The sequence below is a fragment of the Babylonia areolata genome, chromosome 11 (assembly GCF_041734735.1).
Source record: "Babylonia areolata isolate BAREFJ2019XMU chromosome 11, ASM4173473v1, whole genome shotgun sequence".
NCBI lineage: Eukaryota > Metazoa > Mollusca > Gastropoda > Neogastropoda > Buccinidae > Babylonia > Babylonia areolata.
In genome coordinates, this window is record NC_134886.1 from 11,031,070 (window position 1) to 11,175,248 (window position 144,179).

Below are 144,179 nucleotides of genomic sequence, written 5' to 3' on the forward strand. Positions count from 1 at the left end.
GAATCTTGAATCTCTCTCTCTTTCTCTCTCATATGTTCTGGTGATTTTCATTCCCCCCCCCCCCTCCTCATATATGTCCCCCAAAAAGCATCAGTTTCATCATCAATAGTCGAATACATATTGTCTTGATATGTGTGATATGAACAAATGCTTAAGTCAATAAACCATTTGTCTTGTCTTGCCTTCTCTCTGTCTGTATTCATGGGTTTGATCCATTTCATATCATCATATCATGTAAAACAAGAGAGGCAAGGCCTTCAAGACTCACTTGTGATGCACTCTTAAAGAAATAATGAATTCAAATATATATATATATATATATATATATATATATATATATATATATATATATATATATATATACTCTGAAGTGAATTTGTTAAAATGTGTTCTGTATTTGTTGTTATAATCATATAAAGCTTCGCGTTACAAAAAAAAAGAAGCTTAAAAGCAGATTTGAGCCTAGCATGTTTGGGCCATGAATAAGTGGTCTTATAGGTATACACAGTGCTAAGGGGGGTCTGCTAATGATGTTCAAGAATCATTATTCAAGCATGTTCTTTTAGCGTAATAAATTGACAACGGTAATCGAAGTAATAACGCCGTTTAAATATGTTATTTTCGTATATCTCGGGCGGTAAAGGAGATGTTCCCATCGCCTCAAACAAACGACAAAATGTGGCCGTTTTCTCTAGATCTGCGGAGATCCGTGTTTAATTTATGTTTTATGTTCATTCTAGTTGATTCAGTATTTACTTTAAAACATTCATATGCGGTAAACACATCAATGATTATTCAAGAATTTCTTTTAATTTAGCAGTAAAGTAGACGTTGCCATCGTGTCAGGCACACCACAAAATGTTTTGTCAAGATCTGCACAGACCAGTCTAGACAAAGATGACCGAAACTCATTGAAACGGTTGATTCATATTTTCTTTTATTTTCATTCTAGTTAATTCAGTGTCCACTTTAGAATATTCATATACAGAAAACGTGTCAATGGTGTAGTTTGTGTAGCTATGTTTTCTGTCCAGAATTAATATTTCCTTTCTTTTAATTGCGAACAAGCGAGGTCATGCCATTTTACCAAGCATAGCCAACGTTCCGGCAACTAGGAAACGGTAATGCGCTGTTTTCGGAAACCGGAACGAGCCTCAACAAAATAAACATTTAATGATCCGGAAATACGGCTCAATTAGGGAGACTTACAAGTATCATTGGTATGACTTTGAAGACTTTTTTTTCTACTGTGTATGAACCAAAGTTGGTATTTGCAGACAAAGTATTTCCAGAGAAACTGGCAATGTTTAAGTTTACCACACACACACACACACACACACACACACACACACAGAGAGAGAGAGAGAGAGAGAGAGAGATAACCGAACACTGGGTTATACACAAGTGAGTAAAAAACAACAACAAAGACAAAGTTTTTTTTTGCTTATTCTGCTTCCCTTTTTAAGAAAAATCAGTCCATTCATTCACAGATACTCATTCCCCTCCTCCTCCTCCTCCCTCCTCCTCCCCCTCTTCTTCATCTTTGGCGTTCTCCCACCAATCAATACTGGCTTACGATTTTGGAAGATTTATTTTTAATCTCCGTACAACGCAAAATTTCCTGCCGAGCACTTTTCTCTGTTTCTTTTTCGGTTTTTCAGCGGCGTTCCTGATCCCCTATTTGTTGCTGATGGCGGCGTGTGGAGTGCCCATATTCTTTCTGGAGATGTCCGTCTGTCAGTTCTCCAACCTGGGGCCTGGCAGGGTTTGGATCGTCTGCCCGCTCTTCAGAGGTTGGTCAGAGTTGGTCTTTTCTTTGGTGTTCCTGTTGGATTGGAGTCTCTGTCTGCATGTGTCTGTATGTCTGTCTTTCCGTCTCCTGGTCTCCCTCTGTACGTCTACCTTCCATGGCACTGTCACTGTCATTGATGCACATGTATACGCATGATAATTCTACTTGATATCCGTAGGCTGTAAACATAATGATGGCGATGATGATGATATGGATACTTATATAGCACCTATCCTCAGTCAGAGACCAAGCTCTAAGCGCTCAACAAACACGCTGTCATTTATCAACAGGCTGCCTACCTGGGTAGAGCCGACTGAGAGCTGCCTTCGGGCGCTCACCATTCGTTCCCTGTGTCATTCAGTAAGATCTCAGTCACGTACACGCAGTCACATGAAAATAAAGCGTAAAATTTGGATAATGGGAAGGAGTTACATAATAAATTTGTAGTAGTTTCATAAGTAGTACGCAGTTACATGGTAAAATGTATAAGTAGTATAAGTATAGTAAGTGTTGCACAGTAGGTCAAGTGTATCACCATGACAATCACCAACATCATCACCATGACCCCCATCATCACCATCACCACCATAACCATCACCATCATCATGATCCCTATTATCACTTTCATTACCATCATCATCATGACCATCACCATCATCACCATGACCATCACCATGATCCCTATTATCACTTTCATTACCATCATCATGACCATCACCATCACCACCATAACCATCACCATTATCATGATCCCTATTATCACTTTAATTACCATCATCATGACCATCACCATCATCACCATGACCATCACCACCATCATCACCACCATCATTTCCTCACACGTCCCTCCACAGGAATCGGTTACGGCATGGTGGTGATCACGGCAGTGGTGTCCCTGTACTACGCGGCCATTGTGGCCTGGGCCCTGTACTATCTGGCCATGTCGTTCTCCAACCCTCTGCCTTGGACGTCCTGTGACAACGGCTGGAACACCAACTCCTGCTTCCCGACAGGCTTCCTGCAGCAGGCGAAGGACCAGGACCCTGACCACAACCACACCTCTGGCCTGACTCCGGTCCTTCCGGTGTTTGACGTGGCCAATATGACGTCAGTCAACATCACGGCGACGGTGAATAGTATGGAGTCTTCTGTGGTGCAGTTTTGGAGGCAAGGTTTCTTGTAGGACTGGACATGTGTGTTGTGACGCTCGACGTGAGTGACGTGTGAAGTTTGGAGGAAAGGTCTCTTGTAGGACGTGACGTGAGTGTTATGAAGTTTGGAGGAAAGGTCTCTTGTAGGATTGGACATGTGTGTTGTGACGCTCGACGTGAGTGACGTGTGAAGTTTTGCAAGAAGTTTGACGAAAGTGTTGTAAGGTCTGGATGTGAGTGTGCAGATTTGATAAAAATGTTGGAGATTGGACATTTTTGACTCACCTGTGTAAACAAAGTGAGTCTATGTTTTAACCCGGTGTTCGGTTGTCTGTGTGTGTGTGTGTGTGTGTGTGTGTGTGTGTGTGTGTGTGTCCGTGGTAAACTTTAACATTGACATTTTCTCTGCAAATACTTTGTCAGTTGACACCAAATTAGGCATAAAAATGGGAAAAATTCAGTTCTTTCCAGTCATCTTGTTTAAAACAATATTGCACCTCTGGGATGGGCACAAAAAAATAAAAAATGAAGCCTAATTATATGCAAACTGTATTTACTTTTATATTTATATTTTTTGTATTCTCTAAACTTGACACTTTGACCTGATATTCTGACCCAACAACAAGAGCAGTCATTATTATCATTTTTTGTTCAAACAGGAACTTCTTTTGCTAAGCATGGAAGTTTTATTTATTTTGCAAACATTTTGGTGCAGATAGTAAAGAAGGGAAATTACTCTGTAATTAATGCTAGGGGATTAATTTGCTTTAAACTGATCTTTCTCATCTTAAACATTACATTTTGTAATTATACTCAATACATAAAAAGCTTGGATTTTTTTTTTTTTTTTTTTTTTTTTTTTTTTTTTTTTTTTTTTTTGTGTATCGCAAGTGAGTCTTGAAGGCCTTGCCTCTCTTGTTTGGTTTGTTTTGTTTTGTATTTCTTTTTATCACAACAGATTTCTCTGTGTGAAATTCGGGCTGCTCTCCCCAGGGAGAGCGCGTCGCTACACTACAGCGCCACCCATTTTTTGCATTTTTTCCTGCGTGCAGTCTTTATTTGTTTTTCCTATTGAAGTGGATTTTTCTACAGAATTTTGCCAGGAACAACCGTTTTGTTGCCGTGGGTTCTTTTACGTGCGCTAAGTGCATGCTGCACACGGGACATCGGTTTATCGTTTCATCAGAATGACTAGCGTCCAGACCACCACTCAAGGTCTAGTGGAGGGGGAGAAAATATCGACGGCTCGCTCAGATTTTCTCGCTTCCTATGCGGACGCGTTACCTCTGGGCCATCACTCCACGTACGTATTGATCTAAAATTTGCCATAAAAGTCACTTGCAGCGCATGTTTCACGTAAGGGTTGTAGGTTTGAAAATGCAGTATAGTCTTGTTTAGTTTGCTCTCTCTCTCTCTCTCTCTCTCTCTCTCTCTCTCTCTCTCTCTCTCTTGCTCTCCTTCCTCCTAGTTTTCTGTTTTCATAAAGCAGACTTGTGTTTTGCCCGACAGTCCCAGCTATCTGTTTCTGTCTTTTCTCTTAAAGAATATGTAAATGTTAGTGTTAGTTTCAGTTTCAGTTTCAGTAGCTCAAGGAGGCGTCACTGCGTTCGGACAAATCCATATACGCTACACCACATCTGCCAAGCAGATGCCTGACCAGCAGCGTAACCCAACGCGCTTAGTCAGGCCTTGGTAGTAATAATAACATGTATAAGCGCATAAACTTGATGAAGTCAACTATAAGCGTACAAAAAAAAGAATAAATAAATAAAATAATAACAATAATAATAAATAATAATAATAATAATAAAAAATAAAATAAAAAATTGATAAATAAATAAGACAACAATGATGATAAATAAGCAGATAAATGTAAAACATGCAGACACACATTCACACATACACACACATATGCATAACATAACACACACACACACACACACACACACACACACACACTGCAGTGTTAGTGTTAGTGTTAGTGTGTGCGTGTGTGTGTGTGTGTGTGTGTGTGTGTGCGTGCGTTCGTGCGTGCGTGTGCATATATGGACACGATGGGTTGTCAGATACTTTGCAGTGCAGGTAAGGTAAATGAAATTGAAGTCGTATATATTTCTTCTAGCATTCTCTGTAGATAATAAACAAAATAAAAATTCAGCCAATTACAGAATACATTCTGTGCGTTTTGTAGCTGTTTGTAAGCAATATCAATTTCCCAGTAATTTGAAAGACTAACACCTTGAACCGCGCGATCAGACCTACAGATATGCCTACCACTTTATAGGATATGCCTGAACATATTTCATGTTGTACATATGACACGTGGTTATATTTTCTCTGGCTGTGTCAAGCGCTAAAACCACAAACGTCACCCCTAGCCCCACCCCAACAACACATTGTCTGAATGTATGGGGAGTACGATGGAACAAAGGGTGATTAAGTTTTCCCATTTTGGGGGAGGGGTGGGGTACATTATCCCATTCATCTTTCATGTAAGCTTTAAGATGTGCGTATTCTTCAATTATCACACATGTGTCATAGGTGTATCTTTTAAAGCTATTTTTGTCATGGAAATCCAGTCCATTAGAAAATCACACACCATCTCCCCCACTACCCCAACACACACACACACACACACACACACACACACACACACACACACACACACACACCTCGTCATCTAACAAACATGTCCAACTCGTTAATATATGGAACTAGGAAATTTAAGAAGAAAAAAATCGATTGACAATGATACACATTTCCCAGTTTTAGAACCTTGCTTAATATGAACTGAATATTTCAGCTAACATTCCGTAAATTGCAGAAGTTGGAAACCATTTTTGCAGCAACTCACTTTTTTGACTCACTTGTTTAAACAATGTGAATGTGTTATATCCCGGTGTTCGGTTGTCTGTGGGTGTGGGTGTGTGTGTGTGTGTGTGTGTGTATGTCTGCATGTATATCTGTGTGTCCATGGTAAACTTTAACATTGCCATTTTTTCTGGAAATATGTTGTCTGTCGATACCAAATCTGGCTTAAAAATAGTAGGTAAAAAATCTTCACAGTCATACCAATAATAGGTTGTAAGTCTCCCGAATTAAGCCGTGTATCTGGTTCATTAACGATTTATTTCGCTGAGGCTATTCCCGGATTCCGAAAACACCATTTTACCGCTTCCCAGTTGCCGGATTGTGGTCAATGCTTGGTAAGAAGACAGCATGACCTTGTTTTTCTTGTTCGCAATTAAAAGGAAAGAAACACAAAATCTGGACAGAACACAAAAAGTGACACTGATTACACCATCGACGTGTTTACTGCGTACGAATATTCTAATGTCGACACTGAATTAATTCAAATGAACATGAAAGAAAAATTGAATTGACCATTTCACTGAGATTTGGTCAGACTTGTCTGGGCTGGTCTGTGCAGATCTTGTTTTTCTTTTTCGCAATCAAAAGAACAGAAATGCAAACTCTGGGCAGAACACATACAGTGACACATACTACATCATCGACGTGTTTACTGCATATGAATGATTTAAAGTGTATACTAAATTAAACAGAATGAACATAAAAGATAAATTGAATTGACCGTGTCATAGTTTCCTGGCGAGTGTAACTAAACTTGTCGAACATCTATGTAGATCCAGAGAAACCGGTTAAATGTTGCAGTGTGCTTGAGGCGATGGCAACGTCTCCTTTACCGTGGACTTAAAAGAATTCTTAAACGCCTGAGATATACAAAAATAACATGATTTAAACAGCGTTATCACTTCGAATACGGCAATCGATTTATCACGCTTAAAAAGCATGCTTAGATATTGATTTTTGAACGTCATTGGTAGATCCGCAATAGTGCTGTGATCAAGAAAATTTCTTTCCACCCGAAATTGCTGGGTATGAATCTGCTCACAGACTTTTTTTTATGCACCCGAAGCTTTATGATAACAAATACAGAACAAATCATAACTATTAATTTTTCTTTAAATTTATTTATTTATTTATCTGTCTATCTATTTATCTTAAGTGTATCACAAGTTAGTCTTGACGGCCTTGCATCTCTTCTACTTCTTGTTGGCTGATATTTTTGACATAGCATACTTTGGATGTTCCATAAAAAAACACAATAAACCTGAAATCCAATGAATTAATCTTTCCGATTCGTAATTCACATGACATGACATTTTGCCTTCCCAGTTCAGTCTGCAACTCGCCATTACAACATTTTAAAAAAAACTAATCAAAAGATATGTCTGAAAGGGAAGCATACGATTGTTGTCCTGTGGAACAGAAATCATTTGATGTTGTGACTGTTGACCAGGAATCACGTGCTGCAGGACAGGGGCCACAGTATCGGTGACCTGGGGGACCTGCGATGGCAGCTTGTGCTGTGTCTGTTGGCCACTTGGGCCGTTGTCTTCTTCACTCTTTTCAAGGACATCAAGACCTCCGGAAAGGTCAGCAGTGAAATCATTTATAATAGAATCACTCTGAAGTTGATCGGATCACACCTGAACAGAGCAGAGCAGTTTCAGACCAAACGTAGCCAATCCATCCGAACACAGTCCACAGCAATTCAAAACAACTCAAACCGTTCCAGATTCAGTTTCTCAAGGAGGTGTCACTGCGATCAGAAATCTGCCATGCAGATGCCTGAAAGCAGCATAATCCAACACGCTAGTCAGGCCTTGAGTGCATGCTTATATCTTTGTATACTTATCAGAGTGGATTTCTTCTACAGAATTTTGCCAGAGAACAACACATGTTGCCATGGGTTCCTTAAAGTGCGCCAGGTGTGTGCTGCATATGGGACCTATGTTTGTCGTCTCATTCGAATAACTAGACACTCAGTCTTATTTTCCAAACTTGGGAGAAAGGGTAACACCGGACCGGGGGTTCCAACCCAGACCCTCACAAACACTGCACTGCAGAGAGAAAAGAACCACTATTTCTTCTTTCATTGTTGACAACAACATTGATTTATTGTTTATTGTGGAGACGTGGCTCAAGCCCCGTGGAGACGAAGCAGTATGTGCTGATATTGCCCCCAGTGGTTATGTCATCAGGTCACTCTCTCGTGCCTCTGGTGGGGTTTTTTGAGAAAGAGTAGTCCTGAATGTTTTATGTAACTTGTAATATTTTTCTTTCGTGTAAAGCGCCCTGAGCTATTAGAGATAAAGGGCTCTGTATAAATGTACATTATTATTATTATCATTATTATTAATACAACTTTTCAACCCAAAAAAGGTGAACAAAATCACACAAACTAAACCGAACGAAATCAACACTTGAATTACACGACATCCAGAAGTAAAACGAGTTGTAATCAAAGACAATCACGTGAAAAATAATAAAAATCGATTCAAACGAGACCAGTTCACATTCAGGTAAACCCGAACAAATCAGTCAGAGCTATTGAGCAGTCGATGTGACACGTCATATCTGAAGAAGTGGAGAAGGCTGTGAGAGTGTGTGTGTAGATCCAAAAGACAGGTGTGACACAGGTGATGTACGTGGCGGCAGTCCTGCCCTACGTGGTGCTGCTGGCCCTGCTGATCAGAGGGTCCCTGCTTCCTGGTGCTGTGGATGGAGTGATCTTCTACCTGGTCCCCAAGTGGCACCGTCTGCTGGACTGGCAGGTAAAGTGGATACGGATGCTGCTGCTGCTCTGTGTGTGCGCGCGCGCGCGTGTGTGTGTGTGTGTCTGTGTGTGTGTCTGTGAAAGACTGTCGAATCAGTGGCTGAATGGTCTGCGTGTAAGTATTGTTTGATCAATGGAAGGACTGACAGTTGACTTGCTGGATAGCTACAATGTGAATACTCAGCCAACAAATGATTCGGTTTTGCTTTTGTCTTCGGATGGACGGTTTGGGGAATCAACTACATTGCTTAGAACTAGTAAAATACCTTCAATGCTTTGGTAAGATGACAGGTACATTTGCAAAAAGACGTTAGAGAAGAGGATATTGGTAAAGAAGAACGAAGAAGAGTGGGTGGAGGAGAAGACAATGACGAAAATGAATATACACACGATGAAGATAATGACAAAAGTTACAATGTTGACGACGACAGACACAGTGCTGATGATAACATCCCCATGCAGGTATGGCTGGCGGCATCCTCCCAAGTCTTCTTTTCCATGGGCATTGGTATCGGAGGCACCGCCACCTTATCAAGCTTCAACCGCTTCCACAACAATGTGTACAAGTCAGTGACTATGGGTTTGGCCTATAAATGACCAAAACATTACTCAAACTTTCATTACAAACAGCAGAAAATGGGTCATTAATCTCCAATCTAAGTAATTGTTGTTTGCGAGACATTTAAATGTGATGCAGCTGGAATACCACCAGATCGTTGACAGACAGCACCTAGGGTCCATAAAATGATCTATAGAATTTATTATGCAAGACTGTAACTCCATTTTTAATCTCAGAAGAATGTCACTATGTGTGGGCAAATATAGTGATCTCTACCCCTGGCACCAGGTGGAGAGACTTCACTTACCTATGGTTGGCACCAGGTGGAGAGACTTCACTTACCTATGGTGTTCCTATCTTGTTTTGTTTTGTTGTTGTTGTTGTTATTGTTGTTTGTTTCGTTTGGGTTTTTTTTTTTGTTGTTGTTGTTTTTGTGTTTTTTTTTGTTTTGTTTTACTGCCCCATCATCTGCACCGTATCAGTGACATTTCTCCCACGTCGCTCATTTAAATTCCCCCATACACGGCCACACCCGGGTTCGTCCGTCACAGTTCCAGCGTCGGCAGTTTACAGGTCGTTAGGTCGCCAGGAGGCCACACACCAGAGTAGACCATGCACTGCTGCTGAGTCACTTCGGTGGTGTTCAGCGGTGCCTATGGGGTTTTTTTTGGGTTTTTTTTCACAACTGTTTGACTTTCAAACAGACTGTCCAAAGAGGGAGGGAAAGTAGAACCAATAAAAAGTATAATTAGGAATCATAACACACAATAACCAGTTCTTCTACTCAGCTGAGACAGCGTCATGAAGCTGTCTAGTTTGTTAAAACAATGCAAGCTCGATGCTCAGCTAAGTAAGCTATGCAGTTTCCCGTCACTTCAATCACTTTGATGCATCAGTCACATCCTCAGTTCTGAGATAAAACACCAAACCTAGGAATGCTGCCACCAGCATTGGAAAACTGCACCAGAGAACACGAACGCAAGTAAATATTAATCTGAAAGCCTGCTTCAACTTAATCGCCGTCAAGGGAACTGATCGGTGTGTTTTGAGCCAGCCACGTTTAAATACTTCCCCAGCCTGTTCAGTGTGTAGAGTGGTTTTGTCATTGGGTGTATATCACATGACACGTATCAGGCTCTTGTGGTCAGCACGTTCCTGTATGGCAGCGAGGCGTGGACTGACAAGGGAAAAAGATCAACTCCTTCCATACATGTTGCCTCACACGGTTCATTGTTAAATCATTAAAAGTCAGCTTTCGAACCGAGGCTCGCTCTGGAAAGAATTATATTTATGTTTAATTCTAGGGCAAGGAGAGAGCCGGGTCTAATTGAAGTCCAGCACTAGGTGTTTGTTTCAATACAATGACCTTTCGTTCCAGGGATGCCCTGATACTGCCTTTGCTGGACGCTGTGACGTCAGTGTTCGCTGGATTCGTCATCTTTGTCTATGTGGGCTACATGGCTCACGTACAGAACACCACGGTGGATAAGGTGGTGACTGAAGGTATTTTATTTTAATGTACCGTAACGTACTGAGAGAAAAGTTCAGTTTAGTTACTCCAGGAGGCGTCACTGCGTTCGGACAATCCATATTCACTAAACTACATCTGCAAGCCAGATGCCTGACAGCAGCACAACCCAACGCGCTTGTCAGGCCTTGAGTGCATGCTCAGAGTGGATTTATTTTTACATAGTTTTGCCACCTAACAGAGCATCTGCAGGTCTGTACACAGTTTTGGCTCCCCACGTTTTAGGAAGCACTGTTCTGTCCCAATACAGAGTCCGTGACGGTCTGGGTTCAAATCCCTCTCTCGCCCTTTCTCCCAGACAGAAAAATCAAACTGACCGTCAAATCATTGGGATGAGAACCGAGGTCCCGCATGCAGCATGCACTTAGCGCACTGAAAAAGAACTCATGGCAACAAGAGTGTTGTCCTCTGGCAAAATTCTGAGGAATAAATCCACTCTGATAGGTACACAAATATATGCCTGACTGAGCGCCACAACAACTGGCCATTGTCTGTAATTCACAATAATTATTAGTATTCAGTTAACCGTACAATATAAATGAAACTAACAGTATTATACTAAGCTCATCAACTTCCAGATTGTGCACAGTACTAACCTGCACATTTTCCTTAGCACACAATACACAACAAGTCCTGAAATAGACCTACTCATGCCAAGCACATAGGAATTAACCCATATTCAAAAATATCATCATACATAATTTCACAGAGCGTACCCATTTCAAAGCACATCCCCTGAATAGCAAGGAATAATCATAATATCTTAAATTACATCCACCGACAGTCACACACACATACGAGACACAGTATTTCAACGCTGCATCCACTGACACAGTCACAAATCATTTATTATTACCCGATAGTAATAGTTATTAAAGTGTTCAAAGCCACCAGGCTTTCCCGTGAAAGTATTCTCTGCAAAATATCTTAACACATGACAGGCCACTGAACGTGCAGAAGTTTAAGTCTGAGACAACAGGACAACTGCACTGAGCTTTTAGGTGCACACATACTGATGCTGATTATTTCTGGCTGTCCAAACTGCCTTCTGCAGATCCACAATAGTCTATGAACTGACTAGAAGGTATCAGTTTAACGCTATCAATTTCCCTGTTTTTAACATGACATTAATTTCTTCTTCTTCTCCTAACTCTGACAATAAGAATTTAGATTTGCTTTTGCTACACTGCTTCAACAAACTCTGAAACAGCAGGTCGTGGCTTTAAACAAACCGTTAATGAGGCAAGCCGACTCTCCACCCTCGCTCAGAACAGAGGAGTTAACCTGACTTCTGAAACTTGGTCAGCACTAACTCATTAGCCTTGCCGAAGTTGACACCCAATAACCACTACCAGAAAGAAAGAAAAAGAAAAGAAGAAGAAAGAATCTCCCCGTCCAACGTTCGCGCCATACAGGAATCGGCTTGCAACTTGTAAACATGAGGGGACTTAACTCTGATTAGCTTAGCAGACGATAGCTCGCCGCAAACGGGCAGCTACATACGCTCTATTCACTCCACTGACAGAACCGTATATGCTCGACCAGAAGTACAAACCACCAGAAGACGACAACTTTCATGTGTATATCGGTCTCTTTTTAAAGTGACATGGTATATATAACAAAAGCCAACATATTTTTTCATCACAAATTAGCAGTCAATTGAAACATGTTTAATTACTCGAGATAAATGATATATCAATTGGCTGATTGATGCATTGCAACAGGTTTATCTTTTGTGTGAATGCAACACAAAAGTGTCTGTTTACTTTAAACTATCTAATGCATTTATGTATTTATTTAGTTATCAGTTTGTTTATGTTGGTTGTGGGTTTTATTCCAGGAACGGGTCTGGCCTTCATTGCTTACCCTGAAGCCCTGGCCACGATGCCTCTTCCACAGTTTTGGGCCGTGCTGTTCTTCCTCGTTCTCTTCACTGTGGGGCTGGACACTCATGTGAGTGAGGTCACTGTGGGGCTGGACACTCATGTGAGTGAGGTCACTGTGGGGCTGGACACTCATGTGAGTGAGGTCACTGTGGGGCTGGACACTCATGTGAGTGAGGTCACTGTGGGGCTGGACACTCATGTGAGTGAGGTCAATGTGAAGTCACTTCCCTTTTGGAGAATTTCTATGAAATGAGGCAGGGAGAAGGAATTAAAAAAGACATTGATCTTTGCAAATAGGCTGATTGTAAAGAGTAAACTTTGTGATAACATTGTGTGTGTGTGTGTGTGTGTGTGTGTGTGTGTGTGTGTGTGTGTGTGTGTGTGTGTTTGCACGTGCATGTCTAGGTCGATGACTGCGCAAAATGGACAAATGGATCGGCTAATAAGATAGATATACTGACAAATCTACCTGCGAACAAATAGAGAAACAAAGGAAGAAAGTAAATAAGTACAGAGAGAAAAGCAAGTATGTAGGGAAGTGAGCCAAGCATACAAAACAGAAAGAAAGAGAGAGAAAAGAAAGAAGTGGGTGTGATTAGTGACTGTTTTGTTTGTTCCCAGTTTGTCCATGTACAGACGCTCAGTAGCGCTATCGTGGACACCTGGCCTCGTCGTTTTGGTCACAGGAAGCGCTGGGTCACGCTTGCTGTGTGCATTGTGGGATTTGTGCTGGGATTTCCGTTTGTTACCCAGGTATTTGGATACTTTTCCTGTTTGTCAGTGTTTTTTTCTACTGTTGTTGTCTGTTGTTTTTGTTTGTTTGTTTGTTTGTTTGTTTGTTTGTTTGTTTTTCTCTTTATTGTACCCCCTTATTTTCATGCCTTCGCCATTATCTGCGCCGTATCAGCAGCATTTCTCCCTCACCGCTTTTCTCCAAAGCCTCACAATATCCCCAGACAGCCCCACTCCTCTTCATTGGACTTTACTTCAATGTCATTCTTAGCTAGTTTTGAATCCCTTGGATCATTAGAGGCTTGTCCACATGGACACCTCCCCTTACCCGCCCTTAGTTGGAAACTGCCCCCTCTCTACAGGTTCAATTAAGCTGTTACAAACGGAGTGGGTTGTTCTGTCCCAGCCTTCACTGCCTCCCACCGCCACCTCTGACCTCCTGTACATCAGAAATTAACGGAAGCAGATATGGGGGAGTCTTACTGTGTTGTCTGTGTTGAATATCCCCCCTACAACTGCACGTGAGAGAAGACAGCAGGTCTGGGCTGTCTTGTACTGTCCCCTTCCCTCCACATCACAACGTGGTGGAAGTAAACGGAGGGGCAGCTACTGACCCCTCTCCCTCCCAGCTACTGTGTGGAAAAAAGAGGAGGTTGACCTTCTGGGCTAACTTCGGACCACAATGTGGCGGATATAAGGAAAGGGTGTGTTTCTAAGGGGCTGCGTCCGTCAGGGCTATAGCTGCCTGGATTCTCACTGCCACTTTTGCCCTTTCCTACTACCCCGAGGTTAATCTGGATTAGCCTGAATTTAAAGGGGATTGGGAAACAAAAACGAACAACACCCAAACAGCAAAAATCAAAGACAAGAAATAACATGGAACGTGTATTTCAGAGCGGAAAAGCGAGTGTAGTAACGGGTTCGATTCCAGCTAGCTCAGCATCACACACACACCTCTCCACAGAAGATGTTAGGCCTTTACTTCTACGTAAAGGGCGGGGGTCGATATGGATTATCATCCCAGGGTTGTTCGAGGCTTGCCTAAAATACCTACTTCTCAATTTTCTCTAAGTTGATGTCAGCTAAGTATGGGGAATGTCTCAATTTTACCTGGGCAAAACGTTACTCCCGAGGGTTCAATTTGAACCAGCCCAGAATGGTCTCCATATCCTCCGGGCACGGGACGTGGGTGTGTGTGTAAAATCCAACTTCGAGAGGGTCAGTTCTAGTGGGCCAGTTACACACATATGGGTCATACCAGGCTAATCTGGGGAGACCCCAATCTGGAAGCGCCAGGTTTGACTCCAGAGTAGGAAAAAACATGCCTGCCACACCTTGAACGTCTGCCGCAGTCTCAGCACTAGCAGTCCACAGAGAACTGCCGTTCATCGTCATCACACACCGGAAGTAAACCTGCACTGCGGCTGTGTCGTTTGGGTGTTCAGTGGTGATTGTTCTGATTAAACATACACAGGACATCTACTGGTGCCCCTTCCTGACGACAATAATTCCCTAGTTGCGGAGCCAGACTGACTGAACGTCCCCACTAGTGTGGAGACCGACACCACGTCCTTCCTGCGACAGTCCTCCACTAATCTGCCGATGCTGAAGACCAAAACAGGAACTCGGCGTAAACAGTGAAGTGAAGGAGGTCCGAGAATGGGGTTTCCATGAGAGCAGGGCTTGAAATATAGAATATGTAACCATTTTTTTCCATGCTGCTGATGAATGAAGTTTATTGTTGACAAAGATGACATGATCCGTTCATTTGTTAATCCACTGGATTACCATGCCCAGTGCACTTGTATGATGACGGTAATGATCCTAACGATGAAAATGCTGATGCTGATGACATTGATGAGGATTATGCAATGACATGGCAGTATGTGCCGAAACTATTCTGAGATAAGTGATACGGCTAGTGGTCTCTGGCAGACTTTAAAAAAAAAAAAAAAACGACGACAATGGTAATGATGACAATGAAGAATGTAAGACTGACGATGATGGATGTTGATGACGACGACGACGATGGAGATGATGATGACAACGACGGTGATGATGATGATGGTGATGATGACGATCATGGTGATGATGATGACAGGGCGGTCAGTACGTGCTGAAGCTGTGTGACTGGTACATCGTCGCTTTCTCTGTACTGCTGTTAGCTGTGACAGAGACTCTGGTACTGTCGTGGATCTATGGCAAGTCACTTTCCTCTTCTTCTTCGTCATTCTTTACCATCTGTCTGTGTCATTCTTTTTCATCCTTCATTCTTCGCCATGCTTCGTCATTCTTTATTCCTTTTCCTCATCCTTCTAATATCACCATCTTAGATGAACAGACTATAAATAAATAATATTTTCCTCATCCTTTGCGTTTTCACCGTAGCATCCTTCAGCTACGAAAGCAGGATGCCGATGGTGACCCATCTTTATTCCGTCAAAACTATTGTCGTCGTCATCATCTTTTTAGTAGTAGTACTAGTACTAGTACTAGTACTAGTACTAGTAGTGTTATTTTGTGTTTATCTCTTTTGTCGCCATAAGCGACTTTAGTCGAGATCGAGGTTCATCTTAAACCGAAGGTCTTTCACATTGTAACAAAGCTTAATAGCAGTAGCCAACTTTCCCACACATTAGAACAATGACTACCCTTCACCCCCTGACCACGTTTGAAGTGACCAAGTCCACTGTTTTGTTTTGACACAAAACAAAGCGTGAACCAGAGAGTGTAAATGAGTGTAAGATATTTGGCGCAGGGGACTGTTTTTCACACAGAAACTTGGCGGTGAAAGAGTTAATATCAATTGTCATTAAATAGTTCTGTATTCTGCCTATTTCGATATTTTGTGGGCATTGTTGTGTCTAATATTGTAGATGATCATGGAAAAAATGACAAGGAAAAGGGGCGGGGGGGAGGAAGGAGGGTGGGGTTGAAGTGGTTTTTACCTTTTGTTGTCATTACTGTATCTTCAGTGTAATTGCCTCCTTCCTCTTTTACTTCTTCTTGTGATTTACATCGTCATTATTGTTCTTGTTGTCCTTATATTATGTTTACTGTTTTCTGCTTATGTTGCTGTTTCAGCACCAGAAAATGATCATACAAAAGTTGTATTTTATTTCTTTTTAACTTTATTTTAATTTCCAATTTTCATTACACATATACAATTGACATAAGTGCATCATCAATTGAAAATTGCATCATCAATTCACACAAAAGCATTTTTAGGTTTTAACATTATACTTTACAATTTGAGTATTTTTTATGTTAATGAATGTGTTTTATATGTTTTCAATCAAAGAGAAATATTGTAACCATTTTATCTTGAAGCTGTATGTTTGACATGTGACCATTGCACTATATTCGTCACGTTTGTATCTTGAGATAATATATTTTTGAAATGAGTGAATATTTGGGAGGCATTTATCTAATTTACATTTATACATATATACATATTTCCCAGGAGGATTAGCAAATCAGGAACTCTGTAATTATATAAGTATGGAAACCAAAATGTATTATATGCTCATTGAACTTTAATTTGTACAATTGTACATTTTGTTTTTAGTTTACGTTTAGCCAAAAATTAGGTAAATTAGTCTGGACAGAATTAGATATACTGCAACACGTTCTATAGGTGTAATATTTCTTTTTATTCATATTTTAAACAGAGAATTCATTCCAGACAGTTTCTCTGCATGATTATTATTTTTCACATTCTTTACAGTTCTTTCGTAGGCTCATAGTATCTTATTTTGTCTGGATCACATCTAATGTTTAAATGCTACATTAAAAAATCAATCTACTTCCTAGCCACATAGCTCGTGTTTTTGTACATTCAGTGAAAGCCCTGAAAACGTGCCAAATACTTCTGCTCTATGAATGATATTTCAAAGGATATAAAATCTCCTATATTCATCAACTGCGCATCATCATTATTTTGAACGGAATGCCGTTAGGAACTTTAAACTTTCATGTTCGTCAAAGTTAACCATATGGTTATCATCATCATTGTCGTTGTTGTCAACTTATTCTTTTTCTTGTCGCTGTTGTTGTTGTTCTTCTTCTTCTTTCTCATGTTCTTGATTTGTTGTTCTTGGTCTTGTTCTTGTTCTCATTGTCATTGTTCTCATTACCATTATAGGGACAGAGAGACTGTATAGGGACATCACCATGATGATTGGGTTCAGACCCAGCTCAGTCTGGCATGTCTTCTGGAGATTTATCTCCCCTGGAATCACCCTGGTGAGTACGTCATACCGCTGACAGGGATAAACCCGTCTGTCGGTGTGTTGTTTGTGTTGTCATTATTGTTTGTGTTGTTGTTTCCTTTCCTCTGTTACCTTGAATACCTTGGTTCATTGCCTTTTTATTTTCTATTTGATCTATTTAGTGATCTATATATATAAGCTATTATCATTCTTCGCTTCTCTCGCACTCTCCGTCTCCTTTTTTATGTCTGATTGTCCGTCTGTCAGTCAGTCTGCCTACCTGCCTAGGCCTGTCTGTGTGCCACCCCCCCCCCCCCCACCCCCCCACCTCCCCCACGCCCCCTCCCCCTTCATCTAAAACATTATCATTTAAAATGTGACTCAAGATACAGAAAGGCGAATGTGTTTTTCACCCAGTATAAAATTGATACAATCAACATTCACCCAAGTGGTCGTTTTATCGGTAATAGTAGCGAAACAGCGTCTTCCTCTTATGCATATTGAAAAACCGCACCTGTTTACATCGATAGTTACTGGTAACATATTACTGAAAAGAGGCGAAGGAAGCCACTGAATTTTATTCACAGAATAATTTGTAAACAGGCCTCATCACTTACAGTAAATGTCTACGGACGACTATTTGAATCAACAAATCTTCGGTCCATAATTTTTCTGTTAAACATAAATAGCACTGTGTGTGTGCATTTTAAAATGTTTCCAATAAAATGAAAACAACTTCCTCAACTTCCGCCATTATTTGGAGAGAAAAGCATTCGTAGATTTTTAACATGAACGTTCTTCTTCACTGATGCCGATAACGAGCAGCCTTTTAGGGGGTGTAGGGATGGGGTGGATGGCTCTCTGATTGGGAAGGCAGAAGCTGATCGGTCTTTCTGTCTGCACTTTTTAAAGTAGGAGACCTTGTCCAATCCGTCGATCATGGGATCAGTATTTTACCGAAAACGGCACTTGTCCAGACTGATCATGGTTCGAAAATGCATTTGGCAATATTGTATGATTTATCGAAGCCGAAAAGCCGTTATGAAGCCAGGAATGGTTTGTTTGTTTTTAATGTGTAGAATAGAATAGAATAGAATATGTCTTTATTACCAGGTGTACCGGGGTTACAAGAAATATTGGGGGGGCGGGGGGGGGATAGTACATAAACAGATACGAACATAAATCGAACATCATTCACAAACACAGATACAGTAGAAATAAGATACATATAAGTGCATATCAATATAAAAACTTGTGCATACTCACGCGTGCACGCTCTGCACACACACACACACACACACACACACACACACACACACACACACACACACACGTTTGAACAGAAGCTGCATATTACATGTGGGTTAGGCTGATGACTAGATATTCAGGTAGATGGTTGTTGATTGCACAATTCTTTCTATTCATCACACTGGATTTGTTCGAGAGACAGGACATTGACTGCTTTGGGGAAAAAGCTTTTGGCGAAGCGATTGGTTTTCGTCCTGTACCGTCGACCAGAGGGGAGCATCTTGAAAATCCCAAAAGCTGGATGCGATTCGTCCTGGCTGATTGATGTTGCTTTTTTGAGTAGCCGCTTATAGTGTATGTCTTCTAGAGAAGGTACATCAGCCCCGGTAATCTTGGTGGCAGTTTTTACGATTCTGTTAAGGGCTGCAACTTCTGCCTTGGAAATGTTTCCGTACCAAACAGTAATAGCAAAGGTTAGCACACTTTCAATGACTGCTCGGTAGAAATCAACTATGATTTCTTTTTTAATTCCGAACTTTTTGAGGCGCCGAAGAAAGTACAGGCGCTGTTGTGCTTTCTTAACATTTTTTTCCGTAGTTTTCTCCCATTTCAAATCGTTGGAAATGATCAGTCCGAGAAATTTAAAGTTGTTGGTGATCTCTACTTGCTTGTCTTCGATGACAAGTGGTAAGGGGTCAGATCTGGTCTTCCTGAAATCCAGAATTAATTCTTTGGTTTTTGGACAGTTCTATTATGATCATCGCAACACAATGTAATGCCGATCGATGTGATGTGCCTTGAATAGAAAAGTTCCGTTTTCAGCACATTCTTTTCGGTTCGACAAACACTCGTTTCTGATAGTGATGTGTCACCCGCTGAATTGTCGCCTCCACTGATTTGTCGCCGGCGACAATTTGGCGGGCAGCAATTCGGCGGAGGCGACAATTCAGCGGTTAACAGAGGAAAAGTGCTATTTGAATCGTTATGTATGTATTGGTAATCCCCCACACCTCCTTTCCGCCACACCCTCCACCCCAAGTGTTTTGGTTTTGTTGTTTTATAGAGCAGGAATCCGTAAAGGCTTTGACTCTTGTTAGTTGTTTTTATTATGTTCTGCTGTTTCCTTTATGTGTAACCCTCCGTACACGAACAGACAAAGCGGGGACGAACTACAGATGGGAATCGCCTCACAGAAGACCAGGATATTTTTTTTTATAAAGAGGTGGATATAATACTGCTCAGATAGAATAGAATAGAACAGAATATGACTTTATTACCAAGTGTACCGGGGTCACAACACACAAACTCTCTCTCTCTTTCTCTCTCTCTCTCTCTCTCTCTCTCTCTTTCTCACACACACACACACACACAACAAACACACACACACACACACACACACACACACACACACACACATCCAATAGACAGGTCCAACTATAGAGCCATAGGGAATCCAGACAAACTGTGTGTCCCTCCAGCCACAAACACTGATAACTACACCATCCAGTGGAAGGAGTAGTGAAAAAGGTGAAGGCAGTGGGAGTGGAAAGTATCCCAGTGGAACTGTTCCAAACACACAAGGGAAAAAGGAAACTTACAACTGTGCAAGAAATGTCACACATTTAGCTTAATCTCCCATCCAAGCAAAACCATGATGAAAATCGTGAGGAACAGGCAAGCTCCAGAGAAGGGTGCAGTACTAAGGAGCAGATTTTTTTAATCTCCGACTACTGTATGAGAAGTATTTCCAACACCAGCAAGACCTCTACCACATCTTCGTGGATTTCAAGGTGTTTGACATGCTGCCTTGTGGTCGACCATGAGACTGTACAACATAAACGCCAACCTGATCAGAAGCATGGAGCACCACAACAAGGCAACCAGCGCAGTCTGCTTCAGTGACAGTTTACGTGACTGGTTAAAGACGACAGTCGGAGTCAGACAAGGCTGTCTGCTATCACCTACCTTCTTTGATATCTACCTTGAGAAAATCATGAGCGATGCATTCAAAGAACACGAAGGAACAGTCAGCATCGAAGGCAGAACAATCACTAACTTTGTTATGCCGACGACATCGACGACATAGCATGGACATCTAGAGAAGAGGAGTCATCCAAATTGGTGGAACGCCTGGACAAGACCTCTGCAGCTTACAGCATGGAACTCAGTGCAGAGAAGGCCAAGCTGATGTCAAACGGCATCAGTAATGAGAGAGTCAACGGTGAGAAACTGGAAACAGTTCATAGTTTCGAGTACCTGGGAACAACAGTCACAGACCAGGAATCAAAGCCTGAAATTGTTCAGGACTGTACAAACAACAACAGCACTGAAAACTAAACACCATTTTGATGAGAACATCGCACTCAGCTCAAAGACTGATGCTCTCCTTGTTAATCTCAACATTCCTGTATGCCTGTGTGTCATGTAAATCTGACAGCATATAGGCCACAGAGATCAGATATTTCCGAAATCTCCACGACATCTCCAACAGATATCATATCACCAATGAAGAAGCGAGAAACGGTTTTCCGGCACACCATCGGATCCTATGAGTATCTGCTAACTGCAGTGAGGAAACGAAACTGTATGTGCTATGGGCAGGATTAGCCAAGACAATCCTTAAAAGCGCAGTGCAAGGGAAGAGGAGAAGTGGACAGAAAAAGAGATGGGAAGACAACATCCTCAAATGGACAGGCCTTAGACTGAGCGACGCCCTGAGAGAGAAGAGGAACAGAAATAAATGGACAGAACTGGTTGGCATATCATCTGTCGTGCCCCTACCGTCTTGAGACTACGGGGAGAAGGAGATGATGATGATGATGATGATGATGATGATGATGAAAATACAAGGGGTGAAAGGGCATTCAATGTTGATACTTAAATTCAAAGAATTTTCCAGGCGATGTGGATCCTGGGCATTGCTGCGCTGAAGCCCATTGAGGGCTACCCGGGGTGGACGTTGGGTGTGGGGTGGGTGATCGGTGTCACACCCATCCTCCCCATACCCGTCATGGCTGTTGTACTACTGGTCTCTTCCTCTGGTACATCGAAGGAGGTGAGTGCTCTGTGTGTGTGTGTGTGTGTGTGTGTGTGTGTGTGTGTGTGTGTGTGAGAGAGAGAGAGAGAGAGAGAGAGAGAGAGAGAGAGAACGAACGAACGAAATTGTTTTAATGAACTTTGGCCATGGACCACAATTCAAAACCAGGGGACTGGGGGGGTTCGTTCGAGAGAGAGAGAGAGAGAGAGAGAGAGAGAGACCATTTGCACGTTTGGGTGTGTGCGCGTGTATAGGTGCTTACGGTATGGGTTCACGGAGCGTGGCTCATTTTCTTTCATATGTTTATATCAGTCTTTCTAGTTATCTTCCCTTCACTATATTTTAATGCATCTACGCCCTTTTATCTTTTTTTTATCATTTTAAATAATCTTTCTTTTTTTCTTTTTTTTTCATGAAGGCGAGATAATTGTATTGGGTAATGCGAAGGTCAGGCATCTGCACGTTTCTTTTCCAGTGATGTGGTGTAGCGTACATGGATCTATCCGCACGCTCTGACGCCTCCCCGAATTTGAAACTGACACTAATGCAGAAAGAAAGAACCCCAAAGTAGATTACCGGAATGGATTTTTTTGTGCAACGATTTATCGAAGCCGGAAAGCCATGTTAAAGACAGGGGAAGTTTGAAACCTTGAAAAGGACAGAAATATATTATGTTGGAGAACGCGTCCGATCGGCTGATCATAAGTTTAACGGAAGAAATGGACTCGAGTAATTATCGGGTATATTACGTCCGAAAACGCTTTCAGTGATTTTGATGAGATTTATTGAAGCTGGAAAGTCGTTATGAAGACAGGGAAGATTTGAATCTTTGACAGATCCGTATTATGATCGTAAAATAATGAAATGCCGACCGATGTGGACTGCTTTCGCTGGACAGAAATTTCGGGTTCCAGCGCACAACGTTCGGTTTGGCGAGGATCAGAATGTGAGCAAAAGGCCTTTTTTTTCACGTGAGTTCCGTAAACTACCGCGTAAGCGCCCACAAAATTCACCCTAAAGTTTTGGATGGGGTTTTACTGTGTGGATACTTTACCCTTTATCACTTACTCTCACCATAATGCACTGGTTGGGCGTTTTCTAGACGCATAAGAAGTTTCAAGTTACATTGGTGATGTCAACAGGAAATTGTTCAAATGTGTAATGTGTTTCTGTGCGTAGCCTTCTCAATTGTGTGTGTGTGTGTGTGTGTGTGTGTGTGTGTGTGTGTGTGTGTGTTTCAGTCTTCTTCATCTATTCATTCTTTCTTCTCTTTCTGTCTGCTACCCATTTACTCCTCACCCCCCCCCCCCCCCACCCCCCACCCCCTATCTCTCTTTCAAATATACTGAATTATCGTTAGTTTATGTTAATTTTCTTCTTTTTTTCAGACTTGCAGGTGGGTATTTTACTCGATGCACATTTTAACCCAAATGTTGTGAAGGCCTTCTCTAGATACTGGGCATTTGTGAGGTAGTTTACAGTACTGGTATCCCCCTCCACCTCGGCACCTGTGTTTTCGATTTCGTTTTAGTAGGTCGAAATCAGCAGGAACGGTGACGCATGCATTCCTTTTTTTTTTCTTTTTTTTTTTTTTTTTTTTTTTTATTGTTGTTGTTTTGGGGGGGTTTTGTGCTTATTTTCTTTTCTTTTCTTTTTTTTTTTTTTTGGTGGTGGGGGGCGGGGGGGGGGGGGGGGGTTGCGTGTAAATCTCCATTAATGTTATTATCATTATCATCATTCTTCTTTTTCTTCTGAATGTTATTGTTGTTATTTATCATCGTAAACATCGCCATCACCATCATCATTTTATTTTCCTTTGTCTTCATCTTCATCATATTTTTTTATGACTGAATCTTCATTTTCATTGATTTGATGATGGTGATGGCGAGGGTGGTGGTGGCGATGATGAAGATGATGATGATGATGTGTAGGAAGATTGATCTTATCATTTTAGCGATTCCTGGCCTCCCTACGACCCTCTGCTGAATGGAAGCCCGCCAGACCTCAAGATGGCGACCAGGACGAAGACCAGTGTCTCAGAGAGACCGGGAATTTCATCGCCACAGGAAAGCTGACCGACGACCTTCCCAATGGAAATGACATCGATGAAAACATTTGAGAGTTCAAAACGATGATGATGAAATGATGAAAACAATTATGATTATGCTAGCTGAACACAAAATATAACATTACCCAAGGAGTATTTTCGTTTCTTCATGAAAATACTGTAAAACACCCACACTTTGTTTTTCTTTTTTGTGCTGATCATCTTTTTCTCGTGTGCATACATGATACGCGCGCGTGTGTGTTTGTGTGGCTGTGTCTTCGTATGTATGTGTGACTTTATACGTGCCTTGATTTGGTTTATGCACGTCGGCGTCCAATAACAACAGAAAATCGATTTTTAAACATGACGTCAGAATGAATGTGTAATAATGTAGTATTCTCCTCTCGTACTCTCTTGCACCATTTTCCTTTCGATCGTGTAAGAGTATGGTTCACTTTGGGGGAGATGGCAATTGAGGAGGATTACCCACCCATTCCCCCCCTCTCTCTCTCTCCCTCTCTCTCTCTTATATCCTAGGTGGTCTGTCTCTATTTCTGTTTATTTTGCTTTGAATATAAATATAATCAGTTCATTATGACGTTACTGATGTTGATATGATTGTAGGCATTGCAGTTATCAAGAGTGGTGATGGTAGTGTGGAAGTGGCGGTGATGGTTGTATTCATATTTGAATCTTATTGGCTGTATCCATTCATAGCAAAACAGATATACTTTGGAACTCATGGTGAACTTTTTTTTTAAATGTCGTGAAGAAAGGCAGAGTGAAGCATCCAAAAAACGAAAGGAGAGAGAAAAGATGTAAAGGAAAACAAAGAGAAAAGGAAAAGAATAAAGAAAAGAAAAAAATGGGGCCCCATCTCTTTTTAAGAGAAAAGTGGAAAGAAAAAATAGAGAGAAAAGGAGGGGAAAAAACAATGGTATGGATTCCCTGAAGAGATGACTTCTTGTGTTACCGTGACAACAATATGAACCTAAAGATGGACTTTTGAGGTGATAATAAAAACAAAGTGACATAGGCTAGTAGGAGAAAGAGATCATGTGAATGATTTATTACGTCGTAAAAAAAATATATCAAGCTCTGACATCGCTGTGTGACACTTCCCTTGCACACAAACTACTTTTTATACAAGTTTATCATTTGCATCATACTTTCTCCATATATTTGTCTGTCTAATTGTTGTACGATTTTCTAACCCTTTTTCTCATGGATTTTCGGGAAATAAATGGGCGTGTAACAGTTCCCTTGCACACAAACTACTTTGTATACAAGCTTATCATTTGCATCATACTTTCGCTTTCGCAATATGATTTTTGTTGAACTGTTGTGCGATTTTTAAACTCTTTTCCTGATGGTCTTTTGGGATTTCAATGGGTAGATCGCAGTGCTGAAATGTGTAACAGAGTAACTGATATTCGCATCCTATTTTCATTACAAGAAAATTGTGCTTTACTGGAGAAAACGTCCTGGAACCATGTCAGCAAACTCTAAATAGTGACTAATTCTTTTAGAGGCAATGCTATTGTCGCTCGCGTAACATTCACCAAATGTTCTATTCCTGAGCAGAAGGGATTCCCAGTAACAGGAACCTTTGACCTCAAAAACACAAACTCCGACTGCTGTGAAAATAATGATAGCGTCTAAGGTTTTTGGCAATGGAATTGCAACAATGCAGAATATTCCTTGAATATACAAAGGTGAATCCATTTTACTTTCATAAAATTACCAGTTCTGCAGTTCCATCTCTGTTTCGATCGGAAAAAACGTATTGTTCTGGTCTGTTTATGTTCGGGATCGTTCAGTTCCAGGAGCGTCTTTGGCTCTGTGTAATTTTGCCATTCAAGTTATGAAATTTGTTTGTTGTTTCTTTTCCTGTTAAACAAAATGTAGGGAGGGAACAGAAAGGAGTGAAAAGGCGATTAAAAGGGGTAGGAAGGAGGTAGATTTGTTTCTTAAGTGACGATTGTGGATAGACACCAAAATAAATTCACACATACACACACAACAACAACAACAACAAGGAAACAACACACACACACACACGCGCGCGCGCGCACGCACACACACAAATGCGTTCTTTTGATTGCCAGAGAGAATGACTGACGTATTTGGAAGAAAAAAGTTCCACTTATAAATGTTATTATTCCTGAGATGCATGAAATGGAGAATGGATGTTGTGGATGTTTGCAGAAGGGAAACTGTCTAGATATTCCATCAGTTTTGTCCATTCAAGTCCCTCTTGTTAGCCCTTCATCTCGTTTACATACGCAAGAGGCGCCACCAGCCTGTGGGTGGAGACTTCTTCAGAGAAAGGGTGTATCCAGGAAAGGAATACAGAAGTGCAGTCAGAAACTTTCAGCTGTTGTTTGGAGATACTGGACGTATTCACTGGCACCCTGGCGTACTCTCTGACTGACAGATTGTGTGCCGCAGAGGTGACAATATTAAAAGTCCAAGTGTGAGGTTTGTCTCTACCCTGGTCTCGTCCATGACCACGCAGACACGAAACGAAAGTGACAAATCCTGTGCTACTCTTGAGCAACGCCTTGACTGTCGTGCACGTCTAGAACCGGAACTCAGTGTGGCAAACCTCTGCCACATGCAGGCAGTGAGTGACAAATCACTGTGACCACGTGACACAACAGAAAGTTTCAGTTTTCAGTTTCAAGACGGTGTCGAGGCGTGCGGATCGATCCATGTACGCTACAGCACATCTGCTGTATCAAAAAATGGAGTAGATGCCCGACCTTCGCATAAACCAAATGTGTTGGTGAGGCCTGAACTCATCCTATTCCACAGCGACATGCCTGCTACAACTCCCCTGCACCAGCACTATATCCAGTATATGAAACCACTACAGTAAAAAGTAGGGCTGTTTACGAAAACAGCAAAAATCGATGGGAAATTGTTGATTTTATCAGTTAAACAAAGCTTCGTTTTTATACTTCCTCCCGGAATCCGTAATCGGTTCACTTTAGAATACCAGCTGTACCAAGCAAGAATAAACGAAATTAGAAAAGTGTACTGGTGTGAGAATACTCGAACCTAGTCCACAGGGGAAGTAATCATGGTACGAGTTCACTCGTTCCTGGAGTAGAATGAGAATGAAAAGAGAAATCACCGGTGACAGTGTGAATTGAAGGGACCCCAATGACAATTATCACAGAGTGTGTTCTGGTCCACTCGTTGGCCACCCTCTTCTTCTCGTACCAGGTCGCAATATGTTGGGTTTGTTTTTATTTCGCAACACAATACTCGAACCTTAGCCCTCAAAATGAAATGAGTTGTCTTTTGGATTGCTTCTATAGACCCGTGCAACTTGTAAGGCAGTGGGTGCCATATCATAGGGTTCTTGTGAATGTACCTTCTAAGCTTCGTTTGTATTCCTTGTATGATTTCAAGCTCTGGATTGCTACCAGGAGACTGCTCTTGCTTGCATGACATAAAAATATATGAAGGTGTTGGAAACTATCACAAATCTGATGTGTATATGCGCATGATTACTTTGGATTATGTTTGAGGGTGTTTGGTGTGTTGTGAGATGAGTGAGAAATCTGGTTGATAACTGCTTTCCTGTTGCGAACAAGACAGCAACACCAAGACATACCCCATGTGCACAGACATCTCTTTCAATCATTTCTAACTATGTCAATGAACAACTGCCCACCCCCTTCCGCTCTCTGAAAATAAAGACATTTTCTCGCATGAAAACTGCAGCCAAATGTTAGTTAAGCAGTAAAACGCCAGTGGTGAACGATGTATTAAATGGGTATATAAATTGGTTCATCTGTCTCTGCATCTCAGTGACATTTTTCTTGTATTGGTAAATAAGAAATAACGTAATATCCTAATAGAAGTGTGTATGAGATGTAGTACAAATCGGCATATTGTCAAATATCTCCAGCATATTGTATTACATCTCCAGCAGTCAAAAAAGATCATTGGTCATTGTTTTGGATTGCATACTGATGTGGACACAAATATCCTGATAGATCCTTCACCATGGAATTGAAGCAATTGTCTTCATCCTGGTTCTCTTTACAATTAACAACCACAGCTACATTGTATGTAATGGGTTTTTTTATGTAAAAGTACTTATTGATTTATTCATGGTTACAATCAGCCTTACAAATTAGCATCCATTCAGTAGGGGGCTTAGTAGGTGGTGTCCTCAGTGCGTTTAATCAGAACAGGCACTACTGAACACTAACGTAGCGACTCGACAGCAGTGCACAGTCTCCTGTGGTGTGTAGCTTCTGGCGACCTCGCCCCATGGTTCCCCGCCAATACTGGAACTGCGGCAGATGAATCCGGGTGTGGCCGTGCATGGGGGACTCAGAATGAGCAGTGTGGAAGTAGTGCCACTAAAACGGACGGGGCAGCGGGGGAAAAAAAAAAGAAGAGAGAAAGAGAGAGAGAATTAATAAGAGTTGTGCCTATTCTCGGCTAAGAGGTCCAGTCTTGCGAAACCAGCCACGCGCAGTCTTTCAGTTCGCTTCTCGGGAACAGAGGCTGCCTTCTATCTCACATACTGTTCAACATATTCCTGGAACGCATCATGACTGATGCATTTGAAGGTCATGTCAGTACAGTCAACGTTGGAGGAAAACCATCACGAACCTTCGCTTTGCCTGTAACATCGATGAATTGGCAGGCAGTTAGCAAGAATGTCTTTTCACTCTAAGTGATATTAGATATGTGTACGCGCGCGCGCGTGTGTTTGTGTGTGTGTGTGTGTGTGTGTGTGTGTGTGTTTATACATATCAATAGCTTTCATGGTAATGTTTCTCAATCTGGTACAGAGAAAGACAGGCACTCAAAGAGATTGTGTATCCATTATCTTAGCGGACAGGATGTGTGAGCACACACATACACACACACGTGCGCGCGCGTGCGCGGACAGCACTCACTTCCCTCAATGTACCAGAGGAAGAGACCAGCTGTACAACAGCCATGACGGGTATTACGAAAAGGGGTGTGACAGCTATCAACCACCCCATCCCCAGCGTCCACCCTGGGTAGTCCTCAATGGGCTTCCATTCAGAGATGCCAAGGGTCCACATAACCTGGTGAAAGCAAGGTTTGAAATCCAAGAATCAATATTGGATGCCGTTTCACCGCTTGACGTGAAAATTACAAACAAATGAAACAGCAAAGCAAAATCAAGACAAGTAAACAACACACAAAAACAAAAAACAACATCAACAAAACAAACAAATCCCTGTGAGCGGTATGATATACTGACCAGGAGGACTCCAGGGGAGATAAATCTCCAGAAGACAAGCCAGACAGGGCTGAGTCTGAATCCAATCATCATGGTGATGTCCTTATACAGTCTGTCTGTCCCTGTAATGGTAATAAGAACAATGACAATGAGAACAAGAAGAAGCATGGTGACTTTCATTTACAAGTCGGTATAGCCGGACCTGCCTGTCAAGCCACGATCACCATTATCGTCATCGTCGTTATCATTTTGATCATCATCGTCGTCTTCATCACAATAATAATCATCCTCTCTGTAACCATCATCAACATCTTTGTCGTCATCGTCGTCGACGTTATCACCATCATCACCAATCTTAGCGTCATCATTGTCGCCATCATCACCATTATCGTGTTTTTCTTAAGCCTATCAGAGGCTACTGGCGTTCTCACACATGTCAGACAGTTTCGGTGCAAACTGCACTGTCAGAGTAGAATCCTCGTCGATGTCATCATCAGCACTGTCTTCGTTATGAACATCACCATCGTCATACAAGTGCACCCGACGTTGTACGTTCAGCTCCACTGCATAAACAAATGAACGAACCATCTCATCATCGTCAGCTTCAATCTTCATCCACCTTCACTATGGAAAAGATGGCTACAGTTTTTGTGGGCTTTCATGTCCTGCTCTAATGGAGACCTCAGTTTCGAATCCACCACCCCTACCCACATCCCACTCCATGCATAAGTTAAATTCCTGCCTTGGTCTTCAGTATTGGTAGATTCGTGGAGGACTGTCGCAGGAAGGGCGTGGTGTCGGTCTCCACACTGGAGGGGACGTTCAGTCAGTCTGGCTCCGCAACTAGGGAATTATTGTTGTCAGGAAGGGGCACCAGTAGATGTCCTGTGTATGTTTAATCAGAACAATCACCACTGAACACCCAAACGACACAGCCGCAGTGCAGGTTCACTTCCGGTGTGTGATAATGTCAGAACGGTAGATCTCTGTGGAGTGCTGGTGCTGAGACTGCGGTAGACGATTTAGGTGTGGCAGCCATGTTTTTTCTGTTCTGGAGTCAAACCTGGCGCTTCGGGCCGGGTTTACACTGGGGTCTTCCCATATTTGTCTGGATTGACTCTCCAGGTGTAAACTTGACCTACTCTGAACTGACCCTCCCCAAGTTGGATTTTACTTCCCCACATCCCCCGTGTTTATTATGGGTGAGCTAAAAAATCACCCCCACATGGTCCAGTTGGAAGTGACACCTCTCCCCAACTTAGCTGACACTCACTTCCGTAAAAGTGAGAAGTGGGTATTACAGGCGAGCCTCGAATGACCCTGGGATAATAATCCAGATCGACGCCGCCCTTTACGTAGTAGTAGATGTATAACATCTTCTGGTGGGGAGGTGTGTGTGTGATGCTGAGCTAGCTAGCATCGGCCCTCTCATCACATTTGCCTTCCCCTCTGAAATACATGTTTCATATCTTTGGTTTTTGCTTTATGGAGGCATTTTCTTTCCCTATCCCGTTTTTCGCTCAGGTGCGTCTAGATTAATCTCGGGATGGTATGAAGGGGTGAAAGTGGCAGTGAGAATCCAGGCAGCTATACCCCTAGCGGCGAAGGTCTGTAGCCCCCTAGAAACACCTCACCACCATGTAGTCTGAAGGGAGGTCAATAATTACAAGTTAGCCCAGAAGGTCAACCTCCTCTTTTTTCCACACAGTAGCTGGAGGAGGAGGGGTCAGTAGCTGCCCCTCCGTTTACTTCCACCACGTTGTGATGTGGAGGGAAGGGGACAGTACAAGACAGCCCAGACCTGCTGTCTTCTCTCACGTGCAGTTGTAGGGGGGATATTCAACACAGACAACACAGTAAGACTCCCCCATATCTGCTTCTATTAATTTCTAATGGACACGGGTCGGAGGAGTGGGGTGCGGGGGACAGTGAAGGCTGGGCCAGAACGATTCCCTTCCGTTTGTAACAGCTTGATTGAACCTGTAGACAGGGGGCAGTTTCCATCTAAGGGCGGGTAAGTGGAGGTGTCCATGTGGACAAGCCACTAATAACTCCGGGTATCAGTTAAGGCTAGCCAAGAATGACACCGAGGGGAATAGGCGGGTGTTATTTTGAGGCTTTCACACCAGGACTGGCTGTGTATGGAGGACCGGAGAAGAGCGGTGCGGCAGAAATGTTACTAATATATTGGAGGTGATGGCGTAGCAATATAAAAAAAAAAAAGGGGGGGGGAGCTTCGGAAAATCATAAAATAAACCTGAAAGAAAGAAAACAACCGTAAAACAAGCACACTGACAAACAGGAAAAGTATCCAAATACCTGGGTAACAAACGGAAATCCCAGCACAAATCCCACAATGCACACAGAAGTGACCCAGCGCTTCTTGTGACCAAGACGACGAGGCCAGGCGTCCACGATAGCGCTACTGAGCGTCTGTACATGGACAAACTGGGAACAAACAAAACCATTACCAGTCACACTCACCTCTCTCTCTCTCTCTCTCTCTCTCTCTCTGAAAAAGCCCACACATTCCCTCTGAAAAAAATATTAAACGTTGCACCTAGAACGCCAAATGACATGGTTTGTGGTGAAACTGGAAGAGTACCATGTACCACTAAATATAGACGCAAAAACAAATGCCATCTGACACTGGCTGCGCCTTTCAAGAATGACAGCTGAAAAGTTGCCTAAGAAAGCCTAACTTATGCTTGTAAATCAAGACAGTAACCATAACAAATGCTGGGCATCAGATCTTCGCAACTTACTTGCCATGTATGGATTTGGTTATGTATGGCTAAACGAAGGTGTACAAAATGTAACCTGGTTTTTACGTGCCTTCAAAGAGCGATTAATTGACTGTTGGAAACAAGCATGGTGTAGTAGGATCCAGAAACACGAGCGATATTCTATATATAGAACATTTTAATTTTAATTTTCATTGGAACCGTATTTCGAGTGCATTAAGAATAGGGCATTAAGGGACATCTACATCAGATTCAGATTAGGCATTACTAATATAAGAATTCATAAATTTCGCTTTTCTACAAACCTTCCTGTGGATTTACGTTGCCCTTTATGTAAACGACATATTGATGAGAATTTCACTTTCTGTTTAGCTGTCATTCAAATGAAGCAATAAGATCAAAATACCTTCCTCTGAAATTTGCGCAAGATCCAAATAAACAACAGCTGACGATTCTTAACGACCATACATATATAACACATATTGCTCGATACATTTATCACAGTTTGAAATTTCGATCGACCAGTAAGTGATTTAGCGTTTATTATCTGTTTATTTCCGTATCTCCTGGGCTGATGGCCACATGTTCCAAGATGTGTAAACAGAAAACCAGTTTGTCCATGTCCACATCCATTTTGTGAACGTCTCAGTGTGTGCGCGTATGTGTGTATCGGAGAGTGAGGAATAACATTTTACATATGTTTTGGTGCTTTTAATTTCCCCTTTCCCCTGATATGAGCAAGGCTTAAGTCAATAAACTATTTGCCTTGTCTTGTCCTCTCTCTCTCTCTCTCTCCCTCTCTCTTTCTCTCTGTTCGTATGATTGGGTGCTTGCTTCCCTGCCTGTTTGCTTCTCTCTCATTTTTCTTACTTTTTTCCTTTCTTTCTTTGTTTCTCTGATTCTTTCTTTTCTCTTTTTTTTTCTTTTCTGGATTCATCAGTTTGTCTATCTGCATACTACCCAGTCCATTTTTGTGCCTAATATATTCATTCACACACACACATACACACCAAGCTGTCACCACGTTTACTCTTTGCAGATGGCCTATTTCCAAAGACTGGTGTCTATTGTAATTTCCTGACCTCACTCACGTGACTATCCAGACCCACAGTGACCTTACTCACGTGAGTGTCCAACGTCACAGTGACCTCACTCACGTGACTGTCCAGCCCCACAGTGACCTTACATGAGTGTCCAGCCCCACAGTGACCTTACATGAGTGTCCAGCCCCACAGTGACTTCACTGACGTGAGTGTCCAGCCCCACAGTGACCTCACTGACGTGACTGTCCAGCGCCACAGTGACCTCACTCACATGAGTGTCCAGCCCCACAGTGACCTCACTGACGTGAGTGTCCAACCTCACAGTGACCTCACTCACGTGAGTGTCCAGCCCCACAGTGACCTCACTCACGTGAGTGTCCAGCCCCACAGTGACCTCACTGACGTGACTGTCCAGCCCCACAGTGACCTCACTCACATGTGTCCAGCCCCACAGTGACCTCACTGACGTGAGTGTCCAGCCCCACAGTGACCTCACTCACATGAGTGTCCAGCCCCACAGTGACCTCACTCACATGAGTGTCCAGCCCCACAGTGACCTCACTCACATGAGTGTCCAGCCCCACAGTGAAGAGAACGAGGAAGAACAGCACGGCCCAAAACTGTGGAAGAGGCATCGTGGCCAGGGCTTCAGGGTAAGCAATGAAGGCCAGACCCGTTCCTGGAAAAAGGCAAAGAAACAATAAATTCTACAAATAGATATCTAAGATCTAAGTATTTTAGTGAATACCTTCTGTGTTGCACACAAAACGTTGATGAATTAACTGTAATCAATCAATCAACCATTGAATAAATCATCACTAAATTGTAATAAACAAATACTGTTTTTGTTTGTTTGGGGTTTTTTTATCTCTTAAAAAAAATTTCCAGTTGGTGTTATCGTTTGTTTGTTTGTTGTTTTTTTTCCTATTTTTCTAGTGGAGAAGGGTGAGTGGTGGTGGTTGTCACTTGAAATTAAATTTTCGAGTTCGTTTGCTTTACAAAAATCAGACGAGATGCTAGGGAAATATCTCTCGTTCATTTCCTGTGGCATTTTGTGAGATTTGTATACACGTCATAATGCTTTCACCTGCCTTTTCTTATCAACTGAAAAATATGTGATAAAAGAAACAGAACGGTCAGCAAAAAATACAACATGACAATACAATATATGCCTCTGTCTTCGTCTGTCTCTGTCTTTCTCAGTACAACACAACACAACACTCTACACTACACTACGCTACACTACACTACCTTGAGTCACCACCTCGTCCACCGTTGAGTTCTGCACGTGAGCCATGTAGCCCAGAGAGATAAAGATGACGAAATCAGCGAACACTGACGTCATAGCATCATGCACTGGCAGTATGAGGGCATTTCTGGGGCGAAAAGCCATTGTATTGAACCAAATACCTAATGCCAGTGTTCATTTACACCTGGTTCTTTCCTAAACCTAGACTTAAACCCAGACCTAGTACTTTCCAGACCCTCGGTTCGAAACCTGACTTTCCATAACATAACCAGGTAACATAATGGAAGGAGTTGATATTCTTCTCTTGTCTGTCCACGCCTCACTGCCATACAGGAGTGTTGTGAGTGTCACACTAAACCACTCTACACATCAGACAGGCTGGTTATTCCAAATGTAAAAAAAAAATGTAACAAACTTATACAAAGTGTTTTGTAATTATAATTCACACAACTTTAAAGCGATAAACAGTTTATCATAATTGTCTGCAGTGTTTCTGGAATTCCATTGTTCTGCTGTTTCCGATGAACACGTATTGGCTCCCCAAATTCAGCGCATCACAGCCGACAACTGACGCGGTGAAACAAGAAATAGAAACTGATGTCGCAGGACCCCACAGCCAGTGAAAGGGAACAGACAGCTTTGAAGCAGAAAGGGAAGAAAGATGTTCTCTAAAAAAAACGAACTTCTCCAGTCCGGCTACGTACCTGGCTATCCGCAGGATGTCCAGACGGAGAGTTCAAAAACAGAGGACATGAAGAATTAGATATATTTGATAGCAAAAGTGTTCCAACCAAAATAAATCACCAGAGTCTAGATACAAGACACAGAAGACTCTGATCATGTTCCAACAGGCAGTATGTACTACCTTCCATGGGTCCTGTATATTAGGTGGACACTATTGATAGTTACACACTCCTGTAAATTAAATCTTTCTGTCCTCTGCAGAACAAAATCTACTTATGAAACTGACAGCAATGTCACAGTCCCTCTTATCACTGCTAAGAATTGATTTAATATCGCGGCAATGAGTACCTGCCAGTTTTGCCATACATTATAGTGTTTGATGAATGTAATGGGACACCAAGAAAGCGCTTCAGTGCAAAAGTATGTACTTTTTCCATTTGATTATTTGTCATGAGTCCCCATACTTCCGCTCCATAGTTCAAGACTGGTTCAATTTGTGTGTCGAAAAGTTTCCAGAAAAGCTGTCAGTGCATCACTGCAGTCGACCGTATTCTCCTGAGTGATTTTATAATTTGGATTACACTTTTTTTCCCCTTTTCTATTTGCTTCATCCCACGCAGACGTCAAACTCAATTTAGTTGTGAATAACATTCCTAAATATTCACATGAATTGGTTACTTTTATTTCTCGATCACCATAGCACCATTTTTCATGCCCATGAGTCGAAAGATGACCTCCTTTGCGGAAGACTATGATATTGGTCTTATCGAGATCTACTGTTAATTATAGTCTGCCTGTTTCTCAAGTTGCTTAAGAGCATTTAATTGATTTTGTAACCCGATGGGTGTGTCAGACAAGAGAACAACATCGTCAGCAAATAGCATTAGGAACAATTCTGTTGCGCCAGGTCGGTATCACCGTGGGCTGATTTGTATTCCACTGCCACTGATGTCTACCCTTCTTTGCCGGACGGATAACTTTACTGCCAATTCATTGATGAAAAAGGAAAACATATGTGGGCTTAGCATACAGCCATGTTTAACCCCTCCTTGACATTGAAAAAAGTCGGAAAAAATACCTTTGTCGCGAACACACACAACTGAGTACAGAATCCGGTAGATGCTTTTTGGCCATGTACCCCGCTTTTTCTTAGTGTACTCCACAGAATGTTTCTGTTCACAGGATCAAATGCTTTTTTTTATGTCAACGAATGCTGCGTATAGTTTAGTCTTGCGTAAAAGATGAGTTTAGACTAGAGCGTATAAAGTGAATATATTGTCAACAGTGCTATCTGTTCTAAAGCCCGCCTGTTCCTCTATTTTTTCTTCTGTTTCTGCCAATTTTCTTAATCTGCGATTTAAAATGTGTGTATATACTTTACTAATTGCACTCATCAAGGCTACTCCCCTGTAATTGTGCGGGTTGTTTGTGTCTCCCTTTTATGTTTTGGCACAATGAAGGATTTTGCCCAGTCCGACGGAAATGTCCTCTTTCAAACAATTTGTTGCATACGCAGTAAAGAGACAGTGACAGCGATTGAGCTATGCATTTGTTTTTGTAGCTAAATCGCTTAGAATGTTAGATGTGTGAGTTAGTTTTGGAATGATTGTAGAGAAAATTATTTGTGTCTATGGAACGTGATAGTTGATATCATTTGAACGATACTTTTATACTTCATGGTTAGTATACGGAACTGACGCAACCTAACTGGCCATGTTTCGTCAGATCCGAAGAAGACGATGAATGTCAAATTCAATCGCTGACCTGTTGCAGACTGTGTTAAAATGCTTCGAAATCTAATGAATGGACATTTCGGGTATGTATCGGATGCGTGTTGGAAGGTGATTTACGTATAAGAATGACTGTTTTCATAGGGATGAACGCAGAAATCGTACACAGCAGAGCTGTCATGTGCGATGTCTGAATGTCCCTGTCTGGATTAGTAATGAATTGAAAGTACAATTTTGCTTTTGCCGAGAATCTGTAAAACCAGTCTCTGAAAATATAACATTGTAGTACTGTGTTTGCCACTATGTCACTATGTATTGCGGGTGTGTGGTGAGGCGTGGGTTTAAATCTATTTAATGATTGAATGAAGGAATGAATCCAGTGATCCTAAATAAAAAATAAAAATAAATGCAATTGGTATGATCACTATGCATTAAAAGAAAGTGTGTACGCAAATTTTAAAACAAAAGTGTGTTAAACCTCTCTCTCTCTCTCTCTCTCTCTCTCTCTCTCTCTCTCACTTTGTACTTTGTTGTCCTGTGTTAAGTGATCTCAGAAATCAGCTGATACCTTCAAAATTTCATAGGCAACCCTCCTTGTTCAGACTGTATTTGCTTATGTCAGCCACTAAGGAACACGTTAATAAACAGCTAGCAATTTACTTATATAAAGCCTCAAAGATTAGAAATACAATATGCAGTTGAGTGTGTGCTAGTTTTCAGCTTTTTTGTTATTATGTGTGAATAAGACTAAATGCAGATAATGACTGTTTTTCTCATTTTCAGGTTACAACTGTGTTATGTTACATATCTGAATATATTACCTCTGTAATGTTTGTTTACATCACCCCTTCATGAGGGGCCATGGCCTATACTGAATAAAACATCCTTATCCGTATCTCTCTCTCTCTCTCTCTCTCTCCCTCTCTCTGCAAATGCACATGGTGAAATTCGAAGTGCAGGGGCATTACCAGTACCAGCAGTAGTGTTGTATCACACACGATCAGTGCAAACTATAGTGATATATGATTAATTTACTGTGTCTTGAACTGGAACTGGAATCAAGACGTTAGAGGCCTGTAAAGGCCTGTTCGTTGTTCATTTAGATACAGTATACCAGCATGCATGGCCTAATGATAGCATACTGGATCATAAATACTTGGAGAGTTGGCCTAATGAGTGTCTAACCTAGTCTTGAAAGATTACATGGTTGGGGCTGTCACAACACTGTCTGGCAAACCGTTCCATTTATTAACGACTCGCTCAGTAAAGAAGGAACTGCGCACTTTCAGTCTACAGTGTGATTTGTTTAGCATTAAACTATTACCTCATCTGTCCCTACTTTCACTTTCACTGCATTGACGGCCACAATCATCATTTTGATTTTTACGCCGTTTTTGTTGGGTTGCGATGAAAGAAAAACAAACTACAGAAAGCGACAGACCTATTAGTGAGGATGAAAACCCAGTCTTACTCTAAGTGGGTTCTCCGGCAGGCTACTATCACTTCACTTTTTGCCCTTCCGAGCTAGCCAGTCCCTTGCTGATCTAAGACAGCAGGGCCCCAAAAATAAATTTTAAAAAACCAAAAGTATTGGGGTAAGAGAGGGGGTGGGGAGGAGGAGGGGGGCGGGGGGTAATTAACTACTGACTGGGGGGCACCCTAGACTCAAAGGTGTCCAAGGTGTCTGCTGCTATAGCTGTTTCAGGCAGGTTGTTCCAGTCATGTATCGTTCTGGGGGAGAAGGAATATTGCCTGTATTGGGTTTTACACCGGATCTGGTTGAGCTGGCGAGAATGTTTCCTTCTTTGTCTGAGTGGGGCTGGCACGATGCAGCTTTTTTCGACGATCACCTCTCCGTCCATTATTTTTCGTAGCATGGCAAGCCTAGCTACCTTCCATCTGTGCTGCAGAGTCGGCCATTGCAGTCTGTCGATCATCGCGGTGACACTAGATGTGTTGTGGTACCAGTTGACCACAAACCGTGCTGCTCGTCTCTGGACAGCTTTGATCTTGCTGATGTTGTCTTGGGTATGCGGGTCCCATACGGTGCACGTGTACTCCAAGATTGGTCTGACGAAAGTCTTATATGCTGTTTCTTTGAGGCACACTGCTGGGATCTTCAGGTTTCTTCTGAAGAAGCCGAGGGTCTTATTGGCTTTTGCACAAATGGTGTTGATGCGCAGGTCCCAGCTGAGATCACTTGTGATGGTAACGCCTAGGTATTTTGAGGTAGAGACAGTTTCTAGGATATGGTTGTGGAGGGTATAGTCGGATTTTGCAGGACAGGATGATTTTGTAACTGGGAGTACATTTTCCAGGATGGAAAGCCATGTCCCATCTGTGCTCCCATGCTTCTAGCTTCTTGAGGTCTTCCTGAAGTAAATTTTGGTCAGTTTTGGAGGCCTTTAAACGGTAGACAGCTGTGTCATCAGCAAACATACGTGTCAGTGAGGAGAGTTCTTCTGGCAAGTCATTGATGTACGCCAAAAGTAGCGCCAGCCCTAAAACAGAGTCTTGTGGGACCCCAAACTTCACGCTGACCCAGCTGGAAGCTGCGCCCTCCACTACCACCGATTGCTGCCGGTCTTTCAAGAAAGCTCCTATCCATTTGTTGATCTTTCCTTGGACGCTATAATGTTTCAGTTTGTGGAGGAGGCTGTGGTTTACTTTATCGAAGGCCTTCGCAAAGTCCATAATGATGACGTCCGCCTGATTTCCTTTCTCTGCAGTACCAAACAGTTCTTCTGTAAAATTGAGTAGTTGTGTCTCACAGGACCGAAGCTTGCGAAAGCTGTGTTGTTCTTGACATAAGATTTCGTTGGATTCTAGGTGAGACATGAGAGCACTGACGGTGACATGTTCCAGAATTTTGCAGGGGATAGAGGTCAGAGAGACCTCACTGCAAGTGAGAGACCTCACTGCAGGTGATTGTTTGGGATTTGTGGTCTTGTAGATTCCATGTAATTTATGTATTTTTTATAGCAGTCAATCATATCTCCCCGCTGCCTCCTGTGTTCTAGACTGGGTAGCTTTAACAAGTTTAAGGAAAGTGAGTCTTACATGGTAAGGCTTGTTCTTCAAATGACCAATCAGTTTCGTTGCCCATCGCTGGATGTCTTCCACCTCTCTGCACAATGTTTTTGACTGTGTCTTCCAGACCAAATGTCCTTATTCCAAAATGGGTCTGACCAGGGATTTGAACAATTGAACAAACAGGTCTTCAGTAGTTGAAAGAACGCCTGATTATACCAAGCATCTTGTTAGCCTTTGCAGCAACTTTTGCCACATGCGTCTTGAAATTCAGCTTGTTGTCAATGTACACTCCTGGGTCTTTCACCACATCACTCTCAGCAAGTGCCAGGTTGTATTCCTCCCCACTGTTAGTTTTCCCTTTCATGTAGTAAATTGCTTCTGATTTGCAGTTTCCTAACTTCATTGCACTGCATTTTTCTGGATGGAAGTGGAGGAACCAATCTCTAGACCACTGCTGTAGGTTGTCCAGGTCATCTTGGAGGACTTTTGAAGCACCTACTTGGTCACTTTGTGTGAACGACTTCTTGTTGTCAGCAAACAATTTCACATTGCTCTTCACTCTACTTGGAAGGTCATCAATGTACAAGAGGAAAAGCAGGGGTCCTAAAACACTGCCTTGTGGGATACCGCTTGTGATGTCTGCATGCTGTGATGTTGTATCAACAACAGTAGTAGTGTTGATGCTGGTTACAGTGATAGATTAGTGCAGATTTCTTCACACACATTCACACACACTTAACCCATTCAGTACCAGGGAATTTTGTTAAGTGCTCTCCCCATGCCATATTATTTTCAGGAATCTGGTGTAATAAAATGTTAAAATGCTAGGACAAAAAGTGTATGAGGTACAGAAACAAAATAAATGTTTTTATGATGGAAAATGAATATGGATTCTGAATCTGAGCTTCCCCCCCCCCCCCATTATTTTGATTGTAGATAACTAGTCAGGTATTTCAAAGTGATGGTGATAATTTTGGTGCATCGAAAATGTCTGTTTCCACCTCCATAGAATAACATCCAAATAAAAAAACAACAACAAAATACAACTTGAAATAGCATGCTTGTTTTCAGAGTATACCTGTAGAACTAGAAGAAAATAAAACAGGTTATAATTATGTTTATTACAACAGTCACAATGCTTGTGTTGTAGACATGTAAATGACTTAGCAAGTGACTACCCAATAATGACAAGGGTTTTATCAAAATTTAAAAAAAAAAATTTTAAAAATCAACAATGTTCGCAGAAACTGAACAGTCAAGCTTTTTTTTTTTTAATACCAAAGAGGTTCTCCCTAAGTCCCTTTAGAGGAAGAAACTCTATGATTCTTACATCCACATATAAAATATTTTGAATGTGAGGATTTAAAATTTTGCAGAAAAGTCATTGAAGATTTCTTGTTACTGTTAAAACAAAATCTGACAGTATGCTTTACGGTCTTGAATAAATTCTCTTTCAAAATCGCACTGTGTGAACAAATGTTGAATCAAAGAACACACATGCACACATATTGACATAGTCAGTCACTCCATCTGTTCATGCAAACTTGTACGAATTGTAAACATAAATCCATGATCTTTTCATAAAGTTATTCAGTTATTGATTATGTTGTTAGCAGGCACATAGTATGATTAATCAATGCACTTGGCTTCTCAATAAAACAAAAAATTGAGAGCAAAAAGTATTTAGGTAATAATCATTTATATGAGATAAATAAACAAAAACATTAAGTGAAAAAGAAAAGGCATAAAGAAGACCTGTGATTATAATTTATATTGGGTGAATAGTTTTTATATATCTGTTGTGACAGTATTGACGATAATGAATGATAATGATGATTGTACTCCACTACTTAATGTCAATACTGATGATTTTTTATGCATTGCCGACATGGAAGATATCAAATAATGACTCATCCAATCTTCCAACAGCTCCTATTGTGTGACCTGTCTGCGCCAATCCAAGCAGGGACACTGGCGACAGCACCAGTCTGACGGAGAGCGCCACTTGTCACTGGTGGCCAGACCAAACAGTCAGCACCACTCCACACTAATCACCAGGCAACATGAACTCACACAGTTACAGCTCAAGCGTCTGCATATTGCAAACATGCAGCAGTCTCGAGCGTACACCATTTTTCGAATTACAAGTCCTAAAACGGCAAGATCACAGTTCCTGAGACATGTTGCCAATTCTGGAGGAAGCTACAGGCAGATGTCTGGCACGGTGCGACTGTTTTCTGGGCTGCGGCGTTTCTTGAAAGTTCGGTACTTGATTCTGACGGGAGCTGTTGGGGGTGGCGTAGCTGCCAACCAGGTAATTTATGTGTGAGTGAATTTATGTGAGTGTGTACCATGTATGTGTGTGGTGTTGTGGTTGTATGGAAATGTTTACAAAATGTGCAAACCAGCTTTTCCACATCTTTTTCATTTTAGATATCTTAAACATGTATTTGGAATGCAGAAACATATGTCTCTAGTAAATATCAAGTGCAGTTGTAAATACTTTTGATTCAGGCTTTACATGTTTGGTATCTACTATCTGTCTATATTTTTTCTATATTTTTTCTTCTGTTCAGTGTTGTTTCACAAACACATTATTGACAATTCTGAACCAAATTATAAGGTCCTAGGTGAAAATTTCAAGAGATAAATATGTTCCATGAGATTGATAGCTTCATGTGGACTTCCAGTTCACATTATTGACAATTCTGAACCAAATTATAAGGTCCTAGGTGAAAATTTCAAGAGATAAATATGTTCCATGAGATTGATAGCTTCCTGTGGACTTCCAGCAGTGGGACTGCCAAAAATCAAGCCTAGTTAAGGTTGTGCATCACAGAGGTTAAGAATGAGCAAAATGTATGGCACAAATGCCATTGGAACAGTGCTAAAGAGGGGGCAACAAAAGCAACCATTAAAAACTTTTTTTTAAGAATTGATTTTCATGTTCAGTGACAATGCAGAACAGGTTGGGGTTTTTTGTTGTTGTTTTTTCCCCAGTTATACGAGCGTTGATACAGACATTATAACTAATTTCCACTTTCAGTTTTACAGGTTGATAAAAACTTGCACCTTTCCTCCCATTGATTGAGGCTACCTCATGACAGAAAATATCATTGTGGAATAGACTTACTTGTAAATCTACTAAATGGGAAGAACATATATGGTTGTGTGCAGAAACTGGAAGAGCTGAAGCAATACCTGCCAGACATGGAGTGGTTGAAGGACTACATACCAGAGTCTGATACCCTGCAGCAGGCTTCAGAGTCGCTTCGCCGAATGGTGTCCAGCATTCATGACAAGTTCCCAGAGAAGGTGACTGCCTTTGATGGCATAATAAGATTAGACTTCGGTATTGGTGGTGGTTTGTTGCCATTGAGTGATGTGATAAGGATTTCTTTTGGTGGTTTCACTTATCTTTTTTTGATGTTGGTGGGTTTTTTTGGGTTTTTTGTGGGGTTGTTTTTTTGGGTTTTTTTATGTGTGTTGTTTTTGTTTTGTTTTGTGGGGGAGGGGTCTGGGTGGTTGGTATAGGGTGAAAATTGTTGGTGGATGGTGGAAGAGATGGTGGCGGTATTGTAAATTTGGGGTTTGGGGGTGTTTTTTTTACCTTGCACTTCCCAACAGTGTCGCACCATCATGTTTTTGTGTGCCATCTATTACATTTCTTTTTCTGTGAAAGTGTTTTTTTTTGTATTAATAAACAAAACAAAAAATAAACAAACAAACAAAAGAACAAAAACACCAATGCTCCATTTGGCTGTTGAACAACTTTTGCGTTAAAAAAACAAAAACAAAAAACAAGTCCTGCTTTTGTGGACTGGCCAGCTGACTTGTGTACATTTATAATAAAGACATTTTTTGGACAAGCTTCCTTTCTTTTTTCTTTTCTTTCTTTTTCCCATCAAAACCTTTATCATACTATGTATATTATTTATATATATGGCGAGAGAGTCATATTTATGGCATGTCCAAAGTATTTGTTGAATGTTCTGGTCCTGCATTATAAAAAGAATATCTGTCTTTTACAGTAATTTTCTTCTTTTTTTAACATTGCGTTCGTTGCAATAATTCTGTGAATTATCTGAATTTAGAACTACGTTAGTTTTACTTCTTGTATTTTAGAATTTTTATTGAGATGGACAGTCAGCTTTTGCCCTTGACAACGCTTTCTTGCTGTGGGTTCTCTTACATGCACTAAATGCATGCTGCACATGGAACCTCCATTTATCATCTCATCCAACAGACAAACACCCAGACCATTACTCAAGGTCAAGTGGAGGGGGGGATGAAAATCATGGTCCCCATGATCCATTTGATAATAGAAACTCGGACACTTGCTTCCGAATTGGGTGTTGTACAAATCCACTGTTCCACAGTGTGTGTTTGTGTGTGTGTGTGAATTTTGTTCCAGCAGTGATTTTTTTTTTTTTATTTACTTCCTTCTTTATTTGGAGGGAGATTACAACTTCAAGACAGGAAGAATAGGGAAAATGGGAGTAATCTTGTGCATGTCCTGACAAATTTCTGTGACAGTTTGCCTGTCCTTGTGATAATGATACACAAGTATACTTTTACAACAACTGCTGGTCTGTTATTGGAGGCTCGCTGTTTCAGAATCCTGTGTGTCATGTGTGCAGGGATGGCTGAAGAGAGGGGTGGAAGACTTCAACCTTTGGCTGGATGCCTCAGGGACCAGTCTGTCCGCTGCCTTGTCCAGGGGTAAGTCCTCCCCGCTTGTTCTTCTGGAGCAGTGGAAGTATACCACTGGGGGCTTTCTTTTCTTCTCTGTGTACAGAAGAATAAAAGAAGACTTTTTTAAGGGAGAAGCAAGAGTTATAGAATATAGGGAAAGGTGGCTGAAAGTGAAACAGATTTATGACACCTTTACTTTTTCTCAGCAAGATGAGGAGAATGTAAAGTATGGATTACTAGGTTATATAAGACTGGGCAAAGTAATGTATGACAGGGGAAAGGGAGAAAGTGTGAAACAAAGTGGTGCAAATAACAGATAAGAGACAAAGAAAATGATGTAAAGTTAGGGGAAGAGAGTGAAGCAAAGCTAGACAAGGGAGGGAGGTGGTGTTTGATGGCCATGGTAGCGCCACCATTGGAAAGTGCTGCCTTTTGAAATACAGACAGTAGCTCTGCAGAGGGAACACATGCACTTTGATCTATATAAATTTATCATTTACAGATATAATGTATTCCTTGGGATATACAGATATCAAAGTAAAGATGTAGTAAATGTATAGGCTGAGAAAAAGCACTGCTTTGGATGCAGTCGTTTCATTGTTTGATGAGGCTTCAGTACAGGTGAACCATGCTTTTGGAGGGTATGATTATGGTAATCTTCTTGTTTGTTCTGAATGCAGCCCTGGGATGACCTTAATTGCTGGTTTGATTATGAATCATTTTAATGAATGAATTGGAATGAGATCTGTGTCAAAGTAAATGGGGAGTAGGAACAAAGCCAGCACATGCAATTCAAAGAGGTTGGTTGAGGGTGGGATAGTTTGGGTGATGTGTATTGTGTTTCTGAATAACACTGTATAATTTTTGTTACATTATTTCTGTCAGGACTTGTGTTCATGAATAAGATCACAGTAATGAAAATATTTAAATTTTAGTAAGCACACTTTTGCAGAGTATACTATAACACTTGTGCCAAAGATGTTTATGAAGTGTAGATGATGAGAAAACTGTTGATGCAGAAAAGAGTGAAAAACCCTTGTGGTATGCTTCTGACTGTCTTTGTACTACTGTGTGGTTGAAAGATTGAATCTTTATCTTTGCTGTTGTCATCTGGTGTATATTTAATAACTGTTTATTTTACAGAAATCACTTTCCTTACCATTGTTGTTACTGTGAGTCTGTGATACCTTTGTCAGCATCAGAAATTGGTTCCTTTGTGTTTGTTTGTTATGCTTTTTCCTTGAAGTAATAACTTAGAAGTGAACTGAAAAAGAAAAAATCAGTAATAAAAGTTTAGTTCCAGTGTCATGCTGTCAGTAGTGGCCAGCTCTGAATTTAGATCCTAGGGACATCTTTGATTAGCATATAATTACCTATGTGCTTGGAGCAGGCTTCACTGGCTGAGGTGAACTCTAATTAACATATTCTGATATTGACCTTTTCCTCCATTTTAGTAATCATGACCTTATTATCTGGAACAATATATAAACTGCACGTTGTTATTTGTGGCATTTAGGAAGAATTGTTAAAAATGTAAAGAAAATAAAGAAGCTGTAAATTGGGAGATATTGGGACAGGCTCATAAATCTTTGGACGGGAAGTATTTTTGCCAGGAAGTGGGAATGGATTTGTTTGTTGTTTTTTTTTGTTTTTGTTTTTGTTTTAAGTAAAATGAAATAAGAGAACACCCATATTATAAGACAGAGGGAAAAGCCATTGGATATTTACAGTTTGAGAGACAGTGAGAGCAGTAAGCATGAAGCATGGTCTGCAGAGCCTGAATGGCAGTAATAGTCATTATGTTGCATTCACAATAGTATAACAGCATGTATATATGTCTTGTATATTTCCCTGTTCTTATTACCTGTTGAACATTGCGCATCAATGTACGCGGCAGTTGAGTGGTTGGTGTTGGATGACCTTGTCATTGGTCTGAAAAGTCTGTGAATCAAATCCTTGTAACTTCCTAAGGATTTAGGGTGGAAATTTTTCCTGTCTCCCAGGTTAACATTTATGTAAACCTTCCCATGCCTTCAGGTGAACTCCTTACAAGTATGTAAACATGCAGAAGATCAAATATATGTGATAAAGATCCTGTAATATATCATTTCATGTCAGTGTACCATGGAAACAATGAAGACACCCAGCATGCACCTACTGCTGACAACAGACTGTGGCTGCCTAAATGGCAGTGTACTTTTGTATTTGGAGAAACTGATATTTATTTCAGAACAAAATAATTTGAGCCATGCTTACAACCCAGTTAACAAAGTATAATGCTTGCAGGCATCAAGAGCTCCGGAAACTAAAGGCAAAAGGGTTAAAGATCAACTGTTGTGTGGCAAAATATAGCACACACAGCAAAAATGAGTGTTGATGCTGGTTAACGTTTTATATCATGACAATCAGATCTGGCAGCTTGAAATGCAGTGAGATTATGATTAGCACTTGTTTTGGCCTGTTTTTTTCAATGGCTTGCCAACAGCCACTTTTAAGGCCAAAACGTTCAGTTTAGGATGACGATGACATGTGAATCTTCATCTTGATCTGCTTCCCCTTAGGACTGGGTGATGCGATGCTCATTTACCAGGCGGCCAGTAAACCCGTGACAGGTTGGTACATGGTTTCCATTCACCTTCTTTGTGCAGAGTTGTGTTTGCCAACCGCCAGCTTTTCCTGGTATGGTCCTTGTTGGTGTTTTGATTCTTGAGCATTTTCTTGTTGACATTTAACTTGGAATGTTGTTGCATTGTTTTGATTTTGTTATGTTGATTTTTGTTTTGTTCTTGGTGTCAGGCATGGGTCTGTTATTTGAAATCAAGAATAAGCAAATGTTATGACCAGTTGGCCTTGAACATATGCTCTTCAGCAACATTGTCAGCATAGGGTGCTCACTTAAAAATGTACATATAGATACACACGTGAGCGTGCACACACACACACACACACACACACACACACACACACACACACTTCAATACATGCACACACACACATGCATACACGCACACACCTATGCATGCAAACACACACACACACACGCACGCACGCACGCACGCACGCATGCATGCATGCATGCATGCATGCATGCATACACACACCCATGCATGCAAACAATCACACACATGCATGCACATGCATATGCACATGCTTATGCACACATTTTCATGCATGTGCATCAACATACAATACAAACATTGGCTTGCATAACTTGTTACATATCCCGACATGCCCATAGTTGTCAACATCAATATCTTTACAAACATGTAATGATGTAGTCATTATATGCTTCAGCACACATGTATATACATGTAGACACATAGACACTGGCATGTGTACATCTCCCTCAACAGGCGTGCACACACATGCAAGCACGCACACACATCTCTCTCTAAATCAACAGAATTATCTCTTGACTCACTATGAAGTGAGTTTAGTAGTCTGCTAATCTTATTCCTATAACAGCAAATACCACTTCTCCATGTCATTTATTTTTCCTTTTTGGACACTTGTGTATACGTTTGATAGAATTTCTCTTGTGTACCATGCCTGGCTGTTTGGACAGTTTTATTCCTCCTTGTGCATGGTTTTATGCTTACAATTTCATGTTGGTGTTTGCTCATTTTGTGTTACAGTGCGCGAGAGATCTAGTACAGAAGGAAAGAGTGTGCAAGGTACATTCTCTTTCAGTTTGATTCTGAAGAATATTAACTTTTGTCTCAAAATGTTAAGAAAACTAATCCATCCCATGTTTAATACTTATTAGGTTGATTTAATTGGTATATTACAGGATGATGAATTGTGTATTATAGTTTCATACGTACTTTCTGTAGCTGATTTTCATCTGAACAGAGATCATTTCTCATACAGTGGCATATATTTAAGTGACACACTGTGCATGGAGTAGTCTTTAGCATTCCTGTTTGTTACAATGATAAACTATTTGTAGAAGATGATGATTATGATGATGGTATCTAATAGTAATTATGACAGTACCAATGATGTTTTTATGTTGATGACTATGATAAAATATTTTTCACTCCATTCCTCTTGCACAGTATAGAAGTGTGAGCACAGACACACAGTACACATACACACACACACACACACACACACACACACACACACACACACACACACACACACACACATATTGACATTGACACATGCACATAGACACCACACAAACATTTACACATAAGCATACACAGACATACATGCATGCGTGCGCATGCATGCACACGTGCACACACACATGCGCACGAGTACAGACACACACTTGGACACATGCACATATTTACCACACATCCACACACATAGACCCACATGTATGCACACCCACCCACAAACCACATGAGCATGCATGCAAACGCGCGCGCACGCGCGCGCACACACACACACACACACACACACACACACACACACACTGATTATTCCTTCCAGCACACATATGAAAGAAACAAACACAAACAGCACTCAAGCAGCCAGCAAATTAATATGGACAGAAGAGAAAAATTGTGTAAATATGATATTCAGGCGGCTTGGTTTAAAGAGCTGCTTTAAAGGATGCAGTTGACTGGATTCAACAAATTTCACGTTAGTTAATTCTAGGCAGAAAGAGTTGCAAAAAAGAACACCCATGGGTTTTTTTTAGTTCAGTGTTTCTGAATTAGAGATAGAGGGCAACTGTCATTATGGGAGTATACAGGATGAGAAGAATAGAGGGAGAACAAAGAACAATTTAGAGAGAGTAACAGAGCATGGAAAGCTTTTGTTTAGTGCATACTTTTACAGCCTCATAAAGATTTTTGAAGATGGGTTGAACATGATCATGTTTACAACTACAAGCTTTGAATACCATTCTTGTTGCAGCGTTGTTGTTGGTGTTTTGGTCTTTTTTCTTTTTTCTTTTTTTTTTATGTACAGTTTTTTACGGATTGTCAAGGTTCAAAGATTGGAATAGTCAGACAGAAATAAGTAACAACAGCATTATTTGGAAAACTCAAATGCCCAGTCAAAGTATCAGTATGTGAGTTTATGATCTTTATGCTGAATCATATATATTTACTTGTGCATGCCAGCTTATACAAACATACATGAAGACACAGACTCCAGATACATACATACAGTTGAGTGGTAGGGAGGGGTAGGGGGCTGAGGAACTGTATTTCAATCCTGGAAGTCACATGGACAGTGTTTGACCCCTTCAGATGCAGACATGACCCTTGGTTTCACTGCCCCGGAGGTGGGTATGGCCACAGAGAAAGCTGATGAGGAAAGACTGGACAAGAAAAAAGTAAGTAGGCTCTGGGTTTGACCATCAGCAAAACAGTGGATTGTTTTGCTATCCCCTTGTCTCTGTCCGTCTGGTCTCAGTCCATGTTCTGTTACCATCTTCCACGATCTTTCTGTCCCTATGTATTGTGTCTTACTGTGTTTCTGTCCCTCTCTGTCTTTCTCGCTCTTTCTCTCTGTCCCTCTCTCTTTCCCTTTTGCTAGGGCTGTTCCCGTTTGTTTGCTTCCTTCCCTCTGTCACATGTCTTTTTGGTTCGTTTTTTTCCTATTTTGTTCATGCAAGAGCATGTGGCCTTTGTCCATTGCATTTCAAAGGTCAGCACCACCAGAGATCTAATGGAAGGGGAGAGGAGGGGAGAGGTGAACAATTATTTTTTCCTCAATGGGTGCTCTGTCCATGAAGCCATCATGCCATTTGCAACACCAGGAGATGTTCAGTTATCTGATCTGCTCTATGACTTTTGGTCTTTAAGTTTTCATAATTTATGCTAGGGATAGTTTATAAACATCTTCGTTCTTGTTATTTGGTCATTATGTACAAGTAGGTCAGTCTTACATCAGTGAGAGGGTTATGGTTTGTGTGTGAGTGTGTATGTTATGAGTGGGTGTTGGGTTGTTTGTGTGTTTGTGTAATATGTCAGTAGGAAAGAGGAGGGAGAGATATGTGAGACTTGGTGCTATGGGGGAGGGTTTGTCTCTGGTGTGTGTGTGTGTGTTGGAGAGGGTCGAGAGGTGGGATGTTGAAAAGTACTTCTTGGTCTCGAGTATTGCCTACCTTTTGTATGCCAGTGTATGTGTGTTTATGTAAGTGTGTGTGTGTTTGCAAGTGGGGTGGTGATATTTTGACTTGTGTGTGTTGGACAGCCTGATGAAGCCCTCGTATAGGGTAAAAGTTTCAGAAATGAAAATAAAATTAACTCTGTGGGAACTAAATAGATAGACAGATAAATATCACTTTATGTGTGTGTGTGTGGTTATATTATATCATTTTATATGTTGTTTGTGTGTGTGTCTTAAGCCGGCAGAGGACAAAAAGAGACTGGAACAAGTGCAAGACGAAATGATGCAGATACAGGTGGGTGAGAACTGGGGGACACATACATCTGTGTCTGCCTCTAATCTTGGTTGTAACCAGTCTGTCCTGTCAGTCTGTCTTTCTGTCATTGATCTGGTCTCTGGTCTCAAGTGTGTGTGTGTGTGTGTGCATGTGGTGAATTTGAGAATGTGTGTTTGTTGTGGGTTTGAGTGTACGAATGTGTGTTGTAGTTTTGAGTGCATGTGTGTGTGGTGAGTTTCAATGTGTGTTTGTTGTGGGTTTGTCCGGTAAGTTTGAGTGTGGGTATGTGTGTGGTTGGTTTGAGTGTATGTGTGTGAGGGGGTTAAGGGGGAATGCGTGTGTATAAATATGTGTTTGTGTGTGTATCTTTCTTTGGGGGGTATTTGTGTATGAAGATAGGTGTGTGTGTGTGTGTGGATTATATGTGTGTGATGTTTGTGTTTGTATATTTGTGTTCTTGGAACTGGAAGGTATATGTATGCATGTAAATATATGGGATGTGTGTTGTGGAGGTATGTATGTATATATCAGACCTGCCTAGTACTACGATTCGTCCGTAGTTTCTACGATTCAAGCCCCCTGACTACGGCACTACGGCCGAGTAAAGAAAAACTACGATTTTGCTGACCGCGAAACCACACACACACACACAGAGCAAATGCTAAGAAGCCCCACACACATTCGTCTCTGAAGAATTCGTCACTGAAGATGAACTTTCATAGCATTTGACGTCAGCGCTTCCCACCCTCCCTCCCTCCCCCACCCTCCCTCCCTCCCCCACCACCACCCAGTGTTGCTGAGATTACGTCACTGCATTGCCACCCTCCCTCCCTCCCCCACCACCACCCAGTGTTGCTGAGATTACGTCACTGCATTGCCACCCTCCCTCCCTCCCCCACCACCACCCAGTGTTGCTGAGATTACGTCACTGCATTGCCACCCTCCCTCCCTTCCCCACCACCACCCAGTGTTGCTGAGATTACGTCACTGCATTGCCACCCTCCCTCCCTTCCCCACCACCACCCAGTGTTGCTGAGATTACGTCACTTCATTGGAGATACGTCGATCCATTTACCCGCTTTACCAAACGCGCGTGCGGCCTGTCAGTTGGACGTCGGTACATTTCACGATCTCCGCGGCCGTTGTTTCTGATTCACACGCACACGCACGCACACACACGCATGCGTGCACGTGCACACACACACACACACACACACACACACCATGCATACACAGATCAACACACAGACAAACGCACACTGGCAGTTGTGCAAACACATTTACCATGCTTATATACACTACACAGACGCGCGCACATACACATATAGGCACGTACACACACACACACACACACACACACACACAAATGCGCCTTCGCACACATGCGCGCGCATACACAGACAAACGCACACTGGCAGATGTGCAAACACATTTTACCATGCTTACATACACTACACAGACATGTGCTCACATACACATACACGCGCGCGCGCACACACACGCACACACACACACACACACACACACACACACACCACGCATAATAATGATAATAATGGATACTTAATAGCACGCTATCCAGAAATCTGCTCTAGGTGCTTTACAAAAACACTTTTGTTAACATAATACATCATATCTATGTTACATACACCAAAATGTGACCACACACACACACACACACACACACACACACACACGCTGCATACATACATTTTAACATACATGTGTATCTAACAGCTACCCTAACACATACGCACACATAGGGAGGCACAAACTTACATAAACACACGCACACACAATACACATTCATATACATGCATGTAGTTATGTACACATGCATATGTATACACACATAGTCAAGCATAGCTAACGCAAAGGAAGTGGATCTGCCACAATTGAACTTATTGCTGAGGGAAAAGGTGAGTTTTGAGACGAGATTTAAAATATGCGAGGGAATCACAATGACGGAGGTAATCAGGGAGCTTGTTCCACGTCTTTGGCGATTGAAAAGAAAACGATCTGTGTCCGTAGGTCTTACTTCTGACGTGAGGTATCCTGAGAAGTCGAGTATCAGAGGAAGAACGGAGCTGGCTAGATGGGGTATAGACATGGATGAGTTCAGAAAGATACCTGGGGCCAGATCCGTTGACTGCAGAAAAGGTCAGAGTATAGCTTATAGTCTATTCGATCAGAAACAGGCAACCAGTGGAGAGACTGAAGGAGAGGAGAAACAAGGTCAAATTTAGAAGCTCTGCAAATGAGTCTGGCAGCGTTATTCTGAATTCGTTGGAGTCTGTCTAACAGATATTTGGGAAGGCCGGCCAAAAGAGAGTTGCAGTAATCCAATCTTGAGAGAACCAGAGAGCATACAAATGTCTTGGTTGCATCGGTTGAGAGATAGTGGTGGATAGAGCTGATTCTACGCAGTTCCAAATAGGCAACTTTACAGATATTCGAAATGTGCTGTTGGAAGGAAAGAGACTGGTCTAGGATTACACCAAGACTGCTAACAGAGGGAGAAAGTGAAACAGGTGTGCTATTGATCAGAACAGAGTCAGGAAAGGAAGGATGTTGACGAAACTTCTTTGGACAGGTTATCATCAATTCAGTCTTTTGATTGCAGCTTGTTGAGAGTCATCCAGTCCTTTAGGCCAGCAATGCACTCCTGTGTTAGAGTCACCAGTGCATCAAATTCAGCTATGGAAGCCGACTGATAAAGTTGTGTGTCATCAGCAAAGCTCTCATGCGACATCGTATGATGACTGATGACATCCGCCACAGGAGCCGCATACAGCACTGAGATCGACACACAGACAAACGCACACTGGGAGATGTGCAAACACAATATACCATGCTCACATACACTGCACAGACGTGCGCATACATACACGCGCGTGTACACACACACACACACACACACATACACACACACACACACAGCTGAATTGGAAAAAACCCAAAAAAACACACACACACATACACTCTTTCAGTCTCACAAACACACACACACACACACACACACACACACACAGAGCTGAATTGGAAAAACACACACACAAACATACACTCTCACTCTCTCAAACACACACACGCACACACACACACACACACACACACACACGTGTGTGCGTGAGCTCAGAGATGCTCTCTCTCTCTCTCTGGGTGTGTGTGTGTGTGTTTAAGGACATAACAGATAACCAGCTTTGCTCTCCTAATGCAGTCCCCAAGATCCCCTCGCCTGTTATGGTAAATTTCACAATTTTGGAATCTTATCTCTGCATACAGATAAAAACTAAAAGAGAGAGGAAGGGAAAGCTGTGTCATGAATAAAATAAATGATGGTAACTGTAAGTCAGCCATTTTATGTTGGTGATTTTGTCGCATGCTCCTTTTTGTCTTTGGAGATTGGTATCTCTGTATGTGATTACTGAAAGCTTCATTTGTGTTTTGCAATTAGCCCTAATTCATGTCTTGGTTAGTACAAAGAAGATGTAATGAAGAGTGTATTAAAGTGGAAATGCCGCCATGTCCATACTGTTGAAAACTACCATAAAACTACTGAAAACTGGGGTTCTGCTACTGAGAGGTAGTTGGTGGCCTAGGCAGGTCTGATATATATGTGTGTTTGGGGGTATGTTTTTGTATGTGTAGATGTATGTGTATGTGAGTGTTAAGGGGTGGTCTGTTTGTGTGTGTGTAGATGTATGTGTGTGTGTGTTTGAGGAGCTAGTGTGTGTGCACATGTATCCTGTAGGTGTGAGTGTGTTTGTGTGTGTATTTATCCATGTAAGGGTGAACATGCTTGTAACCATGCCATGGGAACTGCATTCATGAATGTTTTTTTCTAGTGATTTTCTTCTTCTCTATATAAACCCTCTCTAAATTTCCTTGTGCTGAAATTTGTTACTGTTGGAATGATCCTGATGTTGTGCAGATGCGGTATCAGAAGGAGATAGAGAGACTGGAGAAGGACAACAGGGAGCTGCGTAAACAGCTGATCCTACGGGAACAGCGCACCGGCAAACGGCGAGTCATGAAGGTGGGTGGTGTGTGGCCATCATGAAGGTTTGTGGAATGTGGTCATGATGAAGGTTTGTGGAGTGTGGTCATGATGAAGGTTTGTGGTGTGTGGTCATGAAGGTTTGTGGTGTTTGTGGCCGTCATGAGGGTTTGTAGTGTGTGGCTGTCATGAAGGTTGGTGGTGTGTGGCCATTATAAGAGTTTGTGGTGTGTGGCTGTCATGAAGGTTGGTGGTGTGTGGCCATCATGAAGTTTGGTGATCTGTGGCCAGAGGTTGGTGTGGCCAGTGTGTAAGATACACAGATAGACCTTGTATCTGCCATTTCACTGTACTTGGGTCAGAATTAACAAGTGACTTTAACCCATTCAACTCTAGGGAGATGGTTAGCCTCAGCAGGCTTCCATGCCATTCTGATGAAGAAAAAATGCTGAAAATATACTGTTTTTCCTCTAAATTACCATGGATACGTAGAAATACTGTAGAAGATAGTTCCCTTCCATTGCAGTTTATACATATGTAGGATGGTGAAAACCATTTTAATGAGACAAATTTTGACAGCAGAGCAGTGTTAGGGTGCAGGGCTCAAAGAAGTGTTTGCACCTGGTTAAAAATCTGTTTGTTTTTTTGTGTTATGGTGAAATGTTCCAAATAATAGCTGAGTTTAAACAGAATTTGAAACAAATCATGATTGACAGTGATGGCTGATATCCTGCTGAGCAACAGCATTGATCAGAGAGAAAGTCTCAGTGTGCAATGATTGCATTTGATTACCAACAGCCAGTGATTATATGATTTCACAGTTGCCGACAGTCAATGACAGCATGATATCCCAGTTGCCTAAAAAAAAAATTTTTTGAATCACCACGCTTAATTTCTCTAAGTGAGATATTAAAGTTACTCTGATTCTAATTCAGCCAGTGATACAATGATTTCCCAGTTGCCTGATGTGGTATGCAGACAGACTGACAGTGACTGTGAATGTGCAGAAATCACTGATCGACATGTACTCTGAAGTGCTGGATGAGCTGGCTCACTTTGATTCCAGTTACAACACTCAGGACAATTTGCCCCGGGTAAGTTCTTCTTCTTCTTCTTCTTCTTTCTGTTACACGACCAACATCGACTTGCCGATGACTCTGTCGTGGTTCATGCATGCTGGGTATTTTCGTGTCTCTATAACCCACTGATCACTGACATGGGTTACAGGATCTTTAACGTGCGTATTTGATCTTCTGTGTGCGTATACACACGAAGGGGGTTCAGGCACTAGCAGGTCTGCACATAATTATGTTGACCTGGGAGATTGGAAAAATCTCCACCCTTTACCCACCAGGCGCCGTTACCGTGATTCGAACCCGGGACCCTCAGATTGAAAGTCCAACGCTTCAACCACTCGGCTATTGTGCCCAGTTCAATGTGGCACAAGTCTGCTGTTGGTGAAGTTGGTATTTGTGACTGTCTTGTCTGAATTAACTGAGGAAAAAAATAGTCCACCAGCAGAGGTTGTTGTTCTTCAACATCATCATCATCACAGGGTTGTACATCCACATGGACAACAATAGCACAAGTGTCCCGACTCTCCCAAACATTTTTCCTCTTCACAATGAGGTGATTGGGACACTTAAGCCAGTCAGTCAGTATATGTTTCTGGGTCAAGTCTCAAGTTGTTAATATCAGTATGTTGCAATTAAAAATTCTACTTTATTTGAAGATTCTTCTTTATCAGCTTTAATTAATATCAAAATCATAAAAGTAACGAGTATGAAAATGAAGTTTTGAATTCTGAAAGAAAGACTTTGAACTCTTAAAAAAGATGAAGAGTAAAAATGAAACTTACTGAACATTTCTGTCCAAGTCATTTTCCCCTCTCTCTCCCCATCTACTTCTTTAGGTCATTATGTCAAAAGCTGATATGGAAAAAAAAAAAACAAGTAATTTCTTACTGATTCTGTTTATGGCCCATCATTTCCATTGACAAGCAATCTGTCAAGACTTGACAATGAACTTGAAAGGCTTCATTTACAGTTTACCAACACTGATGTTTGTTATCACAGCCACAAGTAGTAAGGGATTTGGTCATGGTTGTTTCTTACTTGAAACTGTTGGACTTGAAGATTCACAATGTTACGTCCTCTGGTGCTTTCCTGTCCAGCACATTCACAAAAGACAACACCTCCTGGTTAATTAAACACTAAGAAATAGTCTGAAACTGCCTTGAGGTTGTATGTGTACTAATGTTGGCCTTGTCCCAATTGAACAGGTAATGTGAGAACGATCAGTTAGTCATCAGTGTCATTCACATGATATCCAAGCTTACGAAAAAAAAACTTTTCAGACAGTGACCTCACCAGTGAAAAAGTAATGAACATTTGTCCTCTTCAGCAATAATATGACAGACATCTTAACACTTGATCAATTTTTGTCCGACGCTGATGTACACACTTGTCACCAATCTTAACACTTGATCAATTTTTGTCCGACGCTGATGTACACACTTGTCACCATCTTCCTTTTCTTCTTCTTTATCATGAACTCCTTTCATCTTTTTCTCTTTGTCATTATCATCTTTTTTCTTTTCCATCATTGTCTTTTTCTTCTTGTCCATCTTTTTTTTCTTTTTTTTCTTTTTTTTTATCATCTTTACGTTGTTGTTCTTCTTGTATGGCACAGAATCTTGTTGATGATGTACTCATCCATTGTGTATGGCAGGTGGTGGTGATCGGTGACCAGAGCTCTGGAAAAACCAGCGTCCTGGAAATGATTGCACAAGCTCGCATCTTCCCAAGGTAGGTTTTTATCCCTAAAAAGATAATGATCCTGAATCATTAACTTCTTTCAAAGAGAGAGAAAGAAGAGGTTTTTGGTTGTCATTGTTTTTTCATCAATTGAGATGGCAGCTTGGGGGAAGGGTAGTGGTGAGGGATTCACAAACATTTAGTGCTTGGTTTGTGAAAGTATACTTCTGGAGATATGGAAAAAGAAAAGAGAAAAAAATGGAAGAAAGATATTTTGACAGACTTTGTCACGTTGGGTTGATGTTTAATTGTTACCATTCAATCTTTTTTTCTTCTTTTTTTTCTCAGGGGCTCAGGGGAGATGATGACCCGTTCACCTGTCATGGTGACACTGAGTGAAGGCCCTTACCACGTGGCATCCTTCAGAGACAGCAGCCGGGAGTTTGACCTCACCAAAGACTCTGACGTAAGTATCAGCACTGTCTAGAAAATATTTGGATCTCAGCTTTTGATAAAAACCTCAAGAAAGAAAGCTGAAGCACAACTTTTATCTCATTCAGGGTCTGATGGGAGTAGCAAGAGTTTTATTTTTAAAATACTTGCAAAATTCAGTGTCAGGGAGATATGTTACAGAGTTTGACCTTAGTCTAACAGTTTACTGACAGAAGACTGGAGTTCAAAAGGGAGTGTAAGTACCGCATGGGATGGGTCATTGGCTTCTCGTGTCAGTGAAAACTACATTTTAAAAAAAACATTAAAAAAACATAGAAAAATGTCCATACATCTGATGAAAGTTTTTTTTTATTCTGGTTTTTGCTTCATGAAACCAAGAGGGGTTTTTTTTCACATTTTTGTTTCCCATTTGCAGATTTACTTTTTACTGTTAAATTTGTGCCATTTGAAAGGACTGGTGAGATGAGATGGGGTTAGTGGCCAGTGAGACATTCTATATGAAAACAAGGAAGATTTCTTCTTCCACCCCCACCCCCACCCCCTGCCCCCTCAAGTTAGTGGACTCATGAAGATATTTATTTTCTTTTTGCTATAGCAGATACTGTGTTCCATGTGTGTTTTGCAGTTGGCAGCTTTGAGGAGAGAGGTTGAGTTACGCATGAAGGCCAGCGTGCGTAAGGGGCAGACAGTCAGCCAGGAGGTTAGCTGCGCGCGCGCGCGCGTGTGTGTGTGTGCGTGTGAATGTGTTTTTCTGTGCATGCATGTATGTTCATGTTCAAGTATATATTTGTGCAAGTGTGCAGGAGTTTGTGCATAACAATTACTATTTTCCATAGATCAATGATTATATGAATAAAATCATGGTCACTCCCAGGAGAAAAGCATGAATTACTATTGTGTGTGAGCTGTGGACCAGAAAAGGCAGGAATGATTGAAGAACTGGTTTTGAAGCCCCAGTGTCAGTGAGACCCTTTGTATTGCAGTGTATCTCCATGTCGGTGAAGGGTCCGGGTCTACAGAGAATGGTGCTTGTGGATCTTCCAGGAATTATATCTGTGAGTATGTCTGTTCCTTGATGTCTGGTGTTGGGTTGTCAAAATGTATCTCCTTGTACAGCTTTGAATTGTGAAAATGGTTGTCTGTTAATACAGTGTTGATTGGTGAGGATGATTGGTCCAGTAGTGTTTGATTTATAGTAATACAATGTTGGGTAATGAGTAAGAAAACATATCCTTTTATAACATGGAAGGGAAGGTGGGAGAGGGAAAGATATGATCCTGTAAGAGCAAATGGGAGCAATGTAAATCTAAAGCATTTGTGTCAAGTGTATTTTTCTGTTGACATGCGTATTTCAATGCATTAATAGGCTGTGTTGTTTCCAGCACTGCAGATATTATCGTTACTGGATTATCAGTTTCCTTGACCTGTTGTGGAGGCAGATAACTCACTGAGTTAAAAAGAGAGAATGTTGAATCAGAGATATTTCATGGATTTTTTTTTAATTCATATTCCTACTCACTGTGACAGTTGTTAAATTTGACAGAGACAGTCACACATGTGTATGTAAGTGACATCTTTTCTCATAACAGTGAAAACTGAATGTGTTGTGGTGTGATTCAGACGGTGACCAATGTGATGGCCCCGGACACCAAGGATGCCATCAAGGACATATGTTCCACCTATATGGAAAACCCCAATGCCATCATTCTTTGTATTCAGGGTGAGTCCATGCTCTGTGTTGTCTTTATCAGCGTGGAGGTGTTGTGATGCACAGTGTCTGTTGAAGATGCTTCACACCTCTTTCTTCTATTCTTCACCTTTTTTTTGTAAAGATGTTGTTTTCATTATTCTTTGTATACAAGATGGTTTAATATTTTGTGACAGTGTCAAGTTGTCACATTTCACTTTGTTTGCAGGTTGCACTTTAAGATTGATTTGTTTGTTTGTAAAAAATTGAGTGTGTGTAACTCTGTTTTTGTTGCCTGTATGTATGGCTGTGTGTGTGCCCATGGAAAACTTTTAACAGAATATTTTTATCTGCTGGAAATATTTTGTCAGTCAGCTTCAAATTTGGCTTTAAAATATAACTTTTTTCTTTTCTTTTTTTTTTTTTTTGTGCTAAACTTTTGCATTTTTACTTTACAAAATGACACATTGATATCTGTATTTTCTCATTTTTAGCTAAAATGGTAATTCTGCTTAGTCTGGAACATACATTGATATGCACATCTGCCAAGAGCAGCAGAATTGTGCCATTTAATGGGACAGTCTGAATGTACAATTGGTAATAATTTAATTTTAACAGATTCACTCATCCAAATCATTGTACAGGATTGATATTTACAGTTTTCAGACCTGAATATGTGTGTGTGTCCTAAATTTTCAGACCTGAATATGTGTGTGTGTCCTAAATTTTCAGACCTGAATATGTGTGTGTGTCCTAAATTTTCAGACCTGAATATGTGTGTGTGTCCTAACACTTAGTTTGGGAGAGCACTTTTGTGAATTCTTTATCCCTGGTTGTATTGGTATTGTTTGTTATTTGCTTGGTTCCTTTTGTTGTTGTTTTGCTTCAGTTTGTTTTGTAGTAGTTGTAGTTTTGTTTGTATTTGTTTGTTTGTACATTCATGTTGGTGTGCATATATTACTGTTGTTGTCTGGTTTGTTTTAGTGTGTACATTGATATGAGTGTACATATGTTGTTGTTGTAGTTTGGTTTGTTTTAGTGTGTACTTTGATGTGGGTATGCATATGTTGTTGTGGTGTGGTTTGTAGTGTGTACAATGATGTGGGTGTGTGTACAGATGGGTGGCTGGACGCTGTAGTGTGGTTTGTTTCAATGTGTACAATGATGTGGGTGTGTGTACAGATGGGTGGCTGGACGCTGTATTGTGGTTTGTTTCAATGTGTACAATGATGTGGGTGTGTGTACAGATGGGTGGCTGGACGCTGTATTGTGGTTTGTTTCAATGTGTACAATGATGTGGGTGTGTGTACAGATGGGTGGCTGGACGCTGTATTGTGGTTTGTTTCAATGTGTACAATGATGTGGGTGTGTGTACAGATGGGTGGCTGGACCCTGTATTGTGGTTTGTTTCAATGTGTACAATGATGTGGGTGTGTGTACAGATGGGTGGCTGGACGCTGTATTGTGGTTTGTTTCGGTGTGTACAATGATGTGGGTGTGTGTACAGATGGGTGGCTGGATGCTGTATTGTGGTTTGTTTCAATGTGTACAATGATGTGGGTGTGTGTACAGATGGGTGGCTGGACCCTGTATTGTGGTTTGTTTCAATGTGTACAATGATGTGGGTGTGTGTACAGATGGGTGGCTGGATGCTGTATTGTGGTTTGTTTCAGTGTGTACAGTGATGCGGGTGTGTGTACAGATGGGTCGCTGGACTCTGTATTGTGGTTTGTTTTCAGTGATGCGGGTGTGTGTACAGATGGGTCGCTGGACTCTGTATTGTGGTTTGTTTCAGTGTGTACAATGATGTGGGTGTGTGTACAGATGGGTGGCTGGATGCTGTATTGTGGTTTGTTTCAGTGTGTACAGTGATGCGGGTGTGTGTACAGATGGGTCGCTGGACTCTGTAGTGTGGTTTGTATCAGTGTCTATATTGATGTTGGTGTGTGTACAGATGGGTGGCTGGATGCTGTAGTGTGGTTTGTTTCAATGTGTACAATATTTGGGTGTGTGTACAGATGGGTCACTGGACGCTGAGCGGAGCAATGTGACAGACCTGGTCAGTCAGATGGACCCCAGCGGCAAACGCACCATCTTTGTGCTGACGAAGGTGGACATGGCAGAGAACAGTCTCTACAATCCGGACAGGGTGAGCAGCTCTATGGTCGTGGACAGTACAGCATCCCTTACCTCCCTCTACCTTCCATCCTGGGTCCCTGAACTTGTTCAGTTAAAGTCATGGTCTGTGGAGAATTGAAACATTTCATTATACCAGTGAAAGAAGCAACATCTGTGATTGGTATGGAGCTTTGTAGGTTATGTCCTGTGTAAGTTAAATCAGTGCAGAAACAACGGAGTACCTCCCAAGAAACTCCATGGTTGGTCTTCTGTGGTATGTGGCCTTATGTTTTGGTTGATAGCCCCATGTGGTCACTTGGTGCTGGGACTGCAACAGTCAAGTGTGGGTGTGGCTATGTATTAGCCAATCAGGATGAGGCATGGTGAGGTAATGCCACTGAAACAGTGCCTAAGACGGTACATGAAAGGGCCTGTAATCACCAACATCCTCCCAGTCCTAATTCTGGACATCTGGGAAAAGTCAGGAGACTAAGAAAGAACAGAAAAAAAGTTTTTATTACCATGTATATTTAGCTACAGAAGAAATGATGGAAAATTGAGGACACAACACCTGAAGGGTGTGAGAGAGGCAGTGCAGTGCTGAGCCACCTGAAGCTGTACAATCCCAGTCAGATCCAGCTCTTTGCTTTCTAGTCTGCTTATCTGGCTGCACATCAGTCAGTCAAAAGTTGAGTATTCTCTGTGTTGATTATTTAAACAGACTGCCTTCATTCAACCTTGTTCTGTTGTTCACAAGACCTGATGTTGCCATTTGTTGACTTATTCCAACTGTTTCTCGCAGTATTGCAGAAAAATACAGCTGCCCTAGACCGGAAACAGACTCTTGAAATGGCTTCAAAGTATGTTCAGGCAATAACATGTCACCAGAAAGCATCTGGTTTGTGAGAAAGTTTCAGTTTCTTGCACTGTTTTGAAGATCCCATATAACATACACCTCAGAAATTTGACACATTTAAGGTGGGAACTGGCAGTCAGTATTAGCTTCAGAAATTTGAAATCTTTAAGGTTGGAGTAGTACTGTTGTTAATCCTGTAATTTTAGTTGATCAGTCAGTTGATTCTTTTTTTTTTTCTCTCTCTCTTTTTTTTTTTTACATTGGAGGTTGGAGGAGACTTTTACAAACAGATTTTTTCTTTTCAAAACTCATTCATGTGTGGTTAAAAATGAACAGGAATAGTTCAGTGTAAATTACCTGCTACTGTTGTTCCCTCAGATTAAACAGATTCTGGAGGGCCAGCTGTTTCCCATGAAGGCTCTGGGCTACTTCGCTGTGGTGACAGGCCGAGGTCAGTGGTCCATGTTGTCTGTGTTTTGCTTTCTGTTGTTATGGATGTTGGGGAATGCCGGGGATATATTATTACCCCTGCATTCAGAAAATTCCTTGTAAGAAATTCCATTTTTTCTATTGCTCTTTGTTTCTGCCTTTTTCCCCTTTCGCTATCATTTGATTCTTCAGCCTTCCCAGTCCATTCCCTCTTATTTTTTCCAGCAAACCTTGACACTTTTTTCTTTCTTGCCTGCAGTCTATGTTGTACTGTCTGTGCTGTTTTGCTCTGGTGATTGGGAAATTATATGTGCTGGGATGGGCACTAGCTGTCCATTCTACAATGTTATTTGCCGTATGGCTTTTTGTGTAGTTTAAATGGCTTTGAAGCATTTTTAACCTTTCTTTTTTTTTTAGTCTTTAAAAATTTTGTTTGAGGATGATAAATTAAGCGAAAGGGCTGACATCAGCACAGCTTAGTCCTAACAGACTCATGGAGCTTAATGGTTAGATAATATGTCATGAAGTTTGTTGGGGCTTCTTTTAGGGGGTGGGGGGAGGGGGGGTTGTTTCTTTCTTTTTCCCGGATATGACAAGGGTTTTGTCTTAGTAATGACTGAATTTTGGTATTTAATGGGGCAGTCCTGATAGGCCCAATGCAGTCTGCTAGACATTAAACAATGTCGTGTCTAGTATGGACGTTACATTGATGCTAACATCTGCCAGGAGCAGCAAAGTTCTGCTAAGTGATGGGACATCAGTCTGAATATACTGTGTAAAACAGTTTTCATTCATATAAAATAGATTTTAAAATATGATTTGAGGCATGGAAGAGCTGTTGTGTTTTACACTCATTGTAAAGTGGTGCTTTCATTATCAGCATGTGGATTGCATTGATAGTGATAACATATAATTGGAAGGAAGTGATGGAGATGGCTGAATTTTATTTAGAGAAACATTTATGCATATGCTTCCTCACTTTCTGCATAATGTCCATGAACAACCATCTGAATCGACAATCTTCTTGATTGGAGGTCCAGAATTTGCCACTTGACTCGCATGATGTGTGTGGTTGAATGCCTTTATGTGTTTTTTTTTTATATACAGAGGCCATATTCTGGAATTATTTTGAAACTGATAGTTTTCAGAGCTGAGCATTCGTTTCAATGGATTGCAACAATGTGTAGCATTTTCTTCTTTTTTTTCAAGTGTCATTGAGGCATCGAAGAGAAATGATTAAGACAGTAAATAGCTTCTTAATGAAGTAAATGAAGTGTGTGTGTGTGTGTGTGTGTGTGTTATCTAGGAAACACCAATGACAGCATTTCCAGCATCAAAGAATACGAGGACCAGTTCTTCAGAAAGTCACGGCTCTTCAAGTCAGTATACATGGAATGTGTGGACAGTGTGTTGGAATATCATTAGGAGAGTGTACTAGAATAACTTTTTTTCTTTATTTGTTTCTATTTTTTTTACATGCAAATGATGCTGTCTTTCATTTGTTTTTCTGTAAAAAGTAAATAATAATGGATACTTATATAGCACACTATCCAGAAATCTGCTCTAGGTGCTTTACAAAAGCGCTTTTGATAACATAAAACATTATATCTATGTTACATACACACACCAAAATGTGACCACACACACACACACGCACGCACGCACGCACGCACACTGCATACATACATTTTAACATACATGTGTATCTAACAGCTACCCTAACACATACGCACACATAGGCAGGCACAAACTTACATAAACACACGCACACACAATACACATTCATATACATGCATGTAATTATGTACACATACATATGTATACACACATAGTCAAGCACACCTAAGGAAAAGGAAGTGGACCTGCCACAATTGAATTTATTGCTGAGGGAAAAGGTGAGTTTTGAGACGAGATTTAAAAGATGCGAGGGAATCAGTATGACGGAGGTTATCAGGGAGCTTGTTCCACGTCTTTGGCGATTGAAAAGAAAACGATCTGTGTCCATAGGTCTTACTTCTGACGTGAGGTATCCTGAGAAGTCGAGTGTCAGAGGAAGAACGGAGCTGGCGAGACGGGGTATAGATATGGATGAGTTCAGAAAGATACTTGGGGCCAGATACCGTTGACTGCAGAAAAGGTCAGAGTGGATAGCTTATAGTCTATTCGATCAGAAACAGGCAACCAGTGGATGTATAACAACTAGATGGCTTTTTCTGTTTTCACAAATATTGTCAGTTATGGTTAACTTGGGAAGTGAGGATGATGCTGCATTGTGCCATGATCAGCAAACATCAGTGGTGGACATGCATGTGGCTTCAGAGCCCAGAGTCTGAAGCTGGCTGTTGGTGGTCTTGAGCAGCTGCAAGGCTCTGGCAGCGGTCTCCCTCAAATGTCCTCAATGCATTTCTTATCGGGGTACGCCAGCAACTTCTGTCAGAGACAGCAGTCTCAAGCTGGCAAGGCTGACTGTTTTCCCATTGGCTTTGAGGTTATCTTTGTACCTTTTCTTTGGACATCGCTGATTATGACTGTCATGCACCAGCTCACCATGGAAGAGCTGTAGTGGAATTCTGGAGCCTTTCCATGTGGATGAAATGGCTAGACCATCAAAGGATCTTGGCTGAGACAAAGGAAAATGACAAAAGTGAAGGACCCTAAAGTAAAGAAATAAAGTGTGTGTGTGTGTGTGTAAAATAAAAAGATTAAAGCCTAAGAAGCATGCTGTCTGATACCTGTGCACAGAGATGTTTTGTTGGAGGAATAAATCAGTTTAATACATGCACACACACTCGCACTCACACTCACTTACTCAGAGCCAAAGAAACATGAACTGTGACACATATTCACAGGGACGCCATGTCAAAAGAATGAATCAGTTAGATGTAACAACAACAACCTATGATGTTTGTTGACAGGGACGGGGTATTGAAACCTAGTCAGATGACAACCCAGAATCTGAGCATGGCGGTGTCAGAGACGTTCTGGAAAATGGTCCGGGAGTCTGTGGAGCAACAGGCAGATGCCTTCAAAGGTCAGGGGTCCACTGTCTGTCCAGGTGGGGGTTGTGAGAGCCAGGGAAAGACAGACGGAGAGAGCATGTGTGTGTGTCATTGTGAAAATGTCTGTGTTCTGTTGGCTAGTGTGTGATATAATTATTTAAACTGATCTCATTCATCTGACACATTATATTTGTTTCTGTATTTCTTTTGAAGACATTTTACTGACACATGTATGATCAAAGTTAGTGTAATAATGATTATGATAATGGTACTAAAAATAATGATAACAGCAACAATAGAAGAAGAAGAAAGAAAGAAAAAGTGACCAAAGCATTCAAATTTTTGCAGCAGATAGGCTGACACAGACATACTTTGTACACAATTATTGAAAAAAATTTAATGAACTAAATTTTTTTTTAGCTGAATCTTCAAGACATTTGCTGTTTTTTTCCATTTGAGGTGTTGGGGGGATAGGGATTTGGTTTTTAGATTTAAGATGAAAAGAGGAACATCGGGGTTATTTCATTTGATTTCAGCAACAAGATTTAACCTGGAAACAGAATGGAAGAACACTTTTCCTCACATCCGTGAACTGGACAGGGTGAGTTACATATTGGTGCCTCATCTTTTATAGACATAGGTTGCTTTGTTTTGGAGTTGTTAACATTTGAAACTCAGAGATTCAGGCACGCTTATCTGCATTTTTAGACTGCTAAGTGTAACAGAATAATATGTCATCAGCCACCACACATGCCTTGACTTCTAATGTTTAGCCTGATCAGCATTTTTGGCAAATAATTGAATCCTATATGCTGGGGAATTTTCACAAAAAACAGGTAGATGCAGAAAAGAAATATTCCGAATTACTTTATGAATTGACACAGGAAAAAGTTTATATTTTCTGAAAGGAAAATGATTGGACAATAGGGAAAAAATGTTTTGTTATTCTCAAATGAATATGTGATCCACAAGAATTTTTCGAAAATAAACATTACACGTACACATACACACAAACAAATTACACACACACACACACACACACACACATACACACACACACACACACACACACACACACAGCAACCCCAGCAAAATGTCTGGATCAGAATCATAAGCCCAGTTGCAAACCCACTGATCCGAAAATAGGCACACCACCACGCCCATCCCACTGCCCCTCTCCTTCCCTCTCGACCTCTTCATTCACTCTGCACACAGTAATCTGATACCTCGCCCACCCATACTATCTCTGGCAGGCCTGACTGTCACACACAGTATGTTTCATTCTCAAATCAGTATTTGCTTTCTGCTATTAAAGTCAAACTCAGTTCTGCTCTCTGGGTAAAGAGTAGGTTGATATTCCTCACCTTCCTCCTCCAGAGAATTGTCAGATTGCAGTTTATCTTCTTCATCTTCAGACGTTCATTCAGATTTCTATTGAGCAGCAGCTAAATCCTGTGTCATGGCTTTTTTTTTTTTTCTTCTTCTTCTTTTTCTTTTTTTCTCCACGATCAGATGGGACAGGGCTGCTTACCCATATTGGTAATGAATTGTTGACATTCTCCAGTCAGCCAATAAAATCTGTTGAAAAGCCACATACCAGGGAGACATACAGCATTTCAGAGTTAAGGACAAAAAAAATGATTTAAGTAAAAATGAAGATGAAGTTTTGATGTTTCTTTGTGCTTGTTGCCTTGAGAAAGATGGTGAATGGTTTGAATTGTAATGTAAAAACATTCACTGGACTTGTGAATGATTCAGTTTTCTGTTTCTGGGACATTGGGGCATAGTTCATGTTTGTGTACATATTGTGTGTGGGCTCTTGCGGATGTGTTTTTCATTGTCATGATCTGTGTTTATATGAATGTGTGTGTGTGTGTGTGTATTAAATCATGCTTTCCAATGTTTTCCTTATACATGTGATCATGTGTAGGTGTTGACTTCAGCTGGCTAAAAAAAAAAAAGTTTGGAAAAAGAGTGGAAATAAAGGGGTCAAAACCTTTGATCTCATTGCCCCTGTGGAGTGTGGAGGATGCAGTAGCACAATGGACACATTGAATCACAACTTCAGTTCAGTCACATCAAAGGAAACAAGCATGAAAACATGCCAGGGGGAAAAAAGATTAAAAAAACAACAACAAACAAACAAATATACAAAAGCCTGTGAGAATATTTGCAACAGGCTGTACATGAGGAAAGATTCTGGGGTTTTCTCGGAGAGTGAGGAGGGTCTTGCTTTTGTTTTTCTGTGTTTTTGTTTTTGTGTCTTTGTTTGTTTTAGGTTGAGTTTTTTCTCTTTTTTTTTCTTTTTTAAAATTTTCTTTTGTTAGTTTTATTGTTGCTTTTCACATTGTGTGTATTTATGCTTTTTCTTTTAGGAAGAGCTGTTTGAAAAAGCCAGGGGAGAGATCCTGGATGAGATTATAAACCTTAGTCAAGTCACCCCCAAACAATGGTAAGTCTTTCTTGTGTGTGCTTGTGTGTGTGTGTGTGTGTGTGTCTGTACAGTGTATATGATTATATGTGTGTTATGTTTGTGTGTTGGCACATGCACTTATGTGCACTTGTATATACATTGTGTATATGTTAATGTGCACTTTTATGCATATTCATGTGCTTACATGTGATGTATTTCTGATAGTGTTGTGGGTGCATGTAAGCTGGTGTCTATCCAGCTGCACAGATGCCGGTCTGTTTACCTATATGCACCTGAATATACGTCCGTCAGAATGTGTGTTGGGCATCTTGTCAGCAATGTGTGCTAGTCAGCATGTGTTGTCACTCAGAAAAGACGGCCAAGATTAGTGTTCCTGTTTCACTCAGTATCAGCATTTGATCAGAATGATGTTGGTGGCCTCTGATCACTATCAGTACCAGTAACTCAAGGAGGCGTCACTGCATTTGGACAAATCCATATACGCTACACCACATCTGCTGAGCAGATGCCTGTCCAGCAGCGTAACCCAATGCTCTTAGTCAGTATGTATATATATATATATATATATATATATATATATATATATATATATATATATGTTTGTATTTGTATTTCTTTTCATCACAACAGATTTCTCTGTGTGAAATTTGGGCTACTCTCCCCAGGGAGAGCGTGTCGCTGTACTACAGCGCCACCCATGTATATATAAGAAAAAAAGTATAATTAAAAGTAGTAATACTAAGAAATGAATAGATATATGGCCTCTGATTGATCATGTAATGAGTTATTGGGGGAAGGGATGGGTGAATTTTGGAGAAAGCTGGGTGACAAATTTGTTCCATGGTGTCAGACACAGTGGAGCGCTGAGTGGTGTGGGCATTGTGTGTGTGTGCAGGGAGGAAGCCTTCAACAAGAAGCTGTGGGAAAGGAGTGCCACTCACATCATTGAGAACATCTACCTCCCTGCTGCCCAGGCTGAGAACTCCGGGTCAGTTCAAAAATGTGGGCTGGGCATGGGTCATGGCCATTCAGTTGAGTTTTACAATATATCAGCTTTTGCCCCAAAGGTCAACGTTTTTTTTATATGTGAATGTTTACGTGGTGGGGTGTGGTAGAGAGGGGTGTGTTATGGTGACTTGTTTGAAAGGGGGGGAAGGAGATCAAAGCGTGGAAGGGGAAATGGCTTTGTTGTTGCTTCAGTATTTTCATTTGTAATAACCCAGCATGTCAATCAATTCGGGAAGATTCATTTTCTGATATGTTTTGTATTTTGTGTGATTTTTTCCCTAACCCTTACAAATGGTTCATCTGTGGGGAAAAGAAGAAAAAAAAACTCTCGTCCTAAACAAGAAGACTTTGTGATTACCCTTTTTTATAAAAACAAAAACAAAAAGCAACAACAAATCTTACTTGATATAGACAATTTATATGCAGTGTTTAGAAATCTGGTGTTAAGAAGAATTCAGACTGGCTTATTAAATATAAAAGATAGCAGAAATGCAGGTCACCTCTGGTTAATAATCTTACAGCAACTCTTGTATTGACAAAAGTTTATGCACTACTGGATCATGGATAGCAGAGAGGATTGAAATTCAGGTCTGCACATTTATTTCTGTTAGATAGTTCAGAGTTGGCTCTGGCAATCAGCTGGGCTGCAGATGATTGATGATGATTGTTGTGATGATTTAACTGTGTAGGATAGATTGATTGATGATGATTGTCATGATGATTGAACTGTGTTGGCAGGACTTTCAACACCACGGTGGACATTAGACTGAAGCAATGGGCAGATGTACAGCTGCCCAAAAAGTGTGTGGAGGTCAGTTGTCTTGCTTTCTTTGCTTTCACAGTCTCACAGATATGTTTCAGAAAAATGGGGTGAAAAAACAATACAACAAAAAGCAGCAAACAAACTTGGAATACAATAGTTGGAGTAATAACACTGATCAGGATGAACACCATACCCATGCTCGCTGTCTGCTTACTAAATTCACTTTCTTCTTCGTCATCATCCACCTTTTCAGTGTCCGACCTTTCAGTTTGTAGCATTTCAAGTACTTTGGCAACACTAAAACGTTGCCGTCACTGCCTTGTTCGATCCAAAACATTTTGAGAAGAACCCACTTTGCTAACAGGCTGGCACATGAGCAGACAACCGGTCTGTGATTTTGTGTACAAGACAGGCCACACATGACAGGCTGGCCAGTCATACTATTCGGTTGTGGAGTGACCCAGAATTGCATGCTCTGCTTGGCTAATCACAAAATCATGTGTACAGCACATGATGGATTTTTATTTTTTTGAAAATGCTATTCCATTCTGTCGTCCGAAACTGAATACATTTTATGTAGGAATGCTCACGCATTCCGTCATCCGGAGAGAGTTAAAGTTGTGTCCCATTGTAGGACAGGTTTGAATGCAGTTCTTTGCTGATTGATATTTATCGTTTCTGAACTGAGTAAGACCTGGTTATAAAAAAAAAAAAGAGTTGATTTTGCACACTGTGGCTGCACACAGGTGGGCTGGGACACCCTGCACGAGGAGTTCTCCAAACTGTTGCTAGGCAACAGCAACAGCAGCAGCAAGCGCAGCAAGGGGGTGGAGGACGACATCTTCAACAAGCTGAAGATGAACGTTATTGAGACCTGCAAAACCAAGCACCAGTGGGAGAGCAAGGCAGAGGACAGCCTGGTGAGTCAGTCAGGAGTCAGCATGGAGAGTTGTTTTAGCCTTCGGGAGACAGAAGGGAAATTTCAGTTCTAACGGGTACAACAAAAAAAGTGGCCAGCAATTGGCAGTTTTTATTGTGAAAGTCCACCAATAGTCTGGTTGAGAAGAAGTATAGCTTTGGGAACAGACTATGAAGATGTATAGTTTTGAGGACAGACTATAAAGATGTATAGTTTTGAGGACAGACTATGAAGATGTATAGTTAGGACAGACTTTGATGTTGACTAGTTTTGGGGACAGACTATGACGATGAATAGTTCTGAGGACAGACTATGACAATGAATAGTTTTGGGGACAGACTATGAAAATGTATAATCTTGTTGGTGGACTATGAAGATGTATAGACTTGGAACAGACTAAGAAGATGTAAAGTCTTGGGGATGGACTTGACTATGAATATGTTTAGTTTTGTGGGTGGACTGTGAAGATGTTTAGTCTTGTGGGTGGACTAAGATGTATAGACTTGGAACAGACAAAGAAGATGTATAGTCTTGGGGATGGACTAGGAAGATGTGCACTCTTGTGGGTGGAATATGAAGATGTGTGGTCTTTGGGATGGACAAGGAAGATGTGTGGTCTTTGGGATGGACTAGATAGATGTGTAGTCCTTCACAGTCCATCCTGTGTGAAGGACAGTCCCACTGTGAGGACACCAGATGATCTTTCAGCATACATTTTACCCCCACCTGGGAATTCCCTCTTTTCTATTGCTCTGTTTGTTTCTGCTTTTTCACTTTTCTTTCTTTCATCTGCTGGTCCATTCACCTGTATAACCAATGATAAGGATTGAATGTGTTGCTGAATATAACAATTAACAAGCATTGGTCTGATTATAAATATAACCAGTAAGGAGTGAATATCACTAACGCTGAATAAAGCAATAAGTAGTGTGCAGAGTGCGATTAGGAAGATGGTGTGACCAAACTGTTCCAGTGTTGTCTCTTGAAATAAATTGACCACTGACATGACTGCTGATCCTGGGTACAGGCAGAATGTGTGGTGTGAATGACTGGGTCTGTGTGGTTTCAGCGGGTGATACAGTTGAACATTCTGGAGGACCGCTCTGTGTCGGACAAAGTGCAGTGGGATGCCGCCATCAGGTTCATGGAAGAGACACTGCGAGAGAAACTCCAGCAAAGTCAGTAGTCCTGGACTCCTGGTGGGGTGTGTGAGGGAGAGATAGAAAAAGGCTTGTAGATTTTAATCAGGATCATTCCTGGTGCAAGTTTGGATTAAATTGAAAGTAATATGAAGCATTCGTGTCGGTGAAATTATAGGATATTCTACTCTTTTTTTGTTTTGTTCTTATCAAGATTACACTTAGTTTATATATTGAACAACTAAAAGTGATATGAAACACTGTGAAACGTATGTCAGTTTTAAGCAATTGTGTCTGGTCTAACTGTCGTGTGTGTGTGTGGTGTGCATGCGTGTGTGTGTGTGTGTGCATGTTTGTGTGTGTGTGTGTGTGCATACGTGTGTGTGTGTGTGTGTGCATGTTTGTGTGTGTGTGTGTGCGTGTGTGTGTGTGTGCATGTTTGTGTGTGTGTGTGTGTGCATGCGTGTGTGTGTGTGTGTGCATGTTTGTGTGTGTGTGCGTGTGTGTGTGTGTGAGCAGCGGAGCAGCAGTTGAGGCAGATGACAGGTCCAAGCACATGGGACCAGTGGGTCCAGTGGAAGTCCAGCAATGATGACCACAAGAACCGGAAAGCAGTCAGGATGGAGCTGGAAAGAGTCCTCAGCTCTGTACCTGTAAGTCCGCCACACATCTTGTCCCGTGGTGCCTCTGTCTGCTGGTTATCAGGCCTTCCATTAATGCAGAATGTTCCCCATGCACTCAGATGTCAACCACATGATTTGATCTTGTGCAAGAATTTTCTTGTGAGGTGATTCAGTTGGATTACCTTACATTTGTTTTGATCTGGTTATGGACCAGAAAATATATGGATTTAGTTTGTCTTTATTACTGATTGGGTCCATGACAGGTCTACATGAGTCTCTGACTTTGGTTGCTATTCTGTTATTTCATTTGAGACAGGTGTGCAGTCTTGGAATTTGAAATACATGTATGACAGTTGCACTAGCTGGCTAGAGCATTGGACCCAGTATTGGAGTCTGTTGGGTTAAGGATGAATATTGGATGTTTTTTTTATTTCCTAAGTCAGCATATTTGGAGGCCTACTACTGAGCATATTTGCTACATAGTGCATTAATCCCTTTCATGTGTATACACTTGCAGAAGATCAAAGGAGAAAGATCTTGTAATCCATGTGAGCATTCAGTGGTATTTGGAAACGCAAAGATACTTAGCATGCACTTTTCCAAAAACATTTTTACTGCCTGCATAGTGGGGTGAAAACCGACAGAAGCCCTCCAGGAAGAAAATATGAGTGGTATGGGAGTTCCATCCCACAAAAACAGAAGATGAGATGTGTATGTTGTGCTTTTCTGCAAGTCACAGTGCACTATTCAGGACAAATGGGGATTTTTGACTGATGTTCTGGACAGCAAGTGTAAGAAACATTGCATAGTGAATCTAGTATTCAGAACAAGTGTGTTGTCTAGAAGACAAGTGTGTAAGCAGTCTTAGTGGCACATATGTCGTGTGATGTTCAAGACAGGTGAATGCGTCGAGTCAGAAGTGCTCTCTGTATCATTCAGGGCCACAAGCTCCATCTGGCAGCAGATGAGTTGACCGCTGTGCGGAAGAACCTGCAGACCCAGGGATATGAGGTGGACGCTGAATATGTAAGTGGTCTATTGGAGTTCTTGGCAGTGGTTCTTTGGGAAACTTGCCTTGCTTTGCATTGTGTTGTAGTGATTTTGTGTGATTATCAAAGAGTTGATGGAATAAACTCTTTCTTAAAGTTTCCTGAAAGCAACACTGGTCAGGAGACAGACTGGTGCAAGGGCCTTGGTTTCTAACAGTGAAAAACGTGAAGCTGATAGAGACATTCAGAGTTTTTCAGTTTTGCTCTAACTCTATTAACATGGATTTGAGCTCTAAAGAAATAATCATTTTATTGACAGGAACTGACTGTGAATGGTGAATCAGGACATGGATGCATATAGTGTCACCTGGTTACTGTATGAAGCAACATTTAAAACCACTGAGGGGTAAACATGTTTCATGCTGTTTTAAAATTTGGTTTGACTTCTGAAAACTGGAGTGGGAGTGGTTGGTTGTCACTAAAATTTCTTTCATAGTATTGATGCCATTGTTATGTGGCTGGTATGTGCTGTAATGTTTTAAGAATTTATTTCACTTATGTTTTATTGTTTTGTAGACATGGTGGTTTGTAGAGGTTATTTCACTTGTGTTTTATTGCTTTGTAGACTTGGTGGTTTGTATGAACTCTGTTGTGTGTGTGTGTGTGTGTGTGTGTGTACATACACATGTGGGGTATATTAGGAAAGAATTCTGAAGAAGAAAATGGATAGGCAACATTGATTTTTAATCAGACATTGCATTTTTATTTTAGTCAAACATGTTAATCAGAATGTTTCCTTGGATTTTGGAATATATCCTTTGACTTGACTGGAACACATGCTTTATCACAAAATACACAAGCTCAAACAACAGTGTAGATGAATGACAAAAAAAAATGGGGTAATTTTTTTTTTCAGTAGATAAGTTGAAAGTTTTTGAAATCATCAGTTTCTTTCAGTCATGGTTTGCTAGTTCCAAAGTTACTGACGAGTTTCACCAGACGGATTGTAATCAACTCCACCTAATACACAAGCGATGCTGCTTCTAGTTTTTTAATTCATCTTATATACAGAAGTACCATGTAGAAAATTACAGTAGTATAGACAGTCCAGTGCCACAGTCACCTGCTTGGAAGTCAGGTTATGCATAATACTCTTTTGAAATGGTTGGGGGAAAAGTTAATCTGTTTTGAGTGCATGTACATGCATACACATACACTTATAGACAAGACTGCCCCTTTTTTATGTTTAAAGTCATTCTTTTGGCTGTTGGCTTGTTGATATCCTCATAGATTTAAGAATTATGACACTGTGTTAACCAATAAAAGTTGTTATAATTTTTGTCATTGCTTGATGTGGTGGTTGTCCTTTGTGGTCCAGATCCGAGAGACATGGTACTACGTGTTCCGGCAGAATTTCTTCAGACGAGCCTTACAGCAGGCGCAGCAATGCAAGAAAGGGTTCTACTATTACCAGCGGGGCTTTCAGGACACTGGGGTAAGACTGGGCCCAAAAGCTGCTCCATTCACACAGCCTTTCTTGTTTTTCTCCATTTTGGGTGTAGAGGTGAAAGAAAATTATGTGCATACTGTTTGTGGAGTGGTGGCCTAGTGGGAGACTGCCTGACATTGAGGTGAAGGGCCCAGGATCGATTCCAGCAAGGACCATGACTTTGTTCTCCCCTTGTGTGGTCTGGGTGCAAGACTTTTGGATGAGGATATAGATGGAAGCTCTGTTTATAATATGCACCTAGCACAGTGTAAGATAACCCATTGCAGCAAGAGAGTTTTCTGTGTTTAGAAAAACCCACATATATATACACATATGCCTACAGAAAAAAGTATGAGGGCAGGATTACCCTTATGTGTTCTCTGCAAGAAGAGCAGCCTGGTTTCCACTCTTAGAAATTTGCTGTGACTGAAGTGTAACGCAATATAGTTGAATCACAACTTTGGCTAGTCATGTTCAGACTAAACTTTTTTTTTTTTTTAATCTCCAGAAATAGGGGGGAAAAACATAAGACAGTTAGTCATTGTATCGTTTAAGGTTCCCCCACCCTCCCTCTTCAGTCTTAGTTTAAGATGCTGTGAATTCAGTCAACACGTGGTGATCTGAATCACTGGCGTAAACTATCACCAAGAACCTGAGTCCAATGGCATTTGAAGCTTCAGCTCAGCATGGTGTGTGTCCATCGAGATCGATGATGACCATCGTCGTCATCCAGCTGGGGGATGGGGGGAGGGTGGTGGTGGGGGGGGGGGATGCTCATGAATCTATCTGTGAATGCGCAGATGGCTGAATAGTCCAATCTGCGCACGAAATGTTCGCTGACAGTTGGGGCAGACAAAGACAGGCATATCATTGTCAGGGAGCTTGTTTGCCCGTGACTTTCTGGCCTGCCTCTTCTGAACAGCTGCAGCAGTCCTGTTGGCCTAACACAACTTGGCACCTTTGTGCACAGCAGTGCACCATTTGTCACGGTCCGCTGCAGATTCCTCCCAGGAGTCAGGGTTGATATCAAACGCTTTCAGAGAGACTTTCAGAGTATCTCTGAAGCGCTTCTTCTGACCTCCTTGTGATCTCTTCCCTTGTTGCAGCTCACCATAGAAGAGCCTTTTGGGCAGCCGATGGTCTGGCATGCGCGCCATGTGTCCAGCCCAGCGAAGCTGGGACTGCATCAGGATGGTGAAGATGCTGGGAAGGGTGGCTTTTGCAAGCACCTCCGTGTCTGGGGTCCTGTCTTGCCACTTGATGTTCAGTAGCTTCCTTAGGCATGTTGTGTGGAAGTGGTTCAGCTTCTTGGCATGTCGTTGGTACACTGTCCAAGTTTCGCAGGCGTACAGTAGTGTGGGGACAACTACTGCTCTGTACACCTTTAGTTTGGTCTCAAGACCAATGCCTCTTCTGTTCCAGACATTTGCATAGAGTCTACCAAAAGTTGCGCTTGCTCTTGCAATCCTGACGTTCACTTCATCGTCGATGGTCGCATTTTGTGACAGTGTGCTGCCAAGGTATGTGAACCGCTCCACCACACTGAGTCTCTGAACGTTGACTGTGATGTTGGGCTCAACGTAGGGTTTCCCTGGGGCTGGCTGATGGAGAACTTCAGTTTTCCTCGTGCTGATGGTAAGGCCGAAGTTCCTGCTGGCAGTGGCAAATCTGTCCACGCTGAGTTGCATGTCAGCTTCAGATCCAGTGTTGAGGGCACAATCATCAGCAAACAAAAAGTCTCTGATGATGTCTGTCATGACCTTCGTTTTTGCTTGAAGCCTTCTGAGGTTAAACAGCTTGCCATCTGTTCGGTACTTTAGGCCAATTCCAACATCGCCATCTCTGAAGGCATCAGTAAGCATTGCAAAGAACATGAGGCTGAACAGTGTTGGAGCCAGGACGCAGCCTTATTTGACACCATTTGTGACAGGAAAAGGAGCAGATGTTTCGCCATTGTCCTGGACTCGAGCCTGCATGCCTTCATGGAATTGGCTGACCAAGGAAATAAATTTCCGAGGGCATCCGTACTTGGCCATGATCTTCCACAGTCCCTCTCTACTCACGGTGTCGAAGGCTTTAGTGAGGTCAACATAGGTGGAGAACAGAGCAGCATTTTGCTCCTGACATTTCTCTTGCAGCTGCCTTGCAGCAAACACCATGTCGGTGGTTCCGCGCTCTTTCCGGAATCCACATTGGCTCTCAGGCAAATGACCTTGGTCAAGGTGTGCTGTGAGGCGGTTTAGTAGGATCCTGGCAAGTATCTTGCCTGCGATAGAGAGCAAGGAAATGCCCCGATGGTTATCACAGGCTTGCCGGTTCCCCTTTCGCTTGTACAAGTGAATGATAGATGCATCTTTGAAATCCTGGGGGATCGTCTCTTCTTTCCACATGAGTGAGTACAGCTGATGGAGCTTCTCAGTCAGCACAGTGCCTCCATCCTTGTAGACCTCTGCTGGTATGGAGTCTGAGCCAGGTGCTTTGCCACTGGATAGCAGACGGATTGCTTTCTGGGTCTCAAGAAGTGTTGGCGGATCGTCCAGTGCTTCGTTGATGGGGACTTGTGGGAGCCGGTCTATGGCTTCATCATTTATGGAGGAAGGGCGATTTAAGACACTGTTGAAGTGCTCAGCCCAGCGTTCGAGAATTTTCTCCTTCTCGGTGATCAAGGTATTCCCATCTGCACTGAGGAGGGGGGATGATCCTGAGGATGTGGGACCATAGACTTCTTTTAAGGCATCATAGAACCTCTTCATATCGTGCCTGTCAGCATATCCCTGGATCTCATCGGCTTTGTCGCTCAACCACTTATCCTGCATCTGACGTAACTTTTGCTGAACAGTCCTGCGGATGGCATTGTACGCATCCTTTTTTGATGTGGACTTTGGGTTGCTCAGGTGGGCTTGATGCAGATGGCGTTTCTCATCCAGAAGCTGCTTGATTTCATCACAGTTTTCATCAAACCAGTCTTTGTGCTTTCTGGTCATGGGTCCCAGGGTCTCTGAAGCTGTACTATAGATCAGCTCGCGCAGGGTCCTCCAGTCAGACTCCACATTCTGATTGTCCAGAGAGGCGGATTCCAGACGATCTTCCAGCAGCTCCACAAAGGTCTGTTTGATGGTGATGTTTTTCAGCTTAGAAATGTTGAGCCGTTTTGGAGCCTTCTGGCCTTGGGGGTGTCTCTTGGGCTGGATTTGAATATTCAGCTTCGAGACTACAAGGCGATGGTCTGTCCAACACTCGGCACCGCACATGGTCTTTGTCACACGTACATCTTGCCTATCCCTTTTCCTGACGATGACGTAATCGATGAGATGCCAATGCTTTGAGCGAGGGTGCATCCATGACGTCCTGTTACGGGTAGGGAGGCAGAAAACTGTGTTGGTTATCAGCAGTTCGTGCTCTGCACAGGTCTGAAGCAAAAGCAATCCATTTGGGTTACAGTGGCCCACACCATGCTTTCCAATCACTCCATCCCAGGAGATGTAGTCAGAGCCAACTCTAGCATTGAAGTCCCCAAGAATGATGAGCTTGTCTGCTTTAGGGATAGCAGCAATGACAGAGTGAAGGTCCTCATAGAACTTCGCCTTCACTTCATCCGGGTTGGTCATGGTTGGGGCGTAGGCACTGACAATGGTGAGGTGCTTCTGGCCAGATGCCAGTGGGAGTTTCATGGTCATAAGCCTATCGTTGACTCCCTTTGGGATTCCTGCTAGCTTGCTGACAAGTGCTGTTTTTACTGCAAAACCAACGCCAGCCTCACGTCGCTCTTCGCTTCCTCGTCCACTCCAGAAGAAGGTGTAACCAGATCCCCGTTCACAGAGCTCGCCTTCGCCTGCAAGCCGAGTCTCACTCAAGGCTGCGATGTCGATGTTGTATCTGGCGAGTTCGGATGCAACTAGTGCCGTTCTCCTTTGGGGTCTGTCCACATTATCTCTGTCCAGGAGAGTCCTTATGTTCCAAGCACCAATGGTGAGAGGAACGATCCTTGTTTTTTTCTTTTCTTTCTCTTTGTTTCGACCGCTGATGTAGGGTCCCCGCCAGCTGCGGTATGCTGGCCAGGGCGATATGGAGCAGGCAATTTTTAGGGCACCTTTTCTAGCCCCTTCCTCATGCCAGGGAGGTGAGCAGTGCATTCCTAAAGAGGGCTGCTCAGACGCTCAGACGGCTGCCGAGCTCCATCGCTGCTCCTGTCGATGAAGAACGACCCTATGGCCTGAGCCGCCTGCGTGCAGGTCTGCGGCTGTGACTGCCAGTGTACCCATACCTGTCGTTTCGTCGCTTGCCTGTCGCCACAGGACTTGGGGGTGATGAAATGATGACGGATGAAAGGTCAGTATGGATGACTGATGACTTGCGCGATGAGTTTGTTTAAAGTGAAGAGGAGTTGCGCAACGTCGACCTCACTCTCTCGTCCGGGTCCACCAATTTCCAGTGGCAAGACTAAGTCGAGACGACTGGAGGATGAGCACGGATGCAGTGGATGACCAAGATATCCTTTCGGTGTCTCATCTTGCTCTCTGCACTCCACAGTGCGTTGCTGTAACCGCCTTCCTCTCCGTTGAACCGATAGGTTTCTTCCGCAGATTCTACCGGATCCAGACTTCGCATGCATGGGTAGACACATGCTGGGGGCCAACTGCGTGTGGCATGCACACAGCACGGTGGAGCTAGATGGCCGTCGGTGGCTCTCCTGAGCCGACGCCCTTTTATGGATCTCGTTTTTAATTCCATAAGGGTGTCTAGCCACCTGCCTCACCAGTCCCGGAAGGGAGTGGTGAGAGTGCCGGTTTAGTCGCCGGCAATCCGACCCTGAACAGGTTGTACTGGATTTCAGGTTACCAGTAGCAGATCTAGTGACCTGACCTGACCTGAAGCATACACATTGAATAACAGCACTGTACTGATCATATGGGGTGAATTCTACTGAAGGGGCAGAATTTACAATTGCTTGTTATTTCAGTTGATTTAAACAGTATTTTGTATCAGCACAAACTACATCCACTGTGCAGGATAGTACTGTTGTACACACACCTGTCTTTTATCAAGGCCATTTCAGTGATGTGGCTGAATCATTTTTTGTTCAAATTTCAGTGTATGCGTTGGTGTGTGCGTTGAAGGCTGGACTTGTCATGATGTTGAGTCGGTGTGTGACGTCACTGTGTGTGTGTTGACAGCTGGTCTGTCATGAGGTGGAGTCAGTGTGTGACGTTACTGTGTGTGATGACAGCTGGACTGTCATGACGTGGTGTGTCAGTATGTGACGTCACTGTGCGTGATGACAGCTGGACTGTCATGAGGTGGAGTCAGTGTGTGACGTCACTGTGTGTGTGTTGACAGCTGGACTGTCATGACGTGGTGTGTCAGTATGTGACGTCACTGTGCGTGATGACAGCTGGACTGTCATGACGTGGTGTGTCAGTATGTGACGTCACTGTGCGTGATGACAGCTGGACTGTCATGATGTGGAGTCAGTGTGTGACGTCACTGTGTGTGTGTTGACAGCTGGACTGTCATGATGTGGTGTGTCAGTATGTGACGTCACTGTGCATGATGACAGCTGGTCTGTCATGAGGTGGAGTCAGTGTGTGACATGTGGCTGTGTGTGTGTGTGGACAGCTGGACTGTCATGATGTGGTGTGTCAGTATGTGACATCACTGTGATGACAGCTGGACTCTCATGACGTGGTGTGTCAGTATGTGACGTCACTGTGATGACAGCTGGACTGTCATGACGTGGTGTGTCAGTATGTGACGTCACTGTGTGTGATGACAGCTGGACTGTCATGACGTGGTGTGTCAGTATGCGACGTCACTGTGTGTGTGGACAGCTGGACTGTCATGACGTGGTGTGTCAGTATGTGACGTCACTGTGTCACGGCGGCACAAGGCAGCCCTTTTAGTTTTGGCGCGAAGCGGAGGGGAGAGGGATGAACAGCGAGCGAGCGCGAAACGTTGGAAAGGTGATAGCCTGGACAGACAGGCAGGCAGTATATGGGGCAGCGCTTTGCCGCACCACTAACTTCGCGCTGTTCTCTGCGGAGCGCATGTTACACGGGCAGTGTGTACAGCTGTGAACAGCTTCGCTGCTGCTGATAAACTGTCAGAAACAGGGTTATGTGCTTTTAAAAAATAATACTCTATGTCAGAATGCAACAAGAAGGGCGCTATGGGTGTGAATGGATGTGTGATTTTCTGACAAATTTAACGATACCAAACATGAGTAGGTTTAATTTCCTACAGGCAGTGTACAAGCGGTCCAAAACTTAGCGAGCACACGAACATTCTGTTCGAACTGAGGAACACACACGAAATGTAGTTCAATTTCAACTCCGTGTTGTGTGTGTACATCGTTTTACTTGGAGATAAAACTTATATCATGATATACATGCATGTCTCCACGATACAACTGGAAGGAAAATATAGCCGATACGTTACCTAGAGGTGGCAGACCGCCCCGGAATTAGTGTCAGTATTTAACGATCAGCTCCACTGAGAACTGCTGCCAGCCACTTAAGTTTCACACTTCTCTCAACATCACGGGAAGAGAGACGGACAGACAGACATATATGCAGGGACAGACATACTGAGAAACAGAGGAACGTGTACGGAGAGAGAAAGCGGAGAGGCACAGAGAGAGAGGGAGAGAGACAGACGCACAGAGAGAGAGAGAGAGAGAGAGAGACGCACACAGAGAGGGGGAGAGAGATTTTCGCCGACTAGATGTTTTGCGTGTCAGTATGTGTGCCTTTGCTTGCGACATGCATTTGGTCAGTCTAAAAGATACACCTTGACGATACCATGCTTTTAGTAAACGATCACAATGTAACGTACTGACATGCATTTGTAAGTTCTAAATAATAAAATCCGTTCCTACCTGAACTTATAAATCCGTATGAACTCCTTGTTTGTAGTTGGTAATCCACTCAGTTGAAGTGTGACACTGACTAAACTCAAACATTTTTTTTCTTTTCTTGTTTTTTCCTTACAATGTGTGTGTGCGGGAGGGAGGGATTCAGGGTGGAGAAAAGAACAGGGCTGAAAATTTCTTTATTCTTTACTTTTTGATTTGTGCCGTGATTCTCCTGCTTGGGGTTCGACTTGCTGAAGCATGGGGGAGACAATAGTCATGTGCTCTTGCATGATGACACGCAGTTTGTCATCTTGTGACTGCATCCCTAATACTTTCTTTTTGAGTGAATTGACGACTGCGTGTGTTGCCTCCCCCCCTTGTTCCCCGTGTAGTGCCAGGCCAAAACCGTGAGAATGAATGAATGGAATGCAGTGATTTTCTAGGATGTGTTGCTTGGGAATGATGCGTGTTTGTGGGAATTGTTGGCGGAAGAAAGACATGTACTGTTTGATGTCACTATCCAGTGTGTCAACGTCACTGTCTGTCAAGGGTCTTTGATGTGAGATGTTTATGTGAATGCCTGAGAACAGCGTGTTTAGTGTTTTAAACTTCTGGGAAATGTTCCTAGCTCTGAGGTTTATGTCCGCGTCTTGAGTCAGTTCACCTGTTTTCTTGACTACACTGTCACTGATGTGTTCTATTGTTTCTGGCTTGAGATATTTGTGACAGTGGTTTCCAATGAATGATGCTCCGTGGTATGCCTGTCTGTGTATTTTATGCTGTTGAAGTACAGCATCTAAGTGTTGTGTGACAGGGCCAGCCAGGTGTGGAAGGTCAAGCTGTGTCTTGAGATATTCAATGTCTGCATCTTTTTCTTCTACCATGTCTGCTAGCTCACGTTGCTGTTTTTGGAAATCACTGAGTGGTGTACTGTCTCCTTCAGGCTCGTTAAATACAATCCTAGTTTCTAGCAATCTCTTTTCTTCTTCAGCACTTTGGATCTGACTCAGCTTGTCTACAAACTCAGAAAAGGCTGAGTCGCTGTCTATCTGTTTTCCCTGGCTGGCTATTGACTCTCCTATCTTTTTGTCAAGAGAATGACAGCAGGTCATGGTGTTTTTTTACCACTCCCAGAAGAATGTGCAGGTATGGGGGAGCTACTTGGCTAAGTTCTATGTCAACAATAGGCTCCCTGACTACATTGTTGTGCAGGCTGGCGATTTTCTGCTTGGAGTGTTTGTATTTGCTGTAGTCTGTCTTGATGCCCTGTAATGTGCGCTGTGTGATGTTGCCTTCATTGCAGTGAGGTGGATTTTGTGTTTGTGATTTGGATGCTGTGCAGTATAAACATGGGTGTGTCCCCTGAGCACCTGACAGTCCATACAGTTTGAGGAGAAAGTCATAGTCCCCAAACAAGGTCACTTTGACTCTCTTGTTTCGCCATGTCATTGACTGCAGAGCAGTTAGCTGTTCTTTGTAGGGTTCTAAGATTCTTCTCAAATTGTCTGGACTGTCCTTGCAGTCTACAATGGCCAGGAGACACGTGTTGTGTTTTGAGTTGGGGTTGGTGAGATTTGCAATTTGAAGCATGAGTTTGAATGTCCCCCCTCCATGGTCCCCTCCAATTTTTACCCATACCTCATCCTGTGGTATTCTATCATCATGCCATGTCAACTTGTTTTCTCTGTCGTACTGCTCTAATAAGTTTTCTACCATCTTTGGAATGTCTTTGATTTTTCCTACTGTTGTTTCCTCCTCTGTTTGTCTTCCCTCTTTATCAATAAAGATGAGTTTTGTCTTTTCTATTTCTACCTCCCGAAACATTGCTTCTTTCTGCACCTCCCTCTCCTTCCTTTCCCCTTTATGTTCCACACCAATACTGGCATAAAACCTCTTTTGTATCCTGTGTTGTGCCCAGCTTAACCCCATGGCGGCTCTCAGTGCAGACCCTTGTTTTTTGGTCACTTTCACTGGGCCACATCCAGCAGCTTGCAGTATCTGTTGTCTGTGGCTCTGAGCTGATCTTTTGATTTCTGACCCCTGCTGTTTTACTATGGCTTCTTTACTGTTCCCTGAGATGTGCTTTCTGATTTTTTGCATAATTTGAGACCGTTTTTTCTTCAGAGGAGATGATGCTATGGCAGATGATTTACGGGGTTGTGTGGCTTTTTTCAACACTATTGGCTGACCTCCAGTTTTGCATCTAACTGTTGATTTGTCTCCTGACTGAAACAATTTCCTGCGAATCAGTCGTGTGCATAATTTTTCTTCTTCTTCAGTAAGAGATTTATTCAGATCTTCATCCTCTGAGTCAACATACACCGTCTTACGTTTCAATTGTGCGATGGGTGATATAGCTGCGTCAGTGACAGGTGTTTTGGGTGTTATTGGAGATGTGTTTGTGCACAGCGTTCTTGTTTTTTTGACTGGTGTTGATGTGGACTGACAAAATGACGTTGACACACTGTCGTTGGTATCTAAGCAGAGGTCAGACGGATCAAAACTGTCATCCGTGCATTTTTTTACGGGTGCTGATCGTCTTTTTTTCGGACGACCAGGCTGACTTTTTGAGTGATGAAAAGAGCATGTTTTGCACTGATCCAAAGATAGATCTGGATCGAAAGTTGTCCAGATTTCTGACATTCTGTCAATGTCAAGTGCAACATTTTCATTTGCAGTTTTGAACTGAGAATTTCCATGAGTATGTTTCATTTTTATCATTTTTTTGTAGCACTTGATACAAATGCATGTGGGATGTTTGCCCTCTTCATCATTCGAAACATCTAGACCGAAAAAAAGAAACAGTTCAGAAGAATACTTGGCACAAAGTCTTGCATTCAACCCCTTGTCTTTATCTCTTCTGAGAACCCGCTCACCACACACACGACACATATTATCCAAACATCTCAAGTGTTCACTGAAGGTGTGTTGCCCAGTCAGCAATGCTGCCACTACCGCACCAGATTCCATTTTTGTCGGCACTCACACACACACACTTAGGTCAAATAACTGGATGTAACACAAACACTCGGACAGTGTCTGGTAAATCACACAACACACTTAAAGTTCACATTCACTGGAATCATGTACACAAAAATGACAGCAAACAAAAACCAGTGTGCACGAATATGATGAAATGAAAATCACTTAAACAATACACCTTTCTCTGCTGGAAACATAGGCACAAAGAGCGAGGCGCGCGCTCTCCTTCCCCCCCCCCCCCCCCCCATCCCAGTGGAATCTAGGTCAGCAGCCGTGCTCCTGACCGCTCACTGAACTCTGAAACTAAATAGCTCTGCTGGAAGTTAAGCGGCACAGCCGTGGTGTGTGTGGACAGCTGGACTGTCATGACGTGGTGTGTCAGTATGTGACGTCAATGTGTGTGATGACAGCTGGACTGTCATGACGTGGTGTGTCAGTATGTGACATCACTGTGTGTGTGGACAGCTGGACTGTCATGACGTGGTGTGTCAGTATGTAACGTCACTGTGTGTGTTGACAGCTAGACTGTCATGATGTGGTGTGTCAGTATGAGACGTCACTGTGTGTGATGACAGCTGGACTGTCATGACATGGTGTGTCAGTATGTGACGTCACTGTGTGTGTTGACAGCTAGACTGTCAGGATGTGGTGTGTCAGTATGTGACGTCACTGTGTGTGGACAGCTGGACTGTCATGACGTGGTGTGTCAGTATGTGACGTCACTGTGTGTGATGACAGCTGGACTGTCATGACGTGGTGTGTCAGTATGCGACGTCACTGTGTGTGTGTGTAGATAGCTGGACTGTCATGACGTGGTGTGTCAGTATGTGACGTCACTGTGTGTGATGACAGCTGGACTGTTATGACGTAGTGTGTCAGTATGTGACGTCACTGTGTGTGTGGACAGCTGGACTGCTATGACGTAGTGTGTTAGTATGTAATGTCACTGTGTGTGATGACAGCTGGACTGTCATGACGTGGTGTGTTAGTATGTAATGTCACTTTGTGTGATGACAGCTGGACTGTCATGACGTGGTGTGTCAGTATGTAATGTCACTCTGTGTGATGACAGCTGGACTGTCATGACGTGGTGCTGTTCTGGAGGCTTCAGCGCATGCTGCATGTCACAAGTAACGCCCTGCGACAGCAGGTGGTCAACAATGAAGGTACTGGCTTGTTTATCTGCCCTGTGGTCTTCCCTGCTTCCTCTCTGTCTCTCTTCTGTTCGGTGTCTGTGAATTCATCAGTCCTAAAGCTCAGTTCAGTTTATTTGGGATATTCTTTTAGTTTGTCAGATTGATGTTTGTTTGTGTGTGAGTTTTAATACACAAGCACACACACGCACACACACACACACACACACACACACACACACACACGCAGAGAAACAGCCACATCCATATAATTTCCTGAGAAATTACATTATCCATTATTTTTGTTTGTTTGTTTGTTTGTCTGTACCTTTTTTTGTACCTTTAACATTTTTTTCACCCAGTGTGTGTGAATGGTGTATGGATCAGCCTGTAACCCCCCTGAAAGCTAAAGTGAGGAGGTGTATGTATGTTGCACAGCGAGGCGCCTGGAGCGGATCATCAAGGAGGTGCTGGAGGACATGGGGGAGGACAAGGGACAGCTCAGCAAGGTCCTCACAGGGAGACGCGTCCTGCTGGCCGAGGAGCTCAGTGAGTCATGGGGGCACAGCTAAAGGGGGAGAGGGTGGGGGGAGGGGGTGGCAACGTAATGGGGAGGGGTCAGGGGGCACATCTGGAGGGGGAGGGGAAGGGTGAAGATTTCTTGATAAAAATAAAGGGAATGGGGGAAGTTTTAGGGGGTGGTGAAGGTGGAGGACATGTATGGAGGGGGGTTCAGGGGAGGGGGGGGGGAATTGGCAAAGGAATTGGGTTGGAAGGCACATCTGAAAGGGGGAAGGGAATGGGCAAGTGAATTTGGGGGGACGGGGATGCAACGGATATGGGTATATCTATAAAAGAAATGGGGGGGAGGGGGTAGCGGAAGGGGTAAGGGACTGGGGCAAGAGCAGGGTTTGGTGATGGGGAGGGGGGGGAGCACATGTGAAGGGGAAAAGTGGCAAGGGATTGGAGGAGGGAAAGGGCAATGGAGGGGGGAGGGGCAGCAGGATGGTGGATGGAAACAAGAGCAGGCAATCCATTCTTCAGTCTTTGGAGATATAGTCAGCTTAAGATGAAAATCTTTTTATCTTTCCATATGTGTTCAAGCTGAGCCAGTCATTCCCAGTACACATGCACTGGGAATGGTAGAAATCTTCAGTACAGTATTGTTGGATAGAGGAAGTCAGTATCTATTACCAAAGATGAGTTTCAGTTTATACTATGGTTATTTGATTAATTTATAAGAGTGAACATGACCCAACCAAGTGTCCACAAAAAAATCACTGTGCAATGTTTACAACAAGGAAAATGAATGTTTCCTCCCCTTGTGCTGTCCACTGAAAGATTTCTGTTCAACAGAAAAAGTCAAAGCATGATGAGACATTTAACTAAGTGTAAGAAATAGACAGCACACACACACACACATAGAGGGAAAGAAGAGGGAGGAGGGAGAAAGAGAACTTTTGAGCCTCAGAGAAATAAACATATGTATTCATATATGCTTGCGTCCACACATACACACTTTCACACGCACACTGGAGAGAACAAAGAAATGGCAATCTTGGAATTTGCTGATGCAGGGAAGCACTCCACACAGCTGATTCCAGAGTTCCTGACATGTATTGTACATCACTTTCAGGCAGTACGTTTTTTTTCTACATGAGTGCGCATTGTGTATATATAGACATCACCATTTCCTGGCACCACTGTGATGTGCAGAGAAAGTGCGACAGATTCAGGACCGACTGGAGGAGTTCATCCAGGCTCTGAACAAAGAGAAGTGATGGTGACCTGCCACAGTGCCAGGGAAGATCCCAGCAGTCCCCCATCCATCCCCCCACAAGTCTCCTCCACACTCACACACCATTCCACAACAGTCAGTGAATAATGTAGCAGTTGTCATCACCTGTTAGGCCCTGTCAGCATCAGAGTGGAAGGAGACCAGCTCTCACCTTCTCTCATCTCCTGACCCATCCCCATCGTCCATGGTGGTCTTTTTTGCAAATGAGCTGAGATATGGAGGCTGTGTGTGTCTACCCCTCCCTCACCCCGTTCCCCCACACATTCAGCCATCACCACTTCCCCTTCTCCCATTTACCTATTTAGGGATGTAGCAATGGTTTTGAACTTGTAGCAACACCAGGAAGACAAGGACAGGGACTACAATGAGTGGCTGCATGAGAAACGGGGCTACTGACAGGGACAAACAAGGCGTATTCTGTGGAACTGTCAATGATGTTGACGCCAGGGAGAATGGTGACTTTGGAGATTGACATTTCATCACTTTGATTCATGTAGAATTGGACAGGGCCAAAACGTAGGTGTCAGTAAAGGGGTATTAAAGATAGAAAGCTGTGAAGAATGATGAGATACAAACAGGAAGAAAGGGTGAATTGTACTACAGCCAGAATGGAGTTCACAGACTGAAGATTTGCAAAGGGCAGAGTAGTTAAGGTAGATACTATGCATTGAAGACAATCAACAGGGGTTAAGGATTGTGGGGGTGAGTGATGGCAAGACACAGTGAAAATATTGTACAGTACAGTGTTGGACATTTTGATCAAACTGTGTGACTGGTGTATGCACCTAGATCCTGTGTAGTTTGGCAGTTTGCGTATTAGGTAAATGTGAAGGTGATCACTGGTCATGCAGTGTATCACTTTGTTTTTCAAGTAGTACTTGTTTGGTGCTTTTAACTATAGATGTCCATTCTCTAGCTCAGGATCCCACTTCGGTGGGGTTTGTGGAGAGCAGGCAGTAAGGTTCCAGGCTTGATGTGTAGCCAAGACATTCAAGTTAGGAAATGATGTCCTTTTGTTCATGACCTGTGCTAACACTCCTTTCAAATTCTATTAAATGAATTGGGTATAAATTCATGCTTGCTCCCACTTCGTTTGCTTTTCTGTTTTATTTTATTTTATTTTTTTCTCTCTTATTTTTGGATGAACTTTATTCACTGGAAATATTCTCCATACATTCATATCGTCAGTCCTCTAAACAAGACTCTTTTTTTTAATGTTAGAAGTGCAATCTGTGTGTTTTTTGTGAGTGATGACCTCAGTCAAAATGGATAGAGAGATATACACAGAGGTGTGTATGTGATGTGAGTGTGTGTGGGTGTGAATGCCTCCAACTGTACTGCACTCTCAGCTTGTCTTGCAGAGGCCCTACAGAATGCATGGCTCATGAGAGAGATCTGTAACCAAGAGTGTGTTGAAAGAACATCGGTTGTGTTTGTCTGAACTAGATAACACCCTCTCTCCTCTCTGTTATTGTTTAATAGATCTTTGATTAGCAGGGTTGTAACAGTTCTCTTTCCGACACTCAGCACAAAATACCAACCTGGTGTAGGTTTGAGGTGAGTGACATTGTTGCAATCATGTTTTGACCATCTGACATGGTTTCTAGTAGTTTATACCATGTTTGCATTTGGAGTCAGGTGGATGTGGAAGTATCATCCAATATGTAGAAAGCTTGATTCATGCAAACACATTTGTATATTTTGTATGCATATTTTGTGTCAAGTTGTGTGTGTGAGTGTGTGGTTGTAGCTGTGATGCAGTGATGAAATAAATTATCTTTTCAAAAAGGATAAAGAATGGGTTGATTATCTGTCTGAAATTTGTAACAATTGTGGTGGATATTTAAAAAATAATCCATTAATAAGTGCTTTTGTGGAATTCTTTCTTTTGTGGATTCTTTCTTATGCTGTGATCAGTTTTAAGTGTGCGCATGCATGTATGTGGGTGGAAGGGAATATTGAAAATATTGCATAATTGGTTCCAGAATACCTGTGGTGATTTTTCTCAGCAAAACACTTGATTATCACTCAGGTTGTAAGAGAAGTGGTTTCTTAGTCTGAACATCCCCACTTTGAAACATACATTTTTGTAGTTGCAGTGTTATTGGGTTTGGGTGTTTGGTTATTTGTTTTTTGGGTTTATTGTGTGTGTGTGTGTGTGTTCACTCACTCTTGAGTCTGATTTGATAGCACATCATGATCATTAAACACAAAAACTGTGTAAATGGAATGGGGGAAAAAGGAAGGAAATTGAAAGAAAACTTAAGTTTCTACTATTCCAGTTCTTTGGTATAAAAATCCTGGTTTCTGACTGACACAGTTCACTCCTAAATTCAGATACACAAAAAAGAAAAGGGGTGGTGGTGGGGATGATGTTGGTACCATGTAGCAATAGAGAAGAACACCGTTATTGATTATTTGTTCAGAATCTGATAATGGCTTTGATTGAATGTTTTACTTACTGCTGGGCACCAACTGTCAGTGAACCATGATGGTAGTGTTTGTTTGCAAACTCAGAACTTGGACAGCATGTGTTGATGGCCTGAAATGTTGAGAACGTTTTCTGGTAACGTCAGTCTTGGTAGTAGTATGCTGTTTAGCAGTGCTGTTATGTTTTGGGGGGAAGGGGGGGCATCAGAAAAGCTCAAAACAGGAGAGACAAACTGCATAGTTGAAAGTCATGAGTTAGAACTGGAAGAAGTCAACCAAGATTCAAATATCAAGTGAATGACTAAGTGTTACAAAAAGATCAGTTTGTTCAGAAGTTCAGATGACCTCTGGAAGTGACCATGGCTCCACAGCACACACAGTTTGTACGCTGTTTGTGCAGACTTCTGGGTGTGTGGCCATATTTTTCATTACAATGTTGTCAGATTTCTGCAACAAGACGATTTAGAAATATTGCTATTTTCAGCCTGATGTTTGTGATTGCTTCCTGTCAGCTAAAAGTGGTAGGAATATGCTTTTTTTTATTTCTTGTGCATTTTCTTGCCTTTCCATGGTCTATAGTACTGTATGGGTACTGAAAGGTAGGGAATATTATCATGAGCTGTCTGCTCTCTTTCTTTCTCTCTCTCTCTCTCTCTCTCTCTCTCTCTCTGTCACACACACACACACACAAGTGTACAATTCTCTTTGCAAAAATTGTACCGGTACATGGAATGTCATAATCATTCTTAACACAACTTAACAAACTTTAAAATTCATGATTATTGGCACTCACTAGGTCAGAGTAAACATGACAAGCAACTTCTGTTGTAACAGGCATTGAATATTCTGTAGTTTTTGTATCTCATTGAAGCCTGGTTGGTTGTTTCAGTATGCATGTGATATAATTCTAAGCTTTTGAGTTTGCTGCTGTAAATTTTCATACTTAACTGGTGTCAAACATGGAATTAAAAGCTTAACTACTGGAGTGGAAGATTATGATTTGTTGCAAGAGCTACCAGTATATACATGTGTGAGTATGTGAGGGCTTTGGGGTTTTAGAAAGAGAGAGAGTGAGAAAACAATCATTTATATGCAGGAGTGTCAGAAAATGCATGAGTCAGATCTGTCTCTGAGTCAGTCTGTTCAATGCATCTGTGCAATGCTTTTTGCATTCATTGTATTTGTCTGCATGACTAAATGGACATGTCAATTTTTTTTTAGAATTAATTGAACCTTATGTTTGCTCAGTGTCTCACAGTTTCATTTACCTCTTCAGTGCCCCACAACAGAAATGAAATCTGTACTCATCATAGCAGGAATTTTCCTAACTCCATTTTTAGATTAAGGTATTCTAATTAACACCAGTAGGAAAGCTTGATGTCTGCTTTGATTATTCATGAGGAGCAAAACCTAATTAGACTCTGTATGGTGATTCCAGGATGTTATTTGTAGCGCCCCTCTCAGAAGTTCAGATGACGCTTTCAGGATGGCAGACTACGATCACAACCCAGCCTTATCAACTTGCAAGAAACAGCTGCTTGCTACAAAAAAAACTTTGAGATTTTATCACCAAGATGCATAATGTTCTTGCAGGAGTTTGCATGCATTTTTTTTTTTTTTTTTTTTTTTTTTTAATAATTATTATTTTATGTTATCAACAATCAATCAGATGGCAAATAGGCAACAACAGCCAGAATAATGTGTGGCACCTAAGGGGTTAACAGACACTGGGTGAGGTGGGAATTGTTAACAGGTGTGTGGGGTTGACCAAAGCACACTGAGGCCAGTCTGAAGTTTGGGCAAAACAGATCCACTGCACTTTTGAGATCCATTATATCAAACACCCACTTTGCACTGCGTAGATCAAATATTACACAGCAGATCTACATTGTGCATCCAGTATACTGAAGGTCTTTTTTCAGTTATTTTATAACAGAAATACAATTCATCAAATGAACTATACCTTTCAAAAAATTATAAGAAATGATAATTATTAACTGAAAAAAAAACATTGAAAGGATATGTAATTGTGTAGAACATTGACACTTCACACTTATCAGATTCTGTTTATAGATACACTACACAGCTCATCACAAGCTAGATTTATTATGATTGATTGATATATATGTGTGTGTGTGTGTGTTTCAGAATAATTTTACTGTTAAATCACACTGAACCATTCTATGTGTAGGTCCATTATGTTTTTCAGATACATCTGTATAGATAACAGTTCTGCAGCCAGTACTCTCCAGATTTCATTATACTGTACATTTCTACTTGTACTCTGTACAGACCCATTGCACTGTACATTTGTGCAGTGTATATTTTGTACACATCCATACAGTGAACAGATCCATTAAACTGTATGTTTTGCCTACCTGTACACTTTACAGATCCACTACACTGTACATTTCCACTACCTATATACTGTACATATCTGTTTTGTGGAAATATGTGCTTTTTTTTTTTAAGTTAAGTAGTCTGTGTACTTTTCTTTCTTCCAGTGTCTGTCACCTATTTTTAAGCTTTGCAAAAAATCCACACCAAAAAACCCTCAAACACAGTGATTAGAGAATTGGGCCACTGACGCAAGCAATTACACAGAACTCATCAATAATGGAGAGCAGGAAATGATGAAAACAGCCATGGGAATCAATACACTGTGCCAGCTCCCATCAACCCTTTCAGTATTCACAGATGTATGCTGGATTTATCAAACCATTGCAGTAGCTTCAAGTCACCGTATATTTTGTTTTTAGCTTTTGGAAACCAAATTCAGGACGACTTTTTCAGAATATGAAAGAATAGTTTCAAGATTGCTGGATAAGAAAGATGTCAGGTACAGGTTTCCCAAGCCTTTCCATATCATCAAGAAACATTTTCTGAAGGCTAGTTGTTCTTTTTAATTTTCCTTTATTAAGATATTTTATGAATAGCCAAATTTAGAAGAAGAAATAAACATTCGTTGCTTTTTCATGACAGTAAAGGAGCCAGTTTCAGGCGAGGTATTTTGGAGGGGTGGTGGTAGGGGAATGTTGGAAAGAAAAGTGTTGATAAAAACACAAAATTTAAGATTAATTAAAAGCCAGTTTCAGGACCGTTATTTGGGAATAATAGAGAAGTTTCAGATTGACCAATTTAGAATACAAAACAAAAACCTATTCACAAAGAACATATTCAGCACACACACAAAGTACAGACCACCTAGATATCAAAGGGCAAATCATTGCCAAGTATTGATCTGCACTACCTAGCTTGTCCACAGTTAACACTGACACAGATTCTGGTAACAGCAGGCACAACACCAATGATGGCAACAGGACACAGTTGTTTTCAGCAGCAAAAAAAGCACAGTGGAGTATGTGAGGAAGTCACAACACCAGCTGTTACTCTCAGTGGCTGGATGTGTGTGGTGTGTGTGTTCCAACACTGTGTGTGTCTGTGTGCCAACATTGTGTGTGTTTTGTCCATGATTGACGGGCGCAATAGCCGAGTGGTTAAAGCGTTGGACTTTAAATCTGAGGGTCCCGGGTTCGAATCTCGGTGACGGCGCCTGGTGGGTAAAGGGTGGAGATTTTTCCGATCTCCCAGGTCAACATACGTGCAGACGTGCTTAGTGCCTGAACCCCCTTCGTGTGTATATGCAAGCAGAAGATCAAATACGCACGTTAAAGATCCTGTAATCCATGTCAGCATTCGGTGGGTTATGGAAACAAGAACATACCCAGCATGCACACCCCCGAAAGCGGAGTATTGCTGCCTACATGGCGGGGTAAAAACGGTCACACACGTCAAAGCCCACTCGTATACATACGAGTGCAGAAGAAGAATAGTCCATGATTGGTATGAAAGCTTTAAGAGCTAAGGACGGACAGAAAATGTGTATGTCCATCCAGCCATGTTTCGTATGAACGCAGCTTTTCATATTCTCAGTCAATAATATCTTTAACTTAGACCACCAAACAGTTTTTTTGTTGGTTTTTTATTGTTGTTTTTTTTATTATTATTATTCTTTCAACAGTCTAGGGTTAATTTTTTATCTGAATTTCATTGTCATTAAATTTTTAGTAAATTTTACTTTAGAAATTATTTCATCTGTTTCTCTACAGTAATCAGGCAAGTTATTGAAGGTATTGTAGTCTTCAACAGTGAAAACATTTGTGAAAATTGTGTTTATATACAATAATATCATTATACGATTATGCTGAGAGCTTACCGTTTGGCTTTTATTTCACTTAACTTTTCATTTGTATTATTCATATCTTAAAAGGTGAATTTGAGTGAAACAGTATACTCAGCATATCCTAAAGCTCATTTTCCCTATTCACTCTGCTGAAATACACACACACACACACACTTGCACACATAGTCATGCCCACTTTCACTCACCGGTACAGGCTTACAAGTTACAACACACACACACACACACACATGCTGTCACACTAACACATGATCCAAAAACCCATTGAAACAGCAAAGAGAACATTTTATTCATCTGACAGGGCATTAGTTTACCAAACATACTGACAAAGAAAAGACTGTTTCTTTTGTTACAAAATCTTAATTAAGTCACTCTTTTCACAAATAAAAAAGGGGGAAAAAAAACATGCCTGACTAGATACATTCATTACAGGCATTCTACCAAAAAACACAAAACATCAAACTGACCACACTGTGGCCTGAATGAACTGAAGACATATACATAGAAATATATATACAAAAATAATATTATTGTGTAGGTGTAGCAGAACAGATTGTTTCTTTTAGATGTTTTCCGATAATGATAATTTTGCCCAAATATATATCAATTTCTCATCCTTCTTCCCACCAACATATCTTTGCTATTTGGAATCACCAAGAACACCAGAAAAAAAGATGATACATGATACTGTTTTTTTACAAAGGGGAGGAGACTTCTGCATATTCTCCTCCAGCACACACACACACACACACACACACAATCTCTCTCTCTCTCTCCCATTTATTTCCAGATAATCTCCTTTACTTTAATAGAAAGAGGCCTGGAACTTCACAACAAAAAGGCCACAGAACATGAAAATTGGTCACACATATTTACAGACATATAAATCAGGTTTGTTTGTTTGTAGTGGTAGTGATTTTTTTTTTTCCTTCAAAGCATAGGATGATGACTTCTAAAGAACATTTCTGACAAAACTCTTCAAATGAATAGATGTATCAATAAACACATACACAACACTCAAGGAAATATATGGTATATCAATGCGTAAGTGTATCTTTAAACCAGTCGAACTGCTGAAAGGGTGATCAACTGACAACACTAATGAAACAAACATGTCTCTTGTTGTGTTTTAACCCCTTGTCTGCAAAGCCTGTCTAATGATAACAGTCTGCAATTACTACTTTATGTTATTCCAAAGTGCTGTCACTGATTTTATTAACAAAAGTAATGTAAAGCTCTGCCAGTCTCAGATGGGGGCAGCACTTCACTGATGAACGTACTCCCGTGGAGCAATCAAAGGGTTAAACAATACATTGGTCTCACAAGGAGTTAGATTGGTCTCCTGTTAGATTGGTCTCACATGGAGAAAAATTGTGATATCAGTCTACCATCTCCTTAACACCAGCACAAATCCGTGAGGTAATTCAGCTTGTTGCCACTTGCTGTAAAACTCAAAGACTATCATGTTAGGATGTTGTGGCACCATTTTGATTCTGGCATCATTTCTTTGCACCTTTATGCATCCTTGAGCTAGGTAAGCAGTAAAGATTAACCGGAAGAAAGCTAGCATTCATCATGTCTTCTTTCACAGATCATTCATGTCTTCATTTACATTTATGTCTTCTTTTCAAAATAATGCTGTAAATCTCATATGTCTAAAAGACAACAGTGACATCACGAGGGGGAAAAAGACATGGGAAGCTGAATTAGATACATCCATGGTGTTACTAGCCAACAAAAGAAAGTAACTCAAACCCAACATCGGCTTTGTTTTATGGAACAACTGGAACCTAACATCAGCTTTGTTCTATTTAACAAGTATCAAATTGATTGTTTCATCACAGTGTGGTGACATCAACGTCACCATCCATACTGACAGGATTGAAGTCTATGATAACATAACCAGTGACTTGACCATTCAGATGTGGATCAGCAGCCCTAGTTTTTTTCATGCTGAGTGCAGTTAGGTGACTGCCATGGAAACAAGAGAGACAAGTGAGAGGGAAAGATGATGACTAAGGATGACCATCATCACCTCTGCCATTTTTATGTAAGCATACTATAAATCATCAAGTCTGTGATTCAGAAAGGAGAATAACAATAACTAAGGTCAGAAATGTGTAGTGGACAGATTCATTGCAGGTTTTGACAGCCATCTCATTTGGGGGATGATTTGGAAAAACTACATCACAATACCAAAGTATTTTACATAAGCTTCATTTCTGCTTGGACAAGCAAAGCAAGACAAACAACAGAATCATGAGTTTTCTCTGAAACAGAAACCCCCAACCCCTCCTCCCTATTGCTCAACAATCCAGATACCTGTGACTACAACATCAAATGAAGCCAAATTTATGATTAAAAAAACAACATATAATTCTTTTTTTTTTTTTGAAAGTAGGAGGAAAAGTGGAGTTACTTCATTGGGGAAAAAAAACAACAATGATCAAAAAGCCATCAATCTGAGAACAGGAAGTCGACTAATATTCTTTAAACAGTTCAGCTGAGAGGTCACAAGAACCCATTGCTGAAAAAAAAAATTCACCAATATTCTTCCTTTTTTTTTAAAATAAGTATTTTGAACAGAGGCCAGTACAAATTCCAATTGTCATAAGCAGTGGAATGTGAGATCCTCAGCACCTCAGATCTGCAAAATGCTAGTCTCCCAAACTCAACAGGGAATGTTGGGACGTAACAAATCTTCCACACACTGACATACTACAAGGGTAGTTTCAATCTACAGTCAGCTTTCGACTTCAAACAACCACTTTGAATAGTACAGAGAGGAAGGGTGAGGGAGACAAACAGGTTTTTGTACTGCTAATCTTATTGGTTTTTGTTGTTGGATTGTTTTTGTTGTTTTCTGTCCTGTTGTTGTTTTGCCACTGTCATACTCTACAACAAGGTATTGAGTGAAGATTAAGCGGACATTAGTTTTGAGGTGGTCTTTCCTATTCTGAAACAACATGGATATTGATGCTAATAATCCACTGAGGCATATCCAGACCCCTGTGAAAGATGTGCTGGAGACATCCTCTGTCAGAAGGTGAAAGGTGTGAAAGATGTGCTGGAGACATCCTCTGTCAGAAGGTGAAATGTGAGAAAGATGTGCTGGAGACATCCTCTGTCAGAAGGTGAAAGGTGTGACAGATGTGCTGCTAGCTTGCCATCCCCCACACCTGCCACACTAGCAAGACTCCAGAGAAAGATTTTCAATATGTGAGCATAGCGGAGTGTAGCAAACCAGCTTCTGACACTTGCAGCACCAGCACACAATCACAGTCCCACTGGCATTACGAAAGAATGAAAAAATCAGCAGTATTGCCAATTTTCCCATTTAACACATCTGGAAGTTTTAACCAGTCGAAAAACATAAGTTATGCCACCATGTGATACTTTGAATTTCGTCAACACACAGCATACAAAGCGTAGTTTGAACTTTCAAATAAAGGTATAATGCACAGGTATTCTTTGCTGTAAGCTTCACAACAGCACTGTGCAACACCTGTTTATTTGGCGTAGCAATACATTGCTGGCTTTTCTTTTCACAGACATTTTCTTTCTGACAAGGAGTGCCAGAAAGAAACTGAACACCAGTGGGAAATGACAGCTCTAGAAGAAGTGGAGAAACTGTAGGCGAAGTTCTTGTTAGCTCAGGCTGATCACACTTCACAGAACAAAAATTCTAGTTGGCTAAAAGTTCCTCCTCCTTCCCCTTTCATGCAAGTTCATTTTGCTTAGGAACCACATTGATGACTTTAGTTCATTTTGCGTAGGAACCATATTGATGACTTTAGTTCATTTCGCTTTAGAACCATATTGATGACTTTATCACAGAAAAAACATTTTTATTGAGAGTGTAGCTGCATAGCACACTGAAGCTCAGCAGAGCATGTTGCTCTCAAAATGTAGTGGTTGTCAGGTCTGATCACATCTCACCTCTGGTCCCACCACCTCAAGACACAAACCTGCTGGCCTTGTCAATGTCAGTGCTCATCCATTTGACAAATATTACAGGTCCTACTTATGCGTATAAAAAAAAGTCAGCATGTAATCATAAAAAACAGATATCCACTGTATGAAACAAAAAAACTACATAGTTATGAAAACTCTGGTGTTCATGATATTAGTCTGCATACTCTTTACCTTAAAAGTGAAATCTGACTGCAGTAATAAACTGCAATATTACCAAAACTCTGGTGTTTAAGATATTACTTCTGTTGACATCCTCCATCCATTCTGACCATTACATTTAAACCATCTTATTATATATTATTCATTTGTGGTTTCTTCAGTTATACAAAACACAACAAAACACGAATCCAACACCAGTCACCATATCATATTATTTTGATATTTTTTGTCTAATATATGAATGTCAATGAGCACAGAAAAAAAATTAAAATGAGTAATAACAATCAATTTTGACATGAAAACTCATGTCAATGAGGATCTTTTTTCTTTCTTCTGGGACTAACAAAGACCAAAAAACAAAAAAAAACAAAAAAAACCCCACCACATAAGCAAAAAAGGCAAAGTTCACACACATGCTATACACACACAGCACTTCACAATAATTAAAATAAACAATTTACACTAAGCATGGTAAAGCTGAATCCTAAGACTGTTTTCAAAATCATTTCATGAACATTTTGTGAAAAATGTCCAGTGCCATAATGATGCTGAAGACTACATCTATTGGTGAAAACAATCTGGACGGTTCGTTACAGTAATTGGTAAGGCCTTACATGCTCTATCCCTCTTTCATTCCTTGTCCTAACTCCTCACACAACCCCCTTTGCCAAAACCCCACTTTTAAAGTAAGGTCTATCAAGTAACCTTTATGTTTTGTTTCATCTAATGAAATTAATTACAAGGAAAATCTCAATGAAAATCATGCAGCTGACTGCCGTGGTAGACAAAACCTGTATTGAAATTCATTCAGGGAAACCAATGGAAAATAAAGGTTTCACTGAACTATAGAAAAAGACTATTTTCATCAAGCTAACGCTGGAAGTGAAAGCATGACAGCTTTGGACATTGTCCATACTTGTTGCAATACAGTGGCACCTGTGTGGCGGGGTTGGACAACAGATCTACAAATGGATAACACTGCCATCACCTGATGAAAGCTTAGTTAAGATTGCCTGCTACATACACTGTTCACCCTGTCAACATTCTGATTGTCCAAGCTACTTTGATACATACCATCTTCAGCTTTAGTTATGATGTGAAACACTTCCATGTTGTGCGCCAATCATGAGATGAAGAATGAGGCAAATGCTTTTCAATGGGAAAAGGAGATCAGGGAAATGATTGCGTACTAAACTACAATGCTGATTTTAGGTATGGTGGGTATTCATTGTGTACGTACACATATACATGTATACCTGCATGTGCTAGAAAGAAAGTTCCTTTAAGTTTAATGTTTAATTGCTGTTTCACAAAATATTCAAAAAGCTTCATGTTTCCATATAAATATAGATATATATTCAAAAGCATCAGTTATATATTTTCTTCTATATATGATTAGCAATTCTGTAATACTGACAGTTCTAATTAACTGCACAATATTATTCTAACTTAAGAAATAACTATCAGTAATTAACTATCAAAGTTACTTTATAAAACATTTGATTTTTTTTTTTTAACAGATTATTGATTTCTTCTACAGATCCTCTACAGTTCTTACACAGTAACACACAACACTGAGTTAATAATCCGTACATAAAAAGTCTGAAAGAACAATGATCCCTGAATGTTGTAACTATCATTCAAACCATTGCCTATGAAATGCTGACAATATGTGTGCATTATTCTTAAATTAACGTCATCTCACTTTCATCATTTTGGACTCTGCGTGAGAGTGAGTGCGTGTGTGTATTTGTATGTGTGCATGCATGCACATATAAATATATTTGAGCCTGCATGTTTGCATAAAGTGACAGGTTTTTTGTTATTTTCAATTAAGAAACAAAATAACTATCAAATTGATACCATATTGTAATTTGTAGCAATCATGAAATAATGGAAAATTAATCTAATCACTTTCAAATGAAAAAAAAAAGAGGAAAATTATAATTAACAAAACAACTAGTCTATTGCAAACATAAAACATGCAATAAAACACCCATCTTTACCAGAATCAAGCAAAGATAAGCATTTACCATATTCATGAAGAGGAACACTTACCATATTCTAAATCAGACAGTGCAAGGCAATTTTCTTTTCCCTTTGGGCCTTAACACTGATCCCAAAACCTTACAGATAAGTGTGTCTTTGGTGGACAGACTTCATCACACAAGGATTTCTAAAAACGTATCAAGGAAATTTCAGTGAAAAAAAAAAGGTCTGGACCCCTGCCAGAGCCTGCACCAGTGGGTCACAGTTAAGTATGAGTAATTAAAAAAACAAATTCATACAAAGACTGTTGTCACTGCTGCAAACAAAACTCAGCACATGTGAGGATTGCCACAATCCTTGCCTTGGCCATGAGGTAATAAATAGTACACTGTCAAAGATACACTTCTGCAGCTCTTCCTGTCAAACACAGAGTTCTGACAGGCTGGCACTCCGTCACCTGTGAGTTCAGGCTCAGGACTGTCACCTGAGATGATCAATGGGATGGGGGACATGGCACTGCTACTCTTCAACTGCTGCAGAGATCTGTTTCTTTCTTATTTTTGTCTTCAAATCATTTTCTGTTCTTGCAGCTCTACTGTTGTGATGTTTTGTTCAGCAGTGGTTGAGTTTTTTTGTTTTTTTTAGTTAATCACTTTTGTTTGCTGGTGCACTCACACTGACTTCTGTTTACTGGTACACCCACAACACCACTTAAAATTCTTAAAAAAAAAACCAAATGAATAACCAGGAGTGAAGAGTGTGCTCAGTATGGTGCCTTGTAGAAAAAAAACTACTGAACATTCCTGTATGTTTCTTACTGTGCTACTTCTAAAAAGTTGCATGGTCACATTTTCTTCGAGTCACACAATTAGTCTGCACATTTTCAGCTGTGTCTGACAAAGTTAAGGGAATCTGAGAGCAATATGATGGCACAAGAAATCCTCTGCACCACTGCATACAGGCTATGATATATGGATACCACACAATCACAATGCATTACACAGATTTCACAGCTTACTTCAAACTGTGACCATGTACTGATGTGGAAAAGGGCAGAAAACTGACTGGATACCGACAGCAAAAATCTTTTAAAAAGCTGTCCACTCAGAACAAGTGTTTTTCCTCCAAGTGTATCATTGTACGTCTGCAGAGCAGTAGTTTGTGACAAACTGGATTTTTGTCTCCTATTCTTTTCCAATAAATCAATAACACCCACACACACTGTCATACACAACTATACACAAATGACTCTAAAATGAAAACCACCTTCAATAAAAACAGTCAAAAACTGAAAACCTAACATATTCAGCTAAAGGGAAGGCAGTGTGACCCTGCATGGATAACAACCTTTGCGATTTGTCAGTGTTCCCCCCATCCCCACCCCCTTCCAACCAGGCACAACAAGATGACAAAAGTGGTAGGAGTGGGTGGTGTCACCATCCATCAACCCCAATCAACTCGCTCACTTCAAGGTCCTCACCATACCTGCACACAAACACACACTGTGTACACATACACTGACACACACACAGTGACACACACACACAATGACAGACCTACACACACAAAGTGACACACACATACACATACATATAAGTATATACAAAAAACAAAAGAAAATTGTTCCAAACATGGACATCCCACGGACTGAAAATATATATTTTTTTTTAAAGAATTAATTGTTCAAAAGAAAAGATTTATTCCTTATAGATGAAAAATCACTGTTTTCCACTTTATCAAGGCAGCAAATATATTCTGTGAGACAATGTCAAAAACACTTTACAGCAACTAAAAAAAAGATTTTTTTTTTAAAAACAACTGTATGAACTCTGCAATCCTTCTCACAATTAATCAAATTGACACAAAATTCACAAACTAAAAACCAAAATACACATTCAGAAACATAAATGCCTGTCCCCTCCCCCACCCCCTCCCCAGAAAGAACATGACTACATACACTGACAGCACAGCAGAACAGCAACACTCAGTTACCTCCGAATATCTTTTTTCATTCTCGGTCGCGGTAACTGGGAGTTCTGTGACTGTGACCATGATGACTGTGGCCATGACTATGGCCATGGCCGTGACTATGGCTATGGCGCTGACTAGGAGCAGGTAGAGCTCGGTATCGGCGGTCCGCACGATCTTGACGTCGATAGTCCAACCGCCCTGAGCCACCACGTACACGAGACTGCTCTTGCCATTCCCGATTGAACTCAGACGACTCTCCTGCAACAAAACACAACATCATTTCGACCCTCCTTTTCAAAACCATGTATATATTTTATGTACTTCCTTTTTTGAAACAGTGGGACAAGCAAATTGATACAGTAAGCATCTTCCTGCCTTGTGACAATGCAACAGTCGCCAACACCTCAGACTAAGTAGGAACAGAATAAAAAAAAATCCTATTGGAAGAAGAACTCTAGGGCCAGCCCCCCGCCTCCCTAAGACAGTCACTGGGGGAAGCATAGCCAGTCATCTAGAACTGAACCAAACTATCATGAGCACAGCAAATCATTCTGTGGATGCCATCAGATAAACAGATTATTACACGAAATAGTGTGTGAATCTAGTAATGATAAAGAAAAAAAAACCATGAAGAAATGGTAGGGTTTTTTTAATCATTGAAAAAATGAATAATTTAACTAACTAATAAATCAAAATAAAACAGAAGACCCTAAAAGTAAAACAAATACAGCTTTAACAATTGTTTCCCAACTGAAGGAATCAAATCCAACTACAGATTTTAAGAGGCCTTCTGTTTTGATATTTCTCACAGCAGACAGCTCACCATATCCCAGACTGAACAATAGCGCTGTATCACAAACGACCAGCACTCTGATCCCATCTCCTCACCTTCATCCATGTTGATGTACTCCTGGTTTTCCTCCTGGTCCCCAGTCCTCCTGTTGCGCTGCCGCTCAATGACATGACCGCGGCTTCCCAAGTGCCGACCCACAGACATCTTCTCCACGCCCGACTCCGAGTCACGCACCATCTTGCGCATTTCACGTACTCCGCCAGGGCCCTGGGTGGAGGAGGAGGAGGCCTGGTACACCTTGGGCTGGGCCCCCCCCATGCTGGAGTAGGACATGAAGGTGGACTGTGAAAACACCTGGCTGTTGGGGTTCTTGGCTGCCGAGTCCTGCACAGTGGTGCAAACATACACACTGTCAGCAAACATCCACAATTCCCACCTTCATTCTGACACATACAAAAAATATGTAACTTTTCCAAAAATAGAAAACAGAAAATCATGAATTTGAATTGGATGTGAGGAATGTAAAGCTTAGCATGATTACAGAGGGATGCCAGATACATTCCTCAGTGAGAGAACTTGAGAAGCAATGATAAAACTAAAATTTGAAATCCAAATCATGGTCTCCACATCAAGCATTAAAAAAACATAAATGAATAAAAATAACAAACAAAGAAAACACGAAAACACACAGATGAGAGATAACTATATAAAATAAACACATTAACAGAAATAAATAGGGCCTTTTGTGTTTTGATAATACATCAAATTTACTGGTCAACTAAATATATAAACATAATAGATAAAACAATACAAGTATTAGAGCATAAACCATTTTAAGTTCAAATAAATCAATCTTTTTCAACATGCATAAATTCCTTGAAGACTCACAATCCATATGCCTTAAACTGTAGTAAAAGACTCAAAGGTGCAAATCTACTTAATACATTTAGCTATATATGAGTAATGTACAATTTATCACCAAAAGTCAATTCTTAACACCTTGTTTGGCATAAAGTAGACTTACTTGCTATTGCCACATACTGAAGATAATCTCTCTGCAAAAAATATATTTCTATTTTCATTATTTCCACTTATCGACACAACTTGTGCCCACTTGCTTACTCCTGTCAAATGTTCTTTCCTTCTTCAGTTCAGAGCTGAGGAACTGGCAAAACCATCCTTTAGCTCCCACTAATCCCAGTCAGTCAGACTGGAAATTGTCTTCATTGTACTTTCTTCCTTTTCTCATTCAGCTCCAAATGTCTGGAACAGTTTACCCCACAATCTTCGCTGCTCTCCCTCATTTCAATCTGTTAAAACTGGTCTGAATACAATCTTTTTGAAAACGACTATGCATAGATCTTCCATTTCTTTCCAAAGATATTCAGTAATAAGCCATGCAAACTCTCTGTGTGTGTGTGCGCGCGTGCGCATGTGTTTGTGTGTGTGTTTTGAATTTGTTTTATGCTTTTGTGTGTCAAAACGTTTTCTTCTTCTTCCTTTTGTAACTTATTGCATGTGTGTATGTGATTAATGCTTATTGTAAAGCGCTTTGAGCTCCCTTTAAGGAGGAAAGCACTCAATTAGTATCCATTATCATAATCATTATCATTATTCATGCATTAGCTGATGTTTTGGGGGAAAATGAACACGTTTCCCACGAGTGGGATCATAAATTGGGAATGAAATTGATTAAAAATGATAGAACTTAACTTTGTGATGTTCTGCACAATGTCTGAGATAGTTTGTTTAAATATCATCTGAACCAGTTGCTTTTGTCCTTTTCACCCTTTCTAACTGATTGACAACATCATTGTCAGAGACAAGTATTCTCTATCATCGTTCATTGGTGATTTTGGTGATCTGAGGGGATCTTGGTCAGGAAATCAGTCAGCACTTTTCTGTTGTCATTGATATTGTCAACAGTGGCATTAAAACCTTGCATAAAACTATTAAAAGGCATTCAGTTCATCTGCTTCCTCACCTGAACACACTGTTACTGACACTGTTTCTTTCTTTCTACAAGTTTCTTGCTTTGTAACCATAATCAAATTTGGCCCAAACTCCTTTCAAATCATTAGCAATTAATTTTGCCTCTATATGCTGCTTTACTATTTTCAAATTCTGTGATACACAACTTACAAAAGTGGCATGCATATCGTCCATCATACGTCGCATGTTCTGAAACATGCCCGTCAAGCCACCAAAACCGAACATATCAACTGGAACTAGCTGTTGTTGCTGCTGTTGTCGCTGTTGATGGTGGTTGCCAACCCGCTGCTGGATTGCAGGAGGTGGTACTGCCATGTTCATTTGTGGAAACCCAAAGGGACTGTGGAACAACTGATCCATCTGGCGCATCTGCTGCCTGTGTCCACTGCAAGAAATCAAATCCATAGTTATATTGTATAAATGTGTATCTTTATAACAAGGCTTGTGTAACTATACATGCCATAAATTACATTACAATCCTCATTTTGATTTGTAATAATATAGTTCTATCCATTTAGTAGAACACACACACGCACGCACGCACCCACATACACACACACTCATGCACGCACACACACACACACTTTTAACATCATTATTAAATTGGGAATTGGTGAATAATTGATAAATCCATTCAATGCAATCAAGCTGCTGAATTAGTAATGATCTGAAAGCCAGTCTTCTGAAACCAAAATATGGAATGATCTGAAGACACATAAATTTTTACATTTTCTCTGTTACTAGTTCTCTGCCCTTCCATTTTCAGACACACACGCACACACACATACACGTATACAATAACTGAATAAGATACCACGGACACACACACAAGCATGCATGCAATCACACAGTGCTTTGTCATATATACAGTATGTTATTTGAACCACAAAAACTGTGGCTTACTTCAAGCAAAACTCACAACTGTTTCTGATTATCACAAACAGCTAATGAAACTGTTGCTTTTGATTAATTAACAAATCAAATCTCACAGAAAATCAAACTCATTTTCTGCAAAGGCCATGGCGCTGACAGGCATTTTATCCACAGTGTGATCCTCATCTCCCTCTTCAAGATCATTATGAAATGAAGTACATTCCACAGACAGATCACCACTCATGTTGTCAGATGCAACATCCAAAGTATCTGGTAGAGTAATTTTGTCAGGCAGATCTTGTTTATCTACTCCTTCTGGGGAAAAAGCTTTCTCTTGAAGCTTCTCTTGCCTTTTTTGGTTTGCAGCATCATCAGTCTGGATTTCAGTGTCACTATCAATGTCTGACTTCTGCTTTCCTTTTATACAGCAATGACACAGTCGCAACAGTGGCATGGTTATAATATAACCATAAATATAAGTGCAATATAAAATTGCCAAACACAATTAATAGCCTGCAACAGCAAATATACTGCAGCAGATTGGCACCTGCAATGCCAGTGATGTAAAACAACTGAAGAAAAAGAATCCAAAAATTTTGCCTGACACTGCTTTAAAACTTTATTATCAGTACTGACATGAGTGACAGCATTATATTTTCAAGTTCAACATACCTTCATCAAAAATTCATCATCATTCAGAACATTGTTAATACGCTACACGTTTTGTTTTGCAAAATATTTCGCCATTCTAATTTCTATTGCTAAATAGTCATGTGTGTGTGTGTCAAATCACTTCTGAAGGTTCCATCGGTTATCAAACTCGACACTTCCATGCTTTTGCTTTGAAGCGAAATTACGCCTTAATCCCCAACGGGAAACCCGCGCTGTCTGTTTTGGATTTACGATCAAAGTTATAAACTACACTCCTGAAAAAAAATCCCCAATGTTCAATGTAGCACAAAGCAACACAGCCCGACAGCACAGCCCACAGCGATTCTTTATCTTCAACCCCATTCTCACCACCTGCTTCACTATCAGTCCATGTCAATTCTGACCTTAAATCCGTTGTAATCTTAATCTCACATACTCACGCGAAGAACGGGTCGTCGTCAAAAAATCCTCCAGATAACATAACGAAGATCGTTTGTCCAAACTTAAACTCGAAACTTCGATAGGCAGTCTTCCTTCTTCTCGACTGAACTGGATTTGCTGTCCCTTCTAATGTGTCGTCCTTGTCACCGACATATGCGTGATACGTCACAAACACGTTTCGCTGACAAACCAAGTGCTTCTCGTCGACTTTTTCGTCATTGACGTCATTAGTGGTCCTAACCATATGTGGCAATTTCCGTAGATTTCCGGTTACGTTTCGGGTCTTATCGGCAAACTAAAATTTCTGCTCCTCCATCAAAGATCTGTCTACACTTGATTGGTCTTAAGCTGTGGACACAAGTTTACGAACAGATAAGCCGTGGGTCTTTTCTTCTATACTATTTTCTGTGAGCTACACAAATTCTGAACGGATCAATTGTTTGAATGTCCATCGCAAATTCATTCCACTCTATCATCTTTTTTTCTGTCTTTTGTGTGTGTGTGTCTTTTTTTTCCTCAAATCTGCACATGGATTAACATTTCATTAAGTGCAACTAATGTCAACGCATCATTATTATACTTTTTCAAAATCAAAGATGTAGACCCATCAAAATTGAAATTAAACAATATTTTCGATGCCACCAAGAGTCACTAAAGTGGAACTGGTTTTCAAAGCCAGATCCACTTTATATATATGTGTGTGTGTGTGTGTGTGTGTGTGTGTTTAACGACCTATTGGCGAAACGCCCTCAAGGTCAAGTTGTTCGTTGGCTGTGGGGTGATGTGGTCGAGGCGTTGGTCCTGTTATGTGCTGTGGGGGCGTTGTCGTGGTTGCGTGGTTGCCGGTCCGAGGGCGGTCCGCGCTGCGTCCTGACTGTGCTCGCCGGGTGGTGGAGTCCTGGTTGTCGGTCCGAGGCTGGTCCTCGCAATGTCCTCTGTGTGTGTGTCTGTGTGTGTGTCTGTGGGTGTGTGTCTGTGTGCGCGCGCGCGTGTCTATTTATACACAGGGGATGTTAGAGACGAGCTGGAACTGAAGTATTTAAGGGGGGTGATGAGCCCGGGAACTTGAAGGCGCGCACTGTGTTTGTGTGCCAGTGTGTGTGTGTTTGTGTGTGTGTGTGTGTGTGTGTGTGTGTGTGTGTCAGTCAATGTGTGCGTGTGTGTGTCACTGGCAGTGTGTCTGCGTGTGTGTGTGTGTGTGTGTGTGTGTGTGTGTGTGTGTGTGTGTGTGTGTGTGTGTGTGTGTGTGCCTTTTTGTTTACAATCATCATTTTTAGATTAGAAACAAGAAGAAAACAAACTGTACATTTTTAAGTACTTGCTTTCGGTACTATTTCATTCTAGTAAGGAAACAAACAAACAAAAATCATATATATAACTGAGATGTGAGTCATTAATATTTTCAACAGTGTTTTGAATGCACTGGGATAATAGTCAACAACATCACAGGCGATGACATGTACATGGTTGACATTTCGTTCACAGATGCATTTGCAGCCGCTTTCCAAGTACACATTGTATTGTATCGTATTGTATTGTATCGTATTGTATTGTATTGTATTGTAAAGTCTTTGTCACAACAGGTTTCTCTGTGTGGAATTCAGGCTTCTCTCCCCAGCGAAAGTGTGTCGCCACCATCCCCTCTCCCTCCCCCTCCCCCCAACCCCACCCCACTCCCCTTTTTTTTTCTTTCTTTTTTCTTTTTTCTTTTTTTTCCCTATGCAGATGTATTTGTTTTTTCTATCAAAGTGGACTTTTCTACAGAATGTTTCCAGGGAAAACCCTTTAGATGCCGTGGGTTTGGTTCATCATCTCGTCCGAATTCTGATTTCTCGAGTCCAGACCATAAGAGACCGCTATTTTTCTGTTTGTGTGGAAATAGTTTTTTGTTTTTTACTTTGCAAATTAATTCCCATCAGCGAGGATTGATGAAATAATTTTAATTATATCGCTTGATTAAAATTCATATACTTTTCATTGTATGAGGCCTCCGTCGGTCTGTGCTGACAACTGGATAAATCCCAAATCATGTCTGCCCAACTGGCACAGCGCCGCCGGTGGCTGAACAAGGCCAATGCACAAATGACGGTCTCTGTCACACGCATCACTGGTGCTGTTTAAACTGCAGTGTTCCTTTCTGTGGGTCCGCTTTAGTTTTGCTGTACATATCAGTCTTTCTTCTCAGGATTTCAGTTGCTCGGTCAGAATGTATCTCCAACGGAGCGGTCATCCGCGAGGTCCTCCCAGTGCTCTGTGTACATTTCGAAAGCCTTTAGATCCCTCTTGCAGACGTCTCTGAAGCGCAGTCAGTGTATCTTTTGCCTGACATCAGTTCTCCGTAGAGGTCTTTCAGGGATTCGGCTCTCCTCCGCTTGTTTCTTCTATTTCAGTGCAGTTCCTTTCGATCTCTTTGTCCAAGGAGAGGTTGCTACACCCTGACCCAAAACTTCCATCTTCTTTAGCGTTATAGTCAGTCAAAAGTCCTCGCACGCCTGGGAGAAGCAGTCTATCAGGGTCTGGAGTTCCTGCTGTGTATGAGTTGTGACTGCGGCATCATCTGCAAACAGCATGTCCCTGTTCAGGGCTTCCCATCCTTTTGGTCTGGCTCTGAGGCGGGCAAGGTTGAATGGCCTGCCAACTTATTTTGTGGACAGGTATATTCCCTCTCTTGCAGTGCCAAAACCATGCTTCAGGAGCAAAGCAAAGAAATCGCCGAACAGCGTAGGGGCGAGGACGCAGCCTTGTTTTACGCCACCGCGTGTGTTGAATGGGTCGGATTTGCTGCCGTCGTACAGCACTGTCCCCTTCATGTTGGCATGTAAGGATTATTCAAGGCTCTGCAGCTTAGGTGGACAGCCTATCTTTGATAGGATCTTGAACTGAAGGCCTTCTCTGCTTACCACATTGAATGCCTTGGTTAGGTCAATGAAGGTTACGTATATGGCCATGTTCTGTCCTTGGTATTTCTCCTGGAGCTGGCGGAGGGAGAAGACCATGTCTGTCGATCTGTTGGCACGAAAACCACACTGTGACTCAGGGTAGACACGTTCGGCGAGTTGATGTAAGCGAACAAGGACGACCCGTGCACAGACCTTACCGACAATGCTGAGAAGTGCAAATTAATGTCTGTATTTTGTAGAGGGTGATGACTTGGAATCCTTCATGTTTTATGGTACTGTGCCTTCCTTCCAACATTGACTGAAGACTTCATGCAGTGGAACCAGTAGGGCAGTCTTGCAGTGCTTGAGTAAGTCGGGCGGGGTTCCGTCACTACCAGGTGCCTTTCCTGTGGCCAAGTTGTCAATGGCTTTGCTAAGCTCATCCAAAGTTGGCTCAGCGTTGAGTTCATCCATGGCTGGCAGGCATGGATGGCATCATGGGCTGGGGGACACAATGTTCTGTCGGATTTGAGGTCCACCCATTCCTCCATCTGTTTTCTATTGTCCGTGATTATTTCTTCAGTGGCGGATTTGAGGAGGGCGGTCATGCTCTGGACTGGTCCGAGTGCTTTCTTAATACATTCCTCTGCTGGTCAGGAATGATAGGAGAAATTCTTCTTAGCCCATTAACAACCACATCCCCAACTCGCCTTGGAACAAGACAAGGGGACAGTGACAGTGTGATTGACATCGCTCTAACATCTCCAAAATTCAGAGCAGAAATGAATACAGAGACGCTTCCACACCAAGGCAGTGACCACTTCCCGGTAGTGTTCAGTCTAGAGAAACTGTCAAATAAACCCTGTATGAAACCGCGTGATCCATTTCAGTATGAAACCAAAGAGACAACCATCATCGAAAAATTAAGACGCAGAAGAAACAAAAGAACGGCACCGAACAGGATGCAAACTATTCAGCCCCCATGGTGGAATACCGACACAGAGAGAGCCTGGATAGAAAAACATGCGGCTGTCAAACTTTGGCAAAAAGAAAGAACAAAACCATCCCCGGACAAAGATATTGAAACAAAAATGAAAGAAAAAACTAAACAGTTTGAAATCATTGCTCAAGAGGCCAAAAATGACAAGTGGAAACAGTTTTGCGAGGCACTCAGTTATGACTCAACATTGACAGAGTTCTGGCAATTTTATCGTCGCATGGAAGGGAAAACGTGCACAACAACAACCCCAGACATGGTAGACACTGACGGAACCAAGCTTAAGACAAACAAAGAAAAAGGATCCGCCCTGCTCAAACGTTTCATACAACAGAGCGATCAAAGAAACTTAGATGAGAAAAAGAAATATGTTGAGGAGTTAAACCAAACCCTTATGCAGACTGGACCTGATGATGATTTGACAATAGATGATCTAAACGAAGCAATAGCTAAATGCAAGAAAGAATCAGCTCCTGGCCCAGACAAAGTTCGCTACTCGGACATCAAGGAACTATCGGAAGAAGACAGAAGCAACCTTTTCAATCTATATCAAAACAGTTTCCACAATGGACATGTGCCGGAAGACTGGACGCACAGCTTCTTAAAACCCATACCAAAACCAGGAAAGGACCATCATCAGGTAAGCGGCTACCGGATCCTAACCATGCAAAACATTGCCGGAAAGCTCATGGAACGCATGATAGCCAGGAAACTTGCAAGGGATCTTGAACACAGGCACATTCTCCCTTCAAATCAAGGTGGTTACAGAACAGGCAAGTCCACATGGGAAAATGCAGCTGCTTTTGCATATGAGGTGTATGAAGGATTTCAAAGAAAAGAAGAAACACTAGCAGTAGCAATCGATCTTGAAGATGCCTACAATAAGGTCCAGTTTGCGCACCTCATGGAGCTGCTACTAAGGTATGGAGTAAGTTTGACACTGACAAGATGGATAGCAGCAGCGCTTCAGGAAAGAACCGTCGTCCTACGCCTCGGAGATTGGATGTCTGCACATTCTAAACTATCCATGGGACTGCCACAAGGGTCTCCGCTTTCTCCTGTCCTCTACAATGTCTACACGAAGGGCCTTGCAGACTTAAACAACAATGGAATAGCTCGGGTGCTTACTCTTGCGGATGATGGCCTGGTCTTCAAAACTTCGAAAGATGCTCAGGAAAGAACTAAAGCTGTCCAGAAACAACTAAACAATATTGCTCAATGGTGCAAAGACACAGGATCTTCCATCAATCCAGCGAAAGCCCAAACGTTGCTGTGCACCCTCAATAACAGAACCGCGAGCAAATCACCACCTTCTGTGTCACTCGATGGGATTCAGATCGAGAAAACTGAATGACTACGCTACCTAGGAATACACTTCGACAGGATGCTGACCTTCAGAAAACATACGGAAAATACTGTTCTCAAATGCAAAAAGGGCCTTTCAGTCTTAAAAGCAATGGCAACCAAAGGTATTGAACAACGCCACCTCTTCCTGCTATACCAATCACTCGTCAGTGTGATCGACTACGGACTTGGGCTAACAACACCGTCTCAAAGCAACCTCCTAAAATTAGAAAGAGTTCAAAATGAAGCTATGAGGCTGATCCTTGGAACAACAAAAGACACGCCCACAGAAACCATGCGATACCTGCTTGACCTTCCTTCAGTGCAGGCCAGAAACAAGTTAGAACAGGTCAAGACCTACTTCAAAGCATTAGAAAACCCTCAAAACCCATTGCATGACGCAGTCAAAGAACCAAAAGGCAGCCGCCTAGGACGAGGAAGATCATGGATGGGGCAAGCAGAAGACACAATCCAGCTAGTATGCCGACTACAAGACCTGAAAGAAACAAAGGAATGGGAGAAAAACCCCGAAAACCTCAACCATCTATTCAACACAGCCATTTCATCCACTCTAGGAAGACATTGTCGGGAATGGCCAGAGGGCAAAACTGATGCGGAAGTGAAACTACTCATAGAAGAAAACAGTAAAGAAGAGGACATCATCATATACACAGATGGCTCAGTCACCAAAGACCAATCCGGTTGGGGATTCACTGCGAAACAAAATGGAAAAACAGTTAGGGAAGAGAATGCTGCCTACAAAGTCACAACCTCCAGCCTAACGATGGAAGTTGAAGCTGTGACACATGCCCTCCAGTGGCTATCGTCCATCCATACGCCCGGAAACCAACATGCCATGATTCTGACCGACTCAATGAACCTCATACAGAAAATCGAAAACGGAATGGGAAGCCCAGAGTGGCATAAGGCAATGCGCAACTTTCAGATTAAAAAACTCACATGGTCATACTGCCCGGGACATGCAGGTGTTAAGGGAAATGAGCGAGCTGACAGACTTGCTGGTAACGCAACACCAACGAGCGGCCTACATCTAGGAAAATCGGAAATCCTCAGAAAAGTCAAAGAATATCAAAAAGAACAGGTACAAGGCCATCACACCATCGATCGCCTCAAAGAAATAAAAGCAGAGAGAGGGAGTGGCCGTAAGTCTAACATGAAAGGTAGAGCACGATGCTTTGCAAATCAAACAAATATCGGCATCATTTTCAAACCAACATTGCGCAAATTTCTTCAAAACGGAACAGAGTCTCTGTGGGCTTTTCCAAATACAATAGACTGAGCAACACACTAGACGCCACGTTCTTGGCATTAGAGATCTTTTCCCATCCCTCTTGCGGCCAATCAGTGGCAGCCTCTGTGCGTGTGTGTATGTGTGTGTTTGTGTGCATGTGTGGGTCTGTATTTTTGAGTGCTTTTGTGCATGCGCGAGAGTGTAAGTGTACACAAGTGTCAGGAGAGTTCTGTGCACGTGCGTGTGTGTGTGTGTGTGTGTGTGTGTGTGTGTGAGGGGGAGGGGGAGGTGGGGGTGCGGGGGGAGGTGGGGTAGAGGATGAGGTATGTGAGCGTATGCATGCCTACACTGTGGGAGCAACAGGATATTGGAACGTATATATATATATATATATATAAATACATCTTTGTATATATGTGTGTGGAGATATGGGCATATGTGTGTGTGCTTGTACAAGTAAGTGATCATCTCTGTGTGTGTGTGTGTGTGTGTGTGTGTGTGTGTGTGTGTGTGTGTGTGTGCCGTGGAAGCTGTGATACGTAGACTAGAAATGAGTGTGTGGAGGAGGGGGGTAGAGGAGGTGCAGGGTAATGTGGTGTGGTGTGTGTGTGTGTGTGTTGGAGCTCATGTACATTTATATGTATTTGACTGTGCTTTCATATCTCTGAAACTGCATGTTCGGTGCATATCTGTTATGCATGTGTGGGTGTATATGTGAATGTGTGTCTTCATGTTTTACATCTATTTGCTTATTTATCATCTTTTTTTTTTTTTTTTTTTTTTTTTTACTATATAGTTATTATTTATTTATTTATTTTTGTAAGCTTATCTATCATTTATTCACCTTCTTCTTTTTTTTTTTCTTTTTTCCTCAAGGCCTGACTAAGCGCGTTGGGTTACGCTGCTGGTCAGGCATCTGCTTGGCAGATGTGGTGTAGCGTATATGGATTTGTCCGAACGCAGTGACGCCTCCTTGAGCTACTGAAACTGAAACTGAAACTGAAACTCTGCTGGTCCCTGCTGTTGTGGCAGCTGTTTGGATGTCTTCACTGAATTGAGTCCAGTACTCGGCGCAGCGTCGAGCTGTCTGACTTTGTTCCTTGTGGCTTTGAGAATCTGGAAATTCCTGTCATTGGGAGTCTTCTTGTACTCGGCAAGAGCAGCACGCTTGGCTTCTATGACGGTAGACATCGCTGTCGACTTGGCTTCAAACCAGTCGTGTGACTTTTAAGTCTTTTTTTTCCAAACGAAGCCCAGGCTGCACGATGGATGGTGTCTCGCAGTTCTTCCCATTTTTTCGTTGCAGACTCACCAGGTTCTAAGGCATCAAAAGTTCCTTCTCAAAAGTATCAGCAAATTGCTCCAGAGACATTCTGCTGGTGTCAATGCGTGCCTTTCCTGGCTGTCTTGTGCACTGGAATATCTTCAGCTGTATCCCGATTTAGCAACACACCAGTGAATGGTCTGTGTGACAGTCCGCGCTCTGGTAGGTGGGTAAGTAGCACATTCTTGAGCGAGGCACGCCTGGCCAGGATCAGGTCCAGTTGGTGCCAGTGCTTTGAGCGATGATGTTGCCAGGAAACATTGTGCTGGAGCTTGGTCTCGAAGTACGAGTTTGTTGATGCACAGGTCGTGGTATGTGCAGAACTTGAGTAATCGCTGTCCATTTTCATTCATTTTGCCCACGCCAAATTGTCCAAAACATGACGGCCAGGATTAATGGTCGGCACCCACTCTAGCGTTGAAGTCACTCAAAAGAACTAATTGTTCAGTGCTGGGAATGTTTCTAGTAGTGGCTGCAAGGTTCTCATAGAACTCTTCCTTTACCTCTGGTGTGGCAGAAGACGTTGGGGCATACACACTGACAAGGGTGATGGGACCAGTGGTGGTGCTGAGACGGACAGTGAGGGGGCAAACTGAGCCACTGCTGCCTGGTTCCACCATCTTCAACAAGGTGTTCTTCACTGCGAAGCCTACTCCATGCTCCCTAGGCTCATCTGAGCCTTTCCCCTTTCAGTGTACCTGAGTCAGCCAGACGTGTTTACTGAAGTGTGACTATAATTTTATCTATATTCAGTCTCGTCAGCTTGTCGTTAATGATGGCTGTCTCCCTGGCATTGCTTATGTCTTATCCTTCGAGGCCAGTCGACATGTTTCGAACGTTCCAACACGCCAGTTTTAGAGCTGTTTTACATACATATCGTACAGGGTACGTTTTATAAACAAAAGCATTCCTCCTGAGCACCTGCCCTGATTTGACAATTTTGGTGCTATGAATTCTACATGCTCTGGAAACCGCCCAGTAAAATCGAAGTGCTCGTCCATGAATATTTCTGTCAGGCATGCCAAATGAAAAGAAGATATATATTCAGTAAAAGAACAGCCGTGAAGCTTACCAGCAATACCTTCCACGTTAAACGTTACAATGGACAGTTCAGAAGAATAACTCCGTCTGTCCTGTCGTTTTCCGCTACGCTCTGATCGACGAAGGCTGGAGCTTTTTTGGTCACTCTGAGTCTGACTATCAAAAGTTTTTTTCTCCTCGACCTGATTGACCCTGCAGTCTCGCACATCAGACTGTCTTTGCCTCGGTCTACCCAGCGTTTTGCCACGGTCATCATACAGAAAGGGACTGTTCACTCCAGCACAAGGGGTAGACAGATGATATCCTACAACACCCCCGTGTTGTACACATGCCTGTTGGCTGTGTCGTACTGCTTCTCCCCTGTCTGCCACTGCTGCCTGTGTCGTCAGGGTGGCCTCTCCCCTCTCCTCCAATGTCGCCAGGGCTGTCTCTCCCCTGTCAGTGTCGTCAGGGCTGTCTCTCCCCTGTCCTCCAGTGTCGCCAGGGCTGTCTCTCCCCTGTCTTCCAGTGTCGCCAGGGCTGTCTCTCCCCTGTCCTCCAGTGTCGTCAGGGCTGTCTCTCCCCTGTCTGTCAGTGCCGTCAGGGCTGTCTCTCCCCTGTCTGTCAGTGTCGTCAGGGCTGTCTCTCCCCTGTCTGTCAGTGTCGTCAGGGCTGTCTCTCCCGTCAGGGCTGTCTCTCCCCTGTCTGTCAGTGTCGTCAGGGCTGTCTCTCCCCTGTCCTCCAGTGTCGCCAGGGCTGTCTCTCCCCTGTCCTCCAGTGTCGTCAGGGCTGTCTCTCCCCTGTCTGTCAGTGTCGTCAGGGCTGTCTATCCCCTGTCTGTCAGTGTCGTCAGGGCTGTCTCTTCCGTCAGGGCTGTCTCTCCCCTGTCTGTCAGTGTCGTCAGGGCTGTCTCTCCCCTGTCTGTCAGTGTCGTCAGGGCTGTCTCTCCCCTGTCTGTCAGTGTCGTCAGGGCTGTCTCTCCCCTGTCTGTCAGTGTCGTCAGGACTGTCTCTCCCCTGTCTGTCAGTGTCGTCAGGGCTGTCTCTCCCCTGTCTGTCAGTGCCGTCAGGGCTGTCTCTCCCCTGTCTGTCAGTGTCGTCAAGGCTGTCTCTCCCCTGTCTGTCAGTGTCGTCAGGGCTGTCTCTCCCCTGTCCTCCAGTGTTGTCCTGGTAGTGACCATTCCTGTCCTGACTAGTAGAGAGAGACACACAGAGAGAGAGTACACACGGCAGTTTGGCACGACTTAAAGGAAATAGGTTGGATTGAAGTGGGCTGTAGGAGGATGGGTGAAGGAGTTAGGGAGGGGGAAAGAAGTTGGGGAGCGGGTGAGGGGGAGGGGGGTGGCGGATTGGGGAGTGGAAACGGAGAAAACAGGAAATGCGGGTGCCACGAGAGGGTGGAGGTTGAGGATGAGTGGGTAAGGAAACATTGCGGGAGTAGGGGAAGAGGGAGGCAAGGAAGAGGTGAGGGTGGAAAAAAAACGCAAGATGTAGATGAATCTCTTTCCCTTTTTCCCCGTCTTTAACTCACTCAGTACGGCCAGTCCTCTCTTCTCCTCTACACAGACCCCTCGGATGTCCAGTGGGTGTCTCAATGAGCCAACCTTTAGCTTCCGTCGTCAGAATTGTGGTATTCTTTGTCAACATTCACCTCTTCAGCATAAGAACCTTCCGCTTGCAATATTTTGATGGTGGTAATTGGGGTGAAACGCTGTTAACGCCTTCTCTTTCGCCGTTCGTATGGAGAGAGTTAAAGTAAGTGTAGGCTGTATACACCACAGTCAGTGATGAATGGGAAAGATAGATAGATGGATGAATTGTTTATTCCTATAAAGCCATTGCCCCTCATGAATGGGATACGTGGTGTACAACAATACAATGTCTGCGTTTATAATAATCTTCATGAGTTCAGTAAATCATGAAGTCATAATTGATTGCAACTGAATGCTTTGTATGAATAAAATGTAAAAAGTTCGTCGCAATCATTTCATGACAAGAAGCCATAAGTAAACTTAACTGACTTAGACGACGATGGTACCTATAACATTTTGATGGAATACATTGTGCTCTCAAATTAGTCAATGCTGGACTATACAAAACCAAATGCAATTCATTTTATTTCCAATTTTGCATAATGCACAAACTGAATCTTTTTCAGTATGCTTACTATGACGTAATCGATGCTGAGCAATCCAGAAATAACAAATTTTAACTTTGTCAAGACAATTTTCAAGTGTCTATCTAAATCCATTCACATACACAGTTTAATATCAAGCACAGTGCAAGATATTCGATATGATTTCAAATATATCGCTACTTTTAATATGAAAGTCCCACTCTTGCCATCTGCATATAATTAATCAATTAACTGTCCTTAAACACACATAAAAACAAGCTGACATTTTGAAGACCTTGATCTTTCCATAAGTAACCAAAACGAAACTGAAAGAGTTTTCAACGGACAATCGAAACCCAAATTCTTTTATTTGTTGCAACAACGTCAAATAACATGTAAGCTCTAAGCGGTAACCTACATATTCCTCTAACCTGGCTGATTTCAATCAGTAGCGGATACAGCGTAAAATACAGTTTATATAGATAAGATATCTATTGGTTTCACAATAAATGAAATCATTGGGCGTTCGCGTTTCAAATTTCTTCAGTGTAAACAAATGTACGTTTTCACATTGCCGGTAAGCATCTTCAAAGCTCCACAGTTCTGCACCATACTGAGTGAAAGGATGAATTTGAAAATCAAACTGTCTCTGTAACAAAACTGATTTGTTTTTTTTGTTTTTTTAAGTAATTCGTTTTTTGTTTTTTGTTGTGTGTTTTTTTTGTTGTTGTTTTTTGTTGTTGTTGTTTTTTTTGTTTTTCCATTATACCAGGCGAAGCTTCGCTTTTCCCGCAAGATCATTATATCAGTGCTGCTGTGAAACTAATTTTAGTGGAGTACAACAGACATCGTAGCATTGTTGAAAGTCAACTGTTATGCCGGAACACCTTTCGTAAACACAATTACATAGCTTTTATTCAAGTTAACTATTAGATCAAGGGGAAAAGCTGCCCACTGCAAACCATTCAATTGTGTTTGCAGTCCCACTATAGTTTCTGATAACAGAGCAACATTGTCTGCTAATAGCAAAATAAAAAGCTCAAAATAATCAATTGTAAACAAAGCACCGTGTTTGCCATTTTCAATAATTTCTACTGCTAGTTCATTTATGAAAAGAAAAAACAAAATAGGGTTGCATATGTCACCCTGTTTAACACCATATGCACATTTGATATTATCAGTTAATTTAGACCTGTACCGTAGTTTAATGTTAATACTGTTGTGCATGCTTTTAGATACAACGATATAGCTTAAATTTACTCCGTTTCTCGCCAATATTGCCAGCAGAATCTCCCTGTTGATAGAATCGAAAGCTTTCTGGAAATCAATAAAATAAAAGAAAAATACTATATATATCGGCTGGCAGTGTTAACATACGACCGATAATTGATTAGTTGCTTTTGAATCTGGCTTGATGTTCAACAGTTATGTCATTTTCTTCAGCCCGCTCTTGTAAACGTTGGTTAATGACTGTACTGTCGATTTTACTGCCTATATCATTTAATGTGATATCCATGTAATTATTAGGGTCGTTAGTACCACCTTACTAATTAAAATTGTGTACAGAGTAAGTAAAATAGCTTATGTCCAGTTGTCTGGAAAATGCCTTTTTTAAAATAAGATATCAAAAATAAAACAAAGAAGTCTACAATAATGATCACTTGCTCGTTGAAATAGTTCTCTAATAATTCCATCTGGACCAGCAGCTTTCTTTCTTTCTCTTTTTATTCTTTTATATATTTTTTTCTGCTAAATGTGAGTAGAATTTCTTTTGTTGTTGGTCGATCAAGGTAGCCATCGTTATCTTCAGCATCTAGTTTTCCCTGTGTGTCTCTTTTTAAAATAGCCTTTCAAAGTGTAAAAACCAACCATGAACGGTTATGTTATTGTGGGTTTTCTCTTAAATCAAAGTCTGTTTACGTTTTCCCACGGCAACTGATTTTGATCCTTTACTGAAGGTAACTGATCTAGTAAAGTATTACGAAAGTCTTTCTCTTTGCGCTTTAACAGGAAGGCATATTTATACTCCCTGCGTGCAAAGCAGAAAACGTTTTGGTCCTCAGCTCGTGTTCGACACGCAATCCTGAAAAGCCTTCTAACAGTGCCCTTGCCGTTCTACATTCTGTATCGTACCAGTCGTCTGTCTTCTTATCAACACATGCTCTAATTTGTCAGTTTAACCATACACTCCGCATTCTGCTTGATACAACTGTTAAAAGTGGCCAAGGCTCCGTTAGTATTACGATCGATAAGACTTACAGCTAATTCTTACGTTTTGCGAGTTTCTTCAGTATTCATCAAGTCAAGAAACATTGGTGCTTTGTCGCTAGTCCATGCAGTCTTCAAGAATCTAACACTTGTTCTTCTTCAGATACTTCCATTTTAACATTTTCATCTGGAAAATATATACATAATTCTAGTGGCACGTGATCAGAATAAGACATGTCTTTAACATTAAGTTCACAAAAGGAATGCAACATGGCAAACAAAACACACTTGACATTATAAAATGATCATTCACGCTGCTATCTGGATCTGAGATGTATGTGTAGCAACCACGATGGTCGCCATTACACGCACCATTCAAAATATTTAAATGAAACGTGGTACACACATTCAACAAAAGGTTAACATACTTATTCACAGTTTTGTCTGGAGATGTTCTGTTCATGCTGACAGGGTGACTTAAATGTAATGAATCAATAACACTTTTATCACAAAAATCTTCAGGCGTTACATCGGCACTTCTACTGTTGAAATCCGCTGATAAGACAATGTAAACGTCATCAAATGTTAACAAACAATCAGTTAAGCAATCTTCCTAAAAAAAATTTTTTTTAATCCATTATCGAGATCAAAATAGGAACAAAACCGGGTGAACCCTCAGGTGGTACATAAACACAAACAAACAAGATATCTTTGATCGTGTCTAACATCGCTTTATCTATTACGAAAACCATAATATCAGCACAATTCAAGTCAATAAACAAACAGGTCAATTATGTTCTTAATTAGTCAGACAGTTCCGCCTGAATAAAAACCATGATATGAAAAAAATAGCAAGGAAAAAAAAACTTTAGTCATAAAACTGTTTGACTGAAGTCTCAAGAAATGTTTAAACAAATAACACCAAAAGAACAAACAAATGCACTTTATGTCTCAATATCGGAAGTAGCCCATCAACATTCCAGTGTAATGTCTGAAATAAGTCAGTTATAACAGCACGTGCAGTTTGAACTCTTGTCAATCCGGCCAGCACGTCCCGCCACTGTCACTGTCATCGTCACGGGATTTGGGTGCACACGCACGTGGTGTTCCATCTTTGACCGGGTTCACAACCGGTGTCATGTTTTTGGATGTTCCCTTGGGCTTAACTGGGGAAAAACTACAATGCACATTCTGACGTACAGAAATGCCTACTGAAGAATAGCGGCCACAACCCTATTTCATTTTTACCAGATCCTCTTCACTGTCAGAGTGAATTCGGTCCCATCTATCACAAGATGATATTTACCATGGACGCTATGTTGTTCCTACTTGTTGCCTTCTTCTTCGTCATTCATGGGCTGCAACTCCCACGTTCACTCGTACGTACACGAGTGGGCTTTTACGTGTATGACCGTTTTTACCCCGCCATGTAGGCAGCCATACTCCGTTTTCGGGGGTGTGCATGCTGGATATGTTTTTGTTTCCATAACCCACCGAACGCTGACATGGATTACAGTATCTTTAACGTGCGTATTTGATCTTCTGCTTGCGTATACACATGAAGAGGATTCAGGCACAAGCAGGTCTGCACATTATGTTGACTTGGTAGATCGGAAAAATCTCCACTCTTTACCCACCAGGCGCCGAGATTGGAGCCCGGGGTCCTCAGACTGAAAGTTCAACGCTTTAACCACTCGGCTATTGCGCCCGTCTTGCCTTGTTCAAATGTAGTGTTAGTTTAGATCTTATTTCCTTTACTCTAAAAGAGAAATCTTTCCTGGTGAAAATTCCAGTGCCCTGCAATTTCCTCTTTGCCCTAAGTAGTTATCCCTATCTCTAAAAAAAACAAACTGGTACAGCACCCGTTTACTGGGGAGTTGGACTTGTGGTTCAGGCAGTGCAGTCTGTCGAAGGGGACGTCACTGGCCAGCTCCAACTCGTCGGTAGTCAGGCCCCTGACTGTTGCCTGAAGCTCCTCTGTCGTCTCCTTTTCCGATCTCTGCAGCCCATAGAAGAGGACGTTGTGCTTGGATCGACATTCAACGTCGTCCGTCTTCTCCATTTCGGCGACCCTTTTCCTTTCCTCAACTCGGCGTTTTCTTCGCGAAGATCGACACCTCGAAGCATGACAAAGCAAATCTTTGAAATCTCTTATGTTTTTCATCCCATCAAATTTCACTGAAACGTAAGCCACTGAGTATATGCATCACATCACTCAATCATGGGTCTTAAGACATGGACAACAGATCACTTTACGTGCCACTCACACTAGTTCGAGGAGAGGATGATGACGTACTGGGAACTAAGCTGGGTCTACTTCATATCATTACGGTACACCGAGACAACAGCAAACTGCCCCAGAACAAAAATTACAGGAGGCAACTGGCAAACATAACACCGTCTGACCTGGTCTTCACTAGCACTCTCAGCCCCAACATCCGGACGTTTTAAAACGTCCGCCTGGCAATGAAATTTGCACACACACAAAAAAAGACAAACAGTCCACATCTTGTCTTAAACTTAGCGTTTCAGAAGGCATGGTGATTTATCTTGCAGTCTGCAAAGGATGGCCGCACAAAACTGAGCTGACAAATTCGACATTTTAGTGAGAGTCTTCTCACGGGCTGTGTGCAGTCTCACAATTGTTTTCGCTCCGCCCTTAGGAGAGAGGACAGACAGACAGACAGACACAGACAGACAGACAGGCACAGACAGAGAGAACTCGAACCCGAACTCAAACTTGAATGTTTTATTGATGGTAAAAGGATAGACTACAAGTTTCTTTTCACCATGCCCTTACAACAACAAAATGATATTTTGTTAACAAATAAAAATTAATTAATTAATTAATTTTAAAAAAGAAACAACCAAATGAAGCAGAAAAAAGGAAGAACAAGAAGAAAATAAAGGAGGAGGAGAAGCAGGACGAAAAGACAACAACAGAAGAATTAAAAATTTAAAAAAAAGAAACAAAAAGAAAGGAAGAATGAAAAGGAACCCCCCCACCCCCCCACCACCCCCCCAAAAAAAACAAAAAAAAAACCACCAACCTGGAGAGATCACAATCCAATCTCAAGAGATTGAGAAACAAATCAAATGATCATTTCAAAAAAATTTACTGAGACCAAAATTTTTTTTAATTCTTTTAAAAAGTTATCAACTTGCAAATCTGTAAATCTTGTCTTAAGAATTTATTTAAAACAAAAACAAAAAACACCAAAATATATAAACCTAAACTAAATGGAAAAAGGGAACTCAAAATGTAGTTAAAAAGCAAAACAGAATATAACGATAATGTAACCATTCACTTCCGGTGATTTGGGAGAGAGAAGAGCGGAGGAGAGAGGGAGACAGGGGGTGGGTGATGGTCAGTGGAAAGCGATGAGGTGAAGAATACAAAAGAGAGCTACGGTTTTTCTAGAGGCTCACATACACCTCCATCCATCTCTCCGAGGCCATGGTCGTCACTACAGGTCATAACATGTTCTTCTGTCTCAGTTATGTATTAATTTTGGGAAGTCCCAAACTGGACTCTCGTTCTTTTAAGCTGTTCCTTTTCTATCGTTCTTTCTTTCAGCCGATGGCCTTGTACCCGCCTTCATCTTCCTTTTTCTTTCTTTAAAAAAAAAAAAAAATCTGTCGCATTTCTCAAGGATTCAGATCTTCAGGTTCAGGTTTTCAGAGATTTTGCCAGAGGTAGGCCTACTCTTTCACATTTCTTAAGACTTCACTCAACGCGAAAGTTCTACGGAAGTTATGTCCCTTGTACCACAGACTTCAGATTGAAGTCATCTAGTCTGAACATGACTGAGGACACTGTTTAACCTATAGTGTGTGGAGAGTGTGAGTGAAAATGTGTTAATTCCCATGTCGTGTTTAGCCGATAACAGCTGCAGTTTGAAGAAATATAATTATAGATGACTCTGCAATATAAATGTCTCAAAGATAAGTCCAGTCAATGTGTCCCAGTAATAATGAAGTACATTATGCTCACAGAACAGAGAACTAAAACGGTTTGTAAACTTTCCAATGCATATTTTACTACATGTTGACAAAAAAAATAGGACTCTGAGGTGTTTTCATGAGCCGGCGTAGTTCTTGCTGCCATCACCCCATCGCCTGTCAACAGGTCTGAGGTCTCGTTCCACTATTCGGCACCTCAGTGTTTGGTTGTTCATCTTGGGCAGTCCCTTCAGTATGACTCTGGCTTGTAGAGGTCCGCTTCACGGCCTTGAGTGCAGTTCTTCTTGTGGGGATCCTCCCTGCATGTCCTAACCAAAGTACGAGTTTGCATATCTGATGGCTCAGTGAGACGAGAGACTGATCTCTCTCTCTCTCCTTCTCTCTCAAACACACACACACACACACACACCTCCCCCCACCCCACTGCCATTCCCCGGTAAACAAGGTTTAGTGATACCCACATCAACACTGCAACACACACACACTTTTCCAACAGTAACCTTGTTGCGAACATCGCCGTGGCGACAGACTCGTCACAACGCCTTCACCATTCATCGGCATTCAATTCAAAGCCCCCCAGCTCGCTCCTTGCTGATTGGCTGAGACACCAAACGCTTCGTGCAACACACGCGACGGCATGCGCATATGCACGCCTTGCCGCAGAGCGTTCCATCACACAGAGCTCAGAGACAGCGAGGCTGCATGCAGCAGCTTCTTTGTGTGTTACCGTGTTGCTTCCATCGACCATGTTACAGTGTGCGGCGTGTTTGTGTGTATGAGACTGGGAGCTTGTGTGTTTTGGGGTTGTGCTTTTCGTGCAGTAGCAACACTGCATGAGATCCCGTTTGGGAGCACATAGATAGATTTTGTGAGGAAGGACGGTGTATCTCAGTAAATTTTAGATCCGCAGAGATTTTGTTTTAATCCGTCCTTGTAATACTGAAAACATCAACAGTACACGCACGCTCATACAGAGAAAGAAACGGAATTGAACTCGGCAAGACCCCAGCTTTTTTTTTTTTTTTTTTTTTTTTTTTTTCCAGCTGCAACATAATTTTCAACGGCATAAACAGGAACGATAAACGTGCGCCGTCAGAACAGGACGTTGATCACATAGCACGAGACAGAAATGAGTTGTAGGATGTCGCGCGAAGAGCAGTTTTTCAGTGACAGTCGTGCCATCCTTTGACAAGACGTGTTGGTGATGCTGATGATGAAGACTGGGTGTTGAGGGTTCAGTTCAGGCTGCTGACGGCATCATGGGCCAGTTGTGGACACGCTTGTTCAAACACAGGGACGTCAGGATTTTATTGCTGGGTGAGTTCATTGACTGCGTCATTGCCAGTGGCGGATCAATCCTCCGTCGATACGATATAAGTACCGTAGTATAGTATACTGTGTGTAAAAGCTGCACTGCTTTATTTCCAGATGATAGAGTGGAACTATTTTGGTGCCCGGTGTCACGTGTTGAAATTGATCTCTCTCTCTCTCTCTCTCTCTCTCTCTCTATCTCTTTTCTTTCTGAGATGACATGGGTGTTTGTGATGATTGCATCTGGTTTATGCAAACTCCGCCGGTTCAAAAGTTCACCACCGAGCACACACACACACACACACACACGCGGCACAAACACGCGCGCGCACACACACACACACACACACACAGAGAAACACTACACTACACACACAAAGTGACACTAAAACACACGCAACACTACGCTGCACTACACAACACACACACACACACACACACACACACAAACACACACACACACACACACACACCGAGTATTATGTCCATTAATTTCCCGGCGAATGTTTTTACCAGTTCACTCAACAGTGGTGATTGATAAGGACCCTGTAGCAGTTAGCATGCTTTATCATGCAGTATACCTACCGGTGTAGATATGTTTACTTATTCTCATTGAGTTCCACCTCCACTTGCTCTTCTTTTTTTCATCCATTTCTTCTCTCTGTCTCTCTGTCTCTCTCTGTCTGTCTGTCTCTGTCTGTTTGTCTCTCTCTCTCTCTCTCTCTCTCTCTCTCTCTCTCTCTCTCTCTCTCTCTGTCTCTGATATTTTTACTCATCTGTATCGTTATAGGCAGTCAAACATTTGTAATTTGTTATGCCCATTATGCAAAGAATCAACTGAAGATGAGGTCCATTTTGTGCTTAGTTGTCCAGCATTGATAAATATTAGAGAACGATTAATTCCACTCAAATTTTATAGACAGCCTTGTTTATTTAAACTCATTTTGTTATTGTCGTCTACGAACGAAACTATTGTACAACATTTTGCTTTATATGTGCATAGAGCTTTTAAACAACGCAATGCTTATGTAACGTAATTTTTTCTTTGTAGTAATATGCGACTTAATGTCAATTCCATGTGTACCCCCTTCTAAGGGGCTATGGCCTATATGAATAAAACATCTACATCTACATCTACATCTCTCTCTCTCTCTCTCTCTCTCATAGAGGAATTACATTGTCTGATATCAGTAGTAAAGTGTATAGTACAGTTATCAACCATAGGATTCAGGAGTATGTAGAAAATAACAACATAACAGGTGAACAACAAGCTGGGTTCAAAAGAGGATATTCAACAATCGATCACATGTTTACTCTTATGGCTCTAATTCAGAAACAGTTTTCCCTTAATCGTAAACTTTATGTAGCGTTTATTGATTTTGAAAAGGCGTTTGATTCTATTAATAGAAATTTACTATGGCCCATTCTGACAAAACATGGCATAACAGGGAAGCTTTTCAAATGTATTAAGAGTATGTATAGCGTTGTGAAAACAAGAATTAGGTGCGGTAACAAACTTACTGATTATATAAATTGTACAAGGGGGGTAAGACAGGGAGATGTTTGTAGTCCTATTTTGTTTTCATTGTTCATTAATGAATTAGCATTAGAAGTAATTGACCGGGGAAGACATGGTGCGAGATTTACAACTGATTTTATAGAACTATTTATATTATTACTTGCTGATGATATTGTCTTGCTCTCAGAAACAGCTACTGGTCTACAGACGCAATTAAATAACCTGAAAAATTCAGCTACTAACTTGCAATTAAAAGTTAATTTGGATAAAAGTAATATAATTGTTTTCAGGAAAGGTGGTTATTTGGCAGCAAGGGAAAGGTGGGTGTATGATGGTGCTGCCATGCCAGTTGTTAATGCTTACAAATATCTTGGAATTGTTTTTTCTACACGTTTGAGTTTTGTAGCTGCATGTAGGGATCTTTCAAGTAGGGCAAAAAATGCATTGTTACATGTTATGAAGAAATTATTTGTACTGAATAACAATTCTCTGGATATCTTTATTAAGATTTTTGATACCCAGATACAACCCATAGTACAATATGGCTCAGAATTATGGGGCTTAGATAAGAATGCTACTTTACAATGTGAATCTGTTCACTTATTTGGACTTAAAAGGTTTCTAGGAGTTGAAATGAGAACACCAAACGATTTAGTATACGGTGAGACGAATAGATATCCAATAAATATAAATTCTGCTGTGAGATGTGTTCGATACTGGTTGAAACTATTAAAAATGAACGAAGATAGACTACCACGGAAATCCTATAATATGTTGTATGATTTAGATGTTAGAGGGAAAAGAAACTGGGCTTCAAATATACGAACTTGTCTGTGTGAATTGGGATTTGGATATGTATGGGAATATCAAGGAGTCAGTAATGAGAATATGTTTTTGAAATCTTTTCGTCAACGTTTAATAGACTGTAGATGGCAAAACTGGGAAAGTCATGTCCAATCCAGTGATCGATTTTGTTTCTATAGAGCTTATACTTCTACACATTTAGTTAAAAATTATCTTTTGCTCAATATTGACAAACATTTACGATTCATATTAACACGATTTAGATTTGGTATTTCTGAAATCAATTTGCACAGGTATCGCTATAAAAATGTTAATCATTTAGAGAACTTGTGCCCTCTGTGCAAAGAGTCAATGGAAGATGAAGTTCATTTTGTTCTGAAGTGTCCTGTATTGCATAATATTCGTGTAAAATTTGTTTCAAAGAAATATTATGAATATCCTTGTTTGTTTAAATTTTGTCTATTGATGGCATCATCTAACGACAGTGTTATAAGAAATCTCGCATTGTACTTATATAAAGCTTTTAAGTTAAGAGAAATGGTATTGTCCTAATTTCTATAGTTTAATTGTATAAGCAGTTGAACGCTTATTGCCAGTTACGGTAATGTATGCATATCTTGTTATCGCCCCTCATTCATATGGGGCTATGGCCTTAATGAATAAATCATCTGCGTCTGCGTCTCTCTCTCTCTCTCGCGCGCGCGCGCGCGCGCGCGCGCGTGTGTGTGTAGTGTAATGTCTCTTTCTCCGCTCTGTGTGTGTGTGAGTGAGTGAGTGTGTGTGTGTGTGTGTGTGTGTGTGTGTGTGTGTGTGTGTGTGATTGCTAAGCCTTTTTGTTCAACGCAGCCCCACACTTGTACGCACAGACAAAACATATGCGCACCCTCATCAGTACACGCGCATAATCAGCAGTACATGTGTATACAAAGTTAAGTTCTATTCATAGTCTTCCTTTTTCCCTAACGCCACTAAATTATGTTAAGACTTTATACTAGAGAAAGAAAGAAACTCTGACACCGATACACACAGACACAGACACACACACAACACACACACACACACACACACACACACACACACACACATACACACTGACAAGAAACACTGACACACAGACAGACACAGACGCACACAGACACACACACACACACACACACACACTTAATGACGTTTCCGATTAATTCGTTTTCTTCTATATACTTATTTCTCTCTCTCTTTTTTTCTCCTTTTCTTTCTGTATTCTTTCAGCTGTTCTCTTCTTTTTGTTTCCTCGCCGGTTTTTGTTTTCTTTCTTTCTACCCGTAAATCCTCTCTTTCTTTCTTTCAAGTTCTTTCCTCTCAGCCACTATGACCGATGAGATGAACAAGACGTTGCCATAGGAATTCATGGCACTGCTGTTCAGTGTCAGCGGTCACAAGCCAGCGTCCAGTGGACAGTGCAGCCGCCAGAAATGACACGGCGGTCATGGCGATCGATGAGGTTATTAATTCCTTTCGGTCGTCGTCGGTCTCTCAGGATGACGATTCTGCACCCTCATCCCGTGCCCCCACCCCCACCCCGCCCTCTTGTCCTGTCCTCTATATACCATCCCCCACCCCCACCCCTTTGTCCTGTCCCCTATATACCATCCCCCACCCCTGGAGGGTTGTTGGGGAGGTGGAGAAGGAAAATTGGGTTTGCGGGGGAAGGGGGATGGAGGGGGGAAGGGGTCGTCAACTCCATGTGCCCGTGGGAGGCGGTCCTGCCCCCAGAGAGTCTGAAGACTGAGGGTGCTTTATGAAGATCTAGTCTGCCTGTTGATGGAGAGTCTGAAGACTGAGGGTGCTTCATGAAGATCTAGTCTGCCTGTTGATGGAGAGTCTGAAGACTGAGGATGCTTCATGAAGATCTAGTCTGCCTGTTGATGGAGAGTCTGAAGACTGAGGGTGCTTCATGAAGATCTAGTCTGCCTCTTGATGATGGAGAGTCTGAAGACTGAGGGTGCTTCATGAAGATCTAGTCTGCCTCTTGATGATGGAGAGTCTGAAGACTGAGGGTGCTTCATGAAGATCTAGTCTGCCTCTTGATGATGGAGAGTCTGAAGACTGAGGGTGCTTCATGAAGATCTAGTCTGCCTCTTGATGATGGAGAGTCTGAGAGAAAGGGGAGGGATGGAGGAGACGGGGGTAGGGGTCAGGAGTCTGGTGTCGGATCAGTGGTTGTCTAGTCAGTGGTGGGTGGGTTGGGGAGGGTGTAGGGAGGGGGGGGGTAATGAAATAAAACGAAATGAAATGTTGTCATATACTGGTAAAAGAAGAAGCACAACATTGTTGGACATCCAGCCTTCTGGGCAAAAACCGAAAGAAAAAAAAATTGAGGACAGCTAATATAGGAAATAATATAAACATACATAGAACATACTATTTATGAGCCTATATGTACAGTACAAAATCATAAGTAAACTATTAAGTAAAGGAAAGCTGGGGGAGGGAGAAAGTAAGAATAAAACAGGAAAAGAAACGGAGGAGGTAGAGAAAGACAGAAAGACACGGGAAGAGGGAGACATGAACACATAATATTCAGTGAAATGTTGTGTTATATAATGTATGATTGTCGTATTCGACTTTGACCATCAGAACAACAGAGAAGACAACTGCTGTCCCGACTATCTGGGCTAGAATTTGATGATAGTGGAGAATGTCTTGCCCAAGTTACATCCCCACTCTCTCGGCCAAGAGGGTGTTAGGACAGTCGGCTTTGGGATGGTTCCAAAAGGCCAGCTGGCCCCTAAGGCTGCAGCACAAAGAACCAGTGCAATTTTGCTTCCTATTTTGAGAGTCATAATCCTTCTCAGAAGACTGAGCTGTAAATGATTTCCCATTGCAACGGAGAAACCATTGATGATACAGCTCTCACTTTGCTGTTGGCCCAACTGTAAATTTATGTCTATCACATAATAAAGCATTGCTAATTCACATATATCGCATTACATACGCATGATGCACGTGTTTTCAAAAATAGGATGTTTTTAGAATAATGCGGTAACTTAAAGACAGGATCATTCATTCTGCAAGCTACCCCGTGAGTAAGAAGGACAGGGCCTGAACAGAGCGATTTTCTGAACCGGAGGGATGGGGGGTGAAGCAAAACCAGACATGATTTTAAGCATTAACATAGCCCTGTTATATATATATATATATATATATATATATATATATTTTTTTTTTTTTTTTTTTTTTTTTTTTTTTTTAGTGGAGTAATATCCAGAGCTCTTAATCAGGTGAATTTAACGACGAAAACTAAAAGAATCAGGTTTATCGCTCGTATATGTCAAATCAAAAGAGGTATCGGAGTATTTTCACTTGCTAAATCCCATGTTCTTGAAGCGTCATCAACGTGGGAGTCAACATAAGCATTTTTTTTTTTTAAATGCGACAATGAAGATTGAAAATGCTTTATTTAAGAGATTGAAAATGCTTTATTTAAGATAGTTGATAACTATTTCTTATACTTTTTTGGTGTACATCAGTCTAATGTAATGTGACCATGGTTAATTATTGTCAAATTGTAATACCATTAATTTCATGGTTGTCTACGTCTTCGTCAAACAGGCGCTGTGGCTACATTTGTTAAACGTTGGACTTATGATCCAGTGATCAGATTTCGAGGCCTTGTCTCGGCATGGCGCTATGTTCTTGGGGAAAAAACCCACTTTACTCCGAATCAGTTTCCTCACTCCAGCCAGGGAACGGGTACCTGACTTTGGTCAGGGAAATGAAAACGATGGAAGGACGGAGGAATAGGACCTGCTTTCCTGTGCCGAGCCCAATACACAGTGGGTGTGAATCCACCGCTTCCATGGCTACTAAGGTCACGAGATCATTAACCTCTTTAAACTCTTTGACTTCTTTGCCATTGATTGGAACAGACGAACGGTTTACAATCACATTTTGACGCTTTTGTCTTATTGTAATTATCATGCATTTAGTTTTGGGGGCATTTTTTGGGGGAACACTCACACACACACACACACACACACACACACACACACACACACACATTACTTGTCACCTAGACACATCACAGGAAACACAGCAGGGTCACCCTGTGGTCTGCCATGAACTAGGAAGACGGGTTTCTCCAGAGCACTTGTTGCCCAGTTCGTTTTATCACTGTTTGTTTCCTGACCTGACTTGTGTCACAACACTGTCTGCAATGCTAAACAGGCCATGCATTACATGTCCTGTGGTGGGTGTGTGTATATTGTATTGTATTGTGTCGTGCTGCATCACTCTTTTGTCGCAACAGATTTATCTGTGTGAAATTGGGGTTGCTCTCCCCAGCGAGAGCGAGTCAGTACAGTGCAGCGTTGCCTTTTTCTGCCTGCAGGTGTATCGGTTGCCCTGTCAAAGTGGATTTTACTACAGAAGTTTGTTAGAGACAATCCTTTTGTTGCCGTTTTCTCACATGCGTTAAGTACATGCTGCATACCGGACCTCGGTTAATCGTCTCATCCCAATGAACAGCGTCCAGACCACCACTCAAGGTCGAGCGGGGGCGGGAAGGCTGGGGGGGGGGGGGGTATGGGATTGGAACCAGTGTGCTCACATTCTCTCGCTTCCTAAGTCACGTGGATGCGTTTCTACCAGGCCACCATGTAAGCCCACGTTTTCTCGCTATCCCACGTTTTCTCGCTATCCCACGATTTCTCGCACTTTGTGAGAAATCGTGGGGTTGCGAGAAATCGTGGTCGTTCCTCTCCCACGTTTTCTCTCAATTGCGAGAAATCGTGGGAGGCGCCCCCCCACGATTTCTCACATTGTGTGAGAAATCGTAGGAAGTGCCTCTTATATTAATCAAAAAGATTTTCCTTTGTCATCGGAGTTGGGTTCTTGTATTTTCCCAAAGCAAATGTAGGAGAGAAACGAGAAATGGGAGCGACGACAACGACGATCAAGATAATGACAGTGGCGTCAGTGAAGAAATCAACAATAGATGGTGAAGTTGATGACACAGTACTTGTTTTTAAAGAAAACTGTGTATGTATATGAGTAAGTGAGTTGGTGAGTGGGTGAATGAGTGAGTGAGTTGGTGTGTGTCTCTGTGGCAGTAGTAGTAGTTTTCAGTTTAACGTCTCCCACTTGAAGTGATATTAGACGGGGAAAAAAGGTGGGAGGGGGGTACAGGGCGGGGGAAGGGGGTGTTGGGGGGGTGTTGGTCAGAGGGTGAAGAATGGTGTGTGTGTATGTGTGTGCGCATGTGTGTGGGTGTGTGTGGTGGGGAAAGATACAGAGCATTGGAAAAAATAAAAGGGAGACATAGGCATAATAGCAGGAAACGCTAACATCAAACAACAACAACAACAACAAATGTTCCATTGGACTATGCAGCAAACCTTCTGCAATATCAGGTAACACTTTGACATTGTCAAAAATACATTCACAGTATGTGTGTGTGTGTGTGTGTGTGTGTGTGTGTGTGTGTGTGTTTCCTTTTGGGTGTTCTTTTGGCAGGTTGACTTGTTCTTTTCTTTCATTTTGTTTTTTGAAATAATATTTTCTTGTTCTGAGTTCCCCTTATTTTAGTATAAAAAAAAAGATTTCTTTTGTCATCGGAGTTGGGTTCGTGTCTTTCCCCAATGCAAATCTAAGAGAAAAATCAGAGAGAAGAAAGGAAAGAGAAAGAGGGGGGCGACGACAATGACGATAATGATAAAGACAGTGGCGTTATTGAAGACATCAACAGTAATGACACTGAAACACATCTATCTATTGTATTTCACAAAAGATGGATTACTGCAGTGCATTGACCTCAAATTCAACATGGGAATCAACAGCAAACAAAGAAATTGTTAAGGCAATGTACATAACTCAAACAGAAATGTATGATATGATATGATGTAACATGTTATGATATGACGTAATGTAACATTGATAATATGTATAGTATAATATAATATAATATCATATAATATAATAAGACTTGAACCGAATCTTTCCCGAGGGATGTAACAGGTAATGACATAAAAATGTTTCAACTCTACATAAATATGATAGAAAAAGAGATGTTTCACAATGCTTTATCCTCATGTTGGGAGCGTGAAAACAGGACCAAACAGTTTTGATGTTTGTTGTGATGCAAACTTTTCTGTCATATCTGTTAGAATGTTCTTCATTTCATGCTTGCTCATTCGTTCATCTGTTTGTGTCAGCAGGTTTTCGCATGTAGCATTGCACTGGAAATAGATTCTCGGTTTCATAGAAGACACTTAGAACATGGAAATATTTATAGAAAAAACTGAATGAAAGAAGACCAAATCAACCAGACAAGTAACACACATAAAGGAATTCTCTCTCTCTCTCTCTCTCTCTCTCTCTCTCTCTTTCTCTCTCTCTCTCTCTCTTTCTCTCTCTCTCTCTCTCTCTCTCTCTCTCTCTTCTCTCTCTCTCTCTCTCTCTCTCTCTCTCTCTCTCTCGCACACACACACCCACACTCACACACACACACTCACACACACACATACTCACTCACTCACTATCTCACTGACATACACAGACATCCACACTTTTTTAAACCAGTACTGTGCCATCACCTTCACCGTCTGTTGTTGATGTCTTCGCAAACACTGTCATTATCATGATCTTGTCGTTTCCCCCATTTCTCGTTTCTTTTTCTCTCTCTCATTTTTCTCTTAGATTTGCATTGGGAAAAGACAAGAAACCAACTCCGATGATACGGGAATTATTTTTAATAAAAATAAGGGGGACTTCCCACGATTTCTCACACATTGTGTGTGTGTGTGTGTGTGTCTCTGTGTGTGTGTGTGTGTGTGTGTGTGTGTGTGTGTGTGTGGAATGTTCCAGGGTATTTTTCCCTGGTGTCGAATCGTGCTTAAGTGCACAGATACATGCATGTTTGCTTGGACAGGATACATTTTCTTCGCAGCAGTCTTCAGCAACAAGAAGAAAGCCACACACATACGCTCGCGCGCGCGCGCACACACACACACGCACACACACACACACACACACACACACACACACACGCACACACAACTGACAACTTGCCTGGGTGACAACTGTGTGGTAAATACAAAATACTCTGCCCAGCGTTTGTGTTTTTACCACAGCTATGTACACACCTTTCTGTGCCCGAGTCTCTGCACAGCACGAGTCATGGAATTGGAAAAGACTATCTTGAATGAAGGGAGCTGAGATCAATACCAGTGCCTCCGAGTTATCTTTCTGCTCGCGATAAAGACAGACCCGCGACACGGGTACACTCTATGGAGACTACCACAACAAAACGTCACCGGGGAAAAAAAAAAATGATGACGACTTCTATGTTTCGTGGCTGCTGTGTTCAATAATGTTTCTATCTTTGTGCTTGCGTATGACCTTACAAAACTTATGTTTGACAAAAAGGAAGTATTTTAAAAGGTGATGACGATGACAGTGTGATGTAAGTGGATGTGGTGATGACGGGGACGTCGCTATGAATGAGACCACGTGAGTGAACGATAACAATAGGTTCGAGATTGCTTTAAAACCGATCATTTGGGTATTCATAGCGATGCAATCAATTCCATCAACCATCCAACAAACAGACTAACAGAGAAACGGAGGCGTGCGTGCGATACAAACTTGGTAGAAATATTATTTTGAAACAGTGTAACAACACTGACAACACAGAGAGAGAGAGGCACGCGCTTGTGTGTGCTTGCGTTGTAATAATGTTCTATGGTTAATTACCAGACCAATGTTAATTTAACATTGTAAGACATTTCTACCAAGTCGTTAAAATTGTGACAACATTATAGTCATATTATAATTATTGTTAACATCGTTATGTTTACATTATTCCACTGTTTTCTTTTTAACCATCCTAACATTTACCGCGGGGTGATCCTGATGTGGGAGCCGTTTCAGACCCGACATTGTGGCTGCCGCACCTGCAACTGTGGTTCACACAGAACTCCCGTGCGGATTGATTTTCACCGAGGGCTTCAAAAGATGAAGAGCAAAACTGTGGGAGGGATTTAGTTGGGATGGAGTGGACGGGAGAGAGGGGGATGAGGGGGGGGGGGAGGTCGATTCTGAAAAGCGCATGTAATACGCAGTGTCGGTGACCAGTTTCATTGAACAGACCAAGCGCAAGGTTCAAGGGAGTTGAGCTGGCTCGTGCAGACAAGCATCAGATAGGTCACAGGCCAATCAAACAGGGCTCAGATCCCGTCGGGCAAACTGATTTTTTTAGTCCTGTATCTTCTCGCCATTGTGACTTGCCAGGGACCTGTACAGACACCTCCAGGGACCTGTAGAGATACACCTCTAGGAACCTGTAGAGACACACCTCCAGGGACCTGTAGAGACACCTCCAGGGACCTGTAGAGAGGGACCTGTAGAGACACCTCCAGGAACCTGTAGAGACACACCTCCAGGGACCTGTAGAGAGGGACCTGTAGAGACACCCCAGGGACCTGTAGAGAGGGACCTGTAGAGACACATCCCTCCAGGGACCTGTAGAGAGGGACCTGTAGAGACACCCCAGGGACCTGCAGAGAGGGACCTATAGAGACACACCCCTCCAGGGACCTGTAGAGACACCCCAGGGACCTGTAGAGAGGGACCTGTAGAGACACCCCAGGGACCTGTAGAGACACCCCAGGCATCTGTAGAGAGGGACCTGTAGAGAAGGACCTATAGAGACACACACCTCTAGGGACCTGTAGAGACACCCCAGGGACCTGTAGAGAGGGACCTATGGAGACACACCCCTCCAGGGACCTGTAGAGACACCCCAGGGACCTGTAGAGACACCCGAGGGACCTGTAGAGAGGGACCTGTAGAGACACCCCAGGGACCTGTAGAGAGGGACCTGTAGAGACACCCCAGGGACCTGTAGAGACACCCCAGGGACCTGTAGAGAGGGACCTGTAGAGACACACCCGTCCAGGGACCTGTAGAGAGAGACCTGTAGAGACACCCCAGGGACCTGTAGAGAGGGACCTGTACAGACACATCCCTCCAGGGACCTGTAGAGATAGCCCTCCAGGGACAGCTTCCTGGAGAAAGAAAGAGGAGCCCAGCTGTCCACTGTCTTCATTGCAGTGAATGGAACGGTGTGACGTCATGGCAGGAAGACCGGTATCACCCTGAACCTTAAATCACCTCTAACCTCAAAGAGTGCGTCTTTTATTCAGGAGATTTTTTTTTTTTTTTTTTAAGAATTTTAAAGAAGTAAATACTGAAAGCAAAAACAAAACATTCCCAGTTTCACAATGGGGAGAAAAACAAGTGAATTGATTAGGATATCTTTCCACTGTCACTGCTGCTCACACTCCATTTCTATATTAGACGAAAAATAGTCAGATAAAAGATTCAGAAATCATTATTGCTTTCATTCTAATTTTCTAATTTTCGTGTGGGGAAAATCTTATGTTGATTTTATAAGACTGTCAGCCAGTAACTGCCTATATTCCAGTTTTCATGGTGGGGAAAAACAGGATTTGATTTCATTATTGGTAATCAACTGTCGTTAGCCCCACTGCTAACGTTCCAATTTTAATGACAGAGGGAAAAAAATCAGAAACTGGTTTCATTGGGCCGTCAAGCAGTTGTCATTATTTGTTACATTCCAATTTTCATGCTGGGGAAAAAAATCAGAATTTGATTTCACAAAGCTGTGAGCTAGTTTGTTACTGATGCCAGCTTTCATTGGGGTTTTTCACAATAGAGGAACACCACAATCTGAATTTATCGGTTGTGCGTCACAAGTCCGTGCTGCTTTTCTCGCAGCGAAGCATGGCGGAAAAGGGAGGGAACGGAGGAGGGAGGGGTGGGTGTGTGTGTGTGTGTGGGGGGGGGGGGGGTGGAAGCACGTGATCCCTGTCTCCAGTCATTGACTTCAGGCGGCGGGGCGGAAAAGTGGAGAACTGTCGAGAAGTGTGGCGGGCAGGGTCGATAGGAAGACACTGACTGACCCTTGCCACGTCATGGTGGTGAAGGAAGGAGAGGGGTGAGGGGAGGTTCAGGGCTGCTTGAGTATCGATCTGCTCTCTCTCTCTCTCTCTCTCTCTCTCTCTCTCTCTCTCTCTCCGTGCTTCTCTCCCGCCCACCCCCCTCTCTCTCTTTCTCTCAGTGTGTACGTGTGGTTTGTTGTGATGTGGTATGACTATGGGTGTGTGTTTGCGTGCGCGTGCGTGTGTGTGTGTGTGTGTGTTTTCACTCAAGTGTTAGAACACCATTGTAGGCTGGCGTAACTGTCTGAGTAGTTCACACACACACACACACACACACACACACACACACACACACACACGCAAACACACACACACAAACACACACACACACACAAGGGAGACACCACCACCCCACACATAATGATGCGCACAGATATGTACTATCGCCATACCTCGAGTTTGTTTTTGTTCCAACGGCGACACTTCCATTGAGAGTAAACACCCAGACAGATTTCCACGCTCGCCATCTCCCCCCCCCCCCCCCCCCCCCCGACCTTGAATGGTCTGGACGCTAGTCCTTCGGATGACACAATAAACCGAGGGCCTGTGTGAAGCATGCACGTAGCGCAAGTAAAAGAACCCACGGCAACAAAAGGGTTGTCTCTGGCAAAACTCTACACAAAAATCCACTTCGACAGGAAAAACAAGTACGCATGCAGGCAGCAGAGAAATGGTGGTGCCGTGCTGTAGTGACGCGCTCTCCCAAGGGACGAAAAGCAGCCCGAATTTCACACAGAGAAATATACTGTGCCTAAAGGCAATACAATGCAATACAGTACAATCAAACAATACAATACAATACAACAATACAATACAATACAATAAGGGACAGAGAGCAGCCCGAATTTCACACAGAGAAATATGTTGTGACTAAAGGTAATACAATACAATACAATACAATAAAAAGTGATTACCTACTTGTGATACTCAGCAAGATTGCTCTTTCAAGTCAATCATGAAAACTTTTAAGCTCGCGAATTTTAAACAGTGACTATTCATTCAACCACAACATTAATTAATGATCAGCCAGCAGAGAAGAGGGTGCAACTTTTACCGCCAGCATGCAATAAACTTCCACCGGGTGGCCAGAGAGGAAATACTCATCGAGGTATTGAACTGATTCTGTAACGGAATGCTGGAAGACCATTTAACGAGGTGTGAGATGTTTCAATACACTAATTGTCATAAAAACCAGTTTTGTTGAAAACGTAAAGTGGGCAAAGTTTGTCATCACCTTTTCCCAGAGGATGATACAGTGTTCTGTCCTTGGTCATTCCCTCAGTAAAGTGAACACGTCAGTAAATCCCCTTTGATGATCTATTTCTACACCCCTATACTGAACACTGATCTGGGGGGAGTAGCGCGTTGGGTCCATGCTTTAGTCAGGCATCTGCCCCCCCACGCACCCCCCAGCCCCCTCCCCCCAGCCCCCTCCCCGCTTTTTCAGCAGATGTGATGCAGCGTATCTGTATTGACGTCAGTATTTGACGTCTCCTTGAAACTGACACTGAACTTGTAGACGTTGGTTTATTTTTAGCCACAAGGGCTGCGTGTTGTGTGGCTTGGTCAGAGAGGAGAAGATGGGGCCAGTCAAAGACAGACATCAGCTGTGTGCACCTGGTTGCCACAGAAGCTCAGGTGAGAGGGGTGGGGTGCGGGGGAAGGGGGGGGGGGGCAGGGGAGGGGCGGTGAGCACATGGGCGGGGTGTGGGTGGGGGGTATGGATCAGAAGGCTGTGGTGATGAAAAGTAGAACGAGGGAAGGAGAGGCTGGGTGAGGAGGTGCTGCCTGGCTGAGGTTGTCCTTGATAGTTATCTGCGCAATCCATGGCAGACTATTCGTATGTCTTTTAAATCTTCTCGTGTTTGTGTGTGTGTGGTTTTTTGTTGTTGTTGTTGGTGGGTGGTTTTTTTTTGGTTTGTTTGTTTGTTTTGTGTGTGTGGTTTTTCTTTTGTTTTAATGAAACTTTGGGAACAGCACCTTGATTATCTTAATGGTTGGAGAAATACAAGAAGGGTTCGTTTTGCGAAAGGTGATAAGCCTTGTGTGTGTGTGTGTGTGTGTGTGTGTGTGTGCTCCTAGTACTACTGCTGAAGTTGCTGCTACTCCTAATACTAGAACTACTAGGCATACTATTACACACACACACACACACACACAGAGAGAGAGAGAGAGAGAGAAACACACACACACACACGCACACACACACACACACACACAGAGAGAAACACACACACACGCACACAGAGAGAGAGAGAGAAAGAAACACACACACGCACACACACGGAGAGAGAAAGAAACACACACACACACACGCACACACACACAGAGAGAAAGAAACACACACACACACACACACATGAACGAGGGAAGGAGTAAAAAAAAGATATTTCACAGGATGCATCACAAACAAGAGCACGAAAAACCCAGACAGGAGTAAACACCGGTCGACAACTAAAGAAAGAAACATTGTCCATCTGAACGAAACCACACAGACAAAAGATTGTGCTTTCTCTTTCTTTTTTTATGCTTTTTTTTTCGTTTGACCCCCCCCCCCCCCCCCCCCCCCCCCCCCCCCCGCCTACACATTTTCTGTGTCAGAAATGAATCACACACAGCCGTACTGTCTGATGTGGAACAGTGCTGATGGGTGTCTAATGCTGCACGTGCCGACACAGCGTCTGAAATTGACTCCACGTTACGTTTTGACTCCACGGGAGTGGGACCAGATACACTCCCTTTGGAGTTATTTCAGAGCAGGCCGTTTTTCTTTCGCTTTCCCCATCCCCCGCTCCACATCAACGCCGCCCCTTTTATAACACACTTTTTCTTCTCTTTTCTTTAAATCAAGACACATCTCGAGGGGATCAGTTTGGGGCAAAACTAGGGCTCCATCCCCTTCTGCCCCAAAATGAATCCAAGTGGTACTGCCCCAAAATGAATCCAAGTGGTACTGCCCCAAAATGATTTCCCATGGACTTATTTTGGGCTGGCCAAATACACTCCACTTATGTTCGCGTGGAGTTGATCTGGTATAAACTGAAAGACAGGTGAAAAGATGCCGGCCAGCCCACACTGACTCATGGACTGGAGGGTGTTTGGGGCAGCCCAAAATTTACTCCATCCTGTTCTTCACCAAGAAAATACTGATTCGTGTTTTCTGAATAATTTGACAAGGTTTTTATTTCAAGGGCATGGAGTCACTTCAAGGTCAGGGCTGGGGTCTGCCTGGGCTAACCTAGCACTGGAGTCATTTCAGGCCACCCCGAGAACAACTCCATGGAGTAAACTTTGGGGGGCGTCATTCTGGCGCATGACACCGGCAGCAGGGCTAGCAGAATGATGAAGACTTCTTCAAAGCCAACACAGATAAACTGTCACAGCACAATGTTTGCTTGTGTTCCTACGAAACGAAGAATTATGAAAGATCTCCCTGACTGAGAGAGAGAGAGATGAGGGGGTGGGGGGTGAGGGCATAAAAGTTTAAAACGGATAAAAATTGCTGGTCTAGGTGGAATCGTTCACGAAATACTGAAAAATGCAAAAAGTGCAGTTCATGATTTTCTATCAGATCTTTTTAACCAAATCTTCTGAATGGGGCCTTTCCAACTGAGTGGTCAAAATTTGAAATTGTACCAGTACATTAAAAAGGCAACATCAGTTATCCAGATAATGCTAGCTTTAACAAACTTATTTGGCAAAATCTCAAAATCTTTACAAGCGTTTTGAATAAAAGACTTAAAATGGACGGAGAAGGGAGAGAAAAAACCCGACAGGTAAGCAGGGGACACAACACCAGTCATCACATTTTTGGCAATGTACTATTTAGTTAACGCTAACTTTCCAGAAGCTAAAAACTATTCACAGCGTTTCGTGATTTCAGAAAGGCGGTTGACTCAGTGAATAAGAAAATGATATGGGATGTTTTAATTAAGGAAAATAAGTATCAGTGGGAAGTTATATTAAGCACTGAGATGAATCTATGATACTGATTTGACCAGTTTTCATTCGTGATATTTCACTGCAAAACGAGTCAGGCCACAGGTCAGAAGCAGCAAGAAAGGGAAGGGGGTAGTCGCAGTTTGCAAAACAGAAACATATGAAAACAAATTGTCCTGAATTTAAAAAAAACAACAACAAAAAACAAACAAAAACCATCAAAGTAGAAGCGTAAGGTTTGTGCTTCCTACAGGTGCAGGTCCAAACTATGAATGCCCAATTAAGATGGGTCAGAAGTTGGTCCAAAAGCAAAAGTGAGATCTGTTTTATCAATGGTTTCTCAACTGCAATGGGAAATCTTTGACAGCTTAGTCTTTTGTGAAGGACTATGACTCTCAAACTAGGAAGCAAAATTGCACTGGCTCTTAGAGCTGCAGCACTGGGGGCTAGTTGGCCTTTGGGAACCATCCCAACGCCGACTGTCCTAAAACCCTCTTGGCCGAGAGAGTGGGGATGTAACTTGGGCAAGACACTCTCCACTATTATCAAATTCTAGCCCAGATAGTCGGGACAGCAGTTACCTCCTCTGCTGTTCTGATGGTCACAGTGAATGACAGATTGTCATACAGAAGGGTGGGTTTAGGAATATTAACAAATCAGTTCGTGTATCAGTTTAAACATGTTTTTGAATATCAGTTTAAACATGATTTTCTTTCTTTCTTAGAGACTTTTTTCTGTCTTTCTCTCCCCCCCCCCCCCCCCCCTCCTTTTTTTTGTGGGGGGCGGTTCCTGCCTTCTTCTCTTGTTTAAGATGCATCATGCATCCCACTGAAGTTGATCAGTATCAAAGTAACAGATCGTCTTTTTGTGAGTTGTAATCGTGTGTTTGTGTGTGTGTGCGTGTGTGTGCGTGTGTGTTGTTGTTGTTTTATTGTTGTTGTTTTTAGTTTTGAATCTGTGCATACATATATATATTTTTATTTGCTGATTAAAAAGAAACATAAGAGACAGAGAGAGACTGACATTGATCATGTCTGTTGACAATGAATACTTTGTCGGTGGAGGTAGCTGCTTTGTCCCTTTGTTGATTGTACTGCTTCCTCTTCCCCAAGTTGAGGGCTGCTTGCAAGTGCTTGCAGAAAGTCGCGTTTTGTGTGCTGCTGAATGTGGCCTGTGTTCTACTGTGGGATGTGTCCTTTCCCTCCTTGATATCCTTATCATGTCAGCATATTGATGTTTGTAATCCCCTCCCCTCTCTCTCCCCCCTCTCTCTTTCTCTGTGTGTCTATCAGGTTGTCTCTGCATGCTTCAAAATCTTTTCTTTGTAGATAGTTTATAAATAGTAGCATACGAAGAGGGAAATGACGCACAGGCTCTGATACCAGCATACACAGACAGATAATCCCCCACCCCCCCACAAACACACACCTCCACCCCTCCACCACCACCACCTTTACACACACACACACACACACACACACACACACACAATGCACGCGTGCAGAATCCCCTGCTACTGTGCAAAGAGAGATAGTGGAGAGGCGGGAACAATGACCGATTTGACAGAAACCTGTCTTATCTGCTGGAGAAAAACTACACACGGTCTCGTCAGGTGCACCTACGTGTACACACGAACCACTTGCTCGGCGCGCACACACTCACACACACACACACACACACACACACACACACACACACACACTACACACTCACACACACACACACACACACACACACACACACACACACAGATGCACACTCACACATAGGTACACAATATTAGCTAAAGCTATGCGTGCGTGTGTGACTGTGCGTATTTGTATGTATGTGTGCACGCGCGTGCATGTACAGAAAATTAATATACTTCGATTTTTCTCTCTGTGTGTGTGTGTGTGTGAGTGTGTGTGTGTGTGTGTGTGTGTACTGACACCAGTGAGCACCTCACTGTGCGTCAGGGCGTTGTGTTGTTTTCCTGGAGAGTGGTTGGAGGAGGATAACA

The 144,179-nt window shown here is 42.0% G+C and overlaps 4 protein-coding genes across 7 annotated transcripts in view; 3 read left to right on the top strand and 1 right to left on the bottom strand.

The window, feature by feature from the left end:
- The window catches only part of LOC143287516 (sodium- and chloride-dependent glycine transporter 2-like), a 32,810-nt gene extending 8,788 nt beyond the window's left edge, over nt 1–24,022 (top strand). For both annotated transcript variants that reach the window (XM_076595557.1, XM_076595558.1), the window contains exons 3-14: nt 1,662–1,793; nt 2,647–2,959; nt 7,265–7,400; nt 8,448–8,582; nt 9,047–9,150; nt 10,522–10,646; nt 12,512–12,624; nt 13,179–13,310; nt 15,391–15,490; nt 17,434–17,534; nt 21,648–21,803; nt 23,740–24,022. In XM_076595557.1, coding sequence (XP_076451672.1) covers nt 1,662–1,793; nt 2,647–2,959; nt 7,265–7,400; nt 8,448–8,582; nt 9,047–9,150; nt 10,522–10,646; nt 12,512–12,624; nt 13,179–13,310; nt 15,391–15,490; nt 17,434–17,534; nt 21,648–21,803; nt 23,740–23,904 — 1,712 coding nt within the window. In that variant the 3' untranslated portion in view covers nt 23,905–24,022. The remainder of the gene's footprint in view (nt 1–1,661; nt 1,794–2,646; nt 2,960–7,264; nt 7,401–8,447; nt 8,583–9,046; nt 9,151–10,521; nt 10,647–12,511; nt 12,625–13,178; nt 13,311–15,390; nt 15,491–17,433; nt 17,535–21,647; nt 21,804–23,739) is intronic.
- Nucleotides 24,023–36,471: 12,449 nt separating this feature from the next.
- LOC143287517 (dynamin-like GTPase OPA1, mitochondrial) lies at nt 36,472–91,152 on the top strand. 3 transcript variants are annotated; one of them, XM_076595559.1, is made up of 31 exons: nt 36,472–36,610; nt 41,487–41,871; nt 42,735–42,872; nt 44,198–44,279; nt 46,814–46,864; nt 47,888–47,926; nt 49,463–49,548; nt 50,566–50,622; nt 54,539–54,643; nt 55,612–55,698; nt 57,335–57,411; nt 57,709–57,826; nt 58,439–58,513; nt 58,797–58,868; nt 59,434–59,533; nt 61,519–61,649; nt 62,853–62,925; nt 64,210–64,282; nt 65,819–65,934; nt 66,439–66,503; nt 68,278–68,354; nt 69,232–69,324; nt 70,083–70,155; nt 70,854–71,027; nt 72,096–72,204; nt 72,685–72,818; nt 73,728–73,814; nt 75,156–75,272; nt 86,171–86,264; nt 86,670–86,780; nt 87,948–91,152. In XM_076595559.1, the coding sequence occupies exons 1-31, from the start codon at nt 36,579–36,581 to the stop codon at nt 88,010–88,012; spliced, it is 3,096 nt and encodes a 1,031-aa protein (XP_076451674.1). In that variant the 5' UTR covers nt 36,472–36,578; the 3' UTR covers nt 88,013–91,152. The 3 variants fall into 3 exon arrangements, with proteins under 3 accessions (XP_076451674.1, XP_076451675.1, XP_076451676.1); XM_076595560.1 differs by lacking the exon at nt 46,814–46,864; XM_076595561.1 differs by lacking the exons at nt 46,814–46,864; nt 47,888–47,926.
- A 3,772-nt stretch (nt 91,153–94,924) lies between these two features.
- On the bottom strand, nt 94,925–107,660 carry LOC143287518 (myeloid leukemia factor 2-like). The gene is made up of 5 exons (XM_076595562.1): nt 107,504–107,660; nt 105,690–105,924; nt 103,643–103,931; nt 102,776–103,012; nt 94,925–102,268 (listed from the first exon to the last, which is right to left on the bottom strand). Exons 1-4 carry the CDS (start codon nt 107,542–107,544, stop codon nt 102,792–102,794), a joined length of 786 nt encoding a protein of 261 aa, XP_076451677.1. The 5' UTR covers nt 107,545–107,660; the 3' UTR covers nt 94,925–102,268; nt 102,776–102,791.
- Nucleotides 107,661–125,269: 17,609 nt separating this feature from the next.
- Nucleotides 125,270–144,179, top strand: part of LOC143287294 (uncharacterized) — a 53,997-nt gene continuing 35,087 nt past the window's right edge. Inside the window, exon 1 of the mRNA XM_076595239.1 lies at nt 125,270–125,923. Coding sequence (XP_076451354.1) covers nt 125,866–125,923 — 58 coding nt within the window. The 5' untranslated portion in view covers nt 125,270–125,865. The remainder of the gene's footprint in view (nt 125,924–144,179) is intronic.

Excerpts from the sequence above, each read along its gene's own strand:
- LOC143287518 (XM_076595562.1), bottom strand. The coding sequence starts at position 107,544 with ATGTTATCTGGAGGATTTTTTGACGACGACCCGTTCTTCGC. Across the intron at positions 103,932-105,689 it reads ACGATATGCATGCCACTTTT|GACTCGGCAGCCAAGAACCC; the intron begins GTAAGTTGTGTA and ends ACCACTGTGCAG. Across the intron at positions 103,013-103,642 it reads GTACATCAACATGGATGAAG|GAGAGTCGTCTGAGTTCAAT; the intron begins GTGAGGAGATGG and ends GTTTTGTTGCAG.
- LOC143287517 (XM_076595559.1), top strand. The coding sequence starts at position 36,579 with ATGCTTCGAAATCTAATGAATGGACATTTCGG. Across the intron at positions 54,644-55,611 it reads GCAAACGGCGAGTCATGAAG|AAATCACTGATCGACATGTA; the intron begins GTGGGTGGTGTG and ends GTGAATGTGCAG. Across the intron at positions 55,699-57,334 it reads CTCAGGACAATTTGCCCCGG|GTGGTGGTGATCGGTGACCA; the intron begins GTAAGTTCTTCT and ends TGTGTATGGCAG.